Source organism: Nomascus leucogenys, chromosome 2 (assembly GCF_006542625.1).
Source record: "Nomascus leucogenys isolate Asia chromosome 2, Asia_NLE_v1, whole genome shotgun sequence".
Classification (NCBI taxonomy): Eukaryota; Metazoa; Chordata; class Mammalia; order Primates; family Hylobatidae; genus Nomascus; species Nomascus leucogenys.
Window position 1 is genome coordinate 14,984,779 of NC_044382.1, and position 144,179 is coordinate 15,128,957.

Sequence of the window (144,179 nt, forward strand, 5' to 3'; positions counted from 1 at the left end):
ATAAAATTAGTAATATAATTAAGTATAATTAACAGTAATATCTTAGTTCTGAGGAGCCAACATGGCTTGGGATGGTTTCCAGAAGATGATGAGACATTTTAGTCCCCAAAGTCCATTGTATCATTCTTGTGTCTTTTTGTCTTTGTAGCTTAGCTCCCACTTACGCATGAGAACATACAAAGTTTATTACACTCTATCATAACTGCCTATTTACTTGTCAGATTCTTCCACTAAAATGTCAGTTCCTTGAAAGCAGAGATCCTGTTCCCACTTTGTCTTTAGTACTCAGCTCGATGCCTGCATAGAGCATACACTCACTAAGTAGTTGATGAATAATATGTGAATAACAGAATAAACCTTCAAGACTTGGGCAAGTAGGATTTGAATATACAATTAAGGCAACTCAATTCTGTCAGAGCTAGCTGTTTTAAGTAAAAGCACATGGTTGGAAAAGCAAGACTGAGTCAGCAAGAATGGGCAGTCCAATGTACCTGAAGGATAAGATGCATGAAGAAAAGTTGGATAAGAGAGAAATGAAGTGGGTAGTACAACCCCAATTGAGACTGAAGGTAATAACACCAATTTGGGGACTGAAAATAATGCACGTCAACTAAAGAAGATCTAAGCCTGGGTATGGACAGATGAAAAGGAAACAAATTATGACCTAATACCTAGTAAAAAGAAAGAACTGTTCTCACTTTGACAGCACATATATTAAAATTAGAATGATGCAGAGATTAGCATAGCCCTTGCACCAGGAGGACATACGAATTCATGGAGTGTCCATTTAAAAAAAAAAAAAAGAAGAAGAAGAAAAACAGCTAGGATGTATTGACTGAGTTGAGAGAGACTGCAAAGAAGTGTGAAAATTCAAGGATGGCCAAGCCTTCAAGTATAGATAACAGAAAATAATAGTTTAGATAACAGAAAATATAGCAGTGTCTTTTCAACATTGCATGGGGACTTAATTTTGGGAGAGAAATTATGAGTTAGATTTTAATTTTAAACTTAGATTTTTGAGCATCAAATAGGAAATTTCAAGGAGAAAGTGTGAGATGCTAAGATAGACCACTGGAAGATCAGAATTAGACATATTTTCTCATGGAACACATGAGTCAGAGCTTTGTGCTGAATCCAAAAGAGTAAGTCTGATTGTAGTGAATATCCATAACATTGAGGGAAACTGGAAAGAAGAAGAAAAGACCAAGGAGAGAATGAGGAAGAAAGTCAGGATGCTGCAGCATTAAGGTGGCTAGTGTGCCATTTTAAAGCAGGGGCAGATAACATTGCAAATACTACTAGACAATGAAGAAGAAGGAAGACATGAGCACCAGCAAATATGAGCTCCATGGAATACATTGATTACATTTGAGAATGTAATTCAGGCATGAGAATAATGAAAATAAACGAATAATCAGAATCTAAGACTAAAATAACCTAATTTGTAGATTGCATAGCTAGATGTTGACTTTTTTAAAAAATTATTTTTCAACATCTCTTTAAACCTGCTGTACCCAAAATGGTAGCCACCAGCCACATGTGTCTAAGTTTAAATTAATATTAATTAAATTAAGCTAAATTAAATAAAAATTCACTTCCTCATTCATGCCAGCTACATTCCATGAGCTCCATAGCCACACATGGCCAGTGGCTATCATATTGGATAATGCAGAGTTAGCATATTTCTCTGATCTCAGAAAGTTCTGATAGACAGCATTGCTCTGGACCACAGCCTTTTGAAAGTATGCAAATTAACTATTAATTTTTCCTGAAATGTGTTTGTACTATAATGAAAAAATTGATTTATCCTTTTTACTTCTTGAGTAAGCAAAGTGCATGTGTACACACACACACACACACAGACACACACGCACACCATTTTACCATGAAACATATAAATGAAAAACAGAAACCAACCTGCACAGAACCATAATAATTGATTACAAATCCCTAGAAATACTACATAACTGGTAAAAGTCTCCTTTTTGAGTTGTCTTTCTTGACACACCAACATGTCAAGCACTTTCGATAAACACATTTCACAGATGGGTTTCACAGATGGACAGACTGAGGCCTAATGTGAAGAGCAGTTATGGAAAACAGTTATGAGGAACGTCAGGTGCCCCAGTGTATTTCTCTCCCTGAGTATGCTCTTCTCAATGGCCAGAATTCAGTCGTCTTCCTCATCGTCAACTTCCAGAAACAGCATTTCCTCTGATATTTCTGACAGGTGTCTAAAACTTCTCCCAAAGACTATGTCAAATGCTGGCTGAGAAATTACCCATGGACTAGATACCTCCTATTAAATGTGTACTATGCGTGTAGGTGGGTATTTCATCTGTCACAATTATCCACCACAGTATTATAGCATACAAGTGCCCTCGAATATCCAGTTTTTATTTTTTTTCTGCCAAGGAACCAAATGAACATTCTTTTAAAAGAAATCTTCTTCAGTTCCCCTCTCTGTTCACAACACGTTTCACTACTGACTTTTATTTGCATGTGCTTAAGAATGTCACATCCATACATGCATCCAAAGTGAATTCCTGCAACTCATAAAAATATACCTGAATAGGAGGCCATGTATTTTGAAGATATAAGAAAGATGATAAATATGGCAGAAGAACTGAGATTAATTCCACTTCCCCAACTTCCCACAATGGGAGACTGGATGTTTCTGGCAGGCAATACCCAAAAAAGTTCTGTACGGCATTTTAACAACTTATGAGGATAAAGGTGATCAATTATACTGGGTAAATTTCTAACTATACTCTTGGTTACTTTTTGAAAATTTCTCCTTTTTGTCCATTGTGTTGATGGCACCACACCCACCCAGATCTTTCTGACAGGTGTCAAAACCTCTCCTATGGGATATGTCAAATATTGGCTGAGAGATTACTCATGGACCAGATCTATCCTATTAGATGTGTACTTTGTATGTAGATGGATATGTGTACAGTCAGTAGCCAAAGGGAATGGCTTCACAACTCACTGGAATTCTTACCTAAGTGAGAATTCTTACCTAATTGGTCAAAACTGTTCCCACCAACCCCTGTCTGATGGCTCACATGATGATTCTCCTAAAATTTCTAAGTTAGTACTTCCCAAGCTCTCCCTTCTTTCATTCAAATAACTCATGAAATTCAACAACTTCTAAGAAGTGTTTGCATTAGTCAATAGGTTTAGCAAATTGATTTTCTTCATCCCTAACACCCAATTTCTGCCATTTCCATCCAGGTCAAACCTCAAGTATCATTTCCACAATGAGGTCTTGCTTGGTCATCTCCTACACCATTAACTGTCACTAACTCACTGTCACATCATCTTGTTTAATTTTAATTGTAGCACTTACCATAGAAGAATTTGTCTTTCTACAGGTTTATGTTTATTCAAAGTGTGTTTTTCCCAAATATAGCTGAACTTCATGAGAGTAAGGCTTTGTCCATTTTGCTTACCACACTGTATCTGGCACATTATAGGTAGTCAAACATTTATTGAATGAAATCCAATCAAGCCTCTATACCTACATTCCAGTGCACAGTAAATTCAAAGCATAGAGGTACACATTAAGTGACACCAAAAGAAAATAATCAGGCCAATGAAGAATGTGAGTGATCCTACATGATAACTGACCTGAAATATTTAAAACGTCAACATTATGGAGAAAACAAAGTAGAATAACTATTCTAGATTAAAGGAAACCAAAGAAACAGAAAAGCAAAATGATTGGTATGAATCCTTGACTTCTGCACATGGAGGGAAAAACACATACTTAAGAAAAATGCAGATATTTGAGAAGAATTTGGATATTTTATGGTTCCTAGAATTATTTTCTTAGAAATCATAATGGCATTGTGGTAATTTAGGCAAATGTCCTTATTCTTAAGAGATCTATGCTGAATTATTAACATCTGCAACTTAAGCTTTCAAATCGGCTAGAAAATAATGTGTGTGTGTGCATTTGTGTGTGTGTGTGTGTGTGTGTTTAAAGAGAGAGAGAAAAGGAAAAATTATATGGTGTTTACTGTACTTGCCTTCTGACTTATTCACATTTTTTGTTTTTTGTTTGTTTTTGAGACGGAGTCTCGCACTGTTGCCCAGGCTGGAGTGCAATGGCACAATCCGGGCTCACTGCAACCTCCAACTCCCGGGTTCAAGCAATTCTCCTGCCTCAGCCTCCCAAGTAGCTGGGATTACAGGCACCCGCCACCACGTCCAGCTAATTTTTTGTATTTTTTTTAGTAGAGATGGGGTTTCACTATTTTGGCCAGGCTAGTCTCAAACTCCTAACCTCATTATCCGTCTGCGTCAGCCTCCCAAAGTGCTGGGATTACAAGCATGAGCCACCACGCCCGGCCTATTCACATGTTTTATTATGAATATTTTCAAAGTTGGAAAAATAACATTTCTACAAACGACTCGCTAGAAGAAAGATGGTTATTTCCTATTGATTCCAGCCTACCTAATACCCAATGTTCAGGACCCACTCTTCCTCCAATGCCTTATAAGAATGTTTATTTACACTTATTTAATAATCTGAGCCATCTGTTGTTGACTGTTAGTTGTACGTCCTTGATATCATGTGGTTCAATGATATTCCTTCACAGAATAAGAGCCCAGATACCAAGGATCATGTCAATCAGTGCATTTCTAATGCCTACAGTGTCAAGCACAGAAAGATGACAAACAAATTATTCTGGAGAACAAGTATATGTAGATCAACTACCCATTTGTGTATGAGTATCAAATAGAAATGTTGAAAATAGTCCCAGGAGAGATGGCCATGACAGGAAACGTAATTTACATTTTCAAAAGAAATAAATCTGGTTCAGTTACAAAAGGCATACCTTGAAACTTTTGTCAAGGGCCTACCACTAACATCATGGTAACTGAAAAGAGCATCTTGCAGGGCCAAATATCATATAATCCAGCCAATGAATTTCTTATTTCCTTTGACTTCTCCACATTGTCCATGAGAATGTAAGTTTTAAGAGAGCAAGAGGCCGGGCGCGGTGGCTCACGCTTGTAATCCCAGCACTTTGGGAGGCCAAGGCGGGCGAATCACGAGGTCAGGAGATCGAGACCACGGTGAAACCCCGTCTCTACTAAAAAAAATACAAAAAAAATTAGCCGGGCGTGGTGGCGGGCGCCTGTAGTCCCAGCTACTCGGAGAGGCTGAGGCAGGAGAATGGCGTGAACCCGGGAGGCGGAGCTTGCAGTGAGCCGAGATTGCGCCACTGCACTCCAGCCTGGGTGCCTGGGTGACAGAGTGAGACTCCGTCTCAAAAAAAAAAAAAAAAAGAGCAAGAGTTTGTTCATATTGTTCATATTGCTGTATTATCAGTGCCTAAAACTTATTAGATACTCAGTAAATATTTGCTGAATCAAGTAATGAATTGAATTTCTGTAAAACAATGGTTTTCCCACTTCAGCATACATCAGAGTCACCTGGAGTACTTTAAAACCATTGATTGCTGGACCCCACTCTCAGAGATTCTGATTCAGTACTTCTGGGGTGGAGCCCACCCCAGAGCCCAAGGATATGCATTTCTAACAAGCTACTAAGTGACACTAAAGTTACTGCCCTGTGGATCACCTTTTGAGAAAAACTTTTATAGAAAATAGCTCTTTGAACTTTCCCCTTGCCTCAGATAGATGCTGCTTCAGAGAAGAACACAGTGCTGCCCAGTCCTTTTGTATAAGATACTTAATGTACTAGGTTGTTTATATGACAAATAATCTGATGGCATCATAGAAACATTTAAAGTTGATTTAGACTACTCAAAATTCAGGCACTTCCCATCAATCAAACCCATTATTTACCATAGATGTTTTTTTCCTATAGATATTTTTCTTCCTAGGGAAGCTGGCATTCCATATTACCAGCTCAGCATACTACTCTTTGAGCTCATATTTGTGCATTTGGAAGAAGGCTGGGAAAATATTCACTATCTCTCTGCAGCACAATTGTTCCATGAAGCATGTCTGCCCCCAGAGAAATCAGGTGTCTCATGCACTGCACAAATTTATGTTAAAGAAAGTCTGTTTACAAGAGACGAATATGTAACCCAAATTTATCTCCCTGTGACAACTTCTGAATCTGAAAATTTCCAACTTCTCCCCTTGTGAGTTGCTTGAAATTGCTGTTTTTCAAGTCAGGAACACCTGTTTAGTGTTTTTCTCCTCGCCCTCCCTGGTAAATGGAGCCTCTAGGAAAATAGACCTGAAGGTTTTAATGAATGAGAAACACAAAGTATTGACAGATTTCAGCACATTATACCACCCTTACCCTGTCCCCCTAATGAGGTAAGATCAAAAAGGAAGAAAACAGTTGTGATATTAGGCTCTGGAGTTTGTTTTTAAACTGCTGCAATTGAGCTCGGGTTGAATATCCTTCTACTGGGTACAGTCATAAGCAATTTGCACAATGCTGTGAAATGGCATACACAGACATGACTTCGGTAACTGAACAACTAAAGGTTTGATGTTCAGCATCAGGCACCCTTCCAAATAACTTTCCATCTCAACTATATAGCACTCTAGCAATCAACACTCCACTTGTACCTTTACTGCTGGGTCGGATCTAACCACAAAACAAAAAGCAAACAATAAAAAAGCCTGTGTCACTTATTGCATCTTTTTCTAACTCAGTAGTTATTGCGTATCTAGCTTATACAAAGTACAAATCCTAAAAAACAGAAAAGGAAAACATTAATTATGGATAGTTGATATGAAATATCAGTGAAGGCTTCATAATTATATAACCTTTATTCACTGATACGTAGTTAAAAAGCACCTACTTTGTACAAGTAACTGACTAAGGTGCAAATATTTATTTGATGGTTAGTAAAGCTGCCACAGTCCCTATATATCTTTGTGAATTTTTGTCAGTGAGACAAACAAGCAGGTCAGCAAATAAATGGCTATGTAATTACAAGTTAGGAAAAGTACACCAAAAGACAAACAGAAGGCCTTTGATTCGGCCAGCATTTGCTGTGCAGCTGCAATAAGTCAGGTCCTGTGGCTTGAAAGATGCATGAATTTTGAGAACCAGATAAAGTAAAATTAAAGAAAGAAGACAGAATGGTAGTCTATGTAGAGTGAGTAACATAAGGAAATGTACAGGGTAGAAAAATCACAGGTGAGTCATCAAACTGAAATGAGATCTGAATTCTATTACAACAGCATGAGTTTTATATCCTAGCACAGAGTTCTAAAAATTGGGGTTTAAAAAATAACCAATGTATCGACATAGAAAGAACACGTCAAAAGCATCTAGTTTCATTGTTCTTTTTTCATTGACACATAATATTAGTACATATTTTGGGGTTACATGTGATATTTTGATACACGCATGCATGTGTAATGGTCAAATCAGGGTATTTAAGACATCTGTCATCTTGAACATTTACCATTTGTGTTTTAAATGTTTCACATCTTCTAGCTATTTTGAAATATGTAATACATTGTTAACTCTAGTCATCTTACTGTACTGTCAAACACTAGACCTAATTCCTTCTATCTAACTGAATGTTTGTATCCATTAACCAACCTCTCCTTCAATCCCCTTATCCCCCAGTGCTTCCCAAACTCTGGTAATTATCATTCTACTCCCTACTTCATGAGATCAATTCTTTCAGCTCCTGTATATAAGTGAGAACATGCAATATTTGTTCTCCTGTGCCTGGATTATTTCTCTTAACCTAGTAATATCCAATTTCATTCATGTTGCTGAAAATGACAGTATTTCATTACCTAAGTTTTTGAAATATAAAAATTGAAATGGCTTTTTATTTGACATATATGTCAGATGGACATGAATCACCAACGGATACATATAAGGAATCTTGAGAGAGAGGGCCATTTCTCTGAACCTGGCTTTCACTTTCAGCCCTTACATAGCCACCTTCAGAAGTTATTGATATGGGTAATTTTAATTAGTAGCGTTCTTACATACTTTAAATAATAAGATGAAGACTCATTAAGAACATCTTACGTATCACCCAGATGTTTGTTGGTTATCTGAAAGGAGCATACTTAAAGGAGTTACACAGTTGTCAAATTAAAGATGAGTTATATGTTTTACTTCTATAGAAAATATATTTCAAATTTGCAAGTATTTTCTAGGATAACAATAGATTATTCTCACATATGCCTTATCTGCCTCTTCCTGGTAAATATAAATATTTTCATATGGAGAGAATATTTAGAATATCAGTGTTTGGAAAACTTCTTTCATTTTTAAAAAAAAAATTGTTACTAAAAATGACTTAAGTATATGATGTATTCAAAAAAAAGTCACCACACTTAAATTTAGAAATGAATTTTTCTAGTCTATAGAACTCTTCTAAATGAAGAGTTTCAGATGGTTTGAAGTGTTTATTAATATGTAACACTTGAATAATTAATTTGCAAGAAAACCTCTTAATGTTAAGGAAGGCAGAAACTTAGGTGTCAAATGTCAGCCAAAAAAGAAAAAATTTTCACATAACTGGCAAAACATTCAAAATTGAGTGTCATGATTTGTTGCAGTAACAATATATTCTCTCATATGTATTTTCTGAGGGAACTTCTAAAATTATAACACAGCAAATAATTTGGACTTAACTCCAAAATATTCCATTTATTAAATCAAAATGTTAAGCTAGGATTTTTATAATATAATCAAGTATAACTTCATGATACTATCATGGAAAATATTGAATTATAAATTTAAAAATTTTAATCTTTTTTTATTATACTTTAAGTTTTAGGGTACATGTGCACAACGTGCAGGTTAGTTACATATGTAAACAAGATATTAAGAGATTAAAATTTTTGTCCTTGCGAAGAGGCTGCTAATGAAGCTTTCTGAGAAGAGATTTAACAATCTATAAGTGCCTTTATGGAGTTAGCCACCAGAGATTAGAATGTCAGAGAGATAAGAAACTAAAGGCAGAGAAGAAAGTCAAAAGTTACTGTGATGATCTTACTAAGTGGGCCTGAAATAAAAGAGTCACATAGTTATAATAAAAGAAGAAATACATATGATAGGTATTGTGGTAAGCAGAATAATGGTCCTCCAAAGGGATCCATGTCCTAAATCCTGGAATCTGTGAAGAGAGAGTGTTGCAGATGAAATTAAGGTTGCTAATAAGATGACATTAAAATAAAGAAATTATCCTGGATTTTCTTGATGGGCCCAGTGTAATGACAGGACTCCTTAAATGTGGAAGAAGAAGGCAGAAGGGTCTGTGGTAGAGTGACGTAAGGTGAGAAAGATTCAATCTCGCATTGCTGGCTTTGAAGATGGGGGCCGTGAGCCAAGGAATGCAGGTAACTTCTAGGAGAGAAAACAGGCAAGGAAAGGAATTCTTTCAGAGCTTCAAGAAGAAATGTAGCCCCAGCAACACCTTGATTTTATTTCAGCGAAACCCATTTTGGACTTATGACCTCCAGAACTACAGGACAATAAATTTGCACTGTATTGAGCCACCAGGTTTATAGTAATTTGTTATCATAGCAATAGAAAATTAATATAGATATTATGGAAGAAACACAATGCATAGCAATTAGGGGGAAGAGTGAAAAACTGAATATGACTTAGAGTTTTAAAGCTTAGGAGATTAAGGAGTGGATTTAACAATTATATAATCAGGGAAGAAAGGAGAAGAAACAGATGTACGCAGAATGCTAAAAATAACATTGTATAACCACCTAGCTCTATGTTATACATGTCTTAGATTGGGCTACTCTAACAAAAGAGTACAGACTAGGTGACTTGAACAACCAATGTTTATTTCTCATAGTTCTGGGGGCTGGGAAGTCGAAGATCAAGGTGCTGACAGATCTGGTGTCTAGAATGAGGGTGTTCTTCCTGTTATGCAGATGCCATCATCTCATTCTATCTTCCAAAGCAGAGAGAGAGGAAGCTCTAGTCTGTCTTTTTCTAAAGACACTAATCCCATCATGAAGGCAGCACTCTCATTACCTGATATGGTTTGGCTCTACGTTCCCACCCAAATGTCATCTTGAATTGTACTCCCATAATTCCCATGTATTGTGGGAGGGACCTGGAGGGAGATAATTTGAATCATAGGGGCAGTTTCCTCTATACTGTTCTTGTGATAGTGAATAAGTCTCATGAGATCTGATGGGTTTATCAGGGGTTTCCACTTTTGCTTCTTCCTCATTTTCTCTTGCTGCCACCATGTAAGAAGTGCCTTTCACCTCCTGCCATGGTTCTGAGGCCTCCCCAGCCATGTGGAACTATAAGTCCAATTAAACTTCTTTTTCTTCCCAGTCTTAGGTATGTCTTTATCAGCAGTGTGAAAATGGACTAATATAGTAATTTGGTACCAGTAGAGTGGGGCATTGCTGAACAGATACCTGAAAATGTGGAAGTGACATTGCAACTGGGTAACAGGCAAAGGTTGGAACAGTTTGGAGGGATCAGAAGAAGACAGGAAAATGTGGGAAGGTTTGGAACTTCCTAGAGATTTGTTGAATGACTTTGACAAAAATGCTGATAGTGATATGGACAATAAGGTCCAGGCTGAGATGGTCTCAGATGGAGATGAGGAACTTGTTGGGAACTGGAGCAAAGGTGACTCTTCTTATGTTTTGGCAAAGAGGCTGGTGGCATTTTACCCCTGCCCTAGAGATTTGTGGAACTTTGAACTCGAGAGAGATGATTTAAGGCGTCTGGAGAAGAAATTTCTAAGCAGTAAAGCATTCAAAATGTGACTTGGGTGCTGTTAAAAGCTTTTCATTTTAAAAGGGATACAGAACATAAAAGTTCAGAAAATTTGCAGTCTGACGATGCAGTGGAAAAGGAAAACCCATTTTTTAAGAAGAAATTCAAGCCAGCTACAGAAATTTACATAAGTAGCAAGGAGCCTAATGTTAATCCCCAAGACCATGGGGAAAATGTCTCCAGGGCTTCTCAGAGACCTTCATGGCAGCCCCTGCCATCACAGGCCCAGAGGCCCAGAAGGAAAAAGTGGTTTTCTGGGCCGGGCCCAGTGTCCCCATGCTATATGAGGCCTAAGGACTTGGTGCCCTCTGTCCAGGCTGCTCCAGCCATGGCTGAAAGAGGCCAATGTACAGCTTGGGCTATGGCTTCAGAGGGTGGAAGCCCCAGTCCTTGCCAGCTTCCCTGTGGTGTTGAGCCTACGGGTGCACAAAAGTCAAGAATTGAGGTTTGGGAACCTCCCCCTAGATTTCAGATACGTATGGAAACGCATGGATGCCCAGGCAAAAGTTTGCTGCAGGGGCAGGGCCCTTATGGAGGACCTCTGCTAGGGTTGTGCAGAAAGGAAATGTGGCATTGGAGCCCCCACACAGAGACCCTATTGGAGCACTGCCTAGTGGAGCTGTGAGATGAGGACCACAGTCCTCCAGACCCCAGAATAGTAGACCCACCGACAGCTTGCACTGCATACCTGGAAGAGCCGCAGACACTCAATGCCAGCCTATGAAAGTAGACAGTAAGGGGGCTATACCCTGCAAAGCCACAGGGGTGGAACTGCCCAAGACTATGGGAACCTACCTCTTCCATTAGCATGACCTAGATGTGAGACATGGAGTCAAAGGAGAACATTTTGGAGCTTTAAAATTTGACTGTCCCACTGGATTTTGGACTTTCATGGGCACTGTAACCCCTTTGCTTTGGCCAATTTCTCCCATTTGGAATGGGTGTATTTACCCAATACCTGTACCCTCATTGTGTCTAGGAAGTAACTAGCTTGCTTTTGATTCTACAGGCTCATAGGCAGAAGGGACTTGCCTTGTTTCAGATAAGACTTTGGACTGTGGACTTTTGGGTTAATGCTGAAATGACTTAAGACTTTGGGGGACTGTTGGGAATGCATGATTCATTTTGAGATGTGAGGACATGAGATTTGGAGGGGCTGGGGTGGGATGATATCGTTTGGCTCTATGTCCCCACCCAAATCTCATCTTGAATTGTACTCCCATAATTCCCGCATGTTGTGGGAGGGATCCAATGGGAGATAATTTGAATCATGGGGGCAGTTTCTCCCATACTGTTCTTTTTATAGTGAGTAAGTCTCATGAGATTTGATGGGTTTATCAGGGGTTTCCACTATTGCTTCTTCCTCATTTTCTCTTGCCGCCACCATGTAAGAAGTGCCTTTCAACTCCTGCCATGGTTCTGAGGCCTCCCCAGCCATGTGGAACTGTAAGTCCAATTAAACCTCTTTTTCTCAGTCCCAGGTAAGTCTTTATCAGAAGTATGAAAATTCACTAATACATTACCTCATACAAACTTAATTACTTCCAAAAGGCCTTATCCCCTAATACTATTACAATAGGGGTCAGAGTTTCAGCATATAAATTCTGGGCGGACACATTTAGTCCATAGCAATATCCTTAATACATATTAATCAATTATAATTTAAAAAGTTCACCACTTCAGTGAAACTTTCAATAAGTAACGTCATAGTAAACTTTTGTAATTAAATATTAATTATTAAAATTGGGAAAGATGTAAAAGAAAGCATATGCTTGACCAGTGATCAAATGCTATTGTACACTGAAACCCATAATAAATATAATTTTAGTGTCATGGAAAAAAACACAGAGCTAACATCTTTTCATTGTTTCTGTCTTGGGTTTTGTTTTTCTCCTGCCTATGATGTATCGTTTCTGTAAATGACAAAATGCTTCTGCACCTAAATCTAATGCACTCATATCAAGATATTGCTTTGGAATAGAAACAAGAAATTATTAAGAGGGATGAAATGGATGAGTCTAATAAATGTACAACAGATTCCTTTTTTCTACTCTTCATGTCATGTCTTTTGAACTACTCCTCCAACCATGGTCTGATCAGAGGGTTGGTGAAGACTGGATGCTATTGGAACTCAATAAACAAGTGCAACTTTGGATTAGATAATGGAGCAACACCTAGGGTTTTTAGATGCTGACAGAGCACTTGCTGTTGAATGACTATAGACTTAAGGAGGGAACCAAAATAAACCATCACTGTGTTGTAGAACTCTCCATTTTACTTCTTATCTGGAAAATCTGGCTAATGTTCAACCCAAATATTCTCTATATACTAGATAGCACTTTGGCAAGATCCTATAATCCCACTTCTAGGACTCTGTATTATAGAACTAACCAGACATATGTATGTGTGTATAAATCACAATAATTTCTACAAACGTTCATTTGATTTGTTCTTTCCGTATTTCCTCACCCTCCCCAAGTAACAAGCTAGTGGCCAAACTGTTGTTTGCTTCTTCAACTTATTTTCTAGCACAAAAAACAAAAGAGGCACATCTAGAGTTTTTTCTATAAATGATAGGTCATAGAAGACATAATGGTGGGTATGGGAAGGGACAGAGAGGAAAAAATTAAAGGCAAATAAGTAAGAGATATTTTCTCAGACCAGAGTGAGTCCTTGGTTAATATATGCACATCTCAGGTTTTAACCATCCACAGAACCCTAGCTGGGTTTTCAGCTCCAGCTCTGCCACTGACATGGCAGATAAACTTAGTTAATCCCTATTCCAAGAGCTGGGGATTTAGCAGGGAATAAGACAGATAAGGCCCTATCTCATGGAGCTTATATCGCTATCAAAAATAAAATAAAATAAGCAGCTCATTCTGCCCCAACAATGATGTTACCCAAAACTAGGAGAAAAATCAGTCAAGAAAAAAAAAAAAACTTTCAGCAGTGACACAGATAATGGAGCTAGTAGACACATATTTGTCAGCTAGTATAACTATGTTCAAATAGTTAAAGGAAGCCATAAACATAATGAGAAGAGACACAGATGATATAAGGTCAAATGGAAGTTCTAACATGAAAAATAAAATACCTAAAGTGAAAAATTCATTGGAAAGACTTAACAGCAGATTCACTTTGCAAAACAAAGTGAACTTGAATATATAGCAAAAAATACATCAAAATAAAGCACAGAGGAAAAAGTAATAACATAAACAGTCACAATAGACTATAGGAAACTATTAAGCAGAAGAATGGTGTCAGGGACAGAAAAAGTATTTGAAGAAACAATGGTCAAACTTGGGCCAAATTTGATGAAAACTCGGAACCCACAGACCGCAAAAGGTCCAGAAACCTCAAGGAAAACACAAATAAAACTATAACAGTGCATATGATAATCAAACTGCTGAAAAACAGTGATAAAGAGAAAATATTTAAAGCAGCCAGAGAAAAATAATCCAAGTTACATATATAGAAGGGAAAAACGTATGCATTTTCAAAGACTTCTCATCAGAAACTATGCCATGTGAAAGACAATGGAATGACATATTTAAGAAAAATAAAATATATCCTTTCCATGTTTAGTGCTTCCTTCAGGAGCTCTTTTAGGGCAGGCCTGGAGGTGACAAAATCTCTCAGCATTTGCTTGTCTTTAAAGTATTTTATTTCTCCTTCACTTATGAAGCTTAGTTTGGCTGGATATGAAATTCTGGGTTGAAAATTCTTTTCTTTAAGAATGTTGAATATTGGCCCCCGCTCTCTTCTGGCTTATAGAGTTTCTGCCGAGAGATGAGCTGTTAGTCTGATGGGCTTCCCCTTGTGGGTAACCAGACCTTTCTCTCTGGCTGCCCTTAATATTTTTTTCTTCATTTCAACTTTGGTGAATCTGACAATTATGTGTCTTGGAGCTGCTGTTCTCGAGGAGTATCTTTGTGGTGTTCTCTGTATTTCCTGAATTTCAATGTTGGCCTGCCTTGCTAGGTTGGGGAAGTTCTCCTGGATAATATCCTGCAGAGTGTTTTTCAACTTGGTTCCATTCTCTCCATCGCTTTCAGGTACACCAATCAGACGTAGATTTGGTCTTTTCACATAGTCCCATATTTCTTGGAGGCATTCATTTCTTTTTATTCTTTTTTTCTCTAAACTTCTCTTCTTGCTTCATTTCACTCATTTGATCTTCAATCACTGATACCCCTTCTTCCAGTTGATCAAATCGGCTACTGAGGCTTGTGCATGAGTCAAGTAGTTCTCATGCCATGGTTTTCAGCTCCATCAGGTCCTTTAAGGACTTCTCTGCATTGGTTATTCTAGATAGCCATTTGTCTAATCTTTTTTTCAAGGTTTTTAACTTCTTTGCAATGGGTTCAAACTTTCTCTTTTAGCGTGGAGAAGTTTGATCATCTGAGGCCTTCTTCTCTCAACTCGTCAAAGTCATTCTCCGTCCACCTTTGTTCCGTTGCTGGTGAGGAGCTGCATTCTTTGGAGGGGGAGAGATGCTCTGACTTTTAGAATTTTCAGTTTTTCTGCTCTGTTTTTTCTCCATCTTTGTGGTTTTACCTACCTTTGGTCTTTGATGATGGTGACATATAGATGGGGTTTTGGTGTGGATGTCCTTTCTGTTTGTTAGATTTCCTTTTAACAGTCAGGACCCTCAGCTGCAGGTCTGTTGGAGTTTGCTGGAGGTCCACTCCAGATGCTGTTTGCCTGGGTATCAGCCGCGGGGGATGCAGAACAGCAAATATTGCTGAACAGAAAATGTTGCTGCCTGATCATTCCTCTGGAGGTTTTGTCTCAGAGGGGTACCCGGCCGTGTGAGGTGTCAGTCTGCCCCTACTGGGGGGTGCCTCCCAGATAGGCTACTCGGGGATCAGGGACCCACTTGAGGAGGCAGTCTGTCTGTTCTCAGATCTCAAACTCCATGCTGGGAGAACCACTACTCTCTTCAAAGCTGTCAGACAGGGACATTTAAGTCTGCAGAGGTTTCCACTACCTTTTGTTTGGCTATGCCCTGCCCCCAGAGGTGGAGTGTATAGAGGCAGGCAGGCCTCCTTGAGCTGCTGTAGGCTCCACCCAGTTTGAGATTCCCAGCCGCTTTGTTGACCTACTCAAGCCTCGTCAATGGTGGGCACCCCTCCCCCAGCCTCACTGCTGCGTTGCAGTTCAATCTCAGACTGCTGGGCTAGCAATGAGCGAGGCTCCGTGGACGTAGGACCCTCCAAGCCAGGTGTGGGATATAATCTCCTGGTGTGCCATTTGCTAAGACCATTGGAAAAGCGCAGTATAAGGGTAGGAGTGACCCAATTTTCCAGGTGCCATCTATCACAGCTTTGCTTGGCTATGAAAGGCAATTCCCTGACCCCTTGTGCTTCCCGGATGAGGTGATGCCTTGTGCTGCTTCAGCTCATGCCAAAGGAACAACCGGTACCACCCACTGCAAAAACATGCCAAATTGTAAAGACCATTGAAGCCAGGAAGAAACTGTATCAACTAACGAGCAAAATAACCAGCTAACATCATAATAACAGGATCAAATTCACACATAACAGTATTGATCTTGAATGTAAATGGGCCATATGCTCCAATTAAAAGACACAGACTGGAAAAATTGGATAAAGAGTCAAGACCCATCAGTGTGCTGTATTCAGGAAACCCATCTCACGTGCAGAGACACACATAGGCTCAAGATAACGGCATGGAGGAAGATCTACCAAGCAAACAGAAAAGCAAAAACGGCAGGGGTTGCAATCCTAGTCTCGGATAAAACAGACTTTAAACCAACAAAGATCAAAAGAGACAAAGAAGGCCATTATGTAATGGCAAAGGGATCAATTCAACAAAATGAGCTAACTATCCTAAATACATATGCACCCAATACAGGAGCACCCAGATTCATAAAGCAAGTCCTTAGAAACCTACAAAGAGACTTAGACTCCCACACAAAAATCATGGGAGATTTTGACACCCCACTGTCAACATTAGACAGATCAATGAGACAGAAAGTAAACAAGGATACCCAGGAATTGAACTCAGCTCTGCACCAAGTGGACCTAATAGACATCTACAGGACTCTCCACCCCAAATCAACAGAATATACATTCTTCTCAGCACCACACCACACCTATTCCAAAATTGACCACATAGTTGGAAGTAAAGCACTCCTCAGCAAATGTAAAAGAACAGAAATTATAACAAACTGTCTCTCAGACCACAGTGCAATCAAACTAGAACTCAGGATTAAGAAACTCACTCAAAACTGCTCAACTACATGGAAACTGAACAACCTGCTCCTGAATGATTACTGGGTACATAATGGAATGAAGGCAGAAATAAAGATGTTCTTTGAAACCAATGAGAACAAAGACACAACATACCAGAATCTCTGGGACACATTCAAAGCAGTGTGTAGAGGGAAATTTATAGCACTAAATGCCCATAAGAGAAAGCAGGAAAGATCCAAAATTGACACCCTAACATCACAATTAAAAGAACTAGAAAAGCAAGAGCAAACACATTCAAAAGCTAGCAGAAGGCAAGAAATAACTAAAATCAGAGCAGAACTGAAGGAAATAGAGACACAAAAAACCCTTCAAAAAATTAATGAATCCAGGAGCTGGTTTTTTGAAAAGATTAACAAAATTGATAGACCACTAGCAAGACTAATAAAGAAGAAAAGAGAGAAGACTCAAATAGACGTAATAAAAAATGATAAAGGGGATATCACCACCGATCCCACAGAAATATAATCTACCATCAGAGAATACTACAAACACCTCTATGCAAATAAACTAGAAAATCTAGAAGAAATGGATAAATTCCTCGACACATACACCCTCCCAAGACTAAACCAGGAAGAAGTTGAATTTCTGAATAGACCAATAACAGACTCTGAAATTGTGGCAATAATCAATAGCTTACCAACCAAAAAGAGTCCAGGACCTGATGGATTCACAGCCGAATTCTACCAGAGGTACAAGGAGGAACTGGTACCATTCCTTCTGAAACTATTCCAATCAATAGAAAAAGAGGGAATGTTCCCTAACACATTTTATGAGGCCAGCATCATCCTGATACCAAAGCCTGGCAGAGACACAACCAAAAAAGAGAATTTTAGACCAATATCCTTAATGAACATTGATGCAAAAATCCTCAGTAAAATACTGGCAAACCGAATCCAGCAGCACATCAAAAAGCTTATCCACCATGATCAAGCGGGCTTCATCCCTGGGATGCAAGGCTGGTTCAACAAACGCAAATCAATAAATGTAATCCAGCATATAAACAGAATCAGAGACAAAAACCACAAGATTATCTCAATAGATGCAGAAAAGGCCTCTGACAAAATTCAACAACCCTTCATGCTAAAAACTCTCAATAAATTAGGTATTGATGGGATGTATCTCAAAATAATAAGAGCTATCTATGACAAACCCACAGCCAATATCATACTGAATGGGCAAAAACTGGAAGCATTCCCTTTGAAAACTGGCACAAGACAGGGATGCCCTCTCTCACCACTCCTATTCAACATAGTGTTGGAAGTTCTGGCCAGGGCAATCAAGCAGGATAAAGAAATAAAGGGTATTCAATTAGGAAAAGAGGAAGTCAGGTTGTCCCTGTTTGCAGATGACATGATTCTATATGTAGAAAACCCCGTCGTCTCAGCCCCAAATCCCCTTAGGCTGATAAGCAACTTCTGCAAAGTCTCAGGATACAAAATCAATGGGCAAAAATCACAAGCATTCTTATACACCAGTAACAGACAAACAGAGAGCCATATCATGAGTGAACTTCCATCCACAATTGCTTCAAAGAGAATAAAATACCTAGGAATCCAACTCACAAGGGATGTGAAGGACCTCTTCAAGGAGAACTACAAACCACTGCTCAACGAAATAAAAGAGGACACAAACAAATGGAAGAACACTCCATGCTCATGGGTTGGAAGAATCAATATCGTGAAAATGGCCATACTGCCCAAGGTAATTTATAGATTCAATGCCATCCCCATCAAGCTACCAATGACTTTCTTCACAGAATTGGAAAAAACTACTTTAAAGTTCATATGGAACCAAAAAAGAGCCTGCATTGCCAAGACAATCCTAAGCCAAAAGAACAAAGCTGGAGGCATCACGCTACCTGACTTCAAACTATACTACAAGGCTACAGTAACCAAAACAGCATGGTACTGGTACCAAAACAGAGATAGAGACCAATGGAACAGAAGAGAGCCCTCAGAAATAATTCCACACATCTGCAACTATCTGATCTTTGACAAACCTGACAAAAACAAGAAATGGGGAAAGGATTCCCTATTTAACAAATGGTGCTGGGAAAACTGGCTAGCCATATGTAGAAAGCTGAAACTGGATCCCTTCCTTACACCTTATACAAAAATTAATTCAAGATGGTTTAATTGTTAGATTAATGTTAGACCTAAAACCATAAAAACCCTAGAAGAAAACCTAGGCAATACCATTCAGGACATAGGCATGGGCAAGGTCTTCATGCCTAAAACACTAAAAGCAATGGCAACAAAAGCCAAAATTGAAAAATGGGATCTAATTAAACTAAAGAGCTCTGCACAGCAAAAGAAACTACCATCGAAGTGAACAGGCAACTTACAGAATGGGAGAAAATTTTTGCAATCTACTCATCTGACAAAGGGCTAATATCCAGAATCTATAATGAACTCAAACAAATTTACAAGAAAAAAACAAACAACCCCATCAAAAAGTGGGAAAAGGATATCAACAGACACTTCTCAAAAGAAGACATTTATGCAGCCAACAGACACATGAAAAAATGCTCATCATCACTGGCCATCAGAGAAATGCAAATCAAAAGCACAATGAGATACCATCCCACACCAGTTAGAATGGCCATCATTAAAAAGTCAGGAAACAACAGGTGCTGGAGAGGATGTGGAGAAATAGGAACACTTTTACACTGTTGGTGGGACTGTAAACTAGTTCAACCATTGTGGAAGACAGTGTGGCGATTCCTCAGGGATCTAGAACTAGAGATACCATTTGACCCAGCCATCCCATTACTGGGTACATACCTAAAGGAATATAAATCATGCTGCTATAAAGACACATGCACACATATGTTTACTGTGACACTACTGACAATAGCAAAGACTTGGAACCAACCCAAATGTCCAACAATGATAGACTGGATTAAGAAAATGTGGCACATATACACCATGGAATACTATGCAGCCATAAAAAATGATGAGTTCATGTCCTTTGTAGGGACATGGATGAAGCCAGAAACCATCATTCTCAGCAAACTATCACAAGGACACAAAACCAAACACCGTATGTTCTCACCCATAGGTGGGAATTGAACAATGAGAACACATGGACACAGGAAGAGGAACATCACACACTGGGGCCTGTTGTGGGGTAGGGGCAGGGGGAGGGATAGCATTAGGAGACACACCTAATGTAAATGACGAGTTAATGGGTGCAGCACACCAACAAGGCACATGCATACATATGAAACAAACCTGCACATTGTGCACATGTACCCTAGAACTTAAAGTATAATAAATATATATATATAAATAAAAAATATCATTTAGTAAACCCATAATTTGCCCTAAATAATAGATCTAGTCAATGAACATCTAGTCTGTTAACATCACAAAACAGACGATTTACATCATTTGTCTCCTAATGAAAGAACACAAAATAACCTAATACATATTTTGACCAAAAATAATAAAATAAAATAACGTGAATCAGATCAAACCTCTAGATGCAAAAAAATGAGTTTATAAGAAATACAGGGTAAGCTGTGCACAGTGAGTGGCTCATGCCTGTAATCCCAGCAATTTGGGAGGCCGAGGAAGCTGGATCACCTGAGGTCAGGAGTTTGAGATCAGCCTGGCCAGCATGGCAAAACCCCATCTCTACTAAAAATACAAAAATTAGCCAGGCATGGTGGTGGATGCCTGTAATCCCAGCTACTTGTGAGGCTGAGTCAGAAGAATCGCTTGAACCCAGGAGGCAGAGGTTGCAGTGAGCCGAGATAATGCCACTGCACTCCAGTCTGGGTGAGAGTGAGACTCGGTCTCAAAAAAAAAAAAAAAAAAAAAATACAGGGTATAGAGGAGCATATTAAATAACAAGTGGTCACAATTAGCAAACTTCAGAATAAGGGAAATACTATAGAACAAACAACGTAGGTTACATTGTTTCTTAACCAAATAAATTGTTAGAAGATTAAAAAGAAACTTAAGAAATATAGCAGTTAAATTCCATGTGTAGATTTTATTTCTATTCTAGTTTTAACAGACTGTAATTTTTTAAAAGTTGCACTAAGTGGATATTTGATAATATTAGGGAATCAGAGATCCATAATGAAATATTTATGGTATTTGCAAATGTGTTTGGGGAGGAGGTGAAGAATATGTAAAGGTATAAATGGAACCAGGGTGGCCATTTGTTTATTTTTTACTATAGCTGGGTAAAGCGCATATAAGGGGTTCATTTCTCTCTACTCTTATTGATACATTTACAGAACAAAAAAATTAAGAAAATAAAACTAAAAAAGTATAGTTTTTATTTTTGTAAGCTTATGGAATGAAATGTATATTCTCTGTACGTACAGATGTGTTTTTTTAGTGCTATAGAATTTAAATGGGAGGAAGGGGAATAAGGATATAAAAATGTATGTAGCATAATCTCAATTAGTTTTTAAATGTATTGTTCTATTTTTATATACATATAAATGAGAGAGGGAGAGAAGGGAGAGGCAGAAACAAGCAAGCATGTAAAAATGTTAGCTGGAATTCCTTCTAAGCAATAATGAGTAATTTTAACTTCATGAAAATTTTCTTTTTAAGTTTTCCACATGATTTATGACGACAATAAAAAACTATAAATTATTTAAAATACAGAACAAAAACAAACGTATCCAAAATCAAACTTATAAAGTAGAATATTAAGTCTGTCCTTTACTTTGGAGTTCATGAATAAAGTGACAATTTAAAAATAGTGAGTCACAATACCTACACATCTGCTATGATATCTTCCCGAGGCACGTTTGGTCCTTTCCTTCCTTGTTTTCTGAAAGTACATGGTATATGTCTCTTTTTCTAGTGCTTATCTATGCCATTATACTATCATTTTTAAGTGCCTCTCACTCTTGTCTTGTCTAAATGTAAAATCTTACAGACATCTTATTCTCCTTTGTATCTCAGCACTGACACACAGCAGCAGTGTTAATGACAAGATTATCGGAGGAGTTACTAAAGTGCTGTCAAAAAAAATAGTATAAAATTAACAGAAACTAGAGAAAACAGTATTAAAACAAAGATTCTCTTTACACCAGAAGACATTTTGATGAGAAATAATCCATTGTTCATTTATTTAAACAAATATTAAGTTTCAATCTTGTGTTAGGTAGTAAAAGAAATGAAAAACAAAACAAAAATCATATTAACTGCCCCCAAGAAGATCAGAATCACGTAAGAAAAAAGAGAGATTCATAAATAACTGCAATAACATAATAGGAGAAATGGAGGCATAAGTGGTACAAAAGTCCATCATGGAAGAGTAAAGAATATTTACATCCCACAGATCACAGAGGAAAAACTCTGTGGAGAAGACAGCATTGGCATATTGTCTTGGAAAATGGCTGGTAAAAAACACATGGGCAAAGAATCACCTGAGTAAAAAAAAAGTAGACATACACATACTTTGGCATTGTCACTAAAAACGAAAAAGGCAGAAACTGACTAGATGGAATCAGAGGCTTATAATTACAATGATTATTAACGAAAAGCCAACAACTGGTCAGATATTCATAAATTTTTTCCAGTAAATGTTTATTAAAAGATCCTGAGCACCAAGCACCATGTCCATCACCATTGTGACCCTAGCTCTGTTCGCCTGTCCACCTCAAACAGTTGTCGCCCCCAGCACACGGGCAACGTGTTAGTCTTCTATTGTTGTTCATTCCTCACTCCTCTCTCCCACCTCCCTTTCATCCCCATCCAACTCTTCCATCAAAGCTCCTTTTGAAGGTCACATTTTCAGGCCAATTACTGCCTTCGGCCACCCTCCCTGGTGCTTTGGGGGTGTGTGCACCCACCATCGCGCCCCATCACCACTGTCACTGCTGTTTCACGTTACACTGTAACTGCCTTATGTGTTTCCTCCCTGACCCCATGACGGTCGTCACCTTCAAAGAGCTTTCTGCTCAACATGTGGGGAAGAAGGGAGTAAAAGAAGGAAAGGGGGACATAAAGAAAAAATCCTTCTCACGCAACATGCAGTTCTGCCTCTGCATTATTGGCCTGGTCATCATCATAGCCCGTAGAGCTGAGAAGAGTTTTGTAGTTGAAAACACTCGAGATTCCATCTGCTAAACTTTCCTACCAGACCCACTTGCTGTTAATAACAACATTCCTGTCAACTATTAAATCATTATTGACTTTTTGTGGATACATGATGGATTAATCGCTGATCTCAAATGGGAATGAGAATGGTGTCCTTGATTAGTATCTAACTGTAGATGCTGAAAACAGATTTGCTTTTCTTCTGTTTGAAAGAATGTGCAGGGGAGGAGGATAGAGAGGTAGGGGAGGGAAGCCATCTGTAAGCATCCCTTCCGGACCGGACGTTTCTCTTTCAGAACCCCACCCACAACAAATCTCAATAGACATGAGAACAATTTTCACCAAGGCAATCGGGTCATTGGTACTGAGTTTCTCTTTACATCAAGGGTATCCTAATGGCATTTTGTTGTTTTTGTTGTTGTTTTTCACAAAGGAAGACAGAATATCTATTTCATTTTCTCCAAAAGATTTACATCTTGGCCAGTGTCAGATTACTTTTCGCTGTCGCTGTCATGCTTGGCTACCTTCATGCTGTTGACTTAATAAATCAAACTTACCTGAATGTCCCCAAATGTGGCCAGGAAGGAGAGTCTGATTCTTTTTTTAATAAGCACACACTGACCAATCATTTAGACTCCTCTGCACTTCTAGAGCTAAGGAGACATTCCCATTACCTCATAATGTCCCCTATTAGTTCTCTCTGGTTTTATTAAAACCTTTTCTCTTTCATTAAAATAAAAAGCCTCTGAAAAACTACAGTTACAGATTTTCTGCAACCCGCAATTTATGGCTGCTACTTGCAACCTTCAAAAGCTTTTAAAAATAGTATCGGCTCTATTATTCTACATTATGGTAATTGTAGTAAAGATTTAAGGGGCACTTTAAGACTTTTTAGCTCTACAGTATATTTCTGTTCCAATTTCTTGCTTAGGCATTTGGGAAAGAAGCCTTATTTAAAAGCTTTACCCTCTGCCCCCTGATATACAGCTTCCCTCTTAACTACAGTAGCTAGACCTCACCACACAATTAGGGAAGCTAGGTCTCCAATTAAAGCTCAGCAAAACATGGGGCAGAGCACATCTTTTCAGAAGCCCCTTCCATTTATATGCACCTGACAATAATCAAAATTTTTCTCGTGTGCTAGGTACCTTTGACCCCTTCGTTATGCTTCACATTCCCTTGTTAACTCTCCACCCCTCCTTTGCTCCCATAGGAAATCAGTGCAGATAATCACAAGATTAAATAACTCTAATGCCACTGCTAAAATGTTCAAAGCCATTAATATAACAAATGCCCACAGAGCCACAGGGATTTATGTAGTATTGAAATTAAACTGACCTCACCTTATCTTCGACATAGATCTGTTCTTCCTAGTTAACCTGTGTTTTCCTCTTGTTGCCCAGTCTAGGATGGTTACAATTCAAAACAACCAAGGAAACAGCTAATGGAATTTCCACAACTGTGAGCATGCATAAATCCCAATCTGGCATTGTCCTTTGTATTCAATGCGCCAAATGGGATGAGTATTTTAAACACAATTCCCTCCACACACCACATTGCTAAGGCATTCTTAGGCACACACCATATGGAAAAACCACACATTCCCTGATTCTTCCTTCTCTCCTTTAGGAATCCAGTAGCATCTGGACAGCACAAATCTTTAACAGTCCCCAACTCTTCAAAGCATAGAGCCACGTTCCAGACATTTCTTGTTCTGACTAGAGCCCTCCTACTGCAGAGCCACGATCTTTCATTCTATCAATATTTATCAGCTGGGGAGCTTTACACGTGACCTTCCTAACTGAGCCCATTTTCCCCCAACTCCTAGCTTTCTTCCAAAGCAGAAGATAGCTCTATTCCACACCTAGAGTAAATAAGCTTAAGTGTTTCTGCTTTGTTTTGCCTGGCTCCAAGTTTCCGTGTAAATTTCAGAATGGTGAAACACACAGCGATTCCTGCCCACTGGTATTTTATGATTTTAATTTGCTCGAAAGCTCTGAATTTCATTATATTTTCCCATTTGGTGCATGGGATTTTTACAGTTAACAGATGTTCACTTAATAGAGCCTCCTAGTGAGCAAATCAGTTTTTTCCCTCTGGTATTCATGTAACTTTCTAGTCCTGCAATAGCTGTTTCTGGTGCCTGCCAAGTTATCTGGCAGTAGAAACTCCGATAGAAAAGTGCAACAGTCCTTTGTAAATGTATATTCCCGTTCCTTCCGTCCCACTCACTCCAACTTAACTACTTAACTTCCTCATTAACATCATGTGAGAAAGCCCGCAGGAGAAAACACTAACTACAAAAAACGGACAGGTTTCACTCCCAGATGAAAAGATGTTCTGCGCCCAATAAATATTTTCTTAGCCTCTAGCCACTGAAAATGCCAAAATGTTTAAGGCATCGAAAATTCTAAAGGGAGAGTTTTCCAAATTGTCCTAGACCAATCTCCAACTATTGAGCTGTTTGGAGGGCTTTATTCAAATGTATCTCAGGACATTAAAATAAATCACAACACTGTAGCAAGGTCCTTGTCTCAGGAATCCTGACTTATCTGCTTACAGTTCTTTACTTACCTAGGAAAGGAAAGCTTCTGGAGTTTCTGCAGAGGCTGTATCATAGGTTACATTCAGGTGTCAAAAACTATCAAACTCTGAGTAGCAGATACCCCACTGACACCCCTATTTGTTTTAGGATATGAAGGATGATCTCTCTTGAGAAATCGTTTGGATCCCAAATTATCCGATTAAGAGGCAGAAGTACAGGGCAATATTTCTCACTAAGAAATAGAATATCAGAACTTGCTAGGAGTCTTGTTATTTCTCAGCAGGATTTCTAAGATTAGGGTTTGTGGCAGGAGAAGGATAAAATAAAGAGCGGGAGGAATTTGGGAATGTCATCAAATCGTATTGCTTTTCTCCTGATTGAAGACCCCTAAATATCTGCAACAGACTTGGTTTTCCCTGGGCCTTGTAGAGAGCTGCCTGGCTTTCTGACATAATCTTTTCCAGTGCCCTTATCTAGAATGTTCATACCCTGACCAGCTGTCCAGTCTGGCTGTGACATTTATAGCCTCTAGGTTAAATCATTTCTCAGCCAAATTTTTCCTCTTAATGAAGTTCTCCCTGAGTACCACCATTTATTCTAAACCAAATTAATATGTATCTCTTTGTAGCTGAGGAAGACTTTATTTTCCAAAGGTCTTAACAGGTAAGTAAACTGAGTCCATTTGCACCTAAGGTATTCACTTAATTTCTCATAGATGGCTAAACTGAGAGCCAGAAATTAAACACGAGGTTTCAGACACCTGAAGCACTTTCTACTACCTCAGTTACAATCTACTTTATCATTATTCTTTAGATTTTTATCTTCCTCACTATTCCTGTATCCTAAAGCATTTTTAGGTTTACTGGGCACCTCTTCTATGCTAGGCGCTGTAAATGCATTTCTCCACTTAATCCTAGCACACCTGAAGGTATCATTTATCAGTCATACTCATTAGAAAAACAGAAACCACTCTAGATATTTCAAACAGAAGAAACCGAATGTATGAAATCCAATACACTGGGTATGGGAGAGCTGAGAAGCCTAACGGGAATGGCAAGGCTACCCAGAATATAAGCTCTTAGCTCAGGGCTGGAGAGACCAGGGAGAAGGCATGTCACCATACCCATCTGTGAGGGAAGCTGCAGCTGTAGTCACCTTGTCCTGTGGGAGCTGGAACAGTGGAGGAAAGGCAGCTGCTGCCAGAGGGGCTGCACAGAGCCCACAGAGGGAGAAATACTCTCACTTTTCGCTTTCTTCACCTTTTACTCTCCCACCAGTGCCTTCTGTGGGCCAAACCCAGGATAAGCCAATTAAGAAGGGAGCTTGCAGGTGTCAGACCCCACTGTGATTCAGAGCTGAGGAAGGGTTAGCTTCTCAGCTAACTGAGGGCAGAGAGACAAATATCCTACACATGAAGTACCATTAGCCTCATTTATTAGTTCAAGGAACTTAGGCTGAAACATGACATACTTACCAAAAGTTAGATATCTAATTTAAAAAACCTGATATAGTTCACATGTGTTTCCCCCACCCTGCCCCTCAAATCTCATGTTGAATTGTACTCCCCAGTATAGGAATTGCAGCCTGGTGGAAGGTGACTGGATCATGGGAGTGCATTTCTCATGAATGGTTTAGCACCATCCCCTTGGTGCTGTCCTTGCAATAGTGAGTGACTTCATGTGAGATCTGGCTGTTTACGTGTGGCACCTCTCTCTCTTGCTCCTGCTCTGGCCAAGTGTCATGCCTGCTCCCCCTTCATTTTCCACCATGATTGTTAAGTTTCCTGAGGCCTCCCCAGAAGCCAAGCAGATGCCAGCATCATGCTTCCTGTACAGGGTGCAGAGCTATGGGTTAATTAAATCTTTTTTCTTTATAAATTACCCAGTCTTAGGTATGTCTTTATGGCAAGGTAAAAGCAGACTAATGCAGGACCAATTCTGCATTCCAATTTCAACACTGTGTAATGGATTCTGTTGCCCATCATCTCTCATTGCCCTCCAATCCAATCCAGTGCCACACAATCGAGTCCAATCCAGTGCCTACAAATACTCTCTCACTGCTCTGTTTTGTCTTCCTCCTCACCCAGGAACACACAGTAGGTGCTTAATGTGTTACCAGTGAGCTGGAGGAAATGCCAATCAAGCGGGCCTGGTTCTGTTCACAGGTAAAGGGCTCCCTATGTGAGTTTCCAGGGGCTGTTGATTTTAAGCTTAGAAAAACTCCTATTTATTACTCCATTTGTTGAAAAGGAAGATGGCATCATTGACTCCCAAAATCATGAATATCCATGGAGGATGACTTGAAGTCAGTCATAGGGGGCTTGTGTCTGAAATAATATGGGATACAGTTGTGTTTATGAGCAAAGCCTTTAGAATTAGACTGAGCTGGACACAAATTTTGCTTTGAAAGTCACAAGCTGTGTGACCTTGGGGAAAGTGAATATACCTCTCTCAGCATTCATATCCCCATGGGTAAAATTAAAATAACAGGACCTATCACACAGGGTTGTTGGAAATAAATTAGATGAGTTATATAAAAAGAGATGGTATAGTGCCTAACACAATGTAAGTGCTTAATACATATTAAAAAAGATGAAATCAATAGATGTTCAGAAAAATATTCTCTAAGAAGAAATACAACTTTACACGGATAGACCAAGAAGTAAGGCTTCTCTCCAGTACTCCTGCCATAACTCATAATTAAGCAATAACTTGACAATAACAAACCGGCAACCTTAGTCAGCAGCAAACCCTCGGGTCTTTACTAATACTATCGGGGCATTTAAATGTCTTTTGGTTCTTAATTGGCAACAAGTTAGTAACCCAAGAATGTAAAAATTCCATTTCTCCACATCCAGCTGATCAATATGCACTCGGAATACGCCAGCTCCTCGCCTCTCACGGGAATGAAATAAATTGTCAGTCAGCAGCACAATTTTGCGGTGATGGTGGTGGTAATTTTTTTCTTTTGCTAAATTATTCACCTCCTTGAAAAACAATTTGATAAATGTTTATTTCTTCATAATACATTCCAACAACCGCTGATTTGTGATCCTTGATGTGGACTGAATTTAAATTGTGACGAGGTAAGGGCTTCATGAAAACACCTAGACAGGGCCACAGAAAAGCTCTGGTTTTTGTTGTTGTTTTTCCCCTGCTCTGAGAGCACCCTGGCCTCCCACAGCATGAGGGCACTAATTGAATTTAAGAGATGTAATAAGTGAGAAGCACACACAAGCACAACCTGCAGTGGGAATGCCAACAGCACAGGTTTGCCAGGAGACTTGGCGGTACAGCACAAGGGAACAGCCCCACAGCCAAACCAGAAAGACCAGGATTCAAGAGTTGTGCCAATGAGTGGTCCACACAAGAAGACAGGTGAGAGAGAGGCTGGGGGCAGGTGGAACTGTGAGTGCTCTCTGGCATTACAAAAGCTTTCTGACCAGGACGTTCTATCTAAAACATGATAGAACACACACTGGGCTATTTTCTTCTGTCTGCCTCTTCTGAATAACACTTCATGACCACTACTATTTAGATGATCCCCAGCTTGAGAAAAAGTCAATGCTTCTTGCAGGTAATTGGGTAGGAAGGTGGTGCACCCAAGGGATCATTCTCCTTCTAGTCTTCTCTATCATCTTCATGTCCTTGATGGCAAATGATTGGGTGTTTTCCAGTGTTTTCTCCAAACATGTAAGGGAATTTAAATTAAGAAGAACAGAAGCTCAGTATGCCAAGATCAGCAGGAAAGAGTGTTATTTTCCTTCACACAGGAAAACACAGAAGTTAGTGGATGCTGCTTGGCACTTGTCCTTACTGAATAATCACACCGATGGAAATTCCCTCTCAGTAAAGACCCACCGCACACCCAGACTTCTGCCCTGCCTGCAGTGTGAAGCAAACTCAGATTTAGCTTGTTAAACTTTTAAACAATCACATGCACATCCCATTTTCTGACATAGTAAGTTCTGGAAAAGGACTCATGCCAAATTTTTAAATGTCATTTCTTCTAAGCACTAAAACTTTTCTTAGCACTGTATTTTACATACACAATTTTTAAAATACTGCAGTCAAATTTATTCCTGAGCAGTCAAATTTATTCCTGAGCTAGGTAAGTTCCTGAACTTTTGTACTCATGGTGGCTGCTGTTTCAGCGGCTGCCTCTGAGCAGTTGATGGTTTGCCCTTTAGATAAGGGGTGTAAACTAAAACACCTACAGAAGTCAGAAAAATAAGTGAGTGAAGCCAGAAACATGCAGGAGTGTTACAGGCAATGATGGGAACTGTGGACAACTTGAGAACACGGGCCCCATGCACAGAACTGCTACCAAGCTCCAGTAAATTGCCTCTATGATGAGTAAAATCGCAATATTGCCAGTTCTTCTAATTTTGCCAAAGAATTGCCAAGTTCTAATTTTTTAAGAGAAGTTGGAAATCTGGATATTAAATAAAATCAATTGGCAACCAATTCAATCAAAATAAAATAAACATAGTGTGGCCAAACTTGTGCAGTAGTTTGTGATTTCTAACCAGTATTATCCCCTTCCAAAATCTGTAATACATTGCATTAGGCTATGTTGGGCTGCAGTAGGAAATGAAACCAAAAGGACAGTGGCTAAACACACAGAAGACTGTTTCTTGCTCACATGACAGTTCTTGGTAATTCCAAATCAGTTGACAGAGGATGCAGGGGAGGTGAGGGAGGGCCTGCTGCCTACAGTTGAAGTAGGAAGCAGACTCGACATAGAGCTTAGGCTCAGACCAGGTTGAAGACTAACAAAAACAGGCAAGAAGCAAAAGCACCTCTCTGTAAGACATGCCCACTAGTGCCATGACAGTTTATCTATGGCAGCACCCAGAAGTCATTGCCCCTTTCCATGGCAATGGCCTAACGACCCAGAAATATACTTTTTCTACATAATCCACCCTTTAATTTGCATATAATCAAAAGTGGGTATAAACATGACTGCAGAACTGTCACTGAGCTGCTACTCTCCACACGCCGCCTGGGGGTAGCCCTGCTCTGCAGGCGCAGTCATGGAGCTGTCTCAATAAAGCTGTTTTCTTCTACCACTGGCTTGCTTTCCAATTCTTTCCTGAGCAAAGCCAAGAACCTTCCCCAGCTAAGCCCCAATTTGGGTCTCACCTGCCCTACATTTCAGTCATTCAGGAAAGCAGGGTAAGAAGCTCTATTTCCAGTATATAACGTCCAAGGGAACCAGGGGGTCACCTCTGTCCCAGTCACATATTACCTCCTCTCTATTATTCCTTCCTTGTGGAGGCAAAGGTGCTGGAGGGGAAAGAAGGAAGTAAAAGATAAAATGTGCCTTTCTCCTAACATAACCTTTTCTGTTCAGAATCTGGAGGATTACTCTAAGGCAATCTAGAGAGAAGCGGGTATCTTGTATCGGTGCTCTTTTTCTGTTTTTTGAAAGTGGCAGATTATAGATTTTATGACAGTCCAAAGTCTGCAAGGGATACATGCACCATTCTCCACTTTGAGACGGAAAAAAAAAAAACCCGAAGTTACCAGTGATTGCCAATAATGGGCATGATTTCACGACCATCACAGAACATTAGAGTTGAAAGCATAAAGACACAGCGCAGCCTCCTCAATGTACAGAGGAATGCTTCTCAATGGTTTCGCAACTCATTTGAGGCAGATGTACAATAAGAAAAATACCAAACCACAGTTTTCCCCACCACTTTATGTACATGGTCCGAGTTGCAGTGTAAAACGCTTTTTCCATATAGCTTAAAGGAGTACTATTGTACATGGTCCATTTTTAAATGTAGATTTCAAAAGACAATAGCAGCATAAAAGGGCAAGAGGAATATAGTAGACATCTGTCATTTTTTGCCTTCCCAATATATATTCTGTCTTCTTCTGCCAACAACACCCTCATCTCCTTTGAGGAACAAGCTGTCTGTCCCCATATTAAATGTTGTTTGACCCCATACCTTCCTCCAGTCCCAGGAACAGGCAGATGCCCCTAATCTGGCCAATCAGAGCATCTCTGCTGTGGTCAGATTACCTGATTCAGGGATAAACACATGTTCCAAAAAGACATACAGACTACATTCAGGGACTTTGACTTGATTCCTTGGACAGAGAAAAAAGTTTCTGCTAGACTCGAATAAAAAAGAGAGAAGCAAGGAGCTGTTCAGCCTACAGAGTAGACAACTCCATTTACTCATGAAGCTGAAACAGATGAGAACAGTTACCTGATGGAAGGAAAGTCCTCCATGCCCTGGCATTATTTGAACCTCTGGATCTAGCCGCTTGTATTGTCAATCCTAGTTGTTGCTGTTGTTGTTTTAAGTCAATGTGAGGTGGGTGATTTAAAAAAAAAATGTAAGTCCTGCTAACAGAAAAAGTATTACAGAGAAATCAGCAACTATATTCAAGGATGAAAAGTCAAAATTGACAACTTATTCACTGTTTGTGAGGGAAGCTCCAGAGCCTTTAGAGGGGAGACACATAGATATAAATGGAAAATAATAGTTACAGTAATAAGTACTCCATAAATGTAAGCCCTGTCAGGTGCTGCTCTAAAACCTTTACTTGTATTAATTCACAGAAATTTCACAATCCTGTGAAGTAGGCATTATCGTTATCCCCATTTTACAGATATCAGAATTCACAAAATTAGCAAGTATTAGAGCCAGGAATAAATGCTTCATTCTATAAACTTCAAAGATGTAATTCTCATTCCTACTGTCGTAATATCTTGAGAGATATTTCTTCACAAATAACATTGGTCCAAAAAATTGGTAAGAGTATTCATTATAAAATGTTACACAGAAAAGGACTGGTTTTTCCACTTATTTGAATAATAATAATACTCTTCCTCATTGAGGACTTTACCTAGTCTGAAGATACGAAAACTAAAGTCAAGGCCAATGTTAGCCTGTGTGGCTCCTCTGGGCAAATGCAGCCTTCTTTCAGGCTGGTTTCTCTTAGCCTAGTGCTTTTGTGCAGTGCACCAACTGCACAACCAGACACAGCAACCCTGACTAAAGACCAAGTTGATTTAATAAATTGCTCAAAACCAGAGGCCTTAAAAGTAACAGAACCAGAACCAGAACAAAGGTCTCCAAATGTCCATGACAGCATAAAAAACAATCCAGTCTTCTCCTGGGTCCCCCTCTTTATGCTAGTGCTCCTTATGCGCTCAGTGCTACAAATACCTGCGTCATGTTTTTATCGCCAGCCAACCACAAAGAACAAAGGCTGCAAGTGGTGATGGATAGACCAAAGCTTTGCTGTCAGGTGTTCATTCCACTTGTTTCTCTTGCCCTGTGTGTAGGTTTGAGCACATTGATTAAACTTTTATGCATTAGTCTGCCCATTTGTAAAGTGGGAATAAATATCTACTCCCCTGGGGTTTGGCATAGTGAATGGCCCCATAGCAAGCAAAAACAAATGGCAGGTCTTTCTTTTCCATCTCTTCCTGCCCCCCAGGCTCTCTGCTCATCGCGACTTTCTGAACGGAGTACATACTTTGGGAGCAGCCAGCAGTGAGGTCTCTGGGACTTCCCGTTCTGATTAATGAAGAATCTACAATGCTCAGTGGAACTCGGGCTGGAGTGTTTTGATATAGCAAATGCATTCCTCCCTTCCCTGATTTATATATTAGAAGGCCCAGATCAGACCCTCCATACCTAGTTTGCTCCCATAGGACAGGGTTGACCAAGAACTATAAAATGCGACTACCATGATAAGTTTGCTAGAGATATGATGACCATGATTAGCGAGAGAAGGGAAAAAGGACTTTTCAGCTGACATTAAAGGGCAACTGGAAGAGAAAAATAGAACAACCAAAATTATGTTTAAAACATCCAGATAAAGTAATAGAGACATTTATGAATCTGGTTAGATGCTATTAGTTTGTATTTAAGTTAAAAAAAAAAAAAAAGAGAGAGAGAAAGAGAAAAGAAAAACTGAACTTCTCAAAACCCAGTGTGGCAAATAGCACTCACTGCTTTTTCTCTAACAAAAAAAGATGAAAGCAAAATGTGACTCTTTTTTTTTTTTTTCAAAAAAAAAAAGGATTCACTATTTTTCTTTTTAGCACTTACTATATGCTTTCCATGGGCTGCATATAACACAGACATGTCCCTGTTCCTTGTGAGACTTATGCTTAGATGGGGAAAGAAGACAAATGAAAAGGGCAGGTGAGTAACTACATGAGATAGAACATTTTTAGTCATCTGACACTTGATAAACTCAATAGTTACAGAAGTTATAGGGTGGAGAATTCATTCAAAACTCTTCTCCTCCCTTCCCTTCATATCCATATCCAATCGTTCACCACATCTCATCTTCTCTCCCTCCTCCCTGTCTCTCCCCAACCTATTCTTACCATCACCACTGCTCCTCCCTTGTTCTGGTCACCAGCATCGCTAGCCTTGACCATTTCAGCAGCCTTTGCAGACTCCAGCCTTTCTGCTCCCATACTGAACTCTGATTAGTGTTTTTAAAATGCAAACTTAATTAAATCACCTTCAATGCTTAAACCACTTTGAGGATACCCCACAGATGTCAGATAAAATCAAAACTACATTAAATGATACAAGAGTTCTTCATTCTCTGCAGCTTTATCTCCCAACATTCTTCTTCATATTCAAGGCCAGAATGAATACCAAGGTCTCCCGTCTCTGGCCTTTGGCAAGCTGTCTTCTCACTGCCCAGAATGACCTTACCCTCACTCATTTTCTTATGTCTGGATTATTACTGTTTATTCTTTTTAATTTAGTTTTAGATGTCATTTCCTCTGGGAAGGACTCTCTGACCCTTCACAAGACAGACAGAGATACATCCCACACATATACTTAACAGCTATTCCACCTGGATACTCCTCCAGCATCTTGTATTTACCCTAATCAAGATACCATATTCGAATTTCTGTTTGCATCTCTGACTCTCCACTAGACTCAAAGTTCACTGATACCTGCAGTTCCTGCATTGTAGTAGATTTCTAGTGCCTTGCAAAGATTCTAGCAGACATTAAGTACTCAGAAAATGCATATTAAATGAATGAGTAGGTTGGAGTTTCTGGAAGAGAAGTTAGGAAAGAGATGGAGTTCCAAATCAGATTTAGAGGAGTGTAAACAGGTAAAATGGAATGGAGGGAGACTTTCCAATAATTTTTGATAAACAATGGAGTTTACTAAAATGCAAATATCCTTGTGGTTAACACTCAAAGATATTGTTTGTCACCGAGTTTGTTCCAATTTAAAGCCAGGCACTATGTAAATAAGAGAGTATATCAGAGGGAATAAACTTTTGGGGGTGAAAGAAAACAAAACTCATTATTTCTAAATGAAACCCCTCCATTTTAGCCCGTTTATTCTTCCAATCAGCAAAATTTTTCAAACTTCAGTTAGGAAAAGAGACCTTAGATAAATGTTTTAAAATATTTGTTTCCAAAACATTAAGTGCTATGTTGTGATTGAAATAAAATATATACCTTATGGGAGAAAGTAATATCTAGTGGTTCTCACTATAAAGGGAAACCCAAATGTCTTTAGCTGACTCTTCATATCTCTCCTTCCTGGCTTCTTAAAAAATCTCTTTATTCTTCTTCTTTTTGCCACCATTTCTAGTCCCACAAAATACGAAATATTCCCAGGTAAACCTTAGTTGTATTCTTATATCTCTCCCTTTTTACATCTCGTAACTTTTTCTGGAATACTTTTCTGTTTCCTGAGCTGATAAACTCACTCATTAATGCTCAATGCAAGTTCTTACCTCCTCTGTGAAGTCATTCCTATCCCCTCCAAAAGTGACCCAATTCTCTCATTTCCATTCTTTCATAGTTGTCTATCTTTATTTAAATACTTTCCAAAGAGCACTAGTTTCATGGAATGTCAATAGGTTATACAGGGAACTACAGTTTTCATTTTCTATAAATTGTGAAATATTTGGCTAAAGATGTAGCATTTCTGCATATTTTAATATGTTAATATGCACTATGAAACTTAAGGGATTATGGTTTGATGCATTTCTCCCAATTTTATACAGTCATAAAATTTTTGAAACCAGGAATCCCTTTCTTCACCAAATAACTTGTGTTCTTCCAAATATTTTGGGAAATGTGACTTATTATGTGGTTATCTACATGTCCCAGAGAGTCTTCCTGGAAATAGGATTCATTTCTTATTGGTTTTTGCAACCTCAATAGTCAGCACATAGTAGGTTGTTAATAAATATCTCTATGAATTAATTTATAGAAAGAGGAGAAGGTACTGAAAAAAGGGTAATAGGGATGGCCAGCCCCTTGTATCTCTTACGATGGAAAAAGGAAATACCTAAACACATTTCCCTACCTGTGCAGTCCAATGTAACATGACTTAATTACAAGTCATAGAAATCCAACTCAGCCTAAACTTGACTAAACAGAAATGTTTTGGTAATGTGGTGGAATACTGGAGTAGGTTACAGATTTGATGGGGAGGTTGAAAAACTCTAGGACCTAGAGAAGAAGAATGAGTGACTTCATGCTGTTGGGACACAAATGCTCTCCCCGCATCCATCTTTCATCATTGCAACACTGTTTCTCCTTGCACTTATGCATCATGTCCTCTAACTGAAATTGGTTAGTCAGAATGACAGGAAACATAAGGACCTTAGCCAAAACAAATACTCTTATCAGAAGGTGCAAGCCTCATTCTCTCAGTGTCTATAAGCTGACATCACTTAAGAGGTCTACTTGTCTTTGCGTAGGTCATGAGCCCAGGCTTTTCTATTTCTATTGCTAGAGAGATGGATAACAGAACCAAGGCCTTACCCCAACCCTGGCCATTCCTGTATTCAGGGTCCTCAGTGCATTATCAAGAAAGGGGAGATGAGAAAGTTTGCTGAGATGACCAAGAAAGAGCCACCACTATCCACTCTAGGTGATTAAACATGGCTGTTAATGGAAAGCCTGTCCACACATTTTGCTCTTGGTAACAGGAAAATAACCCTTCCTTCTCGTTGTGGAGAGAGTGGTATCTTGATTTCTGTTTTGGCATCAAGCATCTCTCTCCCAATGTGAAGGAAGACCCTTTCAAAAAGCAAAGCAAAACGACATAAGGAATATATACTTGGCTTATTGAACTGGAAAGCTACTGAGTTTGTCCTTAAATGCAACTATATGAACCCTTTTAAAACCCTTGGGAGCAACGTAACAAGAGAAACCCCTGTCTGATAGGTTAACCATGATAAGTTGGGTCTTTATTTCCTGTGTTGTTGTCGTTTTCCTAGTTAGAGAAAACACAATTTGACCCCCAGACTACCCATAAAATCTGGTTAAAAATAAGGTGAGTTGTACACAAGGCTGTTATAATCTACAAAAATCCAACATTATTTAATATTTATCTTTTCCACCATACTGGGAAAAAATATTTGGAAGAGCCATTTATATTTTACTTTCCTAGACTGCTTACCTGGAATTTCCCAGTCATCAATGAAGCAGAGTTTAATTTTTGAGAGACATAAAGAAAAATGAAGAATTAAAATTGTAATTGGAAAAATTGCCTCAATCAAAATCGCACTTCAAAATGCTTGAATGGATGGGCTAAATAAGTTCAGGCATCCATTAGTTCCTAAATTGAATTAAAATATATTGAGTGCTAATTCAAAAATCTAAAGGCAGCCAGCTGGAATAGAATGGGAGTCATCTGGATCTAAAAAGGGAGTGCAGACAACACAAAGCAAGGAAAGATTATGGCATTTTTGCTGACCTGAAACAACAAAAAGGAAATCTTAAAAACTACTGGTAATTTATTACAGGCCATTATACTAATACTGCTGTTTGCTGCAAGCCTGCATGATGGGGGGTCCATTTTGATTCCACACATCACAACAGCACCGTTCTAACCCTCCTCTCTGCTCCTCCCACATGAAGCCCTTTTTCTCTGCCATTTGCTGTGTGCAGCATAGATGACCTATGGTAATTGCTGAAGACATTTTCACCCATATTTTTTAGCAAATGTAATTTCCTTTTGATGCTGCCGCGTTGTCCCCCCACCCTGCTGTGACAGCGAACTCCAATAATCATGCCACTAACATTCAGATAGAGATCAAGTGATGCAGCCAGCTGTATCACAACTTTTGACTTTCAACTTTGTACTTACTTGGGTGCACATATTACCATTTGAGGAAATGAAAAACATTTTTTTCTCTAATGAAAATAGCTTTTGGCCTTAGGTGAAGCTGGTGGAATTGCCCTGAGTTAAAAAAAAAAAAAATCTCTTTTATATAATTTGGCTATAACAAAAATCCCTTTTTAAAAAAAGTGAATGCTTTTTTCTAACACATTTTCGAAGGACCACATGATTAAAATACTAATTAGTATGGTTTTGAAGAAATGATCCTATTTTTAAGACTGCCCTCCAAATATTCCAAGTCTTTAAAATAATTTTTTGAAGGAAAGAAGAGGAGGCAGAGAAAAGAGGGGGGAAAAGGTTGAATAACAAATTATTTCAAAATTTAGTGGCATAAAACAACCATTCGTTATGTTCATGGATTCTGTGGCTCAGAAATCTGAACAGGGCACAGTAGGAATGGCTTGTCCCTGCTCCCTGCTGTCTGGAACCTCTGCTGGAAGACTTCAGAGCTGAAGTCTGGAAGCATCAGAAGGCTCACTCATTCAGATGTCTGGCAGTCAGTGCTGGCTTTGTACCAGACACCTTAGCTGAGGCTAGTGTCAACTGGAATACATAGGTATGGATTCTCTGCTGGGCCTGGGTTTTCTCACACCCTGGCACCTTGGGACCAATATACAATCCCCCAAAATGTCGGGTGCAACATGCCATGTCTTAGTATCACTTGCCAAGAACACCCAGTGAATTGATGAACTAACATTTCATTGGCGCCAGCCAGGAAATAGTATGTCATTTGAACCAAGATCACTCTCCACATGATGTCATCACGGAAGAAGGAAGGAAAGCTGCCCAAGAAGAGAAAAATAGAAAAAGCTGCCCAAGAAGAGAAAATTGACAAGTTGCCAAATTTTGAATTGAATATTTATCCAAAGAAGATTGTTTTTATACCTGAAGAGTTTGAATTAACTTTAAACGTAAAGTTTAAATGCTCTCCGTTGCCTGCTTAAATGAGAATCCAAGAACAAGATGAAGTCAGTTATAAAAATCATAGATAGCCACTTGACTTTTATGTCTGAGTTGTAGAAAAACACATCTTTGGTCCTAGTAAACAAGGAATCTGTGCAAGTTTTCAATACGTTAAGAACAAGCTTTTCTTTGGAACATAAGCTCCTTGAGGTGATGAACTCTTGACATCTACTTAATCAATTTTTATTGAATGTCTACCATGAGCAAGGCATTTCTGGTAGGCATTAAAAATACAGAAATGAATGACGCAGTCCCTGCCCTCAAGGAGCTCTGCAGCTGCAATATAGGAAGCAAACAATCATTTTAACATGGGCACTCCAAAGGTTCACTTAAAAGGTAGAGACTGCTCTGCATGGTCTTAAGACCTCAGGAGAGAAGACAGGCATCACCAAAGTTGTCAAAAACTAGAAAAATGTGCCAAACCCACAGATGTTTCATTATCTAGTTAGCTTAGTTGGTTAGTGAAGACTAACAATAAGGTCAGGGTAGCATGTTCATTTCCTTTGTGGCCCAGTTAGCTCGGTACATAAGCCCATTATGTTCTGTGTAGGGAAAAAAAATCTCAAACCACATTTTCCCCCTACTGTCACACCACCACAGCAACAATCATCAACACAGAAGACTTTGACCAAATGTGTGAGCCTTTTTCTCCCACACACCAAGCAGCAGACACCGCCTGGGTATCCTCGAATTTAATTCTGTCACCATCTACCTGGAAAAAGTGTCAGATTCCACAGACTGGGGGCTTCGTGGGGAGACTGCCTCTCACACCCCCAGACACCAGTTACAAGTCCAGGTCTCCAGAACTTCTGACCAACTGCTTCAAGTTGAGGCTACCACAACTCCCTCTTCGGATGAGGTTAATTTGCTGGGGTGGCTCATAGAACTCAGAGAAACACTTCTGTTTACTGATTTAAGAATATTACAAAGGATACAGATGAAGAGATGTATAGGGTGAAGTATGGGGAAAGGGCTGGAAGCTTCCATGTCTTCTCTGGGTGCACCAACCTCCAGGAACCGCCACGTGTTCAGCTACCCAGAAGCTCCCCAAACCTGGTCCTCTTGAGTTTTTCTGGAAACTTCATGATGTCAGCATTCCTTCCTCCTTCCCACAGGTGGGACCCTCTCTGGAAGAGTCTTAAAACCTGCCATCAGAGAGGTGGGGGGAAGATGGGAGTCCTGTCTTGGGGCAAGTGAAAGGACAGGAGTGAGATTTTGTTCCCTGAGGCCTAAACCATGTAACATTAAAACAAGAACTATGTAAGTTTAATGGAGCCATGGACAAAAACATATATAAGCCAGGCATGGTGGCTCAAGCCTGTAATCCCAACACTTTGGGAGGCCAAGGCGGGCAGATCACAAGGTCAGGAGATCAAGACCATCCTGGCCAACATAGTGAAACCCCATCTCTACTAAAAATACAAAAATTAGCCGGGCTTGCTGGCTTGCTCCTGTAGTCCCAGCTACTTGGGAGGCTGAGACAGGAGAATTGCGTGAACCCGGGACGGGGAAGCTGCAGTAAGCCAAGATCATGCTACTGCACTCCTGCCTGGGCAACAGAGCAAAAGAAGGAAAAAAAAGATATATATATAACACCACAGTCTCAGAGTTGTCATTACATTCCTGTTTCTCATCAGTATTATCTTGAAAATTCGTAATTAGAAGTATAACTGATACCTGAGTCCAAATGATTGGGAGGCATTGTAAGAAATTACCTTAATGTTTACCAGCTTCTAACCGTGGTTCTGTTCTACCAAGTCACCATGTAGCCGGGGAGATGTGAGAGATGTCAATTGTGAACCATTTTGGACATACCGTATTTCACCCAAACTAAGACATCATCAGTTACAAGATGCCCCATTATTTTCTTTACCGCTAAGAAAGACAAGTGAGGTCAAACTATGGCCCTATGCCAAGGCATTCTCAGCTACAGCTCATATCCCAAATTTAGAGATATAAAAATGGAAAAAGAGTTCATCTTTTATCATTTTATCTCAGAATCAGTGAGATATGGCATCATATGAGAAACACTGATGGATCTCCAGGGAGAAAAGACAATGAGGCAAATTCTGCTGACAACTTGGAATAAAAATTCTTAAATAAGTGGGAATGGTCCTTAATAGGTTTAAGATACAAACTTTTGGCCATGGCCTACAGAGTACTGTACAGAGTCCTGTACAGTCTTTCTGCGGCTCCCACTCCAGACTCTTCTGGGCCACCATGCCCTCCTCTCACTCAATCCAGCCTCCCTGGCCTCCTAGGCTGTGGTGTGAATACAGTATGCTCATTCCTGGCTTAGTCTTGCTCTTTGTTTCCTTCCTGAAACTCTCTTTACCTAGGGCTTTCACATGGAGTGATCCTTCATTTCATACAAGTTTTTTGTGGTCAAATATCACCTCCTCTGATCATCCTATCTATTTCCCCTACTATTTTAAGTACCTCGTTAGGGCTGGAAAAGTTTTTTTTCTCAATATGAAAAGAATGCTTGGCATATAATAGACATGAAATAAATATATGTGAATAAATCACAGTCATCCAAAAGTAGAAAAGGACTGAAAGTATTTAATTTAATTTAATCCAATCTCAAAACTGATTAGGTTAAACGGAGAAGGAATTTTTAAAGATGAAATTGGATGATGCTATTTGAGGTACTCTCCAACAGAGCCCCTAGAAGAATCATTCTTGACTTTTTCAAGGTTAGGGATAATTAAAAAATTAGAAAAGAAAATCAAAAGTTGCAACATAAAGGGTACCCATTGAGGAGGCTAATTAAAAATTATTAATACTTGTGAACAGAATATTCCTCTTATCCCCACTTCAGGGGACTCAACATCATTGGCTTTAGGAATAACCAAGTCACCATAGATAAAGACAGGAGAGATGACAACAAAGGGATAACTTTAGTTTCAGAGGAATGACAAGAATAATTTGAGGTTTAGGAAAAGAAACGAATAAGGCAACAAGCAGCCCCTGAAAGGTGCCAGGACCATCCAGCATGAAGACAGCAATCATTTCCCAAATGCTTACAGGTATCAGGTGCTGCAGGTGTTGCAGAATGGGTCAAGTGGGCTCACTGCAATCATTTCCCACTTCCATTAACTTTCCCTACCTCACCCACATGGCTTAAGCAAATTAAGCAGCTTCTAAACTGGACACAAAAGAGAGAAGATCTCATTTATTTGGTGCATTAAAACAAAAAAATAAAACATAATAATATCACCAATCTCCAGATCTACTTCACCTTCATATTCTTCCACTGTCAGTTTCAATAATTGGGCATGTCATGCTTTGGGATGGATGTAGCTTGCCTTTGACCTGATGTTATGATTTTTCTAGAAACATCCTCCCCATCCTGGGAGGAGCTAAAGGACTTGAGTAGGGTCTTGAAGTTTTGTCTTGATGTAGTGGAGGTGTAACTGGCAAAAGGGTCTGGCTGCTGGCCGCTTGTAGAAAGAAGTTAAAATAATAGTGAGTTGTGATTTTAAAAAGAGCGAGATTTCTTTATTATTGGTGCTAGCAAAGGGAAGAGTAGAAAGCAGTTCCACTCTCCAGTTTGTGGAGGGAGTGTAGGGGTTTTTAAAGAAAGGGTTTGGAATGCATAAGAGGCAAGGCAGAATAGGTACCAGGTGGCATGACTTGCTCCAGTGGCTCATACTGAATTATTGTTGCATTTGGTGAAGGGGAGGATGTCATCATGGATCCTACCAGGTTATAAATTAATTGCAGTCAATCTTGTAGTCACTGTTTAGCTGGGAGTGGGTTCCAGCCTTGAAGTAATCTTTTGTTAGAAAGAAGTGGCTGGTCCCTATCAGGATCCAACCCCTGAAGCTTCTAAGGAAATATATGACCAGATAAGTGAGCATGGTGTGTGCTTAACAAGCATCTAGGTAAATAAATGTGCATAAGGCATGGGAGTACAGAATGGGAAAAAAAAGGGAGTGGAGCTTCACAGCACATTCTGAGGCTGCATTTCAAGATGAAAGATAACACACATGCAGTTTATCTCAAAGTTATAACTAGAGACTGGGCAGTGGGGAGGAGAAGAGGGGAAAGAAAAAAAGAGTTTTAAAATGTAGTTCGAGGCAAAGCCACTAAGCTGCTCAGTTACCGATTTAATAAAACTTTTACATCTCCAGATTCCAAATTAGAGCTCAGAGTTTAAAGGGTTTCTCCCAACTTCTGTCCACCTGAGCAGAACCAGTTTCTCCTTGGCGCCTCTCCTCTAAGGATAACATGCCAGAAAGAAGGGTAGGAAAAATTTTTCAAGGGGTTATTTTATCCTAAGACCCAAGAGAAAAAATAGAAGCTGATATAATTGGGTCAACTACTTTATCTTCTTTAGAGAATCAGCAAACAAAGTTAATACGTGATAGCATTACTCTGGCAGTGTTCATTAGGCTGGCACAAAAATCTTTTTTAATTCATTGGCATACCTGCCAAGTCACCATCAAAAGTCCTGGACCTCTAAGATTAGGAACAAGACAAGGATGTCCAGACACACACCACTTGTATTTAACATAGTACTGGAAGTCCTAGCCAGAGCAATTAGACAAAAGAAAGAGATTAAAGACATCCAAATTGGAAAGAAAGATGTTAAATTGTCCCTGTTTGCAGACAACATGATCTTCTATATAGAAAACCATAAATACTCTACCAAAACACCTGTAAGAACTAATAAAATAAGTCAACAAAGTTTCAGGATATAAAATCAATATACAAAAACCAGAGGCATTTCTATACACTAGTAATAAGCAATCCAAAAAAATAAATCAAGAAAACAGCCTCATTTACAACAGCCACAAAAAAAAAATGCTTAGGAACAAATTTAACCAAGGAGGTGAAAGACCTGTACACTGAAAACTGTACACTAAAACCTGGTGGAATAAATCAAAGGAGACACAGATAAATGGAAACATTTTTCATGGTCATGGTTTGAAAAAATTATATTGTTAAAATGTCACTGTTACCCAAAGTGATCTACAGATTCAAAGCAATCCCTATCAAAATTCCAATGACATTCTTCACAGAAATAGAAAAAACAATTCTAAAATTTGTATGAAACTATAAAAAACCCCAAATAGTCAAAGCAATCTTGAGCAAAAAGAACAAAACTATAGGTATCACACTACCTGAGTTCAAAATATACTACACATCTATAATGATCAAGACAGCATGGTATTGGCATAAAAAAGATACACTGATCAATGGAACACAGAGCTCAGAAACAAATCCACACATTTATGGCCAGTTGGTTTTTGACAAAAGTGCCAAGGACACATACACTGGACCTTTGGGAAAGGACAGTATCTTTAATAAATGGTCTTGGAACAACTGAAAACCCCCATGTAGAAAAATGAAATATACACTTATCTCACACCAAATACAAAAATCAACTCAATGTGTATTAAAGACTTAAATGTAATAACTGAAACTGTAAAACAACTGAAAAAAAACATAGAAGAAAAGCTCCATGACACTGATCTGGACAAATACTTTTTTGGATATGAACCTCAAAGCACAAACAAAAAAAATAAACAAGTGGGGTTACATCAAATTAAAATGCCTCTACACAGCCAAGGAAACAACCAACAGAGTAAGGAGACAACCTAAAGAATGGGAGAAAATATTTGCAAACAAGGTATCTGATAAAGGGTTAATACCAAAAATACATAAAAAACCCATACAACTCCATAATAAGAAAACAAATAATCCAGCTAAAAAATGAACAGAGGGCCTGAATAGATATTTCTCAATAAAAAGACATGTAAATGATGTCAACATCACTAATCACCAGAGAAATGCAAATTAAAACTACAATGAAATATGATGAAACACCTGGTAGGATGGCTATTATCAAAAAGACAAAAGACAACAAGTGTTAGGATGTGGAGAAAAGGAGAACAAGATGTACACTGTTGGTGGAAATATAAATTAGTGTAGCCATTGTGGGAAACAGTATGGTGGTTCCTCAAAAAACTAAAAATAGAACCACTATATGATCCAGCTATCCCACTACTGGGTAGATATCCAAAGGAAACGAAATTAGTATTTTGAAGCGATATCTGCACTCCCCTGTTTATTGAAGCATTATTCACAATAGGCACTTACTCAGATGTGGTTGATACATTTCCTTTATCCATTCATCCACTGACAGCCAAGATATGGAATGAACCATATCTTGGTTAGTTCCATTCGCATAACCATATCTATGGTTAATTCCATATCTTGGAATTAACCATATCTTGGCTGTCAGTGGATGAATGGATAAAGGAAATGTATACACACAATGGAATACTATTTAGAGTTTAAAAAGAAGAAAATTCTGTCATTTGCAACAATGTAGATGTACCTAGAGGACATTATGTTAAGTGAAATAATCCAGGCACAGAAAGACAAATACCATATGATCGATCTTACATATGGAATCTTAAAAAGTTAAACTAATAGAAGTGGAGAGTAGAAAGTGATTACCAAAGGCTGAGATGGGGGCTAGGGGATAGGTAGGTGAAATGTTAGTCAAATGAAAGAAAATTTTAGTAAGATGGAAGAAATAAATTCAACGGATCTATCGTACAACATTCTGACTATAGTTAATAGCAATTTATTTATTGTAAACCTTAAAATTGCCATGAGAGTAGATTTTGTGTTCCCGCCACAAAAAAAAAGTGATAAGTATGTGAGGTAACACATATGATAATTAGCTTGGCTGCAATTAGCCATTCTTCAATGTTTACATACTTCAAAACATGTTGTATACAATAAATATATGCAACTTTTGTCAATTTAATAGTAAACAAAAATGTTTAAAAATATGTAAAAGCCCTGGGCCTACAGTATGACTAATTCATTTCCTTATATCAGCAGAAAAAATTAAACTCTGAAAGATTAAAGTTCTCATAGCACAGAGCATGAGGCCAATCCTGTGGCTCTGGGTGAGGCACAGTTTGCATGGAGTTGGGAGGTGCACCTTTCAATTGCATGGCTTACCTACACCTCAGAACCCTATTTCTTCCTGAAGGAGAAAGGGAACTAATGCTTTGCAGGTGGGTCTCTCATAATCACTTAATTATGATTATTCAGACACAAAAGGAAACTCAGGAATTAGCAACCACAGTAATCAGCATTCTTACTGTTTTGAAGAGGAGGACATGTAGTATATAGCGCAGGTAGCACATAGCAAAGCGCAAACTTAACAGGTCTGTGTGATCTTAGCCCTGAGCTATCATTTCAAGGGAAGACACATCAAGAAGAACTAAGGCCAAGGGCAAGAAACAAAGAAGCTGGGATCAGCAGCTTGTGACATCAGAGAACTCATGTAACATCTCAGAGCTCCATTGCAGCAATGGAAGCGAGAGGTGAAGCCAGCTGGGCTTCTGGGTCAGGTGGGGACTTGGAGAACTTTTCTGTCTAGCTAGAGGATTGTAAACACATCAATCAGCGCTCTGTGTCTAGCTAAGGGTTTGTAAATGCATCAATCAGTACTCTGAAAAAACGCACCAATCAGCGCTCAGTGTCTAGCTAAAGGTTTGTAAACGCACCAGTCAGCACTCTATACAAATGCACCAATCAGCGCTCTGTAAAATGGACCAATCAGCACTCTGTAAAATGGACCAATCAGCAGGATGTGGGTGGGGCCAAATAAGGGAATAAAAGCTGGCCACCCGAGCCAGCAGCGGCAACCCACTCGGGTCCCCTTCGACGCTGTGGGAGCTTTATTCTTTCGCTCTTTGCAATAAATCTTGCTGCTGCTCACTCTTTGGGTCCACACTACCTTTATCAGCTGTAACACTCACTGCAAAGGTCTGCAGCTTCACTCCTGAAGCCAGCGAGATCACAAACCCACTGGCAGGAACAAACAACTCCAGATGCTCCACCCCTAAGAGCTGTAACACTCACCACGAAGGTATGCAGCTTCACTCCTGAAGTCAGCAAGACCACGAATCCTCCAGAAGGAAGAAACTCTGGACACATCTTAACATCTGAAGGAAGAAACTCTGGGCACACCATCTTTAAGAACTGTAACACTCACCGCAAGGGTCCGCGGCTTCATTCTTGAAGTCAGCGAGACCAAGAACCCACCGGAAAGAACCTATTCTGGACACAGAAGGACCTTAGAAGGAGGGATTTCAGTGACTTGACCAAATCTGATTTTAACATTTCAAGCAATTATAAATCTACGATTGTGAGCCCGCATGTTTGCCCAAGAGCCTCTGGATATGTCTTAGGGAAGGAATAGGAATGAATTTTAACAACTACCTACCAAACTTATTTTTTAATTGTTGAAGAGCAATGTTACCATCAAAAATTGACATTATACATGTAGAAAAATCAGAAGGACTACCCACCAAAAAATAAAGATTGGCTTTTTGCAGGGGGGGAGAAAGATTATTATTACGGTTATCCTTCACTCTCCATATTATATATTTCTAGGTTTGAAGTTTTCACATTGAGCATATCTTCTATATTTGGGGCAAAACAAGGTGGTTTTTTTATCTTTGCAAGAAAAGAAAGATAAACAAAAATATTCAGAATATAAATTTATTTAAAAATAAATGACTTAAAAGATTAAAAACAGAAGTGAAGACATTAAAGCCAAGGAAAAAGAAGTGGTATTTTAATTACCGGTATTCGCTTGTCTTTCACTTTCAAAAAAATACATAAGGTGCAATGTGAAGGACATAAGAGGAAAGTGGCCACTATCTTATTACTTGGAGGAGGAGGATTCAGAAAGAACAAAGGAGCTCATTGACAAGTGTGACTGTAGTGATGTTATTAGAATGAAAAAAAAGAGATTCAGAATCATAAACATTTGTTTTATTTGTCGCACTTCCTTCTTCATGGAGACACAGTGAATTTGCAAGCCAGCTACTAAAGAAGAGTGGCCAGGTAAAATAGAGACAGGGAACGGGAGCAGTTATTCCCCCTCGGAACTTAGTCAATTAAATGCAGCCTGGAAGGGATCTAATCTAATATCAAAGATGCTGTCAGGGGATCAGTTCCCCAGAGTTTAGGGTTAATGATGTAGAGCATGGTAGTCTGGCCAAGAGCAAAGAAAAAGAAACCTTACCGAGATCAGGTGTAACTGGAAAAGATCAGAATAAAATAAAGTAAGCACTTCCCAGAGTAATGTAGGACCTTGGGCAGAACCTTCTGCAGACGTGTCACAATATTCTCTCCTTACAGCAGTCCTCAAGGGGTTGGGTCCTCCAACGTTTAGCAAGTTTTACTATAAATTAAAACTATAATCAGCACTGAAGACTAGCTTCCTCCAATATAATTCATAAGTCCTGGGGTTTTAATCTAGGAAACCACAAAGTAAGTCCCTCTCTCAACCAGGATGGAACTAGATGAATCATATTAATCTTGAAGTTTTTGTACAAAAGAGCTCTGAGATGATTATCATTGGTAAAGTTTTACCTAGAAATCTAGGTGTGAGTTAATTGCCTATCAGGCAATTGTCCACTTATGTGAACAACAGTGACCAACACAAATGGAGCCAAGGTGAAATGCTAAATGCTAAGCTTTTGATAGCTGCAATCTACAAAGCCCTCTTTCTAAGGAGCTGTGGATTTGTAGAAATAATCTTTTACTATTTCACAGGTGAAGTAAGATGAAGTGAGAAAGAAATAACGATCACTCATTCCAATAAACAGGCAAACGTACTACAGCTCATATTTGGTACTGAATCTTCAAAAGTTACTCATTCATAAGCAACTTTCCTTTTTGATTTCATAAATTTCATTTCCAGCAATATGGCAGAATGGATACCCTAGAAATTTGTTTCAACTGAAGAACAGCCCTCTTCTCTTTCTTTTCTTCTCCCTCTCAATTACAATCCAGGAGTTACTGTGATAATCAGTCCTTTTTCTTAGCTGTATATACTGACAGAAAAATAAATAAATAAATAGGACCACAATGCCCTTTAAGCCTTTGACAGATGCTATGCTTTTCATTTTATTTCATGCCTTTATTTAACTCTTTTATTAAACTTTTTGATTAGTTAACTTTTTCATAATCAGTAAATATTGAGTCAGATAATAGAAAGGCAATATGAGACAGAGAAAGAGGCCCTTTTTTAACCTTTACTGGAATTACTGTCTTTAATGGAAACCAAAGAACAAACAACTCAATGATATAGCCATAATAGGCCCTTTGGAGAAAGAATAAAAAATATAGTGTATTGCTCAAGCTGTCATGGAAGCCTTACCATTACTTAGAGCTTAATGGGTCTGAAAATACTAGTGAGAAGGGATTGAACTACTTTTCCCTCTTGGAAAACTGTTAACTCTTCTAGGATATCATTCAGGGAGCTGAGTGAGCCAGTTTACTCAATGATGCATTAGTGGCCTCTAAAAATTAATGGACCTTTCAGAGCTTGCTACTTATTACTTGACGCTAAGGTCTGGGGCTAGGCATTGTTCAGGGGGAAAATAATTTTAAGGTAGGGAAACACAAATGCTCACATTGGCAAATTAAAATGAGTGTGAGTTTTGCTACAGCATATTACCTAATTCTGAGAGTACTAATGGCTTTAGTGGATGGCATTTACTTAGCACTTACTAAATGCCACACATCAGGCTCATTATCTTACATACATTAGCATATTTAATCTTCGCAACAACTCTGTGAGGTAGGTACCAGTATTTCCTCCAATTTTTAGAAAGAAACTAAGCCTTAGGGATTAAAAAAAAAGAATCCAACAAGTCCCCACAAAGAAAAGTTTATGGCCACAAATTTTTAAATTACATTATAAGATCACTGAACATTTTTGTTCCTGGACTACTGCCCAGAGGCCAAATGGCCACTATGTCTCTCAAGATGGTAGACTGTAACTCAAGAATGTGTATTAGAACACACTTCAGAAACACAGCGAATTCCAACCACAGAATTTACAGCAAATGACAAACAGCAGTGGATAATATAACACCAAGGGAAGCCACAATTAATATTAATTACCCCACACAGACATTATAAAACCATATTTAAGAAACAGACGGGCTGGATCATGACCTGAGAAGGTTTTGTGATGGCAATAAAGCAGGATTTGATTAATATGAAACTAAAATATCATATTCATGTCCTCTTATTCGACAACCCATCATGTAAATGCAACAGAACTAACCGGAAGATTTGTCAAATTTTTTGGTGTTTTCCTTAGAACTTCTCTACAGACCCAATACTTGCGAGATCTGTTTGAAGTTTCTAACCACTGCTAAACTCTCAAGTTCTTAGCCTAAGCAAAACTGTGAGCAAAAAAGGGTAGTCATTAGTGATGAGCCATTAAATTTTAACATTCACTTGAAAAGCATTCAAGATAGCCATGAACTATCTTTACTTTGGCTACAGTTCCTACACAAAAGAGATGAAGTTACTTTTCAGCAAATAACTTAAAAATAGCAACATGTGAAAACTGGAACAAGACAAGGATGCCCACTCTCACCACTCCTATTCAACATAGTACTGGAAGTCCTTGCCAGAGCAATCAGACAAGAGAAAGAAATAAAAGACATCCAAATAGGAAAAGAAGTCAAACTATCTGTCTTCACTGGTGGTATGATCCTATACATAGAAAACCCTAAACACTCTGCCAAAAGGCTACTGGAACTGATAAATGACTTCAGTAAAATTCCAGGATACAAAATCAATGTGCAGAAATCAGTAGCATTTCTATACAGTAATAACATTCAAGGTAAGAGGCAAATCAAGAATGCAATCCCATTTATAATAGCCATTTGAAAACGGCTAGGAAGACATGTAACCAAGGAGGTGAAAGATCTCTACAAGGAGAACTACAAAACACTGAGGAAAAAAATCATAGATGACACAAATGAAAAAGCATTCCATGCTTATGAATTGGAAGAAGAATATCATTAAAATAGCCATACTGCCCAAAGCAATCTACAGATTCAACACTATTTCTATCAAACCACCAATGTCATTTCTCACAGAATTAGAAAAAAACTATTCTAAAATTCATATGGAACCAAAAAAGATCCCAAATAGCTAAGCAATCTTAAGCAAAAAGAACAAAGCTAGAGGTGTCACATTACTTGACTTCAAACTATACTATAAGGCTAAAGTAACTAAAACAGCATGGGACTGGTACAGAAGCAGACAAAGACCAGTGGAACAGAATAGAGAACCCAAAAATAAAGCTACACACCTACAACCATCTGATCTTCAACAAAGTCAACAAAATTAAGCATTGGGGATAGGACTGCCTTTTCAATAAATGATGCTGGAATAGCTGGCTACCTACATGCAAAAGAATAAAACTGGACCCTTACATTTCACTATATAAAAAAATTAACTCAAAATGGATTAAAGACTTAAATGTAAGACCTCAAATTATAAGAATCCTAGAAGACAACCTAGGAAACATCATTCTGGACATTGGTCCTCAGAAATAATTTATGACTAAGTCTTCAAAAGCAATTGCTACGAAAACGAAAATTGACAAATGGGACATAATTAAGCTTCTGCACAGCAAAAGAAACTATGAACAGAGTAATCAGACAACCTACGGAATGGAAGAAAATATTTGCAAACTATGCATCTGACAGAAGTCTAATATCTAGAATGTATAGGGAAATTAAACAATACACCAAACAAAAAATAAATAACCCTATCAAAAAATGGGGAAAGGACATGAACAGACACTTTACAAAAGAAAACATACAAGTGGCCAACGATCATATGAAAAAATGCTCAATCAACATCACTAATCATCACAGAAATGCAAATCAAAACAATGAGATACCCTCTTTCACCAGTCAGAATGGCTATTACTAAAAAGTGAAAAAACAGGCCAGCATGGTGGCTCTTGCCTGTAATCCCAAGACTTTGGGAGCCAAAGACAGAGGGATCACTTGAAGCCAGGAATTCGAGACCAGCCTGGTCAACATGGCAAAACCACATCTCTACTAAAACTACACAAATTAGCAGGGTGTAGTAGCACACACCTGTAATCCCAGCCACTTGGGAGGCTGAGACATGAGAATCACTTGCACTCTGGAGACAGAGGTTACAGTGAGCTGAGATCGCACTCCTGCATTACAACCTGGGTAAGAGAGTGAGACTCTGTCAAAAAAGAAAAAAATCAAAAAACAGCAGAAGATGCTGACAAGGTTGCAGAGAAAAGGCAACACTTATACACTGTTGGTGAGAATGTAAATAGTTCAGCCATGGTGGAGGGCAGTTTGGTGATTTCCCTAAGAACTTAGAACTACTATTGAACCCAACAATTCCATTACCATGTATATACCCAAATGAAAATAGATCACTGTACCAAAAAGACACATGTACTCGTATGTTCATCACAGCACTATTAATAATAGCAAAAACATGTCCATCAATGGTGGATTGGATAAAGAAAATGTGGTACATATACACCATGAAATATGCAACCATATAAAAGAACAAAATCATATCCTTTGCTGCAACATGGATGCAGCTGGAAGCCATTATCCTAAGTGAATTAACACAGAAACAGAAAACCAAATGCCACTTGTTCTCACTTATAAGTGGGAGCTAAGCATTGTGTACTCATGGATATAAAGATGGCATCAACACACCAGGCATGGTGGCATACACCTGTAATCCCAGCATTTTGGGAAGCCAAGGTGGGAGAATTGCTTGATCCCAGAAGGTTGAGGCAGCAATGAGCTGTAATCATGCCACTGAACTCCCACCTCGGTAACAAAGTAAGACCCTGCCTCGAGGACAAAAAAAAAAAAAAAAAAAAGAGATGGCATCAATAGACTGGAGACTGATAGAAGTGGGTAGAAGGGAGCTGGGGAGGAGTTGAAAACCTGTTGGGGACTATGTTCACTATCCGGGTGACAGGATCATTTGGATTCCAAACCCTAGCATCATGCAATATACCCATGTAACAAACTTTTACATATACCCTCTGAATCAAGAATAAAAGATAAAATTATAAAAAATGAGTAACAGGAAGAAATACACACACAACATACATGTGTACACATATGTGCATATATATGTATTCTTGCATGTGCATAAATATCTAAGAGAAAATGACAGACTTTTACATGATAATACTTCCATGTGTTTACACAAGCAACAACAGCCAAATCATAGAGGCTATCCACTTGAAGTGCCATCAGCAGCAAACAGTCTGATCCTCAGCTTACTTCTGCATATCATGATCATCTAGGCAGATGAAGAGATTGTCATAAGAGGACAGCCTGCAAAATTAGACTTGCTTTGTAAGGCAGTAAAGGTTCATTGCCAAAATTTATAAAATCTATGACATGTGCAAGGTAACAAATTCATTTAAATTCAAAAACGCTAAAGCAAAAATGCTTTTGAAATACAAATGGGTTAAATATATATGACAAATGAAAGCATTATTTCACATAAGATATAATAGTCATACCTACTTCCCAACCTCAGCCCTCAGCAAAAAGACACAAATGTCTTAAACAAAAATAGGTTGATAAGTCTCTAAGGAAAATTGGAATATGCCTATTATTTAAGGTTGTTATCAGTGAAGATAGCTAAGTAGGTCCAGCAATATTCTCTGTGCTTTACAGGCAACAGCATTCTAGCCTGGGAGGATTATGATATCATAAATTCCAGCAATATCTATGTATACCTTTGTGCCATCCCATCTATCAGTATGTGTTTTCCTGATAAATATTAACTCATTAAATCTAAGTCAAATAGATATAATAGTAAACATGCAAGAAGAGATCATAATTTAGTCCACAACAAAATCGAAAAGAGTTTTGTTTCATCTACTTAATATTAGGAATTATGTTTTGTTAACCACACTAGGATGGGTTTTGGAGTCATTCAGAATTGGATCCAAATCCTGCCTCCTTTTCTTTCCTCCCATATCCATTCTTCCTGCAAACGTTCATAAGCACCTACCTCTGCTAAACATGCTGGATACTGGGGATAGAACCAGCAACTGGTCTGATAAAGAAACCGACAGTTTAGTTGTGTGACCAACCTAGGAGCTCTTAGCCTCAGTTTCATGATTGATGAAATGGGAATAACACCATATATCATGGAGTAGCTGTGAATCTGATGCGAGAATGCCTGGCATGTGCTCAACAAACCCTGGTTCCCTTTTACTTCCCTACCTGAATGTAGAGCTAGGAGGGGGATAGTTGCTTATCCTCTTTCACATGTATGAGAACGCTTCTCTCCAATCGTTTGGTAGGCTAGTGAATTCATATAGGAAGAAACTAAGATTCAAAAAACTTAAGAAATTTATCAGAGGTCACCCTATAAGTAATGATGTCATTTGGACAAAAAAACCTAGTTCTTTCAACCTCCGCCCTCCAACCTAGTTATCTTTCATTAGATTGTATTTCTTTTCTTTTTTTTTTTCTGAGATGGAGTCTGGCTCTGTCGCCCAGGCTGGAGTGCAGTGGCGCAATCTCGGCTCACTGCAAGCTCCGCCTCCCGGGTTCACGCCATTCTCCTGCCTCAGCCTCTCCGAGTAGCTGGGACTACAGGCACCCGCCACCACGCCCGGCTAATTTTTTTGTATTTTTAGTAGAGACGGGGTATCACCGTGGTCTCGATATCTTGACCTCGTGATCCGCCCACCTCGGCCTCCCAAAGTGCTGGGATTACAAGCGTGAGCCACCGCGCCTGGCCATTAGATTATATTTCAGACAGACTATAGTGTATGTATTGTGAATGCGTTCAGAATAATTGGAAGAGTATTTCTCCATAAATGGCTGATCCACAGAATGTGAGTGTGAAGATGAAAAAGGGATAGTGCAGTAATCTGAATCTAAAAGCAGTGGAGCAGTTACCATTACTAGGTCAAAGAATGAACAGAGGAAGCAATTGCCAGAATCTAGAAGAAAAGAGGTTCACATAAAGGAATCTGCCATGAGAGGAAGAGTGATTTTGTTGGAAAGACATACTTAGCTCTAGGTGACCTTGCAACAAGAAAATTGGAAGAACCACTCTTCACGCCTCACTTTTCATCAGCTCCCCAGTCTCCTAGAGGGACACAACATTAGGCTAATCCAGCTAAAAGCCAGAAGGCGAGGGATCACCACTGACATAACCTCTACAGGTCAGCTTCCTGGGCACCGAGAGGAGGGAAAGGTAGAAAGTGAATTCGAAGGAAGAAAAAAAAAATTGAAAAAAGGAAAACAGATTGGGAGAGGCAGGTGTAAGATGTCCAGCACGAGCTACAGAGGTGCTAACTTAAATGTTTACCACTGTTGTTTAGAACTCTGAACATAAATTTTTAGTCATGATTAGTTTTCCAAACTAAGCTATGAAAGTCTATTAAAGTCATAATACACATCAAGAATAGAAATGCAGTAGAAATCCACTTCTCCAAAGCAGATAGGATAAATGATTTATCACAGAAAAATCAATCAAAGTGAGAGAGCCTTTTTGTTGTTGTTTGCTTTTTGTTTTTTAGAAACAAGATCTCTCTATGCTGCCCAGATTGGAGTGCAGTGGCAATTCATAGACACGATCCTGGCACACTAGAGACTGGAATGCTTGGGCTCAAGTGATCCTCCTGCCTCAGCTTCAGGCATGTGCCACTGTGCCTAGTTCAAAGTGGCAAGTTTTTTATGTTAATTTTTTGTTTGTTTGTTTTTGAGAAAGTCTTGCTCTGTCACCCAGGCTGGAGTGCAGTAGCGTGATCTCAGCTCACTGCAACCTCCACCTCCCAGGTTCAAGTGATTCTCCTGCTTCAGCCTCCCAAGTAGCTGGGAATACAGGCATCCACCACCATGTTCAGCTAATTTTTTGTATTTTTAATAGAAGCGGGATTTCACCATATTGACCAGGCTGGTCTCAAACTCCTAACCTCAAATGATCCACCCACCTTGGCCTCGCAAAGTGCTGGGATTACAGGTGTGAGCCACCATGCTTGGTTGTTCATTTTTTTTGTTTGTTTGTTTTTTTTTCAGACAGAGTCTCCCTCTGTAGCCCAGGCTGGAGTGCAGTGGCACAATCTCAGCTTACTGCAACCTCAGCCTCCTAGGTTCAAGCGATTCTCCTGCCTCAGCCTCCTGAGTAGCTAGGATTACAGGCTCTCACCATCACGCCGGGCTATTTTTGTATTTGTAGTAGAGACAGGGTTTCGCCATGTTAGCCAAGCTGGTCTCAAACCCCTGACCTCAGGTGGTCCGCCCACCTCGGCCTCCCAAAGTGCTAGGATTACAGGCATGAGCCACCGTGCCTGGCCTGGCTGTTAATTTTTAAATGTACATGAATTGTGAGTCTTTGGTAAAAGTCCAAGGCATTTTCTTTGATGTGAGTCTACCACCAATAAAAGTTGCACATTTTCCCTCCTTCATAAATGGCTTCCTTAGCACATTACCATAGTTTTCCTTCACTAGTTTTTTTAAAGTTGTATGAGAACTTAAATACACTTGAGAAGCATTATTGGCAAACAACCCTTCTGGGTTAAAAAAAAAAATTCCAATGTCTTACAACTATCTTTCCCACCCCAAATCAACAGCCATCTTTACTCTGTTTTGAGAGTTTCCAAAGTATTCAACAGAGTTCTGAATTTTTACTGGTTAATTTCATTAGTTTGTGTAATATTTAATTAAATCACATAACTAAAATAAAATGAAGAAAATGTCAAACAGGTTTAGAAATAAATACAACTATCTCTTATTTTGTGCAAACCTCACGTGGTGAGAACAGATAAACATGAGCGTGATAAAGAGTAGCTGGCTCACCGAAAGGCTTCAATCTGCCAAAAGCAACCAACAGTGCATTTCACAAGGGGAATAGAAAATATGGGTTAACATGGCATATTGGTTAATAGAATTTAGTTAACAGAGTCTGCTATAATAAATAGTACTAGTTCATCCACTCAAATCTACCAGTGATAACCCTATTCTAAAAGTCAATGAGCTCACTTAGCTCTAAAAATGTGTATTCACTGGATAAATGGAAAAGGGGATGGATAGATATATGGACAGAGACAGACAGATGGAAAGAAGGGAGGCAGGCATTTGGAGCTTCAACTCAGACCATTGTCAAATGCGTGCCTTCTAGATCAGAAAACAGGAGGGAAAGAACAGCAGGGATGATTCTGAAACCACTGTGTATATATATTGGAATTGAACAATTAAGTAAATGGACAGCAGATGGTGGGAGCCAGGTTTCTCACTGTTGGAGTGAGAGGTTTCAAACATGGAACAGAGACTAGAATGATCATGGGTAATGGATTTGAGTTGGAGGCATCAGTATTAACCATGTTTAGCTTGATGTTGATGCAGATGGACACATGTGGGAACATTTACAGATGTGTGTATACACATAGTTACTGCACACACATGTATTTCCTTAATCTATCAGCTGAGAAGGCCTAGAAGCAATGACAGCCCTGTAGCAATGAGCAAATCTAAAGCCCTAATCTTTGTTTCTAACATCATTTTTCATTAAGAGAAACCAGAGCTCCTCTTAGAAATAACAGATTCTGGGGCTGCGGGAGGGAAGATACAAGATGAGCCTGAAGTATTCTACAATGCCAGGAGGTAAAGAAGTGCTAAAAACAAACAAACAAAATTAAAATAAACGCACACACAATGGTAACATCAAGGGGAAACAGACTCCAACTGAAAGAGCTCCCAATGGCCAAAGCAATCTGAGCAAGAAAATAAAGTTGAAAAAAAAAAGGAGAGAAGAGGCAAATTTTCTATGCAAAGAATTACAAATAATTTAATTAGACACTTTGCCCTCAAAGTGGATCATAACTCCCACTTCTTAAATGTAGGTTGTTCATAAGGACTTCATTCCAAAGGGTACAGTTTGGAAAGGGACCAAAACAAGAGGAGCTTCACAGTAGAGAATTCTAACAAACACAATTTCAGCCAGATGTTCAGTTAATATCAACATAGATGAGTCCTGTTGATAGGATGTGCCCTTGATTTAGTGTGATGAGAATGGCAGTTTACCTCTGTACTACTCTTCCTCCCCAAAACTCATAACCCTAGTCCAATCATGAGACAAACATCACACAAATCCCAATTGAGGGACAATCTATAAAATACCTGATCAGTACTCCTCAAAACCCTCAAAGTCATCAAAAACAAGGAGACTGCCAGAACGGACGGGAGCATAAAGAGACATGACAACCAAACGTGATGTGCCATCCTGATGGGATCCTGGAACAGAAAAAAGAGACATTCAGGTAAAAACTAAGAAAATCTAAACAAAGTATGTAGTTAATTAACAACAATGTATTAATATTGGTTCGTTAATTGTGAAAAATGAACCATTCTAATGTAGGATGTTAATAGTAGGGGAACCTGGGTGTGGGGCAGAACTCTCTACCATCTTGCAACTTTCCTGTAAATTTAAAAGTATTTTAAAATGTGCAAGTTGGCCGGGTGCAGTGGCTCATGCCTGTAATCCCAGCACTTTGGGAGGCCGAAGTTGATGGATCACCTGAGGTCAGGAGTCGGAGACCAGCCTGACCAATATGGTGAAACCCCATCTCTACTATAAATACAAAAATTAACTGGGCATGGTGGCATATGCCTGTACTCCCAGCTACTCAGGAGGTTGAGACAGGAGAATTGCTTGAATCCGGGCAGCGGAGGTTGCAGTGAGCCGAGATACCACCGCACTCCAGCCTGGGCGACAGAGAAAGACTCCATCTCAAAAAAAAAAAAAAAAAAAAAAAGTGCAAGTTTACTTTTAAAAATCCAACAGGGATGATATTTTTTTGACAACCACAAATCCATAATCTCTACGCAGTCTAACGAAAAAATAAAGCTTATCCTTCTTATTTCCTCAGGCTCATCTCAAACAACTCTTTCTCCTTGCTAACCATTTTGGACATCTCTCCAAACTTTAAGGATGACATTTCCTAAGAATTTTAAACATGCTGTTCTGCCAGAAAAACGCTCCCCTCTTTTCATCTGCCTGAAACTTTCTTTTCTGTCTGAAGTAATCCACAAGACCTATTTCAAATGCTTAGCCATACATACGCAAAAGCCATCGTGAAGGACCACAGCGGTATAGCCTATTTTTCTTTGACCTTGGTAGGAATCAGCAGAAAAACATCCGGTTCATAATACAGAGACATAGTAGGTAATTTTCTCAACAAAAGACAAGGGGTCTTTAGTGTTAGGAAATGTTAACTTTCTGTTCTCTCCTCTGTCTTTCTTACAAGGACACCCAGGCTTTCCCTGCCATCTGGAGCCTAAAAGCTGCCCTAATAAACTCCTTTGCTCCAGCTTGCAACCAGAGAAGGAATGGAAATAACCAGTAAATGAGAAACCAGGGTCTATTTGAGGTGGGAGCTTCCTGGTCTGCAGGAACTATAAACCTGATCCCAGTAACAAATAAGGAGAATTGCAGACAGCAGGTGCTGCAAATCTGCATACCCTTTTCTTGTCTAAGTGCCAGGAGATAGCAATACTTTTGTTTCCCACAAGCCCATAGAGGAAATATAATCTAAGCTTCTCTAAAGGGATAAAAACAAACAAACAAAAAATTACTAAGATTGTATCCAATCACTTAGCAAACGGACTGATTAGAAAAAGCGAGGCAGGTGTTAGGGAGGTGGGCATCATTTTACATGGCTCTTTCTCCTGTGAGGACCTAGAATGGATAGCAATGCCGTGTTAAACATTTTGTCAGTTCCCTTTTCTTTTTTTTTTTTTTTTTTTTTTGTGAGACGGTGTCTCGCTGTCTCCCAGGCTGGAGTGTAGTGGCGCGATCTCGGCTCACTGCAAGCTCCGCCTCCTGGGTTAACGCCATTCTCCTGCCTCAGCCTCCTGAGTAGCTGGGACTACAGGCACCTGCTACCACGCCCGGCTAATTTTTTTTGTATTTTTAGTAGAGGCGTGGTTTCACCATGTTAGCCAGGATGGTCTCGATCTCCTGACCTCGTGATCCGCCCACCTCGGCCTCCCAAAGTGCTGGGATTACAGGCGTGAGCCCCCGCGCCCGGCCTCCTTTTCTTCTTTGCAGCACTTATTGCACTTGTAATTATGTGTGTAATATCCACATCCCCTAATATAATACCATATTTTTCTATTTTGTTAACCATATCCTCACCATCTGTTGTAGTATTATTACATAGTAGATGCTCAGTAAACAAACTTCCTGAATGATACACTATTTGTGTCTCTTATTTAGTTTTTGGCATGGTTTAATGCAAGTGAGTGCCTGTGTGTGTGTGTGTGTATGTGTGCATGCGTTATGTATATATTCTACTCTGCTTTTACTCTACTTTCTAGTCTTAATAAGTTGCTTAAAATAAATAGATTCTCCTTTAGGGGCGTATCTGACTTATCAATGAAATAAAAGAAAATGGTTTTAATTATAATTTCCCAGTCTACATTATGCCCAATGACAGAAGATTTTAAGTAGAAGTTTATTTATAATTAATTTGTCTTTTTTTAAAAGCATAGAACATGTCTGTTCATCACCTTTGAAAGACCTGGCTAAATAGCTCCTTAAATATTCCAGTTAATCCAGCCATAGGGAGTATTAAATATTTAGGAATGTAGTGCAAACTACTTTGTCAGAATAGTTCCATTTAAATTACACTCCCCTGTTACCAGTTGTAGCTGATGATTTAATTAGGTGGATGGAGTTTGTTACAATGATCATTAATAAGCTCTGTTAATGTCACCAAAATTCCTATTCTCCAGAGTGGTGGGAACTACACACACACACACACACACACACACACACACGCACACGCACACACACCTGCCTAGTGAGGAAGATGGCCTATTTCTTACAAAATTCATTCTGTGTCTTCTCCTCTAATGATTAGCCTTGTTTTGTTTCGTGTCTTCACAGTGATTACAGCAACAGCTCTATTTTGCTTTGTATGAAAAATTGCTTCACTTGATTATATTTGCAGAGAGAGTAGACACTTTGTAGCTATAACAAAGTACCCAAAAGGACAATTTCATATTCTTCCTTCGAGGTATTCCTAAGAGCTGTTCTTACAGTTAAAACAGAGTCAAATAAATAAAGAGTATCAGAAAATTAATATGTAAATAAAACTAAGACTTTATAGACTATCTATTACAATACCCTTTTTAAAACACTATTTTGGAGACCAGATATGGACTCCAAAAAAGCTGTTTCTCATCTTCTCCATGAAACTAGAGATGGAAGAATGAGAAAAACATCATGTAGAACTCTGAATTTGACTCAAAAGCTGACAGCTCCAAGAGAGGTTTCCTAAATCTTGCTCAGAAGGAAGACAGACAGGGATACAGACTGGAAAGAGAGAATTCCATATATAGTTGTGGCAGGACCCATTGTGACCTGCTGATTGTAACCACTTTACATGGTTCCCACAAACGCAAGAGGTTTTTACTTCTTATCTGTTAAGTTGAAAGTAATCTCAGTAATGATGAATTCTCTTCTCAACTCTCCAGTTATCCAAACAACAAACTCTATGCCATTTGCTCATGAGGACAAGAATAAAAATGGAAATAGGCCGGGCGCGGTGGCTCACGCTTGTAATCCCAGCACTTTGGGAGGCCGAGGCGGGCTGATCACGAGGTCAGCAGATCGAGACCACCGTGAAACCCCGTCTCTACTAAAAATACAAAAACATTAGCCGGGCGTGGTGGAGGGCGCATGTAGTCTCAGCTACTCGGAGAGGCTGAGGCCGGAGAATGGCGGGAACCCAGGAGGCGGAGCTTGCAGTGAGCCGAGATCGCGCCACTGCGCTCCAGCCTGGGCGACAGAGCGAGACTCTGTCTCAAAAAAAAAAAAAAAAAAAAAAAAAAAAAAAAAAAAAAAAAAAAAATGGAAATAGTGTTAGTTATATGTATGAGAAAAATATCCCTCTTAAAGAGTCCTTTAAAAAAGCCAATACAATGTATCCAAGTTAAATTCCTTTAAACCTGACAGAGAACTCCCACAAATGATTCATTATAGGAGTCTCCACATCGAAATGGATTAAGACTTACTTGCCCTCAGAGAAAGAATCATTAGACAACTAATTTAAGAGAAAGGATTAGTTTATCTCTTGAACGAATTAGAGCCACTATCACCTAGAAAAAGTAAGGTAGCCTTAAAAACGTGCCACAAGGTTGGTAGTTTTTATTTGAGCAAAGGAGCAAACATCAGGAAAATCCCATGCAAAAACTGCAGTAGCAGAACACAATCATGGAGTTTGTCAAAGAGAGACTCAATGGAGATACATTCACTCTTACAATTTGTTTACTCCATACCCAATATAAACAAGGGCCTGCGCTTGAACTAAGTGGGACTAGAACAAAAGGTAGCACTGGGTACACACCACTTACCTGCCATCAGATTTACCTGCATTACCTTGTTGCCCTCTCATTACAGCCCTGTGAGGTAGCTCAGCCTCTTCATTTCATAGGTGAGGAAATGAGACAGCCAAATGGGAGGAGGTCCCTAGAGAAACTCCAACCAACCTGCCCACTGAGGTGGAGCCTCAGGAAGTTCGCACCCTTTGCAAGGCCTCTTGCTGTATGGAGCTGAGGAAAGTTCACGCCCTGGCCCCACCTCTTCCTGTGTGGAACCCGGGATTCAAACTGCCTAGTGGGAAGTGCTCTCATGGAGGGCCAGAGCCCTTGTTTCCCCCTTGTTTCCCTTTTCTCCGAATAAAACCCTGCTTTACTCTCCCTTTAAGCCATCTGCAAGCCTAAATTTTCATGGCCGTGGGACGGACAAGAACCCCATCTTTAGCTGAATTAAGGAAGAGTCCTGCAACAGAAAGAAACTTGGAGAGGGTTCAGAGCAGCTTTCTCAAAATGGTCCACCTACAAAGTGGCAGAAGCAGTGTCCAAACTTCTTTCTGCTGATTCAGATCCCTAGTGATATGGTTTGGCTCTGTGTCCCCACCCAAATCTCTTCCCGAATTGTAATCCCCACATGTGGAGGGAGTGCCTGGTGGGAGGTGATTGGATCATGGGGGCTGTTTCCCCTATGCTGTTTTCGTGATAGTGGGAGAGTTCTCGTGAGATCTGATCATTTAAAAGTGGCAGTTTTTCCTGCAAACTCTATCTCTCCTGCTGCCTTTTGAAGATGTTGCCTGCTTCCCTTTGCCATATGCTATGATTGTAAGTTTCCTGAGGTCTTCCCCAGCCATGCAGAACTGTGAGTCAATTAAACTCCTTTCTTTATAAATTACCCAGTCTCAGGTAGTATCTTTATAGCAGCTTGAAAATGGAGTAATACAACATGCTAGCTGCTGAAAGTCAACTGAAGTCATCAGCTATCCTGGAAACACTGATCCCTAAACCATAACCAGGGAGGAAAGGCACATGCAAAGATAACTGAAATAAATGTTTCTGTGACAAGGAGAGGCACATGAAGTATTTTAAGAGTTGAAAAATGAGGGAAGATTTGCAAGAAATAAAATTTAAACTGGGTGTGTGTTAGATTTTGTCATGTCATGACAAAAATAAAATATGAGCAAAAAAATGTATAATGTAAGTTTGGGACACAATGAATGATCCCTTTTGGTTTTAGAATAGGGCAATAGGACATAAGTAAGCAATGTTTAGTGGGTAATTTATAGCATCAGCTCTGGAGTGAGACTGTCTGGATTCAAATTTCATCTTGAGCACTTATTAGCTGTGTGAACTTGTGCAAATTATCTGAGTTCTCTAAGCCTTAGGGTCCTCATGTGCAAAACAAGGATAATTGTATATATCTCTAGATTTGTTGCAAATATTAAATGACATGATACCTACCAAGCTCCCAAGATGGTGCCACACCCAGGGAAAGTGCAAAATAAGTGTTAGCTGTTGTCATTATGTAGGGAGTAGGGAGAATTAAGCTTGAAATAGAAAACTGGAACTATACTAAAGACTGGTATGAATGCCAATGGCAATAATTTAGACATTGTAATATAAGCAATAGAGAGATAATACTGAAAGTTTTTGAGTCAAGGAGCTTTACAATAAAAGCTACACTTTGGAGAGAATAATGCAGCAGTAGCATCCAGGATGGACTGGTGAAAAAAAAGATATTAACATTAGTGAATGAACTACCACAAAAGCCCAAATAAGCAAAGGTAAAGAAAGACCCAACAAATACCACAACCTGAAAGTAGTAGATTGGAACTAAATATAAATGAAGACACCAAAGATATTCCATAATTGTCCATAAGATTAGCCCTCACATCCTACTACAGAGGCAGTCTGGGGTTAATGAGCCAAATATTAACTGATCCTATAAATGTACTTAAACTGCAATAATAGGAGATCCAGTAGCAAGATCCTATGACCATGATTGGCCATGTAACCTTGTAAATATTAAGTGTCTCCAGTTTTCTATGCTTTTTAGCAAATGCATGGGATATAGTATTAAATATAGCATTATTCCCAAACTCAACACACTCAGAGTCTAGTTTGAGATCTACTGGTACATGTATTAGTTGCTCAATCGATAGTGACTGGAAGACTCAAGTATCATCACACCAATAGCATTTCTGAGGTCAAGCAAATCAGAGTTAAAATACTAGCCCAGACATTTACTAAATTTTTGACATGGGTAAATTATTTAGCATTCCTAGCTTCAGTTTTCCTTATCTCAAAATAGAAATAATAAGTTACAAACTGACATAATTTTATGAAGTTTAAATGAAAGTCTATCTTTGAGGGATGCAAACACTAGAATTAAAAGATTTAGAATACAAATTAAGAAAAAAATATTTAACATGATCAAGAAATTGAAAAAAGAAATTGAAAACATGAACGGGTGAGGGAATCGACTATTAGAAATTGTCAGCAACTTTGGAAAAGAAAGAGAAGTTTTAGAACTAGAAAATACAATGGATAAAATTAAATATATATTGGATGGGTTAAACAAAAAATTAGGCACCTCTGAAGAGATGATTAATGAACTAAAAGGTAGATCTAAAGAAATAACTCAGAATTCAGTACAGGAGTCGAAAAGAAACATAATAAGAAAAAAAGAAGAAAGGAGTTAAGATATAAAAATATTTAACACACTTCAATTGGAGTTCCAGAAATATTGGGGAAAAAATAGCGGAAAAAAATACTTAGGTAAGAACATTTAAACATTTAACATTACTTTTGGACAGTAACACTTTGGCTTTGTAAACAAGCTGCAGCATGAATAAAAATAAACATCAAAAAGACACACAGTAATCCCAACTGAAGTGTAACAAAGACAAAGAGAAAATCTTGAAAGCAGCCAAAGGGAAAAGACAAAGCTGTGGCCAACTTCACTCCAGTAACAAGGAAAGCCAGAAATCAGAGTAATAAAATCTTCACAAAGTTTTTAGGAAAAAAAAAAATGTTAGTCCATAAGTGTAAATTTATCAAAACTAATTTTCATGAAGAAAAGGCAAATAAACTTTTGTTTGTTTCTGAGTCTCACTCTTGTCACCAGGCTGGAGTGCAGTGGCGCAATCTCAGCTCACTGCAACCTCTGCCTCCCAAGTTCAAGCAATTTTCCTGCCTCAGCCTCCTGAGTAGCTGGAACTACAGGAACCCACCACCACGCCCAGCTAATTTTTGTATTTTTGGTAGAGTGAAGTTTCACCATGTTGGCCAGGATGGTCTCTATCCCTTGACCTCGTGATCCGCCCACCTCAGCCTCCCAAAGTGCTGGGATTACAGGTGTGAGCCACCATGCCAGCCCAAATAAACATTTTTTAGACAAAAACTTTACAACCAACATATACTCATTAAAGTTATTTGAAAAAATATACATCAGGAAGTAGGGAAAGTATGGCTGAAGAAAGGTCTAAAATGCAAGAAGGAATATTGAACAAAAAGAAATGATAAATGTGGATAAAAATTCACTCTAGGATATAGTGATGATGACTATGAAGTCATCTAATTTGCATGGTTAGAAAAACAAAACAGAAGTAAAATATTTGATAACAAGAGTATATTAGTTGGGAGTGAGCAGTATATGTTGAAGTGTCTTCAAATCCTAATAATGTTTGAACAAATGACAGATTTAATTGTCAAATGAAGTCGTAGAAATAAATCCAAACTTACTGAAACTCATAATAAATGTAAATGAATTCTTATAAAAAGAAAATAAAGTATAAAGGAGAAAAGAAGATTTCTTTGTTCACCCATCGCTAAGAGCATGGCCAAAACTCTTATAACAAAAGACATAAGGGAAAAGCACACAAGCAAAAGCATACAAATTTATTTAATATAAGTTTTACATGACACAGAAGCTTTCGGGAATAAATACCCAAAGGAATGGGGAAAACTGTGTATTTTTATGGACATCATGCAGAAGTATGATTGAAGGACAAAAGAGTATGGTCCAATATTAGTAAACTGGGGGATCTGGCAAGGCCTGTTTGTTCAGATTCTTCTTGGCATCTCTGTGTCTTTAAAGATAAAGATGTTCTTTGGATATAGGGAGGGTATGTCTGGAATGAAGGTTTCCTTCAGAGGAAGGTCAGTTTCTTCTTTATGGTCTGCTTCAAGGGAAAAAGGCCAGAGGAAAATGAGAGTAATCTTCCTGCTTCTGTTGTTTCCACACAGGCAAAGGTGCCGTATTTTGGGGTAGTTGTCATGAATCCTGTCAAAAGGAATAAATGAGATATACCAAGTAACTATAATGCTAAATAAAGTCAGGGAAACAAATTGATATCAGATAACACAAACTTTTGGGAGAAAAACATCATAATGAACAAAAAGGGATATTATAAACAGGTTAAAGGAGCAAAAATCAAAACAAGAAAAATGTAATGGAAATGAAAGAAGGAAAATAGAGATAAGGATAGAAATCAGTAAAACGGAGATGATTAAATGAAAAGTGTTTTAATACAACTGCAAACTTTTGGCAAGACATATCAAGAAAAAGAATTAAAAATGTATATATTATAATTAAAGTGGGTACATAATTATAGTAAGTATTAAAAATATAAAAATGCTGTGGAAAACTATATGGCAGCAAATTTGAAACCTAGATAAAAAGGATACACGTTTGGAAATATGTAAAATGTCCAAATAGTAAAGCTGATGAGGGCAATAACCACCAAATAAATTAAAAGTGCTAATAATGGCAGTTTGTTCTCCATGAAGCCAAAAATAACTTGTTAAACCAGAAATAAGATTCCTAGAACCCTCTTCTGAGTTAGAGCTGGCCAAAAAAGGAATGTGCTAAAGACGAGGTAGGTGAAAGTGAAGGAGCTGCCATTCCTCTCTAGAGGTTGCCATAGTCTCTGGGTTGACAGACAGGTGGTTGGTTGGGGCCAGCCTGTGCCAGGTCACAGGAGCTGACTGTGCATATCTCTGCAACTTCACATTCAGCAACTCACATTGATAGCTTGAAATAGGGTGTACTAGCAATATTTACACTACAAAAACTGGAAAACACTTAAATCAGGAATTTTCCCTACTCCCCACCCCCAGCACAAACCCTGGAAAGGTGGTTGTTAAGTATTTACCACTGTGTGTGTCTATCACATGGTGATAGACATAAAGCTGTCAATAACTTCCCTGTGAATGAACCCTAGGCTCATTATCAGATGCTATGAAGGCAATGATGATCCCTATCTTATTCAAAAAATTCTAGTAAGCAGAAAAAGAATGTAAGCTTCTGATTATATCACAAAGCTAATTATTAACCTCAAACCAAAGTCTGGATATAAGAAAATGACATTATAGGATCATTTCAATATGTGAACATAGATCCCAAAATCCTAAATAAGATATACACTTACTGTTCTAATGCTATATTAAAATGTCGGTATCACAGTCAAACAGATTTTATCCCAGGAATGCAGCAACTGTAACATAAGAAAATCTAGTCATCATAATGCCCCATATTAATGGTCTAAAGCAGAAAAAAATATATGATCATTCCAATGGATGCAGGGAGGCATCTGAAAAATCTCAATACCTTACAGGATTATTTAAAGAAAACCAAATAACAAAACAAAGCAACAAAAAACTGGGAAAAGCTGAAACAATAGAAGGCTCCCCTAACTTGATAAATATCTGCCCAAAATTCTACAGCAAATACATAATCAATAGCACAATATCAGAAATACTGCCACTATTTAATGTAGTACTAGAAGACTTGATTAATGCCACAAAACAAAGAAAATAGGTTAGAAGTATGACGATTTTGAAGAAGGTGAAATTGTAATTTTTAGATTATATTATTTCTTACACAGAACATTGAAGAAAGTGGATACTTTTACTAATAAGCTTATGAAAGCTTGTAAGTAAACTATTAACAAAAATATCCATAGATATATCTTTACCAATACAACTAACTAAATTATGTGATAGAAAACAAAATATTAGTCACTGCCACAGCAAAATATCAAATAAATATCTAGGAATCACCCTAAATAAAATGTTTTCTTCAGTGTAGTGATTCCTCAAAGACTTAAAAACAGAGCTATCATTTGACCTAGCAATCCTATTACAGCGTACATACCCAACAGAATATAAATCTTTCTATTATAAAGACACAGGCATGCATATGTTCACTGCAACACTATTCACAATAGCAAAGATATGGAATGCCCATTAGTGTTAGACTGAGTAAAGAAATGTGGTACATATACACCATGGAATATTATGCAGCTATAAAAAAAGAATGAGATCATGTCCTTGCACAGACATGGATGGAACCGTTATCCTCAGCAAACTAATACAGGAATAGAAAACCAAATGCCACATGTTCTCACTTATAAATGGGAACTTAATGATGAGAAAACTTGGACATATAGAGGGGAACAACACACACTGGGGCCTATAAGAGGGTGGAGAGAGAGAAGAGGGAGAGGATCAGGAAAAATAATTAATTGGTACTAGGCTTAACACCTGGGTGATGAAATAATTTATACAACAAACTCCCAAAACACAAGTGTACGTATATAACAAACCTGCACGCGTACCCTTGAACTAAAAAGTTGAAAAACAAATAAATAAAATGTCTTCCTAACAAGTGCAGGAAAAAATAACTCTATTAAAGATTTTTAAAACTGAGTAGAAAGTTATACTATGTTCAAGGATGAAACCACTAAATGGTTAAAACACATCAACTGTCACTCAGACTACTCTATTTATATCATGTCATTCCAAAAAAAGAATTGAGTAAAATTTGCAATTTGATAGGCTCTTCCCACAATTATATGTAAGAACATAGAATCAGTCAGCAGGACAGTTTAGAAAAAGAAAATGAATAACTTGCTTTAGCAGATATTACGAAGCCAAACAATTAAAGATAGTTGATGGAATAGAGAGGTGGATAGATAAATAGATAGAGATGGATCAGTAAATAGGTAGTAACTGGTGCAAGAATAGACTATTAAGCCAGTGGGAAACAATATATTAGTTTTGTAATAAAGAGGCATCATAAATCAGTAGGAATAGGATGCATTATGAAGTAAATTCTCTATATAAAGAGAAAAACACAGTATATACAAAACTATAAAGCTAAAGAAAAAATATAAAAGAATATATTTGAGACCTTGGGGGTAGATTAGGAAATCAGTTTTTAAAATAGTCAAAATAGATACTATAAAGGGAAAAATTAATTTCAATGCAATCAAATTTCATGAAAGATTCATGTTCAGTGAAGCATGTCATAAACAAAATATGAATGACAGATTGATGGAAGACATTCACAATATTTAAGACAGTCAAGGGAATAAGTACAAAAATATAAAAGGAATTCTCATAAATCATCAAGAAAAAAATGGAAATCTATAAGTAAAATGAGCAAGGCTCTGAATAGGCAATTTACAAAAATGAAAACCTTAAATGGTTTAAAAGAATATGATGTTTAGCCTTATTAGTAATCAGAGAAATGCAAATTAAAAGGAGATGCCACTTTACATACATTAGAATGGCAAAATGTAAAAGGTCAGACAGCATCAACTACTGAAAGCCTCGTGAACTACTGGTGGAAGAACATTTGAGTGTGAGAACATCCCAGCACTCAACAATTGTCCTTAAAGAGTGAGCCACATATGAAGATGATAGTTAAAGCATTTTTCCTCATACCAAGATGCTGGAGGCCTACAAGGTTTTGATCACTAAATGAATGGGTAAGTAAAATATAATAAATACATATAATGGAAACATAAAATAACAAATAATATTTAATAATAAATATTTTTAATGTTGAGAGAAAATATTAGGAGTGTATTTTGTAGCATAACATCATCTACATAAACTGAAGACACCCCAAAAAAAAGCAGCATGTGTGTTACAGACATATACCTAAATGAACATATGAACAACATATAACATGGTATGTTATATGTTAAATTCAATGAAGATGATGTCTATACATAGGTTAGAATCAGGGTAGAAGATAAAAGAAAAAAAACACCATAGAAGATAAAAGGTAAAGCAATGATAAGTGTCTTAATTCAGTTTGTGTTGCCATGCAGAAATACCTGAGACTGGGTAACTTATGAAGCAAAATGGTCTATTTTGGCTCACAATTCTGCTGGCCAGAAGACTGGGCATCTCGTGAAAGCTTCAGGCTTATCCACTCAGGGAAAATGAAAGTGAGCAGGTCTGTGCAGAAATCACATGGCAAGAGAGGAAGTAAGAGAGAGGAGGGAGGTGCCAGGCTCTTTTTAACAACCAGCTCTCGGGGAATTAAGTGAGAGGAGGGAGGTGCCAGGCTCTTTTTAACAACCAGCTCTCTGGGAAGTAAGAGAGCAAGAACTCACTCACTGCAGCGAAGATGGCACCAAGACTTTCATGAGGGATCTGCACCCATGACCCAATCACCTCCTATTAGGCCCCACATCTGACATTAGAGATTAAATTTCAACATGAGATTTGGAGAGTCAAACAACCAAAATATAACAATGAGATTACTATGAATTGAGTAAGAACAACTCAACTCTTGTACCTGAAGTTCACACTAGGAAAAACAAAAGGGTCTTTGGATTTCATTCACAGGCACACATTGATGTGTTAGGAGAAAAATGACCATCTGTGTCACATAACTAAATGTCAATTCACAGATTCCATTTCACCCAACTGATTTCTAGATAGATGACACATTCTTAAGTCTAAATGAGAAACTTGCACACCCAAATGGAAGGAGAGAATGTTATCTTCACCTTTCCCCTACCCCACCCACACACATACAGAAATAATAAAACACTGATATTGGTATAGGAGGAACCTGCCATCCCTGAACAGTATGCAACTTATCAAAGCATGATTTTATTATCTCCACACTTCTGCAAACTCCCAAATCTCCAAAGAAGAGTAACTCATAGATCAGGATTCAGTCAGGGGATTAGCTTAAAATAGGAGTAAAATGAGGCATAGTTTGTCTAGAGATTTTTCCTTGGAAAACAAACTACTCTATGCAATTATGTTGACAATTGAAAACTGCTACAGATGGCTTACTAAGTCTATTAATACCAAAAGACCATTATATGCAATTTTGTCATTAATTGCAAAAATCCCATTGATTTTAATCTACAAAAGTAATAAATCCAACACACAATAATTGCTTGTATTTCTAAACCCTAAGAGATTAGACATTTTAAATCTTCTTGTCTCCACTCTTAACTAGGGAATTTAAATATTAGAAAATAAATTTGAAGCATCTACTTTGAAGATGAAAGTATAAATTTTGTCATGGAAACATAAAAACAAATTAATTCAATTTACACTACTGCACTATAGGGTTTCTATAAAAAATGTGATATAAAACTAAACATTAGCACAATTTAACATTCTTGACTCAGAAATAGACCAAACATAGTTCTTAACTCAAATAATATTGCAAACTTGATGTATTTTACAACGTATTTTCTCAATTGTGACTATAGCTACATATATTTTATTATTGGCCTTATGTCTTAAAATAATTTTATTTATATTAAAATTTCCAAATATACAGTCACAATTCTGTAAATACTTTTCATTAGGTTTTAATTTTACAATTTAACAGTAGTCAAATGCAAAAGTCTTAATAATGCTTCTAGAACAAACTACATACATAAAGAATGTTAAAGCATACACTAAAGAATATAATTGAGAAGGAGAAAGTGCTAAAGACTAACTTTGAACACTAAATGATTCCAAACTACTTTTTCTTTAACATTTCCATGTCTAATTTTGATAAATAAATGGAAACAAAAAATGCAGATTATGATTATATCTGGGAGGAAAGATTATAGGTGATTTTTAGTTTTCACCATCATACTTTAATTATTTTTCATATTTTTCAAATTCTCTCTCTAGGATACCTACTTTTCTTTTACTCAGAGGAAGAATAAATCTTAAAATGAAGAGGACGTTCACGACCAGCAATATTGTTAACCACATATCTGGAGTACAGATCAAGTATAGACCACTGAAAATTATAGATAAAATATAGGATTTTTAAAAAACACATCTAAAGCTTCAAGGCTAAGAATTTTTTAAAAGAGAAAAAAATAGATAAGACACTGAGCAAGAAGAGAGTAAGTTAGGGTTGAATAAGTGATGACTTTACTAACAAGCATTCTAATTTCTAAAGGAAGCTTATTAAAACATTGATTAACTTAGAGCGTGAAATTAAATATGCCTGTTAAACTTTTACATTTTACTCCAAGCTCTATAAAAAGGAGAGTGCCCATTTTCATAGCAGTTTTTACAGTTTTAGTATCATCTCAGGATATGATAGAACTATCATTGCATATCGATGAGGAATTTTGTATTATATACTAAATGGTACTGAGACAATTGGTTGATCAGATGAAAAAAAAGAATGAAATTGAATCCCTCCCATACATCACAAAAACCAATTTAATGCAAACAGAAGCCACAATGAGATATTACTAAACATACATTCAAATGCCTAAAATTAATGACTATCAATACCAAGTGTGGGAGAGAATGTGAAGAAACTAGAATTCTCATACATGGCTGGTGGGAATACAAAATAGGACTACTTTTGAAACATTTTGGTAGTTTTTTATAAAGTTTAATATTAACTTATTATTCCTGGCTATTTTTTCAAGATATATAAATATATGTTCATACAACAACTTGAATACAAATATTCATGACAACTTTTTTCAAAATATTTTTTAAAAAACTGGAAACAGTTTATTAACAGGTAAATAGATGCATAAATTGTGGACTATCCCACAATAGAATGGAATGAGACTCGGCAAATAGAAAGTAAGAAGAAAACAACTACTGCTACATACAACAACACGGATAAACCTCAATTACATTATGCTGAGTGAAAGAATCCAGATGCAAAATAATACATACTGTAAGGTTCCGTTTATATGAAATTCTTAGAAAAGACAAAACTAATCTCTGGTTATTCAACAGATAAGTGGTTGGTCAGGGCCAGGTGACTTGGGAGCAACAGACTGTAAAGGGAGCTTTTTGAGGTGATGCAAATATTCGACCTCTTGCTTGTGGTAGGGTTACGAGTGTATGCATTTGTCAAAACCCAAACTATACATTTCAAATGGGTATATATGTTATTATATTGAATTAAACCTCAGTAAAATGTGTGTATACATATATAATTTTATATATAGGTATATATATGATACTTTCATATAATAAAAACTTAAATGTTAAAGACAAATCCTTAAACATCTTCTAGAAAAACAAATCAGAATAGTTCTCTGTTTTCTGCATAAAGAGTAAGTTTTTAAACAAATCATAGGAACAAAAATTATAAATTAAGACAAATAGATTTGATTACATTAAAATTGTGAACTTCTTCAACAATACATCAGGAAAAGTGATAGTAAAAATCATAACCAGGGAAAAGATATGAAACACAAAATGACAAAGGATTAGTATCCAGAATATTTTTAAAACTCCTATGAATCAAAAAAGAAAACCCAATTGAGAACTGATAAGATAAAATTAAGCAATTTACTTAAGTGTAAATAAATGTAACTGACCAACAAACATATAAATACATGAAAAGATGCTAAAAGTCATTAAGTATATTCAAATTCAAACCATAACTTGATACCATTTCACACCCACCAGATCTATAAAAATTAAAATATCTGACAAAGTTAGGGATAAGACAGTAAGATTTTTATTTACTACTGGTAGAACTCTAAATTGGAAAAGGTACTTATAAAACTATTTAGCATTACCTGGTATAGTTGAATAGGTTCATATCCTGTGACTTAGCAATTCTACCTAAGACTAAAATATTGCAAATAATTAATAGCAACATAGTTAATTTGGATGTATTAAGTTCCTTTAGAACAGTAGTTCTCAAACTTTCGCATGCATCATCATCCCCGGAAGAATTTATTGAAACACAGATCCCTGGGCCCATCCCAGTTTCTGATTGGACAGCTCTGGGATGCTCCCCTAGGACTGGCATTTTTTTTTTTTTTTTTTTTTTTTTTTTTTTTTTGAGACGGAGTCTCGCTCTGTCGCCCAGACTGGAGTGCAGTGGCGCAATCTCGGCTCACTGCAAGCTCCGCCTCCCAGGTTCATGCCATTCTCCTGCTTCAGCCTCTTCGAGTAGCTGGGACTACAGGCGCCCGCCCCCATGCCCGGCTAATTTTCTGTATTTTTAGTAGAGACGGGGTTTCATCGTGGTCTCAATCTCCTGACCTCGTGATCCGCCCGCCCCAGCCTCTGAAAGTGCTGGGATTACAAGCATGAGCCACCGTGCCCGGCCTGGACTGGCATTTCTAACAAGATCCTTGGGCCGGGTGCGGTGGCTCACGCCTGTAATCCCAGCACTTTGGGAGGCCGAGGCAGGCGGATCAGGAGGTCAGGAGATCGAGACCATCCTGGCTAACACAGTGAAACCCTGTCTCTACTAAAAATACAAAAAATTAGCCGGGCGAGGTGGCGGGCGCCTGTAGTCCCAGCTACTCGGGAGGCTGAGGCAGGAGAACGGAGTGAACGCCGGGGGGCAGAGCCTGCAGTGAGCCGAGATCGCGCCACTGCACTCCAGCCTGGGTGACAGCGAGACTCTGCCTCAAAAAAAAGAAAAAAAAAAAAGATCCTTAGTGATGCTAATGCTACTGAAAGCTGAAAGAAAAGCCACACTTTAAGATCTACAGCTCTAGAGTAATGTGCTGTCCCACACATAAAAGTGTAGTTAAAAAAAAATCTTCTTTTGCTTAAGAGTTCTGCTGCGAAATTTCAAGGAGAAATATTGTTGCTGAGAAACAAACACAAAACAGAAAAAAATAAAATAAGTTTACCCCATAAAGGAGTGTGTCTCAAAGTAATTGACAGCCTCTTTGATTTTAAGTCACAATACATGCTACAGGTTATTTACTTTATAGTCCTAGAATGTGAAAAAAGACACTCATAGTTTATCAACTGCAACAAATTAATCATTTTCTAATTGGCAGACTTTTCTGCCATCATTTCTAGTTTCTCAATAATCCGTAGATTGCTTTTTATAGAATAGTGAGTAAATTATGCAAGAGATCTAATTATACCTATTTTTCAGAGGACAAGATGGGTAAACCATGGACTTAAATAGCAAGAAATGAACATCTAATTTTAATTTACTTTCTCTCAACCTCAAGAAAAATAAGAAAATTCCAGTACAATTTATATTTGAAAATATAGTATAGACTAACAAACTCTAAACAATTCATTTCAAACACAATTGTTTTGCAATTCCCAAAGATATTTCCCCTGGGACTATCCAAAACAGCTTTAAAATCATAAAATTATACAAAAATTGTTCCAGGCATATAATGTTTGACCAGATTTTTCATTTTATGTTATGGCATCATCAAGCAATTTCATTAGAACCTAATAACCATCTATGACTAATAAAAGAAAATACATGTATATTCAAAGAGGTCTGAGTTTTTTAGCAAGAATAATTTTATCAAAAATAGGAAACAATACATATGAGTTTTTCATGTGTCTCATGAAATCATGTGTCTCATGCCAGCAAATTTACATGAAATTCTAGTAACTAGTCAATTTAAAATTATTGTAATAATTATCAGCTATATCTAATTTCCACTAAAAAGATAAAATTATATGAGGTTCTATGAACAAATAGTAATTGCAATAATAGTTAATAATGTCATAACAGAGAAAATGATTTCATGCTATTAAATCAATGAGGAAAGAGATAAGCCTGAATAAATATATGAGAGTTGGTAAATACTGAATAAGAAGGAGGCAAAATCTTAGAAAGAAATTCAAGGAATTGTTTAGCCAAAGACATTTCTCCATAGACTTAACAATGACACCAGTGAATAAAATCCCATCATCAAAAGCCAAGATATGCCCCATGCTGCATAACCTAGAATGGGCTGATTCACTCCTCTAAAGTTGAAGTTTTTGTATTGTAAAATAGGAACAGTTGAGTAGGCTTTCTCATCCAAAATTTTATGTACTCCACAAAGATGTCTAGGAGGAAAGAGAAAGCCAAACTCTATCCCTGGTCTACTTAGACGGCCTTGTTTCCTGCATCCAAGCAGTGGGGCTACCTTTTGCTATTTCACACAAATGCACCATATATCCTAGTCACAGCCCTGTTGACAAAACCTATTCTACCCTGTTGTTTTAAAAATTAAAAGAAGAGTGGATTGATGGTTACCAAAGGCTGGGAAGGAAAGGAGGAGTGGGGAATGAAGAGAAGTTGGTTAATGGATACAAAAATACTATTAGATAGAAGGAATAAGTTCTAATATTTGATATTAGGGAGATTATAATTAATAATAACTTATTGTATATTTCAAAATAGCTAGAAGAAAAGAATGAATGTTCCTAGCACGAATAAAAGATACAGGTTTCAGGTGATGAATATCTCAATTACCCTGATACGATCGTTACATATTATAAACATGTATTGAAATATCACATGTACCTCAAAAATATGGGCAACTATTATATATTGATAAATATCAAGTCTGAACATTATCAAACTTCAAAAATAAAAAAGGAGGTAAAGCATGGCAAACATTAGTGTAGTGACTAGCACACAGAAAGCACTTAATAAAGATTAGCTATTATTGAAATGTCAGCTTTCATTAACATCTAAGGATCAGCTCTATAAAAATATCATTATGGACAGAAGAATTTTTAAGATAGTTAAAGAAATGGTAGTGTATCTTGACTTTCTGAATTATTGTGGTATGGGTTGCATGACTGTACACATGCATCTGAAAGCTTAATTTGCATCCTTAACCTTGGTGAATGTTACTATAAATTATACCTCAATGAAACTGATTTTTTAAAATAAAACAAATCTGCTGGAGTTTTCCTGGGATTTTTTGTGCCTTACAAAAAGATATAAGAACCTAAAATCTGTCCTTTTTGTAACCCTGACAGATCTTCTGTTTCCTATCTTGATCATGTTCACTCACATTAGGATTTAGCTTATGGACTTTGGCAGCCATTTTGTGACCAGGAAGTAAGAAACCTAGAGAGGGAACAGGAGAATTATAGAGAGAATGGAGGAGGGAAAAAGACATAAAGCACCCGGGTTCTGTTGCAATAGTGAGCTGTCAAAGCAGGCTTCCTGTACTTGCATTAATCCAACAGACAATGCTGTTAGATTTGGGCATACTATGACTCAATTCTCAAAGCAAAGCATTTTTACAAGTACCAAACTCAGGGAAATTTTCCACTTACAGTATTACGAAGGGAATATCAGATACTACAATGGACACAGACTTCAACTATATAAGGGCGGATGTTTGCTGCTCTGTGTTCCTAGTGTCCCTCCCTCTTCTGGAAACAACACACTTTGGGGAAATTTGTTTCTCTCCCACTGAATTCATGCTCTGGCCCTCAATATTTATGCCTAGTGTTCCATTATTGGAACACTAAGAATGTGGGAGTTATTTGCATCTTACTGTTTAAGGTCATTGCCAAGGTCTGATTGCAAAAAATTCAAAAAATTGCAACCGCAGGCATAAACGGGTTAATACTATGTGTAAATTAAACCTTCTAATAATGCTTTTTTATTATTCAGGAGCTTTGTCCAATCAATTGATCATTTGTTTGTTTTTACTGAAAATAAGTAAATAGTTCATTGTAGCCCCTCAGTGATACATAAGCATTTTTTACTATTTGAAGAAATAAAAGGAACTTTCCTGCATCATTTCCCCAAAACTATGGCAGAAGCTGGCTCCCTGTCATGTCTAACGAGAGTTGTCTCCCACTGAACTTTCCAACACTTTACCAGCTATGAACTTGTCTGTGTGCAGAGTCCTGTGTTTGAGTGCTGATGTTGCTAAGACAACTAATAATTAAAATTTAAGATGTTTGAGATTTTTATACTCATGTCTAAGTGTACAGACAGAAATTGCTAAAAACAATTTATGATTATAAGCTAAAATGAAATACTATAGGCTGGTGCTAGTTGAAACTGCCTATTCACCTCTCCACTTACCTCAAATTCTCCCCATCATCAGAATCTATATCGAGCCTCCTTTGTAATGGAGTTGTCTCAAACTACAACAACGCATAATGATTTTCCCTGTTCTTCAACCATACAGTATAGATATCAGCTGTCAACATTTGCATTTTGGCAATTTTATATTTAACTTTTTAACATTTATGTTAGGTTCAGCGGTACATATGCAGGTTTGTTATATGGGTAAATTGTATGTCATGGTGGTTTGGTGTACAGATTATTTCATCGCCCAGGTAATAATTATAGTACCCAGTAGGTAGATTTTTGATCCTCACTCTCCTCCCACCCTCCACCTCCAAGTAGGCGATGGTGTCTGTTGTCCCTTTCTTTGGGTCCATGTGGATTCAAGGTTTAGCTGCCACTTATAAGCGAGAACATGCAGTATTTGGTTTTCTGTTCCTGTGTTTGTTCACTTAGGATAATGGCCTCCAGCTCCATCCATGTTGCTGCAAAAACATTTGATTTTTTTCTTTTTTATGGCTATACAGTATTCCATGGTGTATACGTACCACACTTTCTTTATCCAGTCTACTACTGATGGACATTTAGGTTGATTCCATGTCTTTGCTATTGTAAATAGTGTTGCGATGAACATACACAGGCATGTGTCTTTACGGTAGAATGATTAATATTCCTTTGGGTATATACCCAATAGTGGGATTGGTGGGACAAGCGGTAATTCTGTTTTGAGTTCTTTGAAAAATCATTAAACTGCTCGCCACAATAACTGAACTCAATTACATTCCCAGAAGCACTGTATAAGCATTACTTTCTCTCTACAACATCAACAGCATCTGTTGTTTTCTGACTTTGTAGTAATAGCTATTCTGACTGGTATGAGATATTACAGTATCACATTGTGGTTTCCATTTGCATTTTTCTAATAATTAGTAATGTTGATCATTCTTCCATATGCTTGTTGGGTGCATGTATGTCTTCCTTCTAAAATTGTCTGTTCATGTCCTTTGACCACTTTTTAATGGAGTTGTTGGTTTTTTGCTTGTTAATTTAAGTTTCTTATAGATTCCAGATATTGCATAGAATGCAAATATTTTCTCCTATTCTGTAGCTTGTCTATTTACTCTGTCAATAGTGTCTTTCACTCTGAAGAAGCTCTTTCATTTAATTAGGTCCCATTTGTCAAGTTTTCTTTTTCTTGCAATGGTATTTGGCAGTTTTCTCATGAAATCTTTGCCAGTTCCTACATCCAGAATGTTATTTCCTAGGTTATCTTGAAGGGTTTTTATAATTTTAGGTTTTCAATTCAAGTCTTTAATCCATCTTGAGTTTATTTTTACATATGGTATAAGGAACGGTGTGTGTCAGTGGGGGCTACTCTAATGGAGTTCTTTGATGGTCAGGCACAGTCTACCAGCAAAGGAGCTATGATGTGGCCCAACTGGGCATCTGGGGCTGCACCACGAACAAGCTCAGCCAGGCTGGGGCCCTGAGAGAGGCCAGAAGACAGGAGTGCACTCAGTTTGGAATAGCCTGATTTCACAGGCAAGATCACCCTGCTCTGTTCCGGTCTAACAGCTCCCTTAAGGCTAATGTCTCCTAGGGAAGCATAATGAGCCTGAGGAATGGGTGTTCCTGGCCACGCTCCATTGCAGAAATTCCTGTACCAAACCCTCAGGGCTCCACAGATGCTGGAGTCATGCCCTTACTACTTCTAAGAAGCTCTCCCTTCCAGCTCAACTGTCCATGGGAGTGGTGGGGTCTCCTGCTACCAGGATTCCAGAGATCCGTGGTGAGAGCACGTCACTGCTTGCCTGTTCAACTTACTCTTTCCCCAGGAGTCACTGAGCCAGGAATGAGTCCCTGTGCATGACACACTAGCCCTGTGCAGGGTTCCCAGCTTCCTCCCCATTCAGCCAAGCATCTGTGTCCTCCCTTTATCCATTCTCAATGCCTTCCCTCCAATGATCTTCTTGGAGTACGCCAGTTTTCCTGATGCCCTGCTCCTTTAGTGGCAGATGCTTCTCCTGGCTACATCTAGTTAGCCATCTTTATTCAGTCTTAAAAAGGACAATTTTATATTTAATTTTATTCTCAAATAAGATTCCACACCACCAAACACTGCATAAAATGCTAGGCATATAGTAGGTATTTGTAAACACTTGTCTTTGAATCTAACACTTTTTATCATCTATCTTGGAAGTGGGTAACATGGTAAACACAGAATGTTAAACTTATGTTGAGTGCTTAAATAAAAACATTGGATACTAAATTAATAAAATTAAAATCTTTTTTGTTGTTTTTGTTTGTTTGGGTTTTTTTTTGGTGTTTGTTTCTTGTTGTTTGTTTGTTTGCTTGTTTCGTTTTGAGATGGAGTCTCACTCTGTTTCCCAGGCTGGAATACACTGGCGTGATATCGGCTCACTGCAACCTCCGCCTCCTGGGTTCAAGCCATTCTCCTACCTCAGCCTTCCAAGTAGCTGGGATTACAGGCACGCGCCACCATGCCAGGCTAATTTTTGTATTTTTTAGTAAAGACAGGGTTTTGGCATGTTGGCCAGGCTGGTCTCAAACTCCTGACCTCAAGTGATCTGCCTTTCTTGGCCTCCCAAAGTGCTGGGACTACAGGCATGAGCCACCACGCCCAGCCTAAAATTTTTATGTTTAAACTAATATATCACATCTTATAATTAACAGAATTCAAAACTTGTAAAATAATGATCACCAAAATAAGCCAATGGGTTTCTCCAAGGCCTCTAAGTAACATTAAATATGAAACTTTGTACATTTTAACTATTCAAAGGCTTTAAAAAGTATAATTTCTCATATTTGCTTCAAGAACTGAATGAGACAGATATTAGCATACACTGTGACATGAGAATATACTGAAGCCACATGAATAATAACTGGGCTGTCCAAAATCTCAGCTCTCTACCTGTCTCTCTAGAGACACAGCTGTGGAAATAGGATTATTCCATCACTCTAAGGAAGGCCATGTCTTCAGGAAAACACAAGCGACACAAAACTATTGGTTGCTAATAAGTTGAAATTAATCTATGGCTTAGACTGTATGATCCCTTAGATAATTTCAATTCTTAAAACCTACACCATTCTTTATCATAAATATGATTTCAATGAATGCGTGAATAGACATAGAAAATAGAAAAGCAATTATATGTACTCAAGGTGATAATAATGAAAAATTCAAAAGTCACAAATTTCTACATTGATAGTCCTGTTATTAATTAAACTGGTAAAAGTTTAATGTTAAAGCACATATATGCCTCCAAGCATTACTAATGAAAACTGTGGCTGGTGGAGCCAAGACGGCCGAATAGGAACAGCTCCAGTCTATAGCTCCCAGCATGAGCAACGCAGAAGACAGGTGATTTCTGCATTACCATCTGAGGTACCGGGTTCATCTCACTAGGGAGTGCCAGACAGTGGGTGCAGGACAGTCGGTGCAGCGCACTGTGCGCCAGCCGAAGCAGGGCGAGGCATTGCCTCACTTGGGAAGCGCAAGGGGTCAGGGAGTTCCCTTTCCTAGTCAAAGAAAGGGGTGACAGACGGCACCTGGAAAATCAGGTCACTCCCATCCTAATACTGCGCTTTTCTCACGGGCTTAAAAAACGGCACACCCGGAGATTATATCCTGCACCTGGCTCCAAGGGTCCTATGCCCACAGAGTCTTGCTGATTGCTAGCACAGCAGTCTGATATCAAACTGCAAGGCAGCAGCGAGGCTGGGGGAGGGGCACCCGCCATTGCCCAGGCTTGCTTAGGTAAACAAAGCAGCCAGGAAGTTCAAACTGGGTGGAGCCCACCACAGCTCAAGGCGGCCTGCCTGCCTCTGTAGGCTCCACCTCTGGGGGCAGGGCACAGAAGAAAAGATAGCAGTAACCTCTGCAGACTTAAATGTCCCTGTCTGACAGCTTTGAAGAGAGTAGTGGTTCTCCCAGCACGCAGCTGGAGATCTGAGAACGGGCAGACTGCCTCCTCAAGTGGGTCCCTCACCCCGACCACCAAGCAGCCTAACTGGGAGGCACCCCCCAGTAGAGGCAGACTGACACTGCACACGGCCAGGTACTCCTCTGAGACAAAACTTCCAGAGGAACGATCAGGCAGCAGCATTCGCGGTTCACTAAAATCTGCTGTTCTGCAGATACCCAGGCAAACAGGGTCTGGAGTGGACCTCTAGCAAACTCCAACAGACCTGCAGCTGAAGGTCCTGTCTGGTAGAAGGAAAACTAACAAACAGAAAGGACATCCACACCAAAAACCCATATGTACATCACCATCATCAAAGACCAAAAGTAGATAAAACCACAAAGATAGGGAGAAAACAGAGCAGAAAAACTGGAAACTCTAAAAAGCAGAGTGCCTCTCCTCCTCCAAAGGAAGCAGTTCCTCACCAGCAACAGAACAAAGCTGGACGGAGAATGGCTTTGACGAGTTGAGAGAAGAAGGTTTCAGACAATCAAACTACTCCGAGCTACAGGAGGAAATTCCAACCAATGTCAAAGAAGTTAAAAACTTTGAAAAAAAATTAGACGAATGTATAACTAGAATAAACAATACAGAGAAGTGCTTAAAGGAGCTGATGGAGCTGAAAACCAAGGCTCGAGAACTACGTGAAGAATGCAGAAGCCTCAGGAGTTGACGCGATCAACTGGAAGAAAGGGTATCAGTGATGGAAGATGAAATGAATGAAATGAAGCAAGAAGGGTAGTTTAGAGAAAAAAGAATAAAAACAAACGAACAACGCCTCCAAGAAATATGGGACTATGTGAAAAGACCAAATCTACGTCTGATTGGTGTACCTGAAAGTGACAGGGAGAATGGAACCAAGCGGAAAACACTCTGCAGGATATTATCCAGGAGAACTTCCCCAATCTAGCAAGGCAGGCCAACATTCAGATTCAGGAAATACAGAGAATGCCACAAAGATACTCCTCGAGAAGAGCAACTCCAAGACACATAATTGTCAGATTCACTAAAGTTGAAAGGAAGGAAAAAATGTTAAGAGCAGCCAGAGAGAAAGGTTGGGTTACCCACAAAGGGAAGCCCATTAGACTAACAGCGGATCTCTTGGCAGAAACTCTACAAGCCAGAAGAGAGTGGGGGCCGATATTCAACATTCTTAAAGAAAAGAATTTTCAACCCAGAATTTCATATCCAGCCAAACTAAGCTTCATAAGTGAAGGAGAAATAAAATCCTTTACAGACAAGCAAATGATGAGTGATTTTGTCACCACCAGGCCTGCCCTAAAAGAGCTCCTGAAGGAAGCACTAAACATGGAAAGGAACAACCAGTACCAACCACTGCAAAATCATGCCAAACTGTAAAGACCATCGAGGCTAGGAAGAAACTGCATCAACTAATGAGCAAAATAACCAGCTAACATCATAATGACAGGATCAAATTCACACATAACAATATTAACTTTAAATGTAAATGGACTAAATGCTCCAATTAAAAGACACAGACTGGCAAATTGGATAAAGAGTCAAGACCCAGCAGTATGCTATATTCAGGAAACCCATCTCACGTGCAGAGACACATATAGGCTCAAAATAAAGGGATGGAGGAAGATCTAACAAGCAAATGGGAAACAAAAAAAGGCAGGGGTTGCAATCCTAGTCTCTGATAAAACAGACTTTAAACCAACAAAGATCAAAAGAGACAAAGAAGGCCATTACATGATGGTAAAGGGATCAATTCAACAAGAAGAGCTACCTATCCTAAATATATATGCACCCAACACAGGAGCACCCAGATTCATAAAGCAAGTCCTGAGTGATGTATAAAGAGACTTAGGCTCCCACACAATAAAATGGGAGACTTTAACACCCCACTGACAACATTAGACAGATCAATGAGACAGAAAGTTAACAAGGATACCCAGGAATTGAACTCAGCTCTGCAACAAGCGGACCTAATAGACATCTACATAATTCTCCACCCCAAATCACCAGAATATACATTTTTTTCAGCACCACACCACACCTATTCCAAAATTGACCACATAGTTGGAAGTAAAGCTCTCCTTATCAAATGTAAAAGAACAGAAATTATAACAAACTGTCTCTCAGACCACAGTGCAATCAAACTAGAACTCAGGATTAAGAAACTCACTCAAAACCGCTCAACTACATGGAAACTGAACAACCTGCTCCTGAATGACTACTGAGTACATAACAAAATGAAGGTGGAAATAAAGATGTTCTTTGAAACCAATGAGAACAAAGACACAACATACCAGAATCTCTGGGACACATTCAAAGCAGTATGTAGAGGGAAATTTATAGCACTAAATGCCCATAAGAGAAAGCAGGAAAGATCCAAAATTGACACCCAAACATCACAATTAAAAGAACTAGAAAAGCAAGAGCAAACACATTCGAAAGCTAGCAGAAGGCAAGAAATAACTAAAATCAGAGCAGAACTGAAGGAAATAGAGACACAAAAAACCCTTCAAAAAATTAATGAATCCAGGAGCTGATTTTTTGAAAAGATCAACAAAATTGATAGACCACTAGCAAGACTAATAAAGAAGAAAAGAGAGAAGAATCAAATAGATGCAATAAAAAATGATAAAGGGGATATCATCACCGATCCCACAGAAATACAAACTACCATCAGAGAACACTACAAACACCTCTACGCAAATAAACTAGAAAATCTAGAAGAAATGAATAAATTCCTCGACACATACACCCTCCCAAGACTAAACCAGGAAGAAGCTGAATCTCTGAATAGACCAATAACAGGGTCTGAAATTGTGTCAATAATCAGTAGCTTACCAACCAAAAAGAGTCCAGGATCTGATGGATTCACAGCCGAATTCTATCAGAGGTACAAGGAGGAACTGGCACCATTCCTTCTGAAACTATTCCAATCAATAGATAAAGAGGGAATCCTCCCTAACTCATTTTATGAGGCCAGCATCATCCTGATACCAAAGCCTGGCAGAGACACAACAAAAAAAAGAGCATTTTAGACCCATATCCCTGATGAACATCGATGCAAAAATCCTCAGTAAAATACTGGCAAACTGAAGATCTTTTGCACAGCAAAAGAAACTATCATCAGAGTGAACAGGCAACCTACAAAATGGGAGAAAATTTTCACAACCTACTCATCTGACAAAGGGCTAATATCCAGAATCTACAATGAACTCAAACAAATTTACAAGAATAAAACAAACAACCCCATCAAAAAGTAGGCGAAGGACATGAACAGACACTTCTCAAAAGAAGACATTTATGCAGCCAAAAAACACATGAAAAAATGCTCATCATCACTGGCCATCAGAGAAATGCAAATCAAAACCACAATGAGATACCATCTCACACCAGTTAGAAAGGCCATCATTAAAAAGTCAGGAAACAACAGGTGCTAGAGAGGATGTGGAGAAATAGGAACACTTTTACACTGTTGGTGGGACTGTAAACTAGTTCAACCATTGTGGAAGTCAGTGTGGCAATTCCTCAGGGATCTAGAACTAGAAATATCATTTGACCCAGCCATCCCATTACTGGTTATGTACCCAAAGGACTATAAATCATGCTGCTATAAAGACACATGCACACGTATGTTTATTGAGGCACTATTCACAATAGCAAAGACTTGGAACCAACCCAAATGTCCAACAATGATAGACTGGATTAAGAAAATGTGGCACATATACACCATGGAATACTATGCAGCCATAAAAAATGATGAGTTCATGTCCTTTGTAGGGACATGGATGGAACTGGAAATCATCATTCTCAGTAAACTATCGCAAGGACAAAAAACCAAACACCGCATGTTCTCACTCATAGGTGGGAATTGAACAATGAGAACACATGGACACAGGAAGGGGAACATCACACTCCAGGGACTGTTGTGGGGTGGGGGTTGAGGGGAGGGATAGCTTTAGGAGATATACCTAACGCTAAATGACGAGTTAATGGGTGCAGCACACCAACATGGCACATGTATACATATGTAACAGACCTGTCTGGGTGCGGTGGCTCATGCCTGTAATCTCAGCACTTTGGGAGGCCGAGACGGGTGGATAACGAGGTCAGGAGATCGAGACCATCCTGGCTAACACGGTGAAACCCCGTCTCTACTAAAAATACAAAAAATTAGCGGGCCTGGTGGCGGGTGCCCGTAGTCCCAGCTACTCTGGAGACTGAGGCAAGAGAATGGCGTGAACCCAGGAGGCGGAGCTTGCAGTGAGCCAAGATTGAGCCACTGCACTCCAGCCTGGGCAACAGAGCGAGACTCTGTCTCAAAAAAAAACAAACAACTGCACATTGTGCACATATACCCTAAAACTTAAAGTATAATAATAATAAAAGAAAAGAAAAGAAAACTGTGAAATGGGTGATGTGTTCCAATATAAATATCTACTATCCTTCTCATCTGGAATAATTATTGTTCAAAAATAAAACTAACTGAAACAACTATAAAGATAACAAAATGCCTATATTAAGTTTTTACTCTCTCCTTAAATTCTATCATTACTTCATCTTCCTCAATAGATTATCCTATATCTAATCTATTTTCTTTCCACTAGTCCGAAAACAAAGAACTACCACTCTTCTTCTTTTTTTTTTTTTTTTCCTGAGACAGAGTCTCACTCTTTTGCCCACTCTGGAGTGCAGTGGCACGACCTGAGCTCACTGCAACCTCCGCCTCCTAGGTTCAAGCGTTTCTCCTGTCTCAGTCTCCATGCAAAAGTAGTTGGGACTACAGTTGCATGCCACCACATCTGGCTAATTTTTGTATTTTTAGTAGAGATGGCATTCCACCATGTTGGTCAGGCTGGTCTCGAACTCCTGACCTCAGGTGATCCACCTCCCTTGCTCTCCCAAAGTACTGGCATTACAGGCGTGAGCCACTGCCCCCAGCCCCACTCTTCTTCTCTAAGAAGAGACTTAAGATTGTATTTACCCTCTGTCTACTGGAACCTTTTCCTCCACCTAAAGTTGTCTCCTAATCTACCTACCCTGAGGTCCCATCACTCTCAAGTCTTCTTTGGCTTTCTGTCTCTCTGCTTCCCTCCCTCTCTCTGCCATTCAAGATCTTGAAAGAGTAGCTCATACTTAGCTCCTTCCCTTAGATTGCTCACTCACTCTTATTCCACAGTAATCTGTTCAAACTACCATGCCCATCTCTTTCTTTGAAGATTCCTAATGGGCACTTCACCAAAAAATTCTAGAGCTATTTTTCAGTTCTCATTCTTCTAATTCCCTATGTAACCATTCACAGTCTTGTCAATTTATCTTCCAGAACTCCCTTTTCCCATAGGACCATTATTTTCCTAGGTGTCTGCTCTAACTCAGGTCCTCTTGCTGCTCCTTCACTAAATGTGAGTTTCCCCGCAGCAGTACCTTGATCCTCCTCTCTACTCTTTGTATTTCTCTACCTACTCCCTTGGTATTCTTGGTATGTTAATCCAGCCTCATGAAATTAAATATCATCACTATGTAGGAGGCTCCCTGATACATACCTCATCTCTCTTCTCAGCCCAAATCTTTCCCCCAAATTCTAGTCTCTTTCATGGTCTATCACCCTTTCCCTCACACATTAGAAGTGTTCATGGTTTTGGTTAATGGTGCTGCCATCCTTGCAGGTTTGAACTCTGTGAAACAGCTTCCTCTCCTTTGCTTCCCATTTATACTTAGGTTTAGAATCCACTCCTCTACTTTATTCCAAAGACAGCCTAATTCAGTTCATCACTATTTCAGGGAGGCAGTGCAGCACAGACATTAATAATGTAGGAACTGCACTCAGAATGCCCAGGCTCCATATCTTACAGAGGACCAGAGCAGGGGAAAGCAGTGATGAGGAAACCACAGGAACAGAAGGAACAATATTCATGGCCAATTTCTTGAAGCTTAGAACACACAAAGGGCAAGATGATCAGTGGAGTCAATTCTTACTAAAATAGGAGATTATAAAAGACACTAAGAAAAGTGTTTTAGTGATTACTGTTCTTATCAAAGCAAAGGAAAAAATGGAGAAGAGATGGAAGAGGGGACACCTACTCTATTGTTTGAGGCTTGGAATGAAGACCATTTTTATTGTCTTTTTCATTAGCACTCATGGTATTTGCATTGCACCATAATTTATCTCCCCAGAACCTAGCCCCTACATAACAAGAATTCAAACACCTGTTGAATGAACATTAACAAACAGCAACTATTTATTAAGCACCTATCAAGTAACTAGACACAGAGAAGCTCAATTCACATACATTAGAAATTATTGAATCCTAGTTAGATTAGGAAAATGAGACTCCAATGATTTTAATATTCTTTCCAGTGCCCCACAATTCGTAAAGGATTGGGTCAGAAGTAAAACTCATTCTATCCAACCTGCAAGTTCCTACTCTTTTCCCTGTGTCATTCTTCACCAGTACTAAAAAGGCATTTTGAGAAGTCCTCCCAAGACTTGCCCAGGCTCTAATGCTTGCATGAAATTTCTTCATGAAAAGTAAATCCATAAAATCTATAAAAGTAAAGTAATTGACTTGGGAGAGAGTTAAATTTAAGCTATTTTTATTCATTTCATTTGTAGAAAGGAACAGAAAAGGTGTATAAGTGAGTGAGTAAAAAGAGGGTGGGAAAATGGTGAGAAACTGGGAGCATCTAAGATTGCTAACTCAACCTACTTTACCATTTTGCTCAAGGCCAGCCCTGAATTATCATTTCCAAATATCCTAGACATAAAGCTTATCTGAAAGAGCCAGCAGTCTTCATTAAATACAGATGAACAAGAAAGAGAAGATGTGAGAATGGAATACCCAAGTTCTACTTGCTCAAGGCAAAAACTTGGAGAAAAACAATGTAAGACCAATTTTTTCCTTTGACCTGTGACATAATTCTGCATGCATGCATTTTGGCTCCTAAGAATTTAAGATCAATATGTTGACATTTATCATTGTAAATAGCTAAGGTGAATTCTTCAAACCAATCATCTCCTTCAACTATAATACTTCATGCAGAAAATAAAACTAAACTAAAGCATAGTGGGTCACTTTGGACTAAAGCCCCATGATGTATTAACTATGCATTTGAGCAAGTAATTTATTCTCTCTATGTCTCAGTTTTCTTCTCTGTATAATATTGGTAATGATAGGACTCTTGTTATAATCAAATGATTTGTTAAATGTAGTGACAGAAAGTGTCTGGCACGTGGTAAGTACTGAAATGTTAATTATCATTATTCCCCCTCTAGAAATTTCCATGAAGGCAGAGATGTTTGTCTTTTTTATATATTGCTATCTGCCTTTGGGCCTATAAAGTGCCTATCATATAGGAGGTATCAAGAAATCAGTCAATGAGTGAATTTTAATAAATGAAAGAAAACATTTTTTGCCTGAGATCTCTAACACTGTAAGCAAAAATGAAGTTTTGTAATTAGCCAGTCAGCCAAATGCTTCTACTCTCACTCTACCAGATTACTAAGTACTGCTTTAAAGTCCTCTGGGGTAACAATTCTGTTTTCATAATGAGAATGTTGAGGGCAGTTTGGGCCCACCTCCTCATTCACCCTCTTGGCGCTTAATATCTCCCATCTATTTGAGTTGATCGCATCCATTACAGTCTCTAGGGAAAGAAAACACCATTTTCATTTGAGGTTCTGACTTTTATGAGGGAATGCTGGAAGTACTAAAATAATATTAATTAATGAAGATGAAGCCATCATCATTACTTGCTTATTGATCCCTCTATCCCTAACTGGCCAGGTGTTTGATGGGTAGTCACTTCACAGCTCAAACCCCCACTGTCAGGAAACTCTTACAATGAATGCAAATGGGACTTTACCTGCCTCGTGGGGTAATGCGGCAAGCAATAAACAAATGTTCATAAAGTACTTGGAAAGAGATAATGGCACTATATAAATGTTATAGATTATTGCATCATGAAGCTTAAAACTATAATCAACTCTAAGATGGATTAATTGGAAAGGTAACAAAAACTTTCTCAAAGAGAGCCTCCTTTCAGAGCAGTATCAAAAGGGGCTGAATTTGCTGTGGCTTATAAATCAGTATCAGACCCTTTACCTACACCCCTCAGGAAATAAGAATAATACGTAGCTGCATGGTTGTGACTGAACAGAGGGGAAAATGAATACGACAAAAATAAATCAAATCACCCCCAATCCAGAATTAAGCCAGAGATACAATCTGAGATACCTGGCTTGGAACTGGGTTACAATTTGAGGGTGCCACAAAGACTATTTTTATGCAAGTCACAGACAGGACAACATAGAAGCCAGTGTGCACATCAGTGTAGAGCATGCAAACCAGTGCTAACTGCTCCCGAATGTATACCTCCAATCTCAACCGCTCATTCCCAGCATCCTGCTTATTGTCTCCATTGTGGTAATAATGAGCACCTCAAATTCAGTATGTCCAAAATCAAGCTCCCGATCTTTCCCCTAAAAGAGCCCCCAATCCTCTTGTTCTCTGTAAATAGCAACTCTATCCTTCCATTTGCTCCAGCCTAAAACCTTGGACCCATTGTTAACCCTTCTGTTTATCTTACATCCCTCATCCAAACTGGCAGTAAAACGTGTTGGCTTTATTTTCAAAATGTATCCAAAATCAGACTTCTCACCACCTTTACTGCTACTACTCTGATCCAACCCACCATCTCCTTTTGCCTGGATTATTGAAATAGCCTCCAATTGGTCTCTCTACTTCTTTCTTTCCTCTCTTTTAGTGTATTTGTAGAAAATCAAATCGTGACATTCTAGTGCTCACAATCCTGAAATGATTTTCCACTTCACTCTGACCAAAACCCAAAGAGTCTTTCTAAGGGCTGATAAGAACCTACGTGATCTCACCCTTCATCTCTGAGCTCATCTCCTACAACTCCTCCTTCCTCTTCCCACCCTCTAGCCACACTGGCATCCCTACTGGCCCTAGATGGAATTAGGCATGCATTTGCCTCAGGGCCTTTGCACTTGCTGTTCCTAACTTCCCTAGATATTCACATGGGCTTGCTGCCTGGCCCCCTTCCCATCTATCCTTAAAGTGACCAACTCAGGAAGAACTTCCCAAGCTTATCTTTTTCCTGTCTAAAATTGCACGCCTCACTTCCACCTTGCTTATCCCTTTATCCCTTCTCTGCAATCTTTCTTCTGAGTACTTATCACCATGAGGCATTACTTGTCTATACATTTACTTTCTCCCCCCCTTGTTTGAATATACTCTACAAGAGGGCAATCATTTTTGCCAGTTTCTTTTTGTTGTTGTTCACCGCTATTTCTCCATATACCAGACCAGTGTCTGACATACAACAAACACTGAATAAACATGTGTTAATTTTTGTTTTGCCATTGTACTGGTCTTTGAAATCCCGAGTGCCAGAATTATTGCATTAATCATCTATGCGAAAGAACTTCACAGCACCATCAAGTCAAGATACCGGAAATGTGGTCGACCCACTCTCAGACGCCTGAATATAAAACTTCTGGGCATGAAGATATTAAAGAGTAAAATTGGAATTTTTTTTTCCATAGTTATTAGCACTGAATACTAGCCCTCCAGTCATAAAACACAAGGCTGGCTTTTACTCGTGAATCAGGCTGGAGGGGAAGAAATCAAACCAAGATGCACATTTCATACTCTGGCACCATCCCTTGGATATAAGAGACAGTTTTGTTGAACAGCTAAAACAATGTCTTTAATGTGTAAATTCCAAAAGAAAATTAAAACTGGCAGCTAACTTGATGTTTAGAAAAGAAAAAAGCCTCCTGTTCAGCAATCATGAAGATCTAGAGCTGTGGTAATTCCCTCTAATAAAATAATTTATGATTTTCTTGGAGTTGAAAAAAGGATGGTGCACCTGAGCCTCTGATTTATAAAAAATGCATTTCAGGCTTTTTTTTTTTTTAACTGCATCTTTATTTCAGTTTTACAGTTCCTCCGTCAAAGCAAATAATAATAGTAAGTGCTTTACAAGAAGGTAAAGGCCACAGAAGGAGGAAAGACAGATACGATAAATTGAAAAGAGAAAGGGATGGACTTCTGGAATCATCTTGGAGAGCTCTCGGGTGTGACACAGCGGGCTTCCCTGACCGCCCAACCTGAAGTGTTCCCCCAGCATCTCCCAATCATTCCATTTTAATTGTTGAAAGATAACTCACCTGTTTCTTCCTACGCATTATCTGTCCTCAACTCTAGGGGTCCCAAAGACAAGGACCTATCTTTGGTTTGCCAGTGTCCGCACAGTGACAGGAATGACACCCAGCAAAGAGCAGCTGCTGAATACAAATTTGCTGAATGAATAAATGCATTAAATATTTTAATTTTTTTCCTCTTGTACTATACCCAAGTAGGAGGTATGATTTCAACTCTTGTCAATTAATGAATTAATCTGAACAGCTGAGATTTGAGAGAAACACATGCTTTTGTAAGGTCTAAGTTCTCCACATAAAAATTAGTGCCATATAAAAGAGAGTCCTGTTAAGTGTAAGCTCCTCCCTGCTGCCCTCCCTAGCTCCCAATACAATAAATGAAATGTACATTTCTGTCAGCTCCTATTTGCTGGTGACATTTAGTTTTAATTCAAACCAGTCATCATAAATTCTGGTACTCTGCACAACATCTTAAATGGCTCTATTCTTTATTCAAAATCATCCCTCTCACTCCCAGAATTGTAGTAAATAGACCTTCTAAAGGGGAAATAAAACTATTTCAACAACAGGCCTATTTCAGCAGTTTTTCAAAAAGTATTTTTTTCATTCCCTTGGTGAGAGTTTTCGTTTTATGCTTGGAAAGTTGTGTTATACATACATGTATTTTAGTCCAAATGGATGTGGCGTTTTTGTTGTTGTTATTGTTGATTTCAGCTTTTCTATTTTCCACTTCAGTATGTTTGCAAAAGCAAAACTTCGTATTTCTCTTATCCCTCTATTTGTGAGTCTCCGTTATTGAACCCATGTTCTCTTTTAAAGAAAGAATACTCAAGATACTCTGATTTATATTTTACCCAATGGAAAAAGAAAATCGAACTTACAGATCAGAATATTTATAGCACATAATAATCTCAAATAAGCTTTCATTTTTCTACACAACTTTTTAGGAGTGACTTACGTGCATAAAAACCTTTTCTAACTTTTTCTTCTTACATACTGTAAGAATCAACCTGGAGTCCTCAGAATTATAATCTGGCCAGAAACAATTCCATGCTATCTCTACAACACCAGGAGGGATCACTATAAGTGGGGGTGAAGGGAATACTTCAAGAGCACGGTTCTTTCTCTCCTGTAATCAACAGCTTCAGTACCACCAATCCCTCTCTCCAGCCCAAAGCCCCACAGTAACTCTAAGCCTTCAGGGTATTAAAACTTAGGGTTTAAGTTGATCCTAAGGAAATAGTCAGAACTGTACACAAAATGTGTATACACAAAGGTTTATCACATTATTCTATTATACTAGCAAAAATATATATAAACAGGTACCCATACTGAAGGAAAAAAAAAGAAGACTGGAATGAATGAAATAAAACCATTTAACACCATGATGAATCTGAATGGAGGAATTATCAATTTTCCTTGTTTTCCTCTTTTTACTTTGTATTTCTAACTTTGTGCAATCATCTTGTATCACATTACAAATCAATTTAAAAATATTTAAGAAAAAAATTTTAACAACGCAAAACAGAGTCATATAATCAAAACTATTTTCTTTTTAAAATGTTTTGTCTGATCAGATTAGAAAGAATAGGGTTTCAGCCTGAGAGATATTGAGAGTTCCCGTAACGTGTGGTGAAAAACACACCCCCAAAAGGCCAGCTACCAACAAGTTTGTGGATTAAAAAAAAAAGGAGGAAGAAAAAGAGGAAGAATGCTTCTCCAGGCTGGAGAACTTCTCTTTTTATAATCTTCACCCATTGTTTTGTTTCGTTTTTCCTTTCTTCTTATAAGTCTATTGAGTATGTGTGATTTCTGACCAATTACGTTTAACAGTCAGCATGATCAATGATTATTTTTAAAGCCAAATCTTTCTACAGATGAGCATCAACTCTTTTTTTTTACAAGCATTAAAACAATCTCGGTCCCAGCCCGGGCGCGGTGACTCCCTCACGCCCGTAATCCCAGCATTTTCGGAGGCAGAGCCAGGCGGATCACGAGGTCAGGAGATCGAGACCGTCCTGGCCAACCTGGTGAAACCCTGTCTCTACTACAAATCCAAAAATTAGCTGGGCGTGGTAGCACGCGCCTGCAGTCCCAGCTACTCCGGAGGCTGAGGCAGGAGAATCGCTTGAACCCGGGAGGCGGAGCTTACAGTGAGCCGAGATCTCGCACCACTGCACTCCAGCCTGGTTAACAAGAGCGAAACTCCGTCTCAAAAAAATAAAAAAAAAATTATCGGTCCAGATCGGCCCTCCTCGCCTGCCACCAGTGCGTTGAGTCCGCGCAGCCAGCTGGATCCACCCAGTCCTCACCGCCTGCCCGCCGGCCAGGGACGCCATCAGGAAGATGCAGATGCTAAAGCTGGACAAGAAGAACGCCATCGACCGCCTGGAGCTGGCCAAAGCCAACAAGAAGCAAGCTGAGGACCACTGCAAGCAGCTGGAAGGGGAGCAGAAGAAGCTGAAGAGGACAGAGGTGGAAAAGTATTCTGAATCCATGAAGGAGGCCCAGGAGAAACTGGAGAGGGCCGAGAAGGCCACCAATGCTGAGGCGGATGTGGCCTCCCTTAACCGCCACATTCAACAGGTAGAGGAGGAGCCGGACCGGGCACAAGAGCGTCTGGCTACAACCCTGCAAAAGCTAGAGGAGACCGAGAAGGCAGCCGATGAGAGCGAGAGAGGGATGAAGGTCATAAAAACCCGGCCATGAAGGACAAGGAGAAGATGGAGCCGGAGGAGGTGCAGCTGAAGGAGGCCAAGCGCATCGCTGAGGATTCAGACGGCAAACACAAGGAGGTGGCCAGGAAGCTGCTGATCCTGGAGGGAGACCTGGAGCGCTCAGAAGAGACAGCTGAGGTGGCCGAGAGCCAAGCCAGACAGTTGGAGGAGAAACTTCAAACCACAGACCAGACCCTCAAGTCCCTGACGGCCTCAGAGGAGTATTCCACCAAAGAAGATAAATATGAAAAGGAGATGAAACTGCTGGAGGAGAAGCTGAAGGAGGCTGAGACCAGAGCAGAGTTTGTCGAAAGGTCTGTGGCAAAGTTAGAGAAAACCACTGATGACCTAGAAGAGACGTTGGCCAGTGCCAAGGAGGAGAACGTGGAGATTCATCAGACCTTGGACCAGACCCTGCTGGAACTCAGCAACCTGTGAGGACGGCCCTGCCCGCAGCCAAGCTACAGTTGCGGCCCCAACCGAATAAAATTGATAAAACTGACGTTACCAGCCAAACAACAACAACAACAACTCACCTCATGCCTCTTTTTCCCTTATTTTTACTTATTCTTTACTAAAAATATGGATCAATTCTACTACCTAACACATTAACTGCGTTCAGTTTTGTTTCTTTTCAATCCTTATCCACAGACATGTCTATCTGATGTAGTTGTAAAGATGTTAAAAGATTTTACATTTTACTCTCTATTTAATTTTATAGATGAGACTCTTATTTTAAACAATTGCATGGTTTAATTCAAAGAAAAAAGTAATTCTATGAGGTTTTGACTGGAGATAGCTTTCCACCAAAGTATAAACCCTAAAAGCAAACACAGCTATAAAAATTAATTACACCAAATTGCTTGAGCAAGGTAAACAGCAAACCCAGGGCCAAGTGTTAAAACTTGAGAGAGTCAATTATCAAGCTATCTAGTAAAAGCCTCCAAAAAATCGATAATCCTCCAGCCTGACTTTTATGATGACATTAGAAATAGCATTTAACTTTTTTATATAAAGAACAATCTCATGGAAAGCTGGTCTATGCTAATCTTTTAAACCTATTACCAACATTTTATGCATCATAATCCTAGCTAAACCAGAATACATACATATATATATATATATATATATGTATATATATATATATATATATTTAGGTTCATGCAACAACAGCACTTTCTAAAAGGGTCCCTGCCAGGCTATTGCTACTCATTTACTAAATATTGCCTGGGGACCCAGCCATGCATGACTCATTAACACAGATGGAAGTTTCGCATTATATCCCAGGTCCCTGGAACAAATGGAGTGACCCGTTATTGTTTCTTCTCCTTTCATATCTATTTAATGTGGACTGTAAAGAGAATTCGATCTGCTCTCCTTTACTCCACTGCCAGATGCCATTAGATTCATATTTTTAGTTTGTTTCTCCTTTGAACCCAGGTATCATTTATCCTCATGAGTATACAGGTAGAGAAAAATCCACACCTTAAGCCATTATCTTAAAAATAGTTCTTGATCAACCTCCTGTTATTTCTTAATAATTTTTTGGTGAAATTGCAAGTAAAGAATATTTGATACTCAAAAAAGTTGTTACGTAGCCTATAAATTTGTACCCTGATAATACCAAACATTGCATATTTCACAAAACAGAGGACAATTATTTTATAACAGAGTAGTCTATCAATTTTCTTTTTCTAGTGTTACTATTTTCTAATATTACTATTACTCATTCAAATAATAAAGTCAACTTAAGGCTACATAAACAATTAAGTAAGAGACACTTGTTTCTAAGCCTCTAACAACATGATGAAATAAATTACAGCCTATCCAACCAAGAGATTATATCAAAGCCATTGACTATGATGACATAGGTCTCTATTGTCCAGGACAGATACTTAGAACATATGACCAATTAAAAAATAAACAACAGGTCAATATGGTATGTAATCCAATTTTGTGCCTCTATGTGTGTGTTAGAATGCAGCACCAAAGAACAAATAATACACACCAAAGCTTATCAGTGGTTAGCTATAGGTGGGAAGACTGCAAGCGATGCATTACCTTCTTTTCACCTGTTCATGTTTTCTGTAACCACAAAGATAAGTCCTGCTAAAAAGCTTGGGGAAAATGTTATAAAGAGAGATGGAGAATGATTGAAAACTTCAGAGACAGATAAGCCAGCTTGTCCTTCACTTCGATATTAGACACATAAGTGCTACTTTACATAAATGGTAAATTCATTGATTTGGGTTAAGAGTCAAGAATCTAACAATCAATTTGCAACTACCAGGATACAGACAGTTAAACCTTAGAAAACCAGAATGTTTTTGCCATTCTTTGTCCTGTGGTACAGACTAGTTCAATTTCCTTACCCACATGTCCTCCATTAATTGCCTTTTCAATGGATTACTAATAAGTTTTTGATGTTAAGCAAACATCAATGCTCCTATTAAAGTGAGACCAAACACTGTGACTATTTGTTTAATAACACAGTCTGAATGAAGGACGAAGTTCAATTAGCACTGGAGCTGATACAGGCTTCATTAGGAAGGAGAGGCAATTAACAAGTGGAAGGCTGCAGGAGGCACTGATGTGCACATCATGCAGCAAGCAGAAAAGGACAAGCAGCACAGAGTTTCTTTGAAAAAACTGTAACCTGAAGACTTCAGACAGAAAGAAAGATCATTAGCACAAAATTAAGCACCCTAATAGGGTGATCCTTATCCAGCTAGCTCCAGAAGAAATATGAGGCCAAATCACGTAATCTAACTAAACTGCAGGGTGTCAGGACAATTGGAAGGAACAGGAATTATCTATCAGGTAGAACTTCACTTAGCAAAAGATTTGGTTCACAGACACTGTTCCATGGATGCTACTGAGCACTATTTCTGGAGTCAGAGGACCCACCTGTACCATTTACTAGCTGTGTGACCTTGAATGGGTCACCCAACCTCTACAGTAGTCTGTTTCCTTTTCTGTAGAAAATGAGGGGAATAAACAAATGAGCTCTCCTAGTTCAAAAATTCCATAATTTTTTATTCTAATTACTCATTCTTATCCTAGTTATCCAGGAAATCATGGAAATCATAAATTGCTTTGTCATTAACAGTAATCATATGATTTTCTCAAATGGAATGTGGTAAGGGTGAACAAAAATGCCATAATATTTTAAAGATACATAGGGACAAAAGTTTTATTTCATGACTAAAACCCCAGGATTTATCTGATTTGTTCTAATTTCAATATACATCTTCTATATTTTAAACCAATACGATAAGACAGATTTTTAAAAAAATATTTTCTTTACAGTGTTGAGTGTTTACAACATGGTGCCAGATATTTGGAAAGAAATAAGTGTGGCTGAAGTATGAAGAAGGGATTATTTCATCTATTAAATTGTTTAATGACAACTCAGTCACACCCCAAGGTCACTCTTGAAATCATAGCCTTGCAAAGTGGCCCATGAGACTCTGACCGGCTGCCTAGTGTCTCCTTTTCTTCCAGAGCTCCCAGGAGAGAAAGAAAGCCAGCCAGCCTTCCGCAGTAGAAACAGCAGACAGGAACACAGAAGCATTTTGAACAGGGGCATGAGAATACTAAAATAAAATAGGCAAGGATATAAGATGGAGTACTGGAATAACAAAGGATTTGAAAAGGAAAAATAAGTAAGCAGTTTCACTTCTAGAAATTTATTCTCCAGAAATATTTATTCAATTGGGTAAAGATATGTTCATTCACTCAACACTCATTCAACAAATAAGGTGTGATAGCATTTGAACAGAGACCTAAAAGAGAAATGAAGAAGTCAAGCAAATATGGGGGAAGAATGGTTCAAAGGATTGTAGGCAGTGGGAACAACAAACGCAAAGATCTTAAGGAGAAATTGTGCTTATTATATTTAAGAAATAGCAGATGTTTTAATGTGACTGGTATAACGTGAATACACAGGAATGCGGTAGAAGTCAAGGTTGGAAAAGTAGTAGGATACTGGCTCAGGTAGGGTCTTAAAGACCATGGCATGCACTTTGAATGTTAGTGACTTAGATGGAGAGTCTTTGAGTAGAGCGATTTTTAACTGATTAAGTTTTAAAAAGATCACTCTTGGCTGCTATTGGCAAGTAGAAAAACAAGTTACAAGGTAATGACAATAGTTCAGATAAGAGGTAATGGATTGGATGATAGTGAGAAGAGGTGATTAGAAATGACCAAAATGACCAATGTCTGCATATATTTAAAAATAGAATCAGTGGAATATGCTGATGGATTTTATGTGGGTATTAGAGAAAAAGAGGCATCAAGAGCAATATCAAGATTAAGCCTGAACTGGAGAAAAATGGAACTGACATTCACAGACATGATAAAGTCTAGGATATTCATTTTCATATAGTTTCCTATATTCCCATGAATATAATCCAAATGGCCATGAATTGTGGAATGACTACAGAAATGATGCTACATCCATGCTATGGAACCAATAAATTAAGGCAGAACCACACATCCTTTCATGGAAAGACATTCATAACATATAAATGAATCAGTCATGAGTTACAGAATATGTTCACTGTGGTGTTATTAATATATATTTTATATCTATATCTACATAATTAGAAATAATATTCAACAAACTTTGTAAAAATTAAGACAGGATTTCTCTATGTTTCCCAGGCTGGTTTCAAATTCCTGAGCTCAAGTGATCTTCCTGAGCATCCTGAGTAGCTGGGACTGTAGGTGCATACCACTATCCCTGGCTAAACACAAACTTCTAATAATAGTCATCTCAATGAAAATCGGTAAGTGGAGGAGGGACTTTCATTCTCAACTTGTGTTTTACCATTGTTTGAGGTTTTAAAAATTTAGCAATTTTACTATTGCTTTTTAACATTTAACATGTGCAATTTTTGTAATTAAAAAGTTGTCTTATTATTAAATAAACGTAAACAAGACTGCCTAGCCAGTGGAGGGGTATAGGATTGTGGTTAAGGCCTGAGATTTTGAAGTCAGACTCTAAATTCAAATACTGGCTCTACTGCTTATTGGCTATGTGACCTAGAGAAAATTGCTTTACTTCTTTGTGCCTCAGTTATTCTTGTTTCAAATGGGATAAGAGTAGTGTCTATCTGAGAAAGTGGTTGTGAGGATTAAACAGGATGATCATAAGGTTCTTAAAACAGTGACTGACACATAGAATACACTAAACAGGAATGTTATGAATAATACTCTACCATGAAGTATACCAACATAAAAGTTAGAGAGTGATTTATTTTTATAGCATGAAAAAAATATGTGTGTGGTTAGGGAATGTGTGCAAAGTTGGTGGGCTGAGACAGGAGAAAAATGGTAATCGAGGAAGCATAATTTGATAGCTTCAAAGATCAATAGAATGAGATAATGTTGAATTTTTTAAAAAAAGGAATCCCCATGACAAAAGATATGCATATTCCAGTTCAAAATATCAGACTGATTACTTTTTAAAGAGACTTTATCTTTTCTGAAATGTTGCTGCTATGATTGGGACTAATCTTTTAGTACTCTTTACCATATATGCTAGAACAGACGGTGGCCCAGAATATGAGTCCTGCATTTTCTCAATATGAAGATTCCCAAAATGTTTTTTAGCCAACTTCAGTATATTAACTTCAACTTAGAGACAAAAAGTTAAATATTTTCCTCTAAGGTTTATTTTTTGTACATTTCTATATGCAAGTGTATTTAAAATCACATATTGTATGAAGTACATTAATTTAGACATAGTTCAGATATATTATTCTTTACTATCCTCACGATACTTGGAATAACTTTCTTGGAATTCTTCACATGCGTCTTCATCATCATGTCATTATCATCTCTGGATGCATATTTTGAGATGTCTAACAGTCTTCTAGCACTCATTATATTCTCTTCCATCTAAGTTGTTTGAAATTGTGCATGATGCGACTGGTAGCAATATTACCTCCTGCCTGAAGTACTCATCAGCATTACATTGGGGCATTTTCTCTTCATCCTATAGAAGTAGATACCTAATCTCCACAACCTAAACACACAGAATTTTCCTTTTTAAAGACTCTTTAAAGATTTTGTTCACAGTGACATCCAATACTTGAAGTCATAATGTGAAATCTCCAGGAACATTTACTAATTATTTCTTAATTTGGGAGGCTTCTTTTCTGAATCTATCATGGCAGATGATCGCTTTAGGTATGGAAAACTCGCATTCACTGAGGTCATTAGGGTTTATGTGGTTTTATGTGCTATTTTACAGCACATATCTTATGAGAGATTCCATAATAACTTTTTAGTAAAAGCACCCCATCTTCTGGAGGATGATATTTTGGGGAAAAGACAGTTCTTCTTACGTTGAGGCACCAATCAGGCAGCATGCTAAGCCTCTTATCATATAATGTCTTTTATAAACGTTAGAATGTTTCTGTGATGTAGTTAATATTATTGTTGCAATTGTCCATATGTGAAAACTGAGGCAGTTAAGTAACTTGCCCCGGATCACAGTGCTAAACAATGATGAAGTAAGAACTTGAAACTCCAAAATCTTAGGCTCTCAGCCATGACTTTTTATAGTACTACCAGTAAAGCTATTGGCAAAACATCCCATTTTGAAGAAAGGGTGAGAAAAAAAGAAAGAGAAGGATCCAGAAAAAAGCATGTATCTTTTTATCATAAAAGATCAAGAATTCAACGGGAGAGGGAAATATGGTCAAAGCTAGACGGTTTTTTTAAATCAACCTAATTATAAATCTTCATGGACCAAGGAAAGAGCAATCTTTCAGACACAAAGAGGCACAGCTATTTCAAGATATTTTTCTATAGATGACATTACAGAACCACAGGGAGTTAAGTTGAGTAAGATTTTTCTAAAAATGCAACTTGTTAAGGCCTGGAAGTTTTACTTAAGAAAACATTAGAACATAGCCTTTCTAGTTTCTTAAAACAAAAAGTAAAGTGTTGGCCAAGGGAAGTGTGATTTTTCCTGTGACTAGAAGTTCTACATAACAACAGTCTCTGACATCATTGCGTAGAAGTCACATTGGACAGAAGTCATACTGTACAGTCAGCTGTGTAAAAAGAAAAGAAGGAGGGAAAGTCAATAGTCAAGTCAAGAAAATATGATTCAGCTCTCTCGTAAGCTTCATCAATTACGTTTAATCAACTACGTTTTGTGGAACATGCTGGATTATTCAATATATGTATCCTGAGAACAAAATAATGCCTTTTGCAGCAACTTAGATGGAGCTGGAGGCTATTATACTAAGTGAAGCAACTCAAGAATGGAAAACCAAAAAACCATGTGTTCTCACCTATAAGGTGGAGCTAAGCTATGAGGATGCAAAAGCATAGAGTGGTAAAATGGACTTTAGAGACTCAGAAGGGTGAAGGAAGGAGGAGGGTAGAGATTTTTAAAAAGAACTACACATTAGGTACAATGTACACTACTGGGGTGATGGGTGCACTAGAATCTCAGAATTCACCACTATATAATTCTTCCATGTAACAAAAAAATACCACTGTACCCCAAAACTATTGAAATAAAATTTTTTAATGTACCCTGAGTATTCCTTATGTGACTAGAACCTTGTTAAACATTTCAGGTTTATAAAAAATAGTCTCTGTCCTCAATCTATTTAAAATTTAAGAGTAGTTATCTTTGGATGCTGGAATTATGTTGATTTTTATTTTTCCTTTTGGACTACATTTTCCAGCTATATCAACAAAAATTCATATGAGGAATAGATGAAATTGATACACTGGTTTTTTAATGAAAATTAGTTATTATTTCATTCATATGATTATTTTAAGTGCTGTCTATTTTTATGGAACCTTTACAATACAATTGTGTCTGGAAAACAATACACTACTTATTCAACATTAAATGGTTCTTATTTAGCTAATTTATTGGTATCAAAAGGCAATATGTAATTGAGTGCCAAATGAATGTCAAATAGAGTCACGAATGCAATGGAGAGATCACTTCTGCCTAGACTTGTCAGGCATACATTGACAGAAGCTTCAAGTTTCCATGAATGAACAGGAAGCAGGAGAGAGCACAGACAATCAGTGTCAAAGGCCCACAAAAAAGTAAGTTCAAATCATAGAACTTGGAATAGGTGCAATCAAGGGGTTGTGAGTAAACAGTAAAGAGGATTGAGAGCGTTCCTTGGCCCAAATCCAAGGTCGCCAAAGCCTTTCCCTTTTAAGTTTTCTCCATTCTGATGTTTGAACATCCACTTCTTAGACAAAAAGAAAGGCCATCCTCCCTCCTCCTATGGCTCATGATCTGGCTACTTTCAGTCCATTCCTTTTCACCTGCAAGTCTTCTAAGAATTGGAAAGCCCATCTACCCTTCCTAAGTATGAGAGTAATAGGTAACCACATCTAGCCAAAAAGCAATGAAGATGTTTCTCTGTTCCAGGTGCTACAGCGAAAAGAGCATGAGATGAGATGCTCTCATGGAGTGGATGGGAAATCAGACCTAAGTTCCAGTCCTGTTTTGCTTACATTACTTATATTTCAGAGTCACAGTCTTTCCATCTGTAAAATGGAGTGGTTATAATATGGTTGGCAAAAAATTAATTTAGAAAAAAAATAAATCCTGGCCGGGCACGGTGGCTCACGCTTGTAATCCCAGCACTTTGGGAGGCCGAGGCGGGCGGATCACGAGGTCAGAAGATCAAGACCACGGTGAAACCCCGTCTCTACTGAAAAAAAAATACAAAAAATTAGCCGGGCGTGGTAGCGGGCACCTGTAGTCCCAGCTACTCGGAGAGGCTGAGGCAGGAGAATGGCATGAACCCAAGAGGCGGAGCTTGCAGTGAGCCGAGATTGTGCCACTGCACTCCAGCCTGGGGGACAGAGTGAGACTCCGTCTCAAAAATAAATAAATAAATAAATAAATAAATAAATAAATAAATAAATAAAATAAATAAATAAATCCTATAGGGTGTTTAACATCACTGGCAAATAGTCGGAACCCAAATAAGAAAAAAAAATGGTTATGAAAATGAAGACAGAGAAGAAAAAGAGGAAGGGAATGAATTAAAGTAAAGGCAGAAATTCATTGGAGACTTTCTTTTTTCCTGGCAACTTTTATTTGTTGAGGGTCAAAAACAAATGATTCATAAGGAAACCAAAGGGAAAAAAATGTGTTTGCAAAGCTGATCTACCCTAAATTTCAGTCTGTCTAAATATTTTCAGTGATCGATCTCTGCAGTATTTCATAACTTGAAATTTTGAAAATTTTCATGTAATCACTTACACAGAATCAGTAAATACCCGTATTAATTTAATTTCACCATTTAGTGCAAGAACCCTATTCCCTTATACTTAATGATATGGAAGTACTTGTATGTCCCTTAAATTTTTTATTATGGGTTAAAACTACCTCAAAAAGTAAACTTTTCATCATATATATACTGTATCAGCCAATATATCCAAACAAAACTGGTGTAGTCATTCATCCATTTACTTTTTTCATTCATTCATTCATTTGTTCATACAACCAATATTTATTGAACGATGTCTGGGTCAGGAACTGTCTTCACTCTCACAGCTGTAACAATGAGCAAAAGAGATACAGGCCTTGCCCCCTCCTTGGGCTTGCAGTCCAGTGGAATCACACATCACTCAGTGAGGGTACACAAGGGACCATTCACCCAACACCTGGCACACCAGACTGCATGAGGCACTTTAATGCATCCTCATTTAACCCCACAGTAGCCAAGTGAAGTAGGACTCCTATTATTCCCCCAAATTTACAAGCGAGAACCACAAAACTCAGAGCTTAAATAACTTCTCTAACATAAGCATAAGGTCAGCCCTAGCAAAAACAATTAAGGTAACTGTGATGCAGCTGATCCAAGATACTGTCTTACTCTCCTCTTACCATACACAGTCCCTGACTGGCCTTTATCTGTTCTCCTGAAATTCTGCTATATGAAGGATTATCTATTCAGCCACATTGGTGTTCATTAAAATTTTATTCCAGTGAGGAACATTCCCTAAAGTTCAGTCATTCTCAAAGGAGAGCAGCATTAGAACAGTCTAGATGGTTTTATTACAACACAGCTTGCTGGGCTCCACACCAACATTTTATCAGTAGGTCTGGGGTGGGCTCTCAGAATGTTCATTTCTAACAAGTTCCCCAGGGATTCTGACACTACCAGATCAGGAACCACATTTTGAGAATCACTGCCCTCAACTGTTAAAAATAAAAGAAATTGGGCTTCTAACCCATCTAATATTAAGAATTCAAAGTCAACCATAAGAAAAATCTACAAAACTCTTCTTATAACCCACTTAAAATATGGGCACAGGGATAGCCAGAGCACATGAGAGAAGTTTGCTTGCTTAAACCATTTTACAGATGAAACAAATGAGATTCAAAAAGTTATGTGGTTCTTGGTTACAGAACCAGGCTGGGCACAGTGGCTCACGCCTGTAATCCCAGCACTTTGTAAGGCCAAGGTGGGTGGATCACCAGAGGTCAGGAGTCTGAGACCAGCCTGGCCAACATGGTGAAACCCCATCTCTACTAAAAATACAAAAAAAAAAAAAAAAAAAGCCGGATGAGGTGGTGGGCACCTGTATTCCCAGCTACTTGGGAGGCTGAGGCAGGAGAATGGCTTAAACCCGGAAGGTGAGGGTTGCAGTGAACCAAGATCGCACCACTGCACTCCAGGCTGGGCAACAGAGCGAGCCTCCATCTCAAAAAAAACAAAAACAAAAACAAAAAAAAAAACACACACACACAAAAAAAAAAGAACCAGTGACAAGGATGAGGCCTGGAGTCAAATATATATAGATCAAGTATACTGCTAACTCCTATTCCAGAACTTCCCATGCAGAGAGCAGTGAATAAATTACACATGTCAGATATTGCTCCCATTAGTGCCCCTGATGAGGGGAAGAGAGTGGGAGACTTGGGATGATCTGGACCCTGTGAAAATCCTCTTCCAGACTAAGTCCAATTAAATCTCTCGGGCTTCTCTTCTGCTCTCCTCCAGGCCTATGGTTTGCAATATATGGGTTTGATCTAGAATGGGGCCCCCAGGAATCTGCATTTCCCCTATGTACATTCAATTCTGAGAAGAATTAGATAGTTGTTACTGCCTCAGGGAAATACTAACCATGTTCAAAACAATTCTCGCTGTTGTTACTCCTTAAAATCTTCTCACAAGGCACTAAGTGTCTGGATCAACATCAAAGCCCGGCAAGGAGTAACTTGTCCATCGCTCAATTTTCCAAATGGTCAATATGCTCTGCAAATCAGACTGGTATTGGGTTAGTGGATCTTTAATCTCCTAGATGATCTGAACTAGAAAGATGGCCCAGGCACAAGCCAGTACTGAATTAATTTCCTTCAAAATCTGCCTTCCATAAATCCAGCCATCCCTGATTTTCAATACATGCAACCCAGCTTCATCCAGAGCATCAGCCTCCCCGAAACAGTTCTATTGCTCACTGAATCTGAATCTGTTCAGGACTTAAGTATACACAAAGGTGAACGGAACGAGGAAAAGGGAAGATTGATCAGTACATGTTAGAGGTTAAGAAAATTTTTCTACCCACCTCGGGTCTTCATTGACCAGACACCTACCACACATGCTTGTGCTGTGCTAGAACCTGAAATCCCAAAGGAGCACAAAATCATGGTCTCCACCCTCGTGGAGCTTACAGTCCAGCAAAAGACTCTACGAATCAGCAAAGGTGGGAGGAATGATCTAATACAGAAAACAACTTTTAAAAAGTTGGAAAAAATGACATTGAAGGAATAAAATCGGTGGATTTAGCATCTCCACTTTAGAAAGGAGGTACTGTGTACTTTGCCTAAACAATATACTGAATCAAATGCCCAAATTTTCCTGTCTAGATGGGATTCAGGACAGCAGATTGATGAAATCACATCCTGTTTTGCTCACAAATCTCTCCCCTGCAAAAAAAAACTATGATATCTAAGTAACCCCCCTCCCCCATTACTCATCCCCTCCTTTTGGTGATGCTATTTTTCCTGATCCTTTTACAAAGACAGTTACCCCTTGGAAGATTTATTTCTTAAGCCAGGAGTTCACAGACTTAGGTAAGTGTTAAGAATTTCTTAGAGCACTTTTAAAAGTGCAGATTCCTGAGTCTTTCCTTAAAATTCTGAGTCAGCTGTCTACAATAAGATTTAGAACATTTCACTTTCAACAAGCACTTTGTGTGTTCCACTCTTCTGAAGCCAGACACCAAGCTTCACATAATGTGTTTCACTGATTATTCAAAATGGGAAAATTAAATCATTTCCCTAAACTTACACAGCAAGAAAATGGCAGAGTCAGGGTCCTACCAGAGCTTGCTGACCCCCAAACCCAAGGACAGCCCACGGTTCGTAAGTGGAATGCCAGAGGCAGTTGAACTCAAAACTAATAAGGTTTAAGGGGAAATAAAAAAGAAGTTCTGGATTCAGAGAAGGAAAAGGTGAGCAACAAAATCAGAAGGGGCTTAGAAACAGATTTTGCCAGCATCTCAATTTTGCCTAGGGCCAGTTCCACTCATGCTAAGGCCAGCAGAAGCATATCAGCATAAATAAGGTAAAGCAATTTCTACAAATGTGTCAGAAAAAAACTTGGTTTTACATGCAATTAATTGCAAAGACATTTCTTAATGGCAGCCTCCTCTTGTCTTTCCAAATTAATGAGTCAGAAAAGCACAGCTCTCACTAGCATCTTTAAAAGTGGGCAAACCCCCCTCCTGGGCTCCCATTAAAACAGAACACAAGGACCTTCAGCTAAATACTGAAATGGCCTCCATTTTAGAAAGTCATCTTGATGCGGTAAAAAAAAAAAAAAAAAAAAAAAAATGTACAAATTTCTTCCTCGAATCCTTTTTGGTCCCAGAAGAAAAAGAGAGGTAGAGAACAAGATGAAGATGAAGATGTGTCATTTTGGGTTATGTGTTTTGCAACCTGGGGGTAGTTAACTCATCTGATAGATGGTTCTTTCTGTGAAGAAAAATGTCATTTTTACTAATGAATAAAAAGTTATGCAAGTAAAGAGGATGAGGGTAGGAAAAAAACCTAAACTGTCACATGCAAAGAAGCATATTTAACAACAACATTTTCAAGTTCTTGCTGACTGTTTTTACTCTAGGGGTAAGTGTGTGTGTGTAGCATAGATTGGAGAGGAACTAATATTGAAATAATTTTCTTTTTATAACATCCAATCTATGAATAGACGAGGTCTGATGTGCTCCAGCTACCCCTAAATTAAACTCCAAATTAAAGGCCAGCGTGGCTACCTGGAGGTTTGCATTCTGCAGAGCCTTGCCTTTTAAATGAACCAACAAGGGCCCACCTGTGTTTGTTACATGTCCCTTGGATAATTAATGCTGGTAATAACACCTAAGTGTTAGCACACAAAGCACCTGGAATGCGATTCGCTGTACACATTCTAATCACATCAGCCACCGAACTCTCCAAATGACCTTCTTCAAAACAATGACTGTCTTTGAAACCACAGAAGCCAACCTAGAAGGAAGCTGTATGCCAGGGTTTTGTTGTAGCTGAGCAGTTTCTAAAGCTAGAGTGGCACCAAGTGGTCAGGAATGGAAATAAGCTGCCGGTTTGTATTCGCATCCTCCGGCCAGCCCCAACTCTGCCCCTGGGCAGCCGGAGAATACAGTCCGTCTCCTGCAAGCAGGGTACCAAAACTGCTGGGGAGAAAGCAGTGTCCCAGACGCCCCTTGCACCTTAAAGGTGATTCTGAAATGCACATAAGTCCTAAATCTTTCTACATTTTAAGAAGGCCTGTACGTTAACAAATATGAGAGAGAGAAAGAGAGAGGTTGCAATGAAGACCAACCTATTCTACATCGTTTATAATATTGACGTTGTCTTTTCTATTTTTAGCAGTCTGTCTGTGTCACTGTGTCCCACAAAAGATGGTGAGAAATATTGTCTCCGTATTACAGGTTAGAAAGGAGGGTGGAGTGACAGGGATGACAGAGAGATACCAGTCAGCTAATAGGATGAGGGCTCTGGCTTTGCACAGTCTCTTGTTTAACTACTAAACCAGTATCTCCTGCTGTCTGTTACCTTTTCATGTCCCCAACCGTTTTGTTTCTGTCTCACACAGTCTCTCCCTAGACCAGTGTCACTACTACATATTCTGATTTTTTTATAGTTTTCTTGCTTTTTTCTTCCTGTTTTTCCCCCTAATGGCTTAGACTCAAATAACTTGGGTGTCTTCAAAGACCAGGTTCAGAAAGGGTTTCTCCCTCCTGTGGCTTCATATAATTATAGACATACCATTTTCCCACAATGCTGCACCACCGTTAATCACTTCAAATACAGAAAAAGCCAGGCGAGCTTTTCTGTGAACAGAGGGCTCAGGGCCCCATTTCAATTTGTGATTATATCAATAATCTGCACACTGTCTTGTGTGAACTAACCCATTATTTCTAGAGAAATTAGAAGGAAACGTCTAAAATCATATAGGCGTACCCTTGCTGACACAGGGAATATGTGTTTGTATGATATAAAATTCCAGATGACATTTGTCAGCTGCTTTGTCCTGCATTTCTAGTGGCAAAAAGGCAATTTTGTCTTCCCTGTCAGGACATTCATGTAGAGAATTGTGAGAACTTCTATCATTAAAGGCACAAATTATCTATGGATCTCTCCCACTCACAGCAGAGGCCAGCATGAATTTAAACTGCGTATAGATCAGAAGAAAAACAACAACAAATTAATTCTGATGTACTTTTTCAAAATACTGTAGTGTAATTTTCATGCTGCAGCCCCTATACCCTGAGACCACTGGCAAATCTTGTAGCAATTTCACGGATAATCTTATGGCAGATTGGAAAGATTAGCGGCAGCAAAATTTCTAAAGAATAATTTCATAGAAAAAAAGAGCTTAACATAAATATTGTCATTTCTACTGATTATTTCTCATGAATACATCCTTAACCAAGGGATCTTCAAGCATAAAATAAACATGACACTCAATCTCCAAAGAGGAAGACTTCTATTTTTCAAATGGGGATAATAAATAAGGAGAGATAACGTATACTCCCATGGTCAAATAGTAGAGCCACAGGACTGCAGGAGGCAATATTGAGATACAATTTGTTTTTAAAGAAAATGTTTTCACTTGCTAAAAAAAAGTTTGAGTGCCTGCTATATACCAGGTATTAATACAATTCTCCAGGCAAGAAGCAAGACCTGTCTGCCCTCATGGAGGTTATATTCCAGCAGAAGAACTGTAGAAATTTTACTGTGTAAAAACAATATACTGCCGGGTGTGGTGGCTCACGCTTGTAATCCCAGCACTTTGGGAGGCCGAGGCGGGCAGATCACGAGGTCAGGAGATCGAGACCACGGTGAAACCCCGTCTCTACTAAAAATACAAAAATTAGCCGGGCGTGGTGGCAGGCGCCTGTAGTCCCAGCTACTCGGAGAGGCTGAGGCAGGAGAATGGCATGAACCCAAGAGGCGGAGCTTGCAGTGAGCCGAGATCGCGCCACTGCACTCCAGCCTGGGTGCCTGGGTGACAGAGTGAGACTCCGTCTCAAAAAAAAAAAAAAAAAAAAAAAAAAAACAAAAATATATATATATATACACTAATATAATATTATGTGAGGTGAGGTAAGGATAAATGTTATGAAACAAAATAAACCAATTAAAGAAGTACATTCTGATAACAGGTACAGCTGTGGATAGGGTGGCTAGGGAAGACCTCTCCAAACGGATCATGAATAAAAACTAAAAGCATAAATCTCCAGTGTCTGGTACATCATCATCCAAAAACTAAGAATATTTTTTTTACTTTTATTTTAAGTTCGGGGTACATGTGCAGGTTTGTTACACAGACAAACTTGTGTCATGGAGTTTGTGATACAGATTATTTCATCACCCAAGCAGTAAGCTTAGTATCCATTTGTTATTTTTCCTGATCCTCTCCCTCCTCTCACTCTACCCTTTGATAGGCCCAATGTTTGCATTGTTCCCCTCTATGTGTCCATGTGTTCTCATAATTTAGCTCCCTTTTATATGTAAGAATATGCAGTATTTGGTTTTCTGTTCCCATATTAGTTTGCTGAGGATAACGGCCTCTAGCTCCATCCATGTCCCGGCAAAGGACATTATCTCATTCTTTTTTATGGCTGCATAGCATTCTATGGTGTGTGTGTGTGTATATACACACACGCACACACACACAAATGAAAACATATATATATATATACACACATATATAGATACATATATATACACATATGTATATAAATAAAATGTGAAATATATATACACAGATATATACACACACAGATTTTGTTTATCCAGTCTATCATTGATGGGCATTTAGACTGATTCCATGTCTTGGCAATTGTTAATAGTGCTGCAATATACATACGTGTGCATGTTTCTCTATAACAGAATAACTTATATTCCTTTGGGTATATACCCAGTAATGGGATTGCTGGGTCAAGTGGTATTTCTGTCTTGAGGTCTTTGAGGAATTGCCACACTGTTTTTCACAATGGTTGAAGTAATTTACCCTCCCACCAACAGTGTAAAAAGCATTTCTTTCCTTCCACAACCTCGTCAGCATCTGTTGTTTTTTGACTTTTTAATAATAACCATTCTGACTGATGGGAGATGGTGTCTCATTGTGGTTTTGATTTGCATTTCTCTAATGATCAGTGATGTTGAGCTTTTCTTCATATAACTGTTGGCTACATGTAGTCTTCTTTTGAAAACTGTCTGTTCATGTGGGAACACTTTAAGTTATAGAACATTTTGTTTTGTCTTGTTTTCAGCTATTTATTTAGTGCTGTGGGTATATTACTACTTTAATTACTCAATTTATGACAAAATTTCTTTAAATACTCAGGATTATACCTTTCAAAGATCAGTTGTCTTTTAGAAGCATCTTGGGCTTTGGAGAAAACAGCTCTATTCATTTATTCAGCCAACCATCTATTTATGGAACAAATAGTCATAAAGCCTTTTGTTTCTGCAAGGTGCTAAGTGCCCTCTGTACTGGGAATATTGAGGTGAACAAGGCAATGATATTCCTTAAAGCTTACCACAGGAAAAAAAACTTTGAAAGCCCATTGGATTCATTCAACCATTCCACAAATATTTATTAAGCACCTATTAGGTGTGGAAACACTGTGCTAGACACTGGGGGATATCATAGTGAACAGAATAAACAAAATCCCTGCTCACTTAATCCCTCACACTCTAGTGTCCCAAGTGAGCATCAATTCAAAAAAAGTACATGTATAGCAACTAATGTGAGGTTGTCCTTATAACATAGAAAAGCCAAGTGTCATAAAAATATGAAGGAAAGAATAATTAATTCCAACTTGGATAATGAGATTAGAGGTGCTGTGGGTATATTACTACTTAATTACTCAATTTATGACAAAATTTCTTTAAATACTCAGGATTATACCTTTCAAAGATCAATTGCCTTTTAGAAGCATCTTGGGCTTTGGACAAAATGGGTAGGATTTCAAGGTACCATCTAGGAAAGACACTTGAAAGGTTTGAGGGCAGTGGAAGTCCATTATTAGATGTCTATTTTAGGATTTAACTCTAGTAGCAGCCAATAGGAAGTGTCAAAGGGAATAAAGAGTGGGACCACCCAACAGCTGTGGATGCCTTTGATTCAATTTGGGGGAGAAGGAGATTAATCAATCATCAGGGGTATCAGGTGTCTGTTCCTCAACTTCCTAGAATCTAGGTGCTTATCTAGCGCCTTCTGCTTTGGCAAGGGAAAAGAACAAGAGTCACTATAAACAGGTCACCCTTGACATTTCACAGTGGTTGAAATTAACTGCCATGGGATAATAGCATCGAGACTTAAGCTTATAACAAATGTTACTTTCAAATCAGTTATGCAAATACAGCTTTAAGAAGGCTAATATATGTAGATTTATGACTACTTCCTTAAAGGTAATGATTTTTTTAAAACTGCTCCAAATTCTGGGAGGAATTTATAATCTAAAATAAAAATAGGAGAAAAGCAAACAATGGACCTCGAAAGTTTTTTATAAACAAAGTAATGCAGTTTGTTCTACTAGAAATAATAATATAAATTCACTGACTTCTTTTCTCACATAGTTCATTTTACTGAGCTTTCGCACATATCAGAAGGCAAAGGCAGCCAGCAATCTGGAGCACTGGCACATAGTAGATTTCGTCTCATTTTGCATATATAGGGCTTCATGCTGTGGAATTAACAACTTTTAGATTGTTCTAGTGCAACCATTGTGCTATTGCATTTGGATATGATGTATATTTTTTAATTCAAATAAAATGCATTTAATATTGATTTTTTTCATCCATATTTAGTATGCCATCCAAACTACAAAATACACTGATGATTTTTTTTAAAGCTCTTCTGGAGCCTAAAAAGTCTTCTGTGATGTTATGTGATGTTTCATTTATACTTAGTACAAATTTACCCCTCTAGAATTTCACAGCTTTCTCTAGTCCAATCAATAATTATTGATAGTTTATAATATAAAAAGTTATCCTGCAGATACTAAGCAAGCATTTTACACGGTGTGCTTTTTGAGATTCAATAAAGATAAAGAATTAATTTATTAGATATGTGGTTACTGAATTAGCAAAGCATTGGTATACAACCAAAATAACAAATTTTATAAGGAGACATAATGTACTTCTTGTTAATAAACACATTAAGCATAATCAAAGGTGAATGTGTTCAAGAAAGCCTTTCTCTCGTAGTAAAACCCTGAGTGGCAACCTTCTGGAAATGTTTTAAGGACCTACTGCAGTGGAAAGAAGTTTTCAAAACAACTCTTCAATGAAATGGGGAAAGCAACTTAAGAATTTATTAGCAATTTTAGCTGGGTGTGGTAGCTCACGCCTGTAATCCCAACACTTTGGGAGGCCAAGGCGGGCGGATCACCTGAGGTCAGGAGTTCGAGACCAGCCTGGCCAACATGGTGAAACCCCGTCTCTACTTAAAATACAAAAAATTAGCCGGGCATGGTGGTACGCACCTGTAATCCCACCTACTCGGTGGTCTGAGGCAGGAGAATCGCTTGAACCCGGGAGGCGGAGGTTGCAGTGAGCCAAGATTGTGCCATTGCAATCCAGACTCGGGGACAACAGCGAGACTTCGTCTCAAAGAAAAAAAAAAGAATTTATTAGGAATTTTTAAAAATGTTCATAATTGATGTTTATGAAATTTCACATAATCTCATCCAGATTACAGATGAGAAAACTAGCAGACAGATATATGAATGCAACCACCGTGTCTTGTGGGTCATTGGTAAGTTTTGTTTGCTTGAGGTGGTGAATCAACAGCTGAGAGAGGAAAGATAAATGATTTAACAGTTCTGTTGGGACCATCTCTATTTTTTTTTCACCAGAGATTTAAAAAAATCAGGTTTTCAATTTAGTAAAGTATGAGAAATAATGCACACACTCTTATGTATAACTACAGCTTCGTTCCGAGTTTTATGTGAGCTCGAGTGAAAATGTATATTAAAATGCAGAAAAGTAGCATCACATAGTACAGAGAAGCAACAACCACTTACTTTAAAATGAATCCCACAAAAAATTTATAATTTTCTGATGGATCTTCTCCTGTTATCTTCAAAGACTATCAGTGAAAGTTTATTTTCATCATTTTTAAGCAGAAAATCCTTAATCATTATCAAAAGAATTTAAATTTGAGGTACCCATCTGTTGCATCTTTTAGAGGCTCCACACACCCCTTGTAGAGAGAAACCTTGGTTTTGAACTTCAGTGATTAAACATTAGCCTCCTCTGTACAATCTGCTTATACTGTTGTTAGACAGCGAGTATTTTAATGCCAACCTTCAGTCAAGAGCCTCTTGTCCTACAAGACAGTCATTATTCAAGAAAAAATATCATCTACATTTAAAAAATGAAAGGAGTGAATCTATGCTCACACAAGTGTTTTATGTTGTATTTTTTTATCTCCAATTCAGAGGCTTTGCAATCCCCAGAATTGTGAACTTTTTTCCTCTCTGAAATAATAAAGAGACCACTTAATTATCATCTCATGGTCATTTTGCTTGCTACGTGCAGATTGCAAAATCCAATGACAACTCTAATGAAAAGCATTTCTTCATGGCCACAACCCTTTTATACCTGAACTATAGCTTTCAGAAGATGATTATATGATTGCTGCAAGAAGGTCACCACACAAGGCCAAAGTCACAATCCAAATGCCTGAATTCCTCCCAAGCACCTAACTAACACATTGCAGAATGAATGGCTTCGAAGGATGGAGTGGCTTATAAAAGAGACCATTTTCAAACATCTATTAATATTTTGAAAAGACTATTTTAGATAAATAAAACTGTACAATGAGGTTAAAATAATACACTGACTTTATACAATGTTAACCAGCTTTGTAGTTTGAATTAAGAATAATAGTAAAAGGAGATGCAACTAATATTTTACAATAATTTTCACCAAAGTAAATGAAATAATGGTTAGATAGAAGAACCAAGGAAGAATGCAGAATTCTGCTCATCAATTTGCTATAAACGACAGCATATGTTGTGTTTTATTTTGAATTCTCTGATAAATGAATGTTTATCCTGGGATCAATGGCTCTGGGTGAATGGCAGATTGCAGCAGCAATTGCTTTCTTACCAAGAGAATTATCTTAAATCAGATCTCCTTTGTTTGATGAAACCTAAATTGCAGGGGGAATATTTAAACGTCTAAGGAGAAAATCCATAGATAAGCTAACACATGGCTCCAAGATGCATTTAGCAGAACTAATTGTCTCTATTATTCTTTTATTCTAGAAGCTACAGATAGAGTGTACAAGTCAAATAGCAAAATACTCTATCATTATACCTTCCCTGATACGGAAAAGTAGGCCACTCAAATAGTATATTTACTTCAAGTGATATGGGAGGGCTAGGGCAAATGAGACAATTATGTCTATGGTGAGTCCAGCTAAATAACTGGATTAAGAATAAAAATTCATTCCCTGAGCTACGTTATTTTTCTGTGAGACTAAGCAAACCATGGAAGCTACCTCTACTATATATTACCTGTGTGACTTAGCATACCCTGGGACCAAGAAGGCTCTCGATTCTGTAAGTGACCAATCTTCACAGCCCTGATGAAATCAGTGGAAAAATTAATCACCGCTAAGAGCCCTGTCCCTCAGGGAAGATATTCATATGTTTGAATCCTACGTCTGCTCCGCTCACCAGAAGTATAATTTCAGGCCAAGTATCAAACCTTTCTTTTATTTATTTAGATAAATTTGATTGTGTCTATTTGTGGTTTATAACAATGTATTATGGGGTACTCATAGATAGCAAAATGGTTATAGTGGTGAAGCAGATTAACATATCTGCCATCTCCCACAGTTCCTTTTTGTGTGTATGACAAGAGTGGCTAAAATCTACTTATTTAACAAAAATCCCTAGGACAATACAATTTTATGAGCTTTAGTCCTCATATTGTATATTAGATCTCTACATTTTTTCATCCTACATATATGCTATTTTGTATACTTTGACATCTATCTCCTTTCCAAAGCCCCTTTTCCTAAGTGGTTACCTAGGGAATTATAAAAATAAAAATAGAGAAAAATAAAAATAACCAAAAAGCTGTCTCGCCACCATATTCTTTTGTCTTACACTTCTCAACTCACTCCCGCACAAGTTTGTTGCTTTTCCAACCCCACTGAAACATCCCTCCTTGAGTTAATTCTCATCACTCAGCCCAAAGGCTGTTTCCACAGACCCCATTGTTCTAGCGTGATGCTGCCGCAGCATCGAAGATGTTGGCCATTCCTCGCTTCTTGAAACATCTCCTTCCTCTGTACACAGAGAGAAAGGCAGACACATTTACAGAAAAGAAGCCACCATGGTCTGATACACAGTAGCTGCCTGGCTCTTAGAACCTGGTTTCCAGCCTTCCTGACTTTTGGGTTCTGGGTCACTGTCATGAGTCCCTACTGTGAATTTCCCTTTGGTGCACCTTAAAACATTAGAAACTCTATGCACATGAAAGGCCGAACCACCTTAAAATCAATTTTACATCTCTTTCGCCAATATCCAGCATTGGGTACCTTTCCCGCTTTGATTTCTTAAACGTTGGTCGCAGACAAGCACACAACACATGCATTTACCGGGCAGGGAGAAGCAGTGAAAAGAAACGTGAAAGTTCATGGCTCAATATGATTCATTCGTAGCCCCTTCTCCAATTAAGTGGCCTCCCTGGAGGTTTCTCCCAGGTCAGGTGTTGGAAAGGTTTCCTTGAATTTAGAGGAAGCTAACTTAGGACTGCCCCTGGCCTGAGATATTCCTTCACCCCTTAAGGGACTTATTTAAAATAAATAGTCAGGGCTTTGTCTCTTTGCCACAGCCTTCCCTATTATGAGCTGAGGTCAGGGCAAATAGCTCATGTCCCCAACATACAGCTAAGGATGAAATGGCTCCTTCGAGGAATCACTAAATCACACAATCCTCTCGGCAAAGGACAAATGGAGTTTGCCATTCGCCATCAGCTCAAACAGGTATCAACAGGGCTTGGAATCAAGCCTCTTATGTTTCTGCTTTGCTTAAGGCCCTTCTCACTGCCCCTTGAAGAGGTCACTCCATCTCTCCCACAGCCTGGCAGCGCCAGGTGGGGAGAGTCAGTGCTATATTACTGAGAATGCTCTGTGACTGTCAGTGCCTCGTTTGCTAAGACAAAGACTGACAAATTACACTCCTTACGTTAATTTTCAAGTACATTTTGAAAGCGCATGCCTCTGATGAAGTATTTTGAATAGCGCTGTGGATGTCAAGGAGACATTTAAAATATCTCACTCATAATTTTTGAAAATCTTCCTCATTCCAAGTTGTCACAGCTTGACAGCTTAGCTCTGTTTTGAGTATATTCTTTTACAATGTACTACAAACTGATTGAAGAGCTGACAAATCTGACTTAACCCAAACAAGAATCTTTAAATATATCTGATTAAAAAGAATGTTTAATGAAAATGCACATACAGACATTCCATCTAGCATCCAATTTTTTTAGAAGTCAAATTACACAATTAAAATCTCTACTGAAAATACACCTCTATCCACCCCACTAGAAAAAAATCACTATCTATTGAGATAAAATGCTAAAGTTATTAGCTATCACTGTCATTGAATATTCGATTATCTTTTCTGTCTAGGAAAAATCTAGAATTTTACTCCTGCATGTGTCTTCTCAAAGAGTTTAATATAATTATTGTCCAACTTATCCATTCTTTTGAATCTAATGATTGATCTGGCTTCTAAAAACAACTTATAAGAAAGAGAGTAAAGCATTTAAATAAGGTTATTATAATTCTTCTCTAACCCAGGCTGGATAAATAACCTTATGATTATTAAATAGAAAAAAACAAAAAGGAACAAAAGAGATCCATAACTGGACAAAGGGAGATAAATTAATCGTGTAATGCAAGAAGTAACCATGAGTTAAGGTTTTTAATGCAGTGGGAATTCTACCCAAACATCCCTACCTTAAGCAAGGCAAGCCCATAAAATTCCACTGATCTTAGCAACACAAAGGAGAGAAGCTTTTCTGAAGAAACATCAAAAGTTTACTCCCAAAGTGTTTTTTGTTTTTGCTAAAAATACATTAGTCCCCTGCATCCTTTCTTGCATTAGGATTTTGTCACTAGGAAGAAGTAGAAAAATAATCAGCCATAACATAAGGCAAAAGTTTCTGCCAGAGAGAAGTATGAAGTAGAGAACCTTTCCAGCACTGGGAAGAAATGAAGGAATAAAAGAAAAAAAAAGAGCGGGATAGAAGCATCGCGGCAATCCACCACCTCCGTGGGAGAAAAAGGCACAGAAACACCCAGATAGTGTCATAGGAATCTGAGGCCATTGTGAGTGGGTACCCCATTTTCCTGAGTGTATCCCAGAGGCTGGGAGCATCTCAGAGAAGCTCAAGTGTTCAGTGTGGCATCATATCCCACATGGCATGAAAGTGATAGAGCAACACCATGCTTTCTGGGCCTGGCAGATATTTCACCCGGGTACTTTGTGAGGATTTCAGAGCTTCCCTCCTCTCTGAGCTTGCCAGGAACAGCTCCAACGACATGGACAAGTCTTCCTCAGCTTGGTTCTCCAGTGGCCCACTCTGCACAGACTGTCACTACTGGAAGCTCTTCACTTTCTCTTCAGTAGAACCTAAAATAATTCAGGGACAAGTCTAACCTTAATGTGGCCAACATTTGGTCCATGGAAAATGTGCATTATCCACTGGGCTATTGTGGACATGTAGTTGTTTCCTAAATGCAGTTTTCTAGCAACGCTCTTCATCTTTACTCAGGTTTCTTTAATTCTCTCTGACATAAGTGAAGCCCCACAATTCACAGTAGCACCAGCTGTAAGCTCTCCTAGAAGTTCCATGCAGGCCCCAACTCTTAATTAGGCCTAAAGCCAGGAGTAGAGAATTCCTTGCCCAAAGTGCTTGGAGGACTAGGGAGAAATTGGACTGCCCTGCTACGATGCAGGTAAGAAAGAAGAATATATCTAGAATACACAAGATCTCTCAGAGTATCTGTTAGTGTTATCACATCCTGGATTATACCAATGGAGAACTATAACAATTCAATCCAGGCAGGACTCCTAATGGCCCAGATCCTTCAGGAATTAAGATTTAGAACACCCAACCAGGTAAAGAAGTATGACCAGCTAAGATACTTGCTGAGGGCAAAGAGAATACGGAATGAGCTGTGGAGGAAGGTAGTTATAAATACCTGCTATGGCCACAAGACCAGTTACAAAGATAAGGACCTATAATTATCATAGTGTCATGAATACTTCTTCCTTAATTTGTTATGAATATGTGTATATGCATGTGTGTATCTCCCCTCTCTTCTTATCCCCTTATCATGTAACATAGACATATTGACTTTATATCATAGAATGTAATTATTGTTAACTTTACATCATAGTATTCAAGTTATGGAATATCAAGAAGAGTAAACATCATTAAAGGACTTTGCATCATCTTATTTGGAAATGGTTAGTGAATTTTTATTGTACTCAGGACAGTTGTACAATGTTAGGTGGAAGTATGACCTTGTAATTGTCTTTGGGAGCTAAGTATGATTTAAAAAGATACATATGGGTGCCAAGTAAACAAGGCGAGAGGTTATGCTGGCACTTGCCATGGTACCCACTTATTGGGTCAAATATTCTTCTGGATGTTTCTGTAAAGGTGTTTTTTGAATGAGAATAACATTTAAATCAGTGGACCCTAAGTAAAGCAAATTGCCCTCCATAATGTGGGTGGGCCCCATCCAGTTAGATGAAGGCCTGAATAGAAAAAATATCTGACCTCCCACAAGAGAAAATTCTCCATATGACTGACTTGGACCCCATCTGCAACATTGGCTCTTCCTGGTTTTCCAGGAATTGATTTTGGAATTGAACTACAACTCCTTCCTGAGTCTCCAGCTTGTTGGCCTCCCCCACCAAATTTTGGACTCCCTCCACTATCCACAGTCACATGAGCCAATTTCTTAAAATAAATATCTTTATACACACATAGATCCTATTGGTCCTGTTTCTCTGGAGAACCCTGGTTCACAGGTTTAGCACCACATTATCTAAAGAAAGTCTTCCCCCAAATCCTCTCCTCTCAGTATTCTGACCCCTTTCCACCACATTGATTTGATCGAAGAGTTTTTCTCTCCCAAATCAGCTGCATTTTAATCTTGGTTAAGGTGCATCAGTTACATATTTTTACCTTTGAAATTTTTTACAGCAACATTCCGTGATAGATGCTAATAGGAGCAGGGGACTGGAGAAGTGCTTAGGACAATGAGACCTCAGAGAGTAAGGACCTCACAAGAAAAGGACAAGGTCTGCAGTGATCTGCGGCAGGTGCTGCCATACCCGGGATCCAAACCAGCAATTCACACACCATCGGAATCAGCCAGGACAAAACATCCTTGAAAGTGAGTGTCAACTCTGAACTGACTGTATTTGTACCTACAAGAGATAATTTTAAACTAGAGTTTAAACATAACTAGAAAGTTTTACTTCTTTTTTCTTCCACTAGAAGAAATAGGTAAAACAAAAGTATGGGAGCAATATGAAATTAGTTTTGGAAAATAAAGAAAGTATAGTAGCCTGTTTTCATGCTGCTAATAAAGACATACTTGAGACTGGGCAATTTACAAAAGAAAGACGTTTATTGGACTTACAGTTTCACATGGCTGGGGAGGCTGCACAATCATGGTGGAAGACAAGGAGCAAGTCCCATTTTACATGGAAGGCAGCAGAAAAAAAGAGAGCTTGTGCAGAGAAACTCCTGTTTATAACATTATCAGATCTTCCCATTCACTCTCATGAGAATAGCATGGGAAAGACCCACCCCATGATTCAATCATCTCCCACTGGGTCCCTCCCATAACACGTGGTAATTATGGGAGCTACAAGATGAGATTTGGGTGGGAACACAGAGCCAAACCGTATTAGAAAGCTACATGCTTATTCAATCTAAGTCATAATAAGAATTCTAGCTCTTCTGATACTATTTCATGGAGAGAATTTTGAGGGCAGGCTAACTGATAATTCTGTAAAAAATTATCCACAATCTATGTTAATCATGAGTACATTGTGGTTTCATATTGAACGTGGAAAAGCATGGAATACAAAGAGATAATCGGCCCCCAAAGGTGAAGGGGGTCCAAAGGAATAAGAGCTACAAATCGATCTGCACTCGGACATTTCCATTAGCCTCTTCTAGAATTATCTAGAAATGTCTAAATCCTTGGAGAGGACAAATCATAAGGAAATGCCAGAACTATAATGTAGTCATAACTATTCTTATTGTAGTAGGTGCCTATATATAACATGCATAAATGTATATGCTTATAAAATATTCATTGTATTTTCCTGAGGTAAAAGAGATAGGTCATAAAATTCATCTCTTTCCAGATATTAATAGTCCCAAATAATGACGGGCACTGAAAGTTGACATTTTCAACACTTTCATCTTTTAAGCAACCAGGACTGACAGCATAGCACAGTAGTTAAAAACACATATTCTGGAGGTTTCAAATCACAGCTCTTTCATCTGTTAGTAGTAAAACACTGGAAAAATCATGTAACCTCTCTGTGTCTCTTTTCCTAATGTGCAAATTGGGGATAATAGTACCTACCCCAGAGGGGTGGTCATAATGATTAATGAAGAGACTTAATACCTATCAAGCTCTTGGAATAATGCCTGGAACATGGTGAGCTCTACATAAAGATTTGTTAAATAACATGAATATAGTAATACACATTTAAAATCATGATAATAAATTATGTAAGTTGTTATTTGTTTTATTTAGATAAAATATATTTTGGATGAAATGTGTATGTACGCCAACAAATATACAAATTCAAGTTTGGTAAACTACATATTTCATTCATTTTTGTTCTCAACCAGTGTTTTATTTTTCTCTTTATTATATTCAAAAAGAAGAGGAAAACCCAGTTGCAATTATTATTTTAAAGTTCCTTAAATCAAGTGAGTCAATCTAAGAACAAATAAAATTGAGGTTTTAGTACATTATTAGAAGTTTAGAGATAGAGATAGCAGTATAATAAAAGAAATATTAGACTGTGAGGATATTAAATTGATATTTAAAAAGAAAAGAAGGGAACTAAGAAATATCAATATTTTATAGAGAACATATAAAAATGCAGTAGAGCTTTGAAATTCAAATTGACATCACTTTCATCTAAATAGGATTTTCTCATTTGGCTAAAATTTAGAGTATTTGTAAAGGAAAATTTTTAAAATTCTAGGTTTATAATCAAGCAAAATTTAGGCCAATTTTCTATCTATTACAATCAATGAAAATTGATAAATTAGAAAGATTTGCTTGATACACTTTAAGATTTTTAATTAAAAGTTGATCTTCTTTAGTTTAATATATTGTTTTCAATGGCAGGAGAGTGAACTTGGACATTATTAAAGATTTTCAGAGTTGAATAAAAAAAGGAAGAGAATGCCTAACCCTCAGCTCATATACAAAAAAATTATTATGTATGATACTCTAGTCTTCCAGCATTCGAGTTTATCCAAGTTCTATCACTAAGTCCTGATTTCCTGTTTGATATATTGTTTACCACACCTATAGTTCTAATTTTTTATGCTGGCAAAATCATTTGAAATGCATGTAATTTGGCAATGTGCTTGTTAAGAAAGAAATATTTCTGCAAGTAGTAATACAAAAAAATAATCACTCAAGGACATACTCACAATAAAAATTCCCAAAGAGTCAGCAGCTTAGATCTTTTTGTGGGGAAAGCGTCTGGTTTTCTGTACAAGCAAACCCAGAACCGAGAAATAGGGAAGTAAATTTAATATAATGGCCACCCACCAAATGCATTTAACACACGGTAGACTAGGTTATGCATGAACAGATTACACTGCCAACCTGGCTTTAGGGAGCTGGAGTTTATGGTCATTACCACTTGTAAGATTTGAGATTTTCTCACACTTATTTACACAAATAGCACCTCACATCATTAAATCCTTATCACTGCCGCCACTCTCTGCCTCTGGCTGCACAAAATGCTTAAAGAAAGAAATGGGATTTTGGAGCTTCATCTTCAGGAGACTGGGAGGCTACAGTTTTCTTTCTTGGAAAGAGGCTGAGAATCTCTTAGACATTTGTCTTCAGTTTCTCTCATTCGTCTTTTGTCCAAAAAAGGTCATTGTCTGCTCCTCAGGGGAAGCATCATGCCAAGTTGCTGCTTTGAGACATATACACATATAAATTCTCTCTTATAATCGAAGTAGAGGCAACCTTGATCATAAGTGCTCAGAGAATATTTTCCCATCTGTTTCTACCTTCAATCTCAAAAAGGTTTTCTTGTACCTAGACAATAGCCACACCATTGCTCTATCTTGCTATTATGTCCGTGGGCTTAGCAAAGGACAGTTTTGACAACAAGGGTAAGTAGTATTTTGTTTTTTCTCTTCAGTTTATATGATACAGAGAAAATCAAAGATTAAAATGGGACAGAATAGCCTAAGTAAAACGATTAGACTCTGAAATCAATGTGGGTTTGATTTTACATAAAATGTTTAATCTCATTTCCTCCTCTGTCAAATTGGATAGCAATAATACTTCTCAAGTTGTGCTTTGAATATTAAATGAGATCCATTTGATCAATCACTGTTATACTTCTTGAGCGCCTACTCTGTGCAGACTTTTCTAGATGCTGAGGATGACACAGTGAGGAAGGCTGACAAAATCTCCACATCACGGAGCTTGCATTATTACTGTGGAGACAAACAGAAACAAACATATATGTACTTCATAGTTCAGCAGTGCAGAGAATCCTGCAAGGAGAGAAAACTGGGTGAAAGGCCAGAGGGAAACAAGTGCAATTGAGGAGTAAGGCGGTCAAGGAAGGCCTCATTTGGGACATTAATTTGAATGGAGACTTATTAAAGTAACAGAGCAAACATGCACATATCTGGAAGAAGAAAATTCTAGACAGAGAATTCAAAGTGTGTGAGCTAGCAATATGCCTGGGGTCTTCAAGATACCATGAGGAGTTGTCCTGGCTAATGTGGGAGGGCAGAGGGAAATGAGATCTGAGAAGTAAGAGGAAAGGAGTGGAGGCAAATCACGAAAAGCCTGGCACAGACTATCCAATGAGGAGTCTATTATTAACACGTTTTATCCCTGTATCAAAACAGATTGGGATTCAATGGTTTCCCTTAATACAGTCAACAAGTACTCTTTCAGAGAAACACTTGTTGAAGAGGCCCCATCAATCTCCCACAACGCTGTCAGTGCAGTATCTGGGTTCCCATTGACCCTGAGCATTTGGTAATTGGCAAGTGCTTTTCCACTACACAAGGTCCTGTTCATCCTAATGAAGATGCATCATTGCCACTTGCTTCCTGTAAGACTGGGAAAGAGCAGTGGAACTAAAAGCCCCCATCCAGATGGAGTAGCTCAACAGAACATCTGCCTTGCCTATATGTCACCTGCCTACCTCCTGCTGCTAAGCTAGCTGCCAGGAATTGCAGCAGCTCCTGACTCAAGGGTCCTCCTCTTCTGGTGCTTGCTTTGAGCTTTGAGTGATTATCTGCACCACCGTTCCCAAAAGCATCATGCCGTCTTTCTGAAAAGTGCAGGAAGAGCCTGTTGGAGATCTCAGTCCTTTAAAGAACTGCACTATTATTTGATCTTTAAATTGGGATCCATTAGACCATAGCCTTGCTTGCAAACTTCGTATCAGCTGGCATTAGGCAGCTAATACATTGCATGGATTACATAGATGACCTATTCTGGTCCATATGACATAGAAAGGAGATAGCTATGAACAACACATTTATTTTTCTCCATCTCCTCTATCACTGCTCTAGAACAAACCACCCTCATCTCTTGCCTGGATTATCAGGATTATCACAATTGCCTCCTAACTCATCTAGGCCAAACCATCTTAGTCACAACCATTACTTGCCTGATTATTACTAATATAAAGTAGGCTCTTAACTTGCCTATTTCTTTTCCAGCTCCTCTTCCCCCAATTGATTTTCCACATTTGGGCACATGGAGGGACATTTTTGAAACCAAATTCTGAGCATCTGAGTTTTGCCTAAAACCTTTCTTTGGCGTTTCAAAGCTGTTAGAGATTATCCATTAGCGATAGATCAAGATTCCTTTTGGCACACTTAAGGCAACTCATGATCTAGACTTTGCCTACCTCATACCTAGCAGCACTCTCTCATTTGCTCTCTATACTAAGAGTCCTATTGGTCTCTATTTTCTTTTCCCCCAACATACTGCAATCCAGCTTAGGTTTTGTTTTGTTTTGTTTTTTGTTTTTTGTTTTAAATACTGTTACCACCAACTGGAAATTCTTCTCAATCTCATCTCACTTCACTAACTAAACTACCACTCTTCATATCCCAACTCAACACTTTTTCGGGGGTATCTTCCCAGTGCTCCTCAGACTATTCCACCACTTTCTAGTCTACTATATTGCTCTTTCTATTTTAATTTTGAAGTCTCTGTAATTACATGTCACCATGATCATTTTAAAAACCTACCTCCCTCCACTAGGCTGTATTCCCTAGGAAGCCAAAGATTGTGTTTGCTTTTCTCCCCACTTGAAACCTAGTGCTTTGTGGTTCCAAAACTAATGATCATTCCACTGCTTTCTGAACATATTTGTCAAAGAATAAATGACCATTTAAATCTAAAAGGCTGTCAATATAAAGACTGCTTCTAAAGTCTATGCCACTCAATTCATTTTATATAACAGAAATAACAACATCCATATTTTCCAACATGAGTTTGAGCCAAGAACTAAGAGCTGAGGCATGCATGATACATGTTTTGAGTAACACTTTACAAAACTGAAGACTTTCTATTTTTTTCTTCTCATTGAAAGTATATCCAAAAACCTCAATTTTGAACGTAAGCAGCAAGGTAAAAATGAAACTGGCCAACCTTCTGCTTATCTGATCTTATGCAATTTGTTCAGTGAAAGTGAACATTTACTTGCTTACTTCTGATAGGTCCTACCTGTATTCCTGTGTCCCAATTCCAGAAGCAGTCTTGCCCTGTCTAGTGAAGTGGTGAGATCATAGTTCACTGCAGCCTCAAACTCCTGGGTTTGAGGAATTCTCCCACCTTAGCCTCCCAAGTAGCTTGGGACTACAGGCACATGCCACCATGCCCAACTAATTTTTTATTTTTTATTTTTGTTAGAGATGGAGTCTTGGTTTGTTATCCAAGCTGGTCTTGAACTCTTGGCCTCAAGCAATTATCCTGCCTAGGCCTCCTGAGTGGCTGGAATTACAGGCAAAAACCACCATGCACAATCCAATTCCATATTTTCAGGGGCATAAAAAGACAAAGCCTTGTCTATTACAACGTCATCTCTTCCTTTCAAAAACAATTTCCATGAGACTTTAATAAGACTAGCTTAAACTCCTGAGCTTTTTTTAAAAAAAGCATTTATGTATACTTGAGGAAAAAGAAGAGTGTCACTAATCTAGCTCGATTATAAATTCCCATGAAATGTAACAAGCAGGAAGAGGAGAAAGACAGAAAGATAGAAATATAAAACAACATTGAAAAAGAGGAGAAATTGAGTCTTTGAACTAGGGATTCTGTGCAAAAATTATGTTATTCTAATATAGATACAGGAAAATGTAATAGTATTTATATACATAAACTACCCCTACAACTAACTGCTAAATTGATAAGAACTTAAAGCACATAAAAATGATAAATATTTGATATTCAGACATCACAATATTAAAATTCTGTTAAATGGTGGGCAACAACATTATTTCTTTCATACAGGCAGCAAATATGTATGGATCATCTACTGTATTTCAGATACTGGGATCCACCATTTAAAAAGGCCTAAGACCTCTGCTTCCACAAAATTTAGATATTAATAGGTAAAGATACCAATAAGAAATAATTGTAATTAATACACTATATAATTTGTTAGAAAATGATAAATGCTATGAAAAAGAAAATGGAAAGAGGCATTATGAGTACAGGGATAGGAGACTGTAATCTAAACAGATGGAGCTAGTGGGCCTCGTTAGGAAGGTGACATTTGAGTAAAGTTTGAAAGATGTGAGATAGCTGGCTATGTAAACATTTGGGGGAAGTACTTTTCAGGTAGAGGTCAAGATTGTATCTGTTATATTCCAAAAACTGTAAAGATATGTGTGTGGCTGATGTGAAGTGAAGAAAGAAATTCGGAAAAGTACAAAGGAGCCAGTTCATATTTTTTATTTATTTTTTATTTTTAGAGAGAGAGACAGGGTCTCTCTATGTTGACCAGGCTGGTCTCAAACTCCTGGGCTCAAGCGATCCTCCTGCCTCCACCTCCCAAAGTGCTGGGATTACAGGCATGAGCCACCATGCCTGGCCCTAGATGGTATATTTGCATTTCCCTCTTGGTTAATGTTGTTGAATATCTTTTCTTGTGCCAGTTGTATACACTCTGCAGAAATATCTGTGACGTCTTTGCCACTTTTATAATTAGTTTGTTTTCTCTACTGTTGAGTTTTGAGTTCTTTATATATTTTGGATACAAGTCCTTTGTTGGACATCTGGTTTGCAAATATATACTACCAGTCTGTAGTTTATCTTTTCATTCTGTAAATAGTGTCTACTGTGAAGCAAAGGTTTTTAATTTTAATGAAGTCTAATTTATCAACTTTTTTTATGGACCATGTTTTCAGAGTTTCATCTAAGAACTCTTTGTTTAACCCCAGGTCATGAAGGTTTTCTTCTAAAAGTTTTATAATTTTACAATTAGATCTATGATTAATTCTGAATAAATCATAGATGAACCTCAATATCATCCTCATATATATAAAACATAGATTTAATTGTAAAATTGTGAAATTAGATCTATGATTCATTCATAGATCATTCATAGAGGTTCATTTTTTACAAATGGATATCCGATAGTTCCAACACTGTTGAAATGACTATACTTTCTCCATTGAGTTACTTATGCATCTTTGTAAAAACCAAATGGCACCCATACAATGGAATATTATTTAGCAATGAAAAGAAATGATCTATCAAGCAATGAAACAACATGAATAATCTTAAATGCATATTTCTAAGTAAAAGAAGCCAATCTAAAAATGTTACATCAGTCTGATTCCAATCATATGGCATTCTGGAAAAGGCAAAACTACAGTGATCAGTGGTTACCAGGGGTTCAGCAAGGAGGGGTTGACTTGTTTTGTACAGCACAGATTTTAGGGTGGTAAAACTATTCTGTGTGATACATAATTGTTGATACAGAACACTATGCATCTATCAAAACCCATGAACTTTACAGCACTTTACAGTGTAGTTATATATGCAAGTTTTAAAAGTTTATTTGGTAGGTCATAGGATTCCTGAATGGAATGCAGAATGTAACAAAGGAATCTAGCTGTACTACAGACATACGAAACAACTTCTCTGAAGGGGTGTGGGAAAATGTGATAACCTGAGTACCTTTGGAAATCAGTGCAGGCTGTAAAATTAAAGGTAAACGAAATTCTATGTAAGACCTATGCTCTAGTCAAAAAAGTTATTTTCCACATGAGTACGAGATAACAATTCAGCTACACATACTGAAATTAAACAAGGAAAGAGATGGTGTGTGATCGAAGCCACATTGCTTACTGTTGGAGCAGGAGTTTATATAGATAAGCTAGGGAAGGAGCTAGAGTAATCCATATGGTAACAGAATTAGAGTTGGAGACCTCAGTGTCAACTCATGTTTAGCTTAACATAGGTATATATGCTTATAAGTGGAAACACTTATAGACATACACACACACACACACACACACACAGGTTAGCATATACACATGTATTTTCCTAATCCATCAGCTAAGAGGGCCTAGAAGCAGTAGCAATGACCATACCTAATGCTCAGGTCTTGGCTTCTAATACCATCTCCAAGATAAAGAATCAGAGATCCTTGGAGAAATGGGTGATTCCAGGACTGCACTAGGAAATATACAATATAGGCCTACAGTATCTTCTATTGTCAGAAAGCAAGAAACTGCTGAAATAAGTAAGGAGAGTATATGAAACAGAAACAGGAGCTGACTAAAAGAGCCCCCAGTGTCCAAAGTTAGAACAATTTGAGCAAAAAACTAAAATAATATTGGGTCATAACCTAAATTATAAAATAAATATCTATACTTACAGAAATAAATTAGTTAATAAATAAATAAATAAGGATAAGAGAAAAAACTTTTGTGATGAAGAATTTCAAATATTTTTTGCACAGTCCACCTTTAAAAAATGGGAGTACATAATGACTTTTCTCCAAAGAGCCAAGTGGGGGAAGGGGGAAAAATGCATCACTTTACAGTGGAGAAACGTGACAAACACTAGTACAGGCAGGTAATCAAAGTCACCAACAGCGATAAGACATGTTGATAGTATGTGCCCTTGATGTGATAAAAATGACCTTTTACCTCTATAGTCTTCCTTCCAGAAAACCATAATGTAGATCTAATCATAATAAAAACATCACAAAAATCCCAATCGAGGGTCATTCTACAAAATACACAACCAGTACTCTTAAAACTGTCAAGGTCGTCACAAACAAAGAAGATCTGAGATACTGTCACAGCAAAGAGAAGCCTAAGGAGATATGACAACTAAATTTGCAATGTATCCTACTGGAATCCTAGAACAGAAAAAGAACATTAGGAAAATGCTTTAAAAAATCTGCAAAAAGTATGGATGTTAGTTAATAATAAGGTATTAATACTGATTAATTTTAATATAAGCATCATATTAATATGTTAATAATAGAAGAAATTGGGTGCAAGGTATAATGAGAATTATCTTATTTTCTTCTCAGTTTTTCTGTAAATCTAAAATTGTTCTTAAAAGTTTATTTTTAACATAAATAAAATTATTTAAGTGCAAATAAAATAAAATGGTCCTATTTGTGTTCATCTATTTCTGGACTCTATTTCTGTTACATTGATCTATGTGTTTGTCCCTTTGGCAATACCACACTGTCTTGATTACTATAGCTTTATAGTAAGTTTTAAAATTAGTCTGATTTATCTAACTTTATTCTTCATTCTCAAAATTACTTCAGCTATTTTAGTTTCTTTGCCTTTCTGTATAAAGTTTAAGACCAGCTTGTGTATATTTATAAAAATTCTTCCTGCTGAGATTTTTTATTGGAGTTGTTTCAAATCTGGAGATAAATTTGGGGAGAATTTAAATCTTTATTATATTGAGTCTTCCCATCTATGAATACTGTATGTCTCTCCATTTACTTAAGTTGTCTTAGGGCTTTTTTCAGCAACATTTGCTTTCATCATACAGCTTCTGAACAAATTCTATTAGCTTTTCCCTAAGTATTTCACTTTGGAAGATATTTTCAGTGGCATATATAAATAGATAGATGTAGATATAGGTATCACCGTATAAATATTTGTTTGCCAATTGCCTGTTGCTAGTATTAAGAAATGTGATTGATTTTGATTTTTGGGTATTGATCTAGTATTCTGTGACCTTGCAAAACTCACTTATAAGTTTTAGGAGTTTCTGCTTGGTTTGAGTTGTTGTTTGTAAATGCCTTGGAATTTGGATTTCCTGTGTAAATAATTACGTTGTCTGCAAATAGGGATAGTTTGGTTTCTTCTTTTTAATCCATGTCTTTTATTTCTTTGTATTGCCTCTGAGACTGGCTAGGCCTTCTAATACAATGTTGAACTGGAGTGGTGAGGTAGGACATCCTTTCCTTGTTCCTGATTTTTAGGGGGAACAAGGCTATGTGATAATAAATATGATTTGTGATATAGGATTTTTTAAATGGATTATTTTTATTAGCCTAAGGAAATTCTCTTCTATTCTTAGTTTTTTGAGAGTTATTATCATGAATGGATGTTGAATTCAGGAAAAGCAAATACTTTTGTTGCATCATCTGTATGTCCATGTGGGTTTTCTTTAAAGTATTGATTCAGTGGATTATCTTAATTTGTTTTTAAATATTAAACCAGCCTTATCCCCAGGATAAATTTCTCATAGTCATATTACATTATTCTTCCTATACATTATAGATTCAATTTGATAAAATTTTATGAAGTCTTTTTGCATTGATGTTCTATTGTTTTGAAGTTTCCTTTTCTTGTAATGTTTTTGGTGTTTTGTTTGTTTGAGACAGGGTATCACTCTGTCACCCAGGCTGAAGGGCAGTGGTGCGATCATGGTTCACTGCAGCCTCAACCTCCTGGACTCAAGCAATTCTTCCGCCTCAGCCCCCGACATAGCTGGGACTACAGGTATGTGCCATCACACCCAGCTAATGTTCATATTTTTTGTAGAAACAGGGTTTCACCATTTTGCCCAGGCTGTTCTCGAACTCCTAAGCTCAAGCAATCTGCTCTCCTCAGCCTTTCAAAGTGCTAGGATTACAGGCATCAGCCACTATTCCTGGCCTGTCTGGTTTTTAATATCAGAATAATTCTGGCCTCATAAAATGAATTGGGAAGTATTCCTTCCTCATTTATTTTCTTGATGAAATTGTGCAGAATTTGTGTTTATTCTTGTTTAAATGCTTGCAAGAATTCACCACTGAAACCGCCTGGACCTGTAGATTTCTTTTACATAAGGTTTTTAACTGTAAATTTGTTTTTTAATAACAATAGGGCTATTTAAGTTACCTATTTCATCTTCAGTGAGTTTTAGTAATTTGTATTTTTCAAGGAATTAGTACATTTTATGTTATTGGATTTATGTGCCAAGAGTGGTTTGTCGAATTTCTTTATTATCTTTTTAATGTCTGCAAAGTCTGTAATGATACCCATTTATTTATTCCTGATATTGGTAATCTGTGTCTTTTTTTCCATTTTTAGTCAGTTCTTATTAAGCAGTATCTGTGTACTTTTGGCACTTTTCAGGTTGTCTACAATAAACATTTGTTATTTTATAATTAGAAAAATGTTATAATAAAATTTTAAATATCATTTTAATTTTAAATTTGCTTGTTTCTGCATTTAAATTAATTTAAATGTATAAATTTTATAACATGAGGCTGATATATGGACTAAAAGTGATAATGCACATAAAAATACTGTGTAATTTATACAAATGTTAGCATTATAATTACAGATAAGCAAAGGAAGACAGTTGTATAATTAAAAAAGAAAAATATAAGAGTTTTCTAGCAATAAATAAATGGCAACATTTATATTGTCACTTGGGGAATTTAGAGGAACCTAAATTTTAAAACATGTTTTCTCACAACGTTTAGAGCAAGATTGCCCACAATTAGACATATGACTTTTATTTATTTAGAAATTTTAATCAGTTCTGAAAATCACTAATTACTAATAAACATTCAAAATCAAAGCAATGATTTCATTATTTCTGAAGCATCCAGTACAGTTCTTAGAAGACCAGTCACTTAAACTGAATCCCATAGTACAGTTAATTCATTCATATTATTTAGTTCCCCAAGTAGATTACATGTGGGCCTGGAACATGCTGGTTTACTTGTCCTACATTTCTTTTTTTATTATTATTATTATACTTTAAGTTCTAGGGTACATGTGCACAACGTGCAGGTTTGTTTCATATGTATACATGTGACTACATTTCAAATTTAATCAAAACATAACTACTATAAATCTCTTCTGAAAAGAAATTAGCAGATTATATACTTTTAAATTTCATATTTTATATTAACATGGAATTTAGAGGCAGATAGGAAGATAGGAAAAGTGGATTGTATTTTCTTTTAAAGCGCTTAACGTGGGCTAGTGCAACATAAATACTGTTACCATCTCTATCCCACAAAAAGATTCGCTGAATTCCCTCCCTGTGAAACCCAGGAACACTCTACCTAGCATTGGGAAGATGCCATGTTATGAAGATCTCCTAAATACTAAGCTCTCAGAGCCCCATGAATTGAAAGCAGGAAAGAAGCTGGGGAAATGACAAGATGAAAAGGACTCCAACTGTAGGAGAAAGAAGAGCATTAGATGAAGCCAACACATTCAGCCATGATTTATGCAACATCGAAGTACTAACTCTCAAGCCAACAGCATACTTTCAGGCTATATGCAACCACCAAATTACCATAAATTAAGCTCAGGCAAAAATAAGTCCATAAAATGGACATTTTACAGTAGCTATTGACTAGGATGTTCAGTTTCCATTAAATCTTCTGAAACATTGTTACTTTGTCATCTGAATTAGTAACTGGTGTCTTCTTGGGAGGGAAATATATAAGATTTCAAACTCCATATATATTACTCACCACAATTAAAGTCACTTGCTGTAAGAAGCCACTGTCTATATGCATCAGACTAATTATTTTGTGCTTTTTTACTAAGGTAATGGGACACTGCTGCCAGTGGGCAAATCCCCATCACACATTATATCACACTTCCTAGCAATTTTGATGAAAACTACAGGTGGAGACAGATTATAATGGGAACATCTAATTGAAATTCATCTCCATTTTGCTTCAGATGGAAGACATGCTGCTTGTGCCCTGAAACATATTCAATTTCATTCAAATTGCATGCAGATTTTTCAGACAAAACTAAATTCGAAAAATGTATATATTTCAAAGGGTCCTGGAAGAGAGAAACAGGCATACCATAAATGTTGATCACCTCAGTTTATTAGAGCTGCTGCTTTCCAAGGTAGAGAGGGAGAACTAAACTCCCACTAAAGGTCATTATGTTTGTTGTGATATATTCCGCTGGCATTTAGTAACTCCATATTTTCACAAAGACCGTGAGAAAAACTGTGCAACCCCTTAATAATTTCCCAAACCCTCCATGGGTTTTGGGAAATTATTAATGACCTCCATGGGAAAAAGTATTGGCCTCCATGGTCAGGTTGCTTCATTGGTGTGTAGGTCTCTACTATCTCCTTCCATGTCCTGCTTCTGGCACCATTTCCTAGGGCAGAAGATGGAGATTTTTCAGTGAGACATTCAGTAAGAAGCCATCTTTTTATTGAGCCAAGAAAATTTGTGCACACACACTCATACATACATGTATACACATACAAACATATATTTATCCATACTCACATCTGTTCAAACATACATGTGCATGCACATATATATGTATGCATATATGCATGTATCTCTACGTGTATGATATGTATACCCCCCTCCATGTTTAAGTTATTGCTGTTATCTCTGGCACCTATCTCGCTAATTGGCACATAACAGTGCTCATCAAATATTGGTTGAATGAATGAATGGATTAATGAGTGAATCACCCGTTCTTAAGAAGCATATTGTGAATACTGTGAATCAAAAAAATCCCTCATTGGTGATAAGGTTGAAAAAAATACTTAGCAATGTACCAAATAAGTACTCACTAAAATGTTAATTTAAGTGGAAAAATTCTGGGTTATTTTTGTGAAACAGTAGACAATATGCTTCTTAAGAACAGGTGATTCACTCATTAATTAATTCATTCATTCATTCAACCAATACTTGATGAGCACTGCTATGTGCCAGTTAGCGAGATAGGTGCCAGAGATACAGCAACAAAATAAACAGCCTCAGCCTTTGACAAGCTTTCATTCTTGTGGGTAAGAGACAAGCAGATAAATATGTCAGATGGTGATATGTGTGCTATGAGAAAAATAACAGGATGCAGTAAAGAGTGATGAGGAGTATTAAATATATATATTATATATAACCATATATATAACCTGTCTTATAGAATCATGTTTTAGATTTACCTTTTGTTTTGTTTTTATTGATACATATTTGTACATATTTATAGGGTACATGTAATAATTTGTTACATGCATAGGATATGCAGTGATCAAGTCAGGGTGTTTAGGATATCAATTACCACAATTTCTATGTGTTGAGAACATAAGTCCTCTCTTCTAGCTATTTTGAAATATAAAATACACTGTTCTTAACTATAGTCACCTTACTCTGCAATTGAACATTAGATCCTATTTCTTCTATCTAATTTTATGTTTGTATCCATTAACCTATCTCTCTCATCCGACCTCCACACACACACCCTTCCCAGCCTTTGGTAACTATCATTGCACTTTCTACCTTCATGAGATCAATTCTTTTAGCTCCCACATACGAGTGAGAACATGCAATGTTTGCCTTTTTTGTGCTGACTTATTTCACTTAACATAATGACCTCTATCTAGTTTTACCTGTGTTGTTGCAAGTAACAGGATTTCATTCTCTTTTATGATCAAATAGTATTCCATTGTGTATATATACCACATTTTCTTTATTAGGGTCATGTTTTCACAAAGATCTGAATGAAATGAGAGAGTAAGCCAGGCATATAACTGAGGGAGGAGCCTTCTAGGTGGCGTGTGCAAAGGCTTGGAGGTAGGAATGTGCTGTAGCTGGAATATAATGAGAGAAGGGGAGACTACAAGGAATTAAGGACAGAGAGAGGGCAGAGGAAAAGATAATGCTTAGCCTGATAAGCTTTGATAATGGTTTGACTTTCACTCTCAGATGGGAGCCATTGGAGAATTCTGAACAGAGGAGTGCCATGATTTGACCTTTTGTAGGGTTTTCTCTGGCTACACTGTGGATAAGAGATGGGAGAAGGGGAGAAGCAAGCAGAGCAGTTAAGAGGTGACTACATTAATCCAAGGGTGAGATGATGGTGACCAGAACCCAAGTACTGCAGCACAGGTGGGAAGAAGTAGTCAGATTCTGCCGCACATCTATTATGTTGGTGCAAAAGTAGTTGCAGTTTTTGCCATTACTTTCAACCATCTGATCTTCAACAAACCTGATAAAAACAAGCAATAGGGAAAGGACTCTTTATTTAATAAGTGGTCCTGGGATAACTGGCTAGCCATATGCAGAAAATTGAAACTGGATACAAAAATTAACTCAAGATGGATTAAAGACTTAAATGTAAAACCCAAAACGATATAACCTTAGGAGAAAATCTAGGCAATACCATTCAGGACATAGGAACAGGCAAAGATTTTGTGACAAAAACATCAAAAGCAATTGCAACAAAAGCAAAAATTGACAAATGAGATCTAACTAAACTAAAGAGCTTCTGCGTAGAAAAAAAAAAATAGCTATCATGAGAGTGAACAGACAACCTACAGAATAGGAGAAAATTTTTGCTATCTATCCATCTGACAAAGGTCTAATATCCAGAATTTACGAGGAACTTAAACAAATTTACAAGAAAAAAACAACACCATTAAAAAGTGGGCAAAGAACGTGAACAGACACTTTACGAAAAAAGACATTCACCCATCCAACAAACATAGGAAAAAAGACTCAATGTCACCGATCATTAGAGAAATGCAAATCAAAACCACAAAACCATCTCATGCCAGTCAGACGGCGATTATTAAAAAGTCAAGAAACAATAGAGGCTGGCAAGGTTGTAGAGAAATAGGAATACTTTTACACTATTGGTGGGAATGTAAATTAGTTCAACCATTGTGGAAGACAGTGTGGCGATTCCTCAAAGACCTAGAACCAGAAATACCATTTGACCCAGCAATCCCATTACTGGGTATATACCCAAAGCAATATAAATCATTTCATTATAATGAGACATGCACGCATGTGTTCATTGCAGCACTATTCACAATAGCAAAAACATGAAATCAATCTAAATGCCCATCAATGATATACTGGATCAAGAAAATGTGGTACATATACACCATGGAATACTATGAATCCATAAAAAGGAATGAGATTATGTCCTTTGCAGGCACATGGATGAAGATGGAAGCCATCATCCTCAGCAAACTAACACAGGAACAGAAAACCAAACACCACATGTTCTCACTTATAAATGGGAGCCAAACAATGAGAACACATGAACACAGGGAGGGGAACAACATATACTGGGGCCTGTCATGGGGGGTGGGGAGAGGGAGAGCATCAGGAAAAATAGCTAATGCATGCTTGGCTTAATACCTAAGTAATGGATTGATAGGTGCAGCAAACCACCATAGCACACGTTCACCTATGTAACAAACCTGCACATCCTGCACAAGTATCCCAGAACTTAAAATTAAATTAAATTAATTTAAAAAAGAGAAGTTGTCAGATTCTGGATATATTTTAAGGGTAGAGGCTACAGGAGTTACATATAGGTTTATGTTGAGTGTGGAAAAAAAGAATCAAATATGACTTCAAGTTTTCTGCCCAAACAACTGGAAGAACTAAGTTGAATGTAAAGTGCCTGGGAGTTAGTAGGTGCTCAAGATCTAGCAACTAGTATGCATATTTCAGCCTGAACATTCCTAATCCAAAAATACAAAATCCAACATGCTCCAAAGTCTGAAACTTTTTGAGCATGGACATGACATGACAAGTGAAAAATTCCACACCTGACCTCATGTGACAGGTCACAGTCAAAATGTGGGTGCACAATACACAGTTTATTCAGTGACCCCAAGGGAAAAATAAATTTATAGCCTAAAGGCTAGGTGTATAAGGTATATATAAAACATAAATAAATGTTTACACCTTGGTCCCATCCCCAATATACCTCATTATAAATATGCAAATATTCCAAAAACATTGAAATCCAAAATACTTCTTGTCCCAAGCATTTTGGACAAGGGATATTTAACCTGTATTCTCCTAGTGTGGAAAATGATACAAGTATTAATAAAATGCAAATCCATTATCTAGGACAGTGTAAGAATCATAGTTGTTATGAATTCCATGTTTACTGTGCCAGGCTGAGTGTTAAGTACTTTTCTTCACCATATATGAACTTTATAATGTCCCCATGTGCTAGCCACTTTCATTTTGTGGTTGAGTTCACTGAGGCACAGGTGGAAATATTTTTTTCCTTTTATTGATAAACATTTGAGTGCCTATATCACAGGCAATATTTTACTAGGTGTTAGGTGAACAAGAATGACAAGGTAATTGTTTTCTTAGACCTTATGTTCCTTTGAGTGAAATGAACAATAAATAAATAAATTAATTAATAAGATAATTCTATAAAGTCATAAGTACTGTAAGGAAATAAACAAGGTGACATAGTGGACAGTCACAAGAGCAAGTTGGCAGTGCAGAAACTTTACACAGGGTGATTAAGAACATCCCATCTGAGGAGGGCCATTTGAACAGAGCAAGACCTGACAGATGAGATAAAGCCAGCCATGAGAATATATAAAAGAAGAGCATTCCAGGGAGAAGCAGCAGCAAGCTTAAATGCCCAAATGCAGGGGGAAAGGTTTTTGTATTTGAGGAACAGAAAAAAATGTATGCAGCCCATGGTCACACGACTAAGAAATAGAGGAGTGAGAATTTGAATCCAAGTCTCTCTGGCTCTGTATTAGTCCGTTCTCACGCTGTTATGAAGAAATACCCAAGACTGGGTAATTTGTAAAGAAAAGAGGTTTAATTGACTCACAGTTCTGCATGCCTGGGGAGGCCTCAGGAAACTTACAATCATGATGGAAGGCACCTCTTCACTGGGCGGCAGGTAAGAGGATGAGTGCCAGCAGAGGAAATGCCAGACTTATAAAACCATCAGATCTCATGAGAACTCCCTATCACAAATCGCCCTCATGCTTCAATTACCTCCCACCGGGTGCCTCCCATGACACGTGGGGATTATGGGAGCTACAGTTCAAGATGAGATATGGGTGGGGACACAGCCAAACCATATCAGGCTCCAAAGACTGAGGTGTTTTTTGTTTTGCTTTTTGCAGTTGCCATCTGTTTATTACAAGCAGAGCTGGCTTGACACCTATAACAGTCAATCAATTTTTTTCTTTTTTTTTTTTTTTTTTTTTTTGAGAAGGAGTCTCGCTCTGTCACCCAGGCTGGAGTGCAGTGGCACAATCTTAGCTCACTGCAAGCTCCGCCTCACGGGTTCACGCCATTCTCCTGCCTCAGCCTCCCGAGTAGCTGCGACTACAGGCACCTGCCACCACGCCCGGCTAATTTCGTGTGTGTGTGTTTTTAGTGGAGATGGGGTTTCACCATGTTAGCCAGGACGGTCTCGATCTCCTGACCTCGTGATCTGCCCGCCTCGGCCTCCCAAAGTGCTGGGATTACAGGCGTAAGCCACTGCGCCTGGCCACAGTCAATCAATTTTTAAAAAGACATTCACTTTTTTAAAAAAGAAAGCATGCTTATATTTGCCTTTTTAAATTTTGTTATAGATTTAGGGGGATCACAAGCAGTTTAGTTACATATATATTGCATTGTGATGAAGTCTGGGCTTTTAGTGTACCCATCACCCAAATAGTGAACATTGTACTCAGTAGGTAGTTTTTCACCCCTCACCCTCTCCTATCCTCCCACCTTTTGGAGTCTCCAATGTTTATTATTCCACTCTGTATGTCTATGTGTACCTACAGCTTGGCTCCCACTTATAAGTGAGAACATGCTGTATTTGACTTTTTGTTTCTGAGTTATTTCACTTAAGATAATGGCCTACAGTTACATTGCTATTGCTGCAAAAGACATGATTTCATTCTTTTTATGCAAAGCCTGAGTTTTTAAGCACCATACAACATTTTTTCTAATTTTCTTTATTTAAATGTAATTTGTTGTAAACTGCATAAAGGCAAAACTAATAATCATCTCTCCTACACCATCTCTGCCCCACTGAAGAAACCAATGTATATACATTTCTTTATCTTTCCCTAGCTCATACAGACCTACCCAAGCTCCCTACCTTCTACTGAATAAATTTATCAAAAATTTTATCTATTCGATTCCACATTCTTTTGTGTGTCTATCCTACTTTTCTACTGCTATTTTCCAGAGATAGAATGGGAGAGAACCCCCGCCTTATGAAAATCATGGGAGAAGACAAAAACATAAAACATAAAATAAAATGCTTTCAAAAGTTTGAAAACGTCTTACGGGAAATAAACATGGCAATGCGTTATAGGGTTTGGGGTAGGGGTGGCTGTCACACACAGAGTGGATAATCAAGACCTCTGAGGAGATATTTTAGGGTGTTTTGGGGCTGAGATATAAATGGTGAAGAAGATACATCTTTGGAAAGTGATGAGGAAGTAGCGTTCTAGGCAAAGAACAGAACAGATGCAAAGGCCCTGATGCAAGAAAGAACTATTTTAGTCCCAGGTGAAAGAAGGTGGCTGGAATTAGGATGGTGGCAGTGAGGCAGAAAGAAGTGGAAGAACTTAGGGAAATATTTTAGATATTGAATAAAACTGACTTGCTGATGAATCCAATGTGGTAAAGAGAGAAGTAAAAGCACCTGGATGAAATATGATGTCATTTACTAAGATGAAGGTGACTTGGGTAAGAACAAATGGGGAATGCGGCAGATGAGACCTGTCAGTCCTAAGTAGTACTGGAAGTGTCAGAATCCCGGGGAGCTTGGACATTCTGTAAAGGGAAGAAAGTATGAACAAAAGATTCTCAAGGTGTTTTTGTATAAACACCTTGAGGACACAGGAGTGCAGGATAAAGCGATGGGTAACCAACAATGAGCAATTTGAAGCAGAGAGTAAGTTAAGCAAACATGCACAGACCTCTTAGCTTCCTGCCAGAACTACTTGAAGAACTTTATGCACATATAAACACACACATTTAATCTTCACAACAATCCCATAAAGTAGGTTCCACTTTTATCTCCACTTTACATATAAGGAAACTGAAGCACAAAGAGGTAAAACTGCTTTGTCCAAAATTAAAGAGCTAGAAAATGGAGGAGTGGAGATTCAAAGCCAGTGGACTGAATGAAGAGCAAGCTCTAGTCACAGCTCTGCTCTAGTGCATCATAGAAATTAGAAAGGAGTGAGAAAAGAGCCTCAGAAACAAACATCAGCTTCTACGGAACTCTGCCAATGATCTGTCGATTACTACGATGTAGTTTCTTTCTATAAAGGAAGGAGGCTTATTCAAAATGGAAAGGGAAACCTGAAGGAAAATTATAGTGTAACCACTTTTTGCTTTCCAATTTGTCATGACCTGACCCAAATCACAATTTCCTTAGCTCTTATGTTCTCCACTTATGAATTAGAACAGCGAGTAACAGTAGCTCTCTCTCCAGACACCATGTGCTTTGTTTGCATTCTTTTATTTTTTTTCTTGAGACAGGGTCTTACTCTGTCACTCAGGCTGGAATGAAGTGCAGTGGTGGGATCAAAGCTCACTGCAGCCTTGACCTCCCAGATTTAAGCAATCCTCCCACCTCAGCCTCCCAAGTAGGTGGGACTACAGGCACACACCACCACATCCAGCTAATTTTTATATTTTTTTGTAGAGACGGGGTTTCGCCATGTTGCCCAGGCTGGTCTCAAACTCCTGGGCTCAAGCATCTGCCCTCCTCAGCCTTCCAAAGTGCTGGGATTACAGGTGTGAGCCACCACACCCAGCCCGTTTGCATTCTTATTTGCTCTTCACAACATGTTGATGAGATAGAACTATAATTCTGCTCCTTTTTGCATAAGTAAAAACTAAGTCACAAAGAAGTTAAATAGCATGCCAAAAGTCACACCATCAGTAAGTGGTGGAGTGAGAATTCAGACTGTCAGCCAAGAAGAAGAGAAAAATCAGACTGCAATTTGGTAAGAGAAGGCATTTATTGGGGTCTTAGGAATTGCAATTTGGGAGATCCTGTTTTAGCTAGAAGTTAACTGTGTTCTAAAGAGAGGGAGGGAAGCAGGGATTTTTTTTTAAAGGAAGCTAAGTGTGTTGACACAAGTTGCTTTGTAAGAATTATCATTGGTGGAGGTGGCTGGATTAGTTTATGAGTCCATAGTTCATCAGCTGTTGCTGTTCAGGAGCTGCAGCACTAGCAAAATTCAGCTGAAGTTTCAGGAGGTTATGGTCAGGGCAGTTTGGCCCTGTTGAAAGGATCAAGGCAAGTTCCTGGGTTTTTTCTGTCAAGGTTCCAGGCCATGCATGTGGTCCTTCTGAGTCTGGCTTCCCAACTCAATTTTAGAACTCTGAACCAGAGTGACGCCATTTTGTATTTCACATTTCACAATAACCCAGGTGATGCTTCTGCAGGGTCCCTGCTCTTAACCACTACTGCAGGCTGCCTCATATGAAACCCAGGATTTGGGCCTCCCTACCAAGCACAAGTGGTTGCCTCGTGAATAGCTGATATAGGAGACTCTGTCTTTGACCTGTTAGTGTCTAGCATGAAGAGGGACTCTAAACATCAATAATTTCTTAAATCATCATGCACAGCATACTAAAATCAAAATTAATCCAAACCTTCTGATATGGAGTTACAATTATAATTGGTCATTAAAAGTGTGCTTTAAGTACAATGAAAAAAATACATAAAATAAAACCAAAACAAAGCAACACAACTGAATGTAATCTTTTAGGAAGTAAAAGCAATGTGGTTTCTTTAAGGATATATATATGGTTTTGTAAGGAAACATGTTGAGAATAACCAACATGAAGACCATATTGGTTACAAATATAAATAGCTCCCTGGAAAGTATAAATAAGTAAATTCAAAGATATAGAATGATAGATCCATAATTACTCAGTAAGAAAGAATAGAATATCCTACCAATATGTCACTAAATTTAAAGTTGACAGCCAGGCAGACAATTACGATTTTCCAAAATATTCTCCTTGCAGCCCTTGCCAGAAGCAGCATATGAACTGGCTGAACTGTAAGCACAACACAGGAAGGTAATTCTATCAGATGTCACCCTTGCTCTTTAAGAGTTTACAATCTCTGTGATGAAACTGTGGAGGCAATTTACACCGAGAAAAGAAGCATGTCTATAGAATAAAACATATTGGCATATTTGTCATCCACAAATTGGCACACAAATGTATAGCTACAACATGTTATCTATACTCTGTGTGCTAGATATTCTGTATTTGCCCTTCTAGGTCCACCCTCCAACCTTCTCCATCCTGCTTTCTGTCTCAGGAGTCTGACCTTTATACACTACATCAACTGGGCTCCCTGGCCCTTTGGGTTTGGCCACCAAAAAGCACCAAGAAGAGATCAAAAGTCAAAAGAGAGACAGTTTGGGGCATTTGTTCTCATTTTCCTCCCTGCTGGACCATAGGATGACAGTGGCTGTCCACAGTTCCTGTCCAGGGGTCCTCTCTTAACACCTACAAGTCTCACCAGGTTCTCATAACCACTCCCTCCCCTTGTATCTGTTTCCCACCATTGCTGGCCCGGGGAACCTCGCCATCCCTGAAGATTTTCCCTTAAACTTACCCACACCTTTGTAAACAGGCCATTGTTAAAGTCTTTTTCATAACACTTTTTGGTTTACCATCTGTTTCCTGTTCCCCAGCTGAAACACAGTTAGGTCCAAACTTGCTTTACAATCACTTGTGGAGTTTTTAGAAAAATAGATTTCCAGATCCTAGCCAAGACCTAATGAATCAGAATCCCCATGCGTGGAGGTAAGGAATGTGTAACTTTAACAAAGAACTCAGGTGATTCCGATGCAGCCAACCTAGCAAGCATCCCCGGATGAGCATTTGGGAGCCACTGCTCTGCAGCCTCTACCATGCCAAACTGAAGCATTTGAAAACAAACAGGATGCTCCCAGAATACAACCCCCGCTACCCTTCCCTCTAACACCACAGCAACCCACACTCAGAAAAAGAAGTGGTCTCTCTATGGGGACATCCAAAGCAGAGGAAAACAAGCATACGGTCTACAATGATAGGAGATGATCCTGAGCACATTAAGTAAATGCTCAACTACCCCTTTCACATTTGATTAGATCCTCAATTGAAAATCACTTTTCAACCATTTTACAGGAAACAAAATCCATTTTCACCTCCATCTGGTGCCAAAATTAACAAAG

At 38.2% G+C, this 144,179-nt stretch overlaps 2 pseudogenes; both read left to right on the plus strand.

Moving 5' to 3' along the window:
- The first annotated feature begins 690 nt into the window (after positions 1 to 690).
- LOC115831840 lies at positions 691 to 791 on the plus strand (annotated as a pseudogene).
- Positions 792 to 22,913: 22,122 nt separating this feature from the next.
- On the plus strand, positions 22,914 to 95,313 carry LOC100603320 (annotated as a pseudogene).
- Positions 95,314 to 144,179: the final 48,866 nt, after the last annotated feature.